At 41.3% G+C, this 144,179-nt stretch overlaps 1 protein-coding gene, 1 long non-coding RNA gene and 2 other non-coding genes across 7 annotated transcripts; 2 read left to right on the top strand and 2 right to left on the bottom strand.

The window, feature by feature from the left end:
* Nucleotides 1-17,791: 17,791 nt before the first annotated feature.
* On the bottom strand, nt 17,792-29,784 carry LOC138746531 (uncharacterized). The gene is made up of 4 exons (XR_011347008.1): nt 29,701-29,784; nt 28,145-28,975; nt 19,109-21,190; nt 17,792-18,120 (listed from the first exon to the last, which is right to left on the bottom strand). It is a non-coding gene; the product is annotated as an uncharacterized lncRNA (long non-coding RNA).
* On the top strand, nt 28,295-78,819 carry LOC138746529 (BMP and activin membrane-bound inhibitor homolog). Of its 4 annotated transcripts, XM_069904771.1 has the most exons (4): nt 53,006-53,027; nt 55,255-55,298; nt 58,418-58,702; nt 74,720-78,819. In XM_069904771.1, exons 2-4 carry the CDS (start codon nt 55,256-55,258, stop codon nt 75,136-75,138), a joined length of 747 nt encoding a protein of 248 aa, XP_069760872.1. In that variant the 5' UTR covers nt 53,006-53,027; nt 55,255; the 3' UTR covers nt 75,139-78,819. The 4 variants fall into 4 exon arrangements, with proteins under 4 accessions (XP_069760870.1, XP_069760871.1, XP_069760873.1 ...); XM_069904769.1 differs by lacking the exons at nt 53,006-53,027; nt 55,255-55,298 and adding an exon at nt 28,295-28,715; XM_069904770.1 differs by lacking the exons at nt 53,006-53,027; nt 55,255-55,298 and adding an exon at nt 29,278-29,352.
* Nucleotides 39,207-39,280, top strand: trnat-ugu (transfer RNA threonine (anticodon UGU)). Its single transcript has one exon. It is a non-coding gene; the product is annotated as a tRNA-Thr (tRNA).
* On the bottom strand, nt 52,877-53,035 carry LOC138747797 (U1 spliceosomal RNA). Its single transcript, XR_011347662.1, has one exon. It is a non-coding gene; the product is annotated as a U1 spliceosomal RNA (small nuclear RNA).
* Nucleotides 78,820-144,179: the final 65,360 nt, after the last annotated feature.

The raw sequence follows: 144,179 nt of genomic DNA on the forward strand, positions 1-144,179 counted from the left end.
CAAAAAATAACGTGCAAACTAAGGGTCTAACAACCAGCTGAAATTTGGAGTCTGAGAGGGAATTCGAGCGCCCAGGGAAAACCCACACATTTATTGGGACAATATAGAAAACCGACACAAACAACACTGGAAAGCAAGGTCAAACCCATGTCCCTGGACCCATGAGGCAGAAGCTAGTGCTCATGAATCCACAATTCCATGCATATTTGGATCTTAATTAAAAAAAAAATTAGATTTTCAATTTAGACATACAGCACGGTAATGGGCCATTTTAGCCCATGGGCCCGAGGCACCCAATTTACACCTAATTCACCTGCTCCCCCAGTACGTTTCAAATGGTGGGAGGAAACCGGAGCTCATGGGGAAAACCCACGTAGACACGGGGAGAACATACAAACTCCTTACAGACAGCATGGGATCCGATCGCTGGCGCTGTAAAGGGCGTTGCACCAACTGCTACACTAATTGTGCCACCCATGTGATGTGGAAGGAAACGGGAGAAAAACCCTCATGCAAATTCCACAGTGAGATTATGTTGGCCAACTGTAAAAATGTGTCAGAGTTTCTGAGGGTATAACTCACTAATGAGAATGAACCAGTGGATTTTCAATGGGAAGTGATAAAGAATCACATGTAAAATTGTTACAAACATGAAGCCTCAACTGGTCTGGTGTTAGAATGATTCTCCTCTGGCCTCCTGGTAATTTCTTCTGTTGATGGATCTTGCAGTTGTGCCTTTTTTTGGCAGTCTAGAGTTGGGGGAGCCAGAATAATATGGTCTGCTTCATGGAGTCAGCTGAGTGTATTTAAAGCCTTAGCGCTGGGAATATTATAGGACACCATCATTTGTTTGCTTACCCACCAATGACATTTGGAGGATATTGCAGAGATTGTGTTTGCAATTTGTGGTGCACACTGTAGATAGAGACATATAGGAAGAATAAGATCACTGCTATCTGCTACACCATGGGCCAAGTTTGAAGCCTTGATCAGCAAACACTCTTTTCATCAGATGACCCAAGTGCAGGTGCCTTGGATGTCAATGAGAAAAGACCGGATAAAATGTTGGAGAAAAGTATAATTATCTAATGAGAATGTGCTATTATTTCATTGATGTTTGCCTTTTCTGACACATGGTTTCCATGTGAACTACATTTTTCAGTTTCTTATCAAAGGGGGTAGTGATCAGTGGGGGTGCAATTTGTAGAGGACTTCTGTTTTGCGCTTTCTCAGATACACTCTGTAGACAAGCTAACAATGACTTGGAACTTGCCTTCCAAATTTACACATGCATAAAGAGCTGAATACTGCGACTTGATTTTATTGTTGACTGAGGATGGAATGACCTTAATTCTAGAATGGAGGTGACCAGGGCTGAACAATTTTACATTAATGTACTCTGTAGGATGTTTGTGGGCTGGGGTATGACAGAGAGAAAGATTGAGAAAAGTGTTGGAGCAACTGCAGGCCTTACTCAAAGATTGATTGAAGGATGGATAATGGTGATAAATGTTCATTTTTCATTATTTAGGTGGCCTCTGCAAGTATTAATACTGGGACTGCAAGCATTTATAGCGTGCATTATTGACATATCCACAGGCAGATGAAGATACAAAGTTAATGTGGAAAGTGAAAGGGAGAATACAAACATCTGAGAGGGGGGTAAGGATAGATTGAGTGTTGGAATAAAATATGGAAAAATAAGAATCAATTCACTTTGAAAGGTGAATATGTTAGAAATTCTAAAGGATTTGTTGTGCCCTGGATCAGCCATTCTCAAACCTTTTTGGCTATGGTCCCTTTAGGACTGCTCAAAGTTTATGGGCCCTCTTCCCTGTGAAACATTCAAGTTTAGTTCATGTCTTCATATTTTTCTCCTACCAACTGCATAAATTTTTTTATTAAATTCATGATTGCTCTCTGCACCTACTTCTACCTTAAATGTGCCTTGGCTTCTGCCAAAAATGTCTGCTCTAGATGGTTGTAGCAGTGGTGAGCTATGGTTGGTTTGGTTATAAACCTTCCAACATTTGGGGACTCAGGGATTGGACAGTGACGTTATGATTAGGGCTGTTCAGGATGTGGTGTGTGGTGGCCAGTGCTGTGGTGGGATATGGTTTGTAAATGCCCAGAAGATTGAATTTGGAACCTAGATAAAATTTGCTGGAGCAACTCAATCAAGGGTTCTTATTCAAAACATTGACCATTCTTTTTCTCCCACTGATGCTGTTCATCTTGGTGAGTTGCTCCAGGTTCCAGCATCTTCAGTTTTTCATGTGTCCCCAGAATGTGGAACCTCCCATTCCAAATAACCCACTACCTTTTGCTGTAAAATCTAATTACCCTAGAAGTGCTCAACAATGGCACTCCCATGTCAATCTGAGGAAATTTCTCCAAGCAATACTCCAAAATGAACAATGTACAGGGAGTGAAGCAAAACCACTGGGAGTCCCTAATGTTTTGTTTTGTGGTGTATCGATTGTTATACATACAACACTGAAATAAGGAGTCCAACATAACCTAATGTCTTAGTATATTTTTAAATTGTAAGAAACCAGTTAAGCTTGATGTTTGGATGATGTATGTGGTTCATGAGACAAATATGTTTTTTAGACTGCAATGTCATGGAAAAAATTAATATAATTACTGCCCGTGAGGTCGTTCACACTGAGCGCCTTTTTCGACTGTAAGTACCTGAGTGCAACAGTCCCGGAGGTTGGACGTGCAGTTGCATGGATGACCATCAACAAATTGTTCCAGTACAATTTACACTGCGGGCTTCCTCCAAAAAAGTTGTAGGGGTCCTGCAGGATAAATTGCGGGGCAGGAATTGACTCAAAATTCCTGCACATTCCTTTTTAGACTGGCCATCTTAAATTCCTTGATTGTGCCGTTACATGCCTGCAGTCTAAAAACCATAATATAAAGTTTCTTTTACATATATATGGACACATAGGTGCAGCAAGCAATTAGTGAGGAAATGGTCTTTTGGGCTTTATTGCAAAAGGATCTGGAGAATAAAATGCTGGAAGAATACATTTGGTTTGAGGCAATTCTGTATAAATTAACCAGATTGATTTCAAGGCTGAGCAAACTAAATGAGTAGTTGCTAAATCTACAGGAAAAGATAATAGAATCAATTTCAAATGCACAATTAGACAGTAGATTTCAACAGAAGCTTCAATACCAATATCAATTGTGCGATATCATTCTTTATTTCAAAGTTATATTTTAAATTTGGTCAATGATGCACATTTTTTTCCACTCTGAAAGTTGCTTGGATTTCCAGTGAGAAGATATGGCCTCCTGGTGTAATATGTGCAGCCTTTGGAACAGTCCATTTATAGGTAGCTGATATGGACTGAATTATTTAATCTGTGGATTAAGTTTTCTGGAGCTGTCATGCCAAATTATTCATAGATGAGATGCTGGAGAAAAGAGAAAAGGGATCTTGGGAGCTATAAAACTGAATCTGAGCTTTTAGGTGCCTGTCAACTCATTGCTGTGAGTTAAATGAAATTTAACCTTTTATTGTGAACAATGGTACTTGAAAAACAAAATAAAAACTCCAGGTGCAAAAAGAAAATGTTGGAAATGTTCTGCAAGTCAGGCAACATCCATGGAGAATGAAAAGAAAGTTAACATTGTACATAATGACCTTCACCGGTCCACATTTGCAATGTGAAGACATTTGGAGAGGTCTGCTCTCACTGCAGGTGGTGTGTACAATCCAGCAAGCAATGTAAATGGCTCAGTTCACACATAATTCCACAAAGCTGTTCTGTCACATAATTGTACCATTAGTTATGATGATGTTCTTTTAACACACCATCACAGGAGTTATCATACCCCATTCATTACATGGGTTCACCTCCCAATTCATCCTGGAGACTTGCTCCATGGTACAGGCTGTTATGTGATAATTGACTTCAGTTATTTATCATTTGTATTTTTACAGATGCTAATTATCACTTTCCCAGGCTATGGAATCGTCACTAATTGCGGCCGAATAATTGCCAATAACAAGCTCAACAGGAAAGGATTGCAGAAATCATCTCATAAATAATGATTAAGACTTAGACTTCAATGAGGGTTCAGCTCTATTATCAGTGGATTCACATTTGTGATCCCAAGAGCAACATTGTTTCATATCAAAGTTATATTTAAAATGTAATAGTTTTAAATTTTAATTATTCTTGAATCTCATTCATTTTCACGGTATTTTGTCAGTGTACAGAACCCTTTGTAGCTAAGATAGGAACTAAATGTTTACAGCAGTTTAACTCTTCTGAGAACAAAGAAATCAGAAAATTCAGGGTTTATCTTGATTTTTATCATCATTGCGAAACTCTGCAAATACAAAGTATTTAAAAAAGGAAGACTTATCCAGCGCAGTTAGTGTATTGCGTTTAGTGCAACGCCTTTACGGCATCAACCATCGGGACAGGGGTTCGAATCCCGCACTGTCTGTAAGGAGTTGGTATGTCCTCCCCAGTTCTGTGTGGGTTTTCCCCAGGGGCTCTGGTTTCCTCCCACCGTTCAAAAAGTATCGGGGGTATAGGTTAAGTGGGTGTAAATTGGGCGGCACGGACTCATGGGTCAAAACAGCCTGTTACTGTTATGTATGTCTAAATTTTTTTTAAATGAATTTAATTCTTAGTAATGACTTCATAGTCTTCATGTTCCAGAGTGATTGAGCTGGCTCTCTTTTTATTAAGCAATTTGTTGGCAATGAATGGGTGTTCACATTATGTTCAAGAGGAGCTTGTTCTAAGTGAGGAATAGAGGGTTCATTTAAATTGACATCATGATTATTGCAGACGTCATGGATTAAATGACTTCTTCCTGTGCTATTCTGTACTCTAAGAACTGTAAGGCTTATTTCTCAGTTACAAGATTCGAGATTATTTTATTGTCAGGTAATAATAAAACAGAAAATATGATATTACATGAATATTACATCCTTTAGTCTACCATAGGCAGATGAACATTAGCCATCAGCAAAAAATTGCTTGCCTCTAGTCACAGACAGCTCCACCTCCTGTGTGTTCTTCCGTCTCAGAGCCCCTCATTGGTCTGTGGCTGCGCTTGCCACCGTATGGATCTCCTCTGCTTCTCCTTCTCAAACTGGGGTTGGTCTCCTCACTTTCTGGTGCTCTGTACTAGTCCTTCACTTCCATGGAGTCTGCAATCCCAAGTGGGCGCTGCTGAACAAGGCACTGCCATCTTGGGCCCTGACCCTGCAGTCACAGGAATTTAAAATAAACTACTGTGAGCTCCTTTAACAGGCCATTTAAAGCCTTTACAGAGCCTACAGCAGTTGGACTGGGTGGATGGACCCCAGTTACAACCTCCAGAAGGACAAGGGACCAACAAGTGAAACACAAACAATGTATTAAACTCCTAAGCTGGATAGTACCTTTGGGTAGTGTTACGAGCCCAGAGGATGCCAAAACCCAGCAGCAATAGATATTCACCAAGAAAAATGGTTATGTAAACAAAGGATGCTTTGAATGATCTTTTAACATGAAAATAGAATCAAACTTTAACTTAACTAACCTAACTTAACCCCCTTCTAATTCTAAGTGTGTAATATGTGTGTAAGTTCTGAAATGTTCTTTGGTTCACAGTTTAATCTCACTTCTCATTCCTCCAAGTTCACTGGTTGCAGGCAATTCTTATACTGTTCACAGAATTTAACATTTATGAATTTCATCAGGCTTTGGTGCTCAAAAGGTAAATGGTTACTGCTCAGGAAGGTTCGTGTCGGTTTTCAGAGAGAGATTTGTTGTTCCAGGACATCCACAACTGATGTACTTCCATCTGCCCCTTCAGTGTCTTGCTGACAAAACTTGCCCCATCAAGGTTCTCCACAGAGTTCCTTTTTTGTTTCTGTTATTCCAAGTGAAACATTAGACAGCCTGTTCTCTCCTCTTGCATGAGCCACAAGTGCTTTGACCAGGCCGACTTCCAAATGGGGCTTTCCACAGGCTTGCCAGCTTGTCCTTTTCCAGTCCCAGCTTGCTGGCTGTAACACTGTAGGGTGATCTCTATATCTCTCTCTAATTGAGAGAAAGCCTGTTTGACTCTCTCTGCTTGCAAAATCACATGACCCTCTTAGAACAGCAAGCTCTACTCCAGACAGAAGGCGGCTCTGACAAGATCTTCCATCTGTGGCCTTTGGTAAACAACAATCCATTAGTGAAGTCTCTTGGGCACTCTCCAAAGCTCTTGCAAAAGCTGTGGATCCAAGCATGGGGCAGAGCTCCAGGATTTCAAATAAGATCTGTTTTAAAGTAACCTACTCCAACAAACCTTTCCCAACTTATCTTCCGAAAAACATATCGATATACTCTGTCACAGTAGGATTCATAATAGGGTCAACAGCTGAGATAATATCGAGAAAGCTAAGCCATTACTAGCCAAAACATTATTACATTTGCTGATTATTATGACACGTCTCCATTGCAGCAAATCACTTGACAGGCTCTAACTAAAATTATTTGGTTCAATCTTGTAGCTTTTATTGCTGGTTTAGTCAGCAAGAGTGGTACAAATCATTTATGGGTGTAATCAATATGGTGCAACGTAAGGCTAAAGGACTGGCAAAACGGATATAGTAAAAACACAAATGCTGGAGGAACTCAGCAGGTTTCCCAGTGTGTGATCTGCAGAGTTCCTCCAGCATTTCAGTGTTTTTACTACCCTCACAGCGTCTTCAGATTTTTGTGGTTCCTGGCAAGATAGATATAATTTGGACAATCTATACAGCTGATAAAAATCGACAGGGCTCCTATTATGCAAATGGCTGGTCGTATTGATGGTACAAATTCTATGGTTGATTTCTGTGAGTAATTTTATGCAGAACATGCGTGCATATTCAATTAAATTGCCCAAGAACTTTTAATATAGGATTAAATCTGAGAAATTATTTGAGCTTAAATACAGAAATATTTATAGAAATATCATAGACAATCAAAATGTATTTGGTGCTGACTCTCTCTCTCTCTCTCTCTCTCTCTCTCTCTCTCTCTCTCTCTCTGTGCAAATAGTGGTGCAAATCATTTGTGATAACTACAATTTTGAACCAATTGTATCCCTTAATAAATTATTCATACATTGATGGCTGTATTCACTTTCTACATTAAATTCTCAATTCATCGAGATTCATAATGGATGAAACTGCCTTTCAACTGTAATTCCATCCTCAGTTCTATAGGAGAACAGCACCGCCCAACTTTATAGCTGTGTTTCAATGTGTTTGTTTCTATGAGTAATGCAATGTTTCATCACGTATTGAAAAATATTAAGAGAAAATCAATGACCTTTCTCCAGAAATTTAATTTATACTCGGTGCGATTAAACCTGCATTCTCATGACCTCTACTTCATGTGTCCAGCAACACGAAGGGATGTTTGTATCAAAATATCTTAATAGACAGCAGTTCTGTAACCTACGGCTCCTAGAACGCTTCCATCAGCGCTGTCTCCGCTCATCCTCAACGTTCATTGGAATGACTTTATCACCAACTTCGAAGTACTCGAGCTGGCAGAGTCCGCAAGCATCGAATCCATGCTGCTGAAGACCCAACTGCGCTGGGTGGGTCACATCTCCAGAATGGAGGTCCATTGCCTTCCCAAGATCGTGTTCTATGGTGAGCTCTCCACTGGCCACCGAGACAGAGGTGCACCAAAGAAGAGGTACAAGGACTGCTTAAAGAAATCTCTTGGTGCCTGCCCCATTGACCACCGCCAGTGGGCTGATATCGCCTCCAACCCTGCATCTTGGCGCCTCACATTTCGGCGGGCAGCAACCTCCTTTGAAGAAGACCGCAGAGCCCACCTCACTGACAAAAGGCAAAGGAGGAAAAACCCAACCCCCAATCCCAACCAACCAATTTTCCCTTGCAACCGCTGCAACCGTGCCTGCCTGTCCCGCATCGGACTTGTCAGTCACCAACGAGCCTGCAGCAGACGTGGACATACCCCTCCATAAATCTTTGTCCGCGAAGCCAAGCCAAAGAAGATAATGACAGTGAACGTGTTAATATTATGATTCCGCTGATGAATTCAGCAAAAATTCATTTTTTAAAATCTGATTTTAAATGGAATAATGACCCAACTACGGTGCCAAGAACACAAATCTGCAAATGCTCCATTATAAATCTGCTTCTCAGTCCTTCCGTTCACATTTTTATTTGTTATTGAGTGATGTGCTAGGGAAACAATGAATCAGACAGGACCAATTAAGTCAGGAGTGGGATGGTGGCGGCAGTATTTTAAGATAATTGGCTTGACTGGAAGCCAATGGGATTGAATGGGACTTTGTGTTTGCACCATGGTCAATAGCTCATTGAGTTCAGGAGGAAATAAAATATGTCAGAGGTGTGAGCCCAAGATCACACTCAATCTCACCAATTCTGAGTCGACTTACAGAGGTTGGAAGGCTCAAAACTGGTTCAAGGACAACAACCTGAGTCTCACCGTGGACAAGTCAAAGGAGATGATTGAGAACTTCAGAAAGACAAAGGTTGACCACTCTCCATTACTCATCAATGTTGCTTCGTGAAGCGAGTGGAGAGCACAAAGCTCTTTCCTGTGCGTATAAATGCCAACCTATCCTGGACCCACAACACTTCCTTATTTGCCAGGAAGGCGCAGCCATGCCAACACTTCCTCAGGAAGTTGAAGAGTGCAAGGCTACTGGCACCCATCTTGACAACATCGTACAGGAGCACAATTGAGAGGGTCCAGGTGGCAGCATTATTAAGTGGGACGGTAGCTGCAAAGCATCTGGCCCAATATTCCACGGTTGGAAGGTCAATACAGAGGATCATCAAAACAGCCGAGAAGATCCCTGGGGTCCCCTTTCCTCTACTGATTTTAATTTACGGAATCAGAATTTTGGCTCATGAACCTGTGCCCAAATACACCCATGTGACCAGTTAACCTACTAACCCTGTATGTCTTTGGAATGTGGAAGGAAACCAGAGCACCTGGAGGAATGTAGAACATCCACATTCCTTACAGTCAGCACCGAATTCAACCCCGGGCTGCTGGTGTTTTCATAGCATAGTGCAAGCCACTAACCATTTCACTGATGACATTTACTAGGACAATTGCTTAATTAAGGATCAATAGAGGACCCATTTCAACCAGCGCACAGTATCTTTGGCCCAACTAGACAAGGTTGTCCCCTTAGCCCCTTGCTATTTGAACTAGCTTTAGAATCTCTGGAAAATAGGCCCTTAGAGATACTCATGAAGTTCAAGGGATTGTCAGAAATGGAGTAATTCATAAGGTTTCTTTGTAAGAAGATCCCAATGTATCTATCCCAGTTATGTAATCTGTGTTTTCTCAATTCAGCTCCTTCTCTAGATATAAATTCAACCTCCATAAAAGTGAGCTTTTTTTCCGAATAATATTCAGGTCCCTATCCATACTCAAGTTTCATTCAAGATTGTCAGAGATAATTTTGCATACTTAGGGGTTAAAATTAGTAAACAATTTAAAGATTTATATAAACTCAATTTTTCTCCTTATTCAAGTACATAAGATTATCTTTTTCTAGATGGTAATTTTTAGATTTTTATTACTGGGCTGTTAATATTCATTATCTAACTTACTGTATTTTTTATTCTGACAAATTGTATTGTCCATTATGGACAGATTTAGAATGGAAATCTATACAGCCGTATTCAGTGGCCTCTTTATTGGGTACCTGTCTTCCATTTAGTTTTTCTAAGATCAATAGGAATGTATCTAATCCAATACTCAAACATAGATTGTGAATCTGATTCCAATTTAGGATTTTTTAAATTTAAAATTTTAAAAAATTTGTTTCATCTCTCATAATTATTTTTTCAACCATCAATAATTGATCAATCCTTCTCTATATGGAAAATCAAAGGTATTATTTATTTTGCAAATTTATTTAAGGAAGGTTGTTTCATGTCTTTTGAGCAGCTGGCAAGTAAATATGACTTAACAAATATTGATTTTTTTACAGATATTTACAGATTAGAAATTTCTTAAATACTATATTACCAAAATTTCTTTTGTTTATCCACCAGATAATATTTTCCAATTGAATCCTTCTCAGAAAGGATTAATTGGAATTATATGATAGATATTTGAAATTACGTCCAGTACTTCACAGTAAGATTAAAAAGACTTGGGATCTGTAAATTGCAAAACCCTTATTAGAGAGTTTATGGGACAAGATTTTTAAACTGGTGAATACATCTTCAATATGTGCACAACATTCATTAATCCAATTCAAGGTGGTGCATCATGTTCCCATGTCCAAAAATAAGCTGGCTTGTATCTTTTCTAATATTTACCTTACTTATGACAGATGCTCCATTGACATATATGTTTTGGTCTTGTCCATCCTTAAAAATCTATTGGAAAGAAATTTTTAATATCTTCTGACCTCAGATGGAGCTAAAACCCAATCCATTAACTGATCTTTTTGGGGTTATTGAACAAGACATAGGGAGTTTTTCTGTACCTGCACAATGGGCTGTGGCCTTCTCTACATTGTTGGCCAGGAGATCCATCTTATTCAAATGGAAAGACTCGAGACCTCCAACAGTGTTTCAATGGTTCTCTCATATTATGTCCTGTTTAAGTTTAGAAAAATTGGATATCACGTATTTGAATCATTGGTGAAATTTGAGGATGCATGATGATCTTTTATGTCTTATTTAATTTGATGTAAATGTTTTTAATGTTATTAGAGGTATTCATTCTTCCAGATGAGATATAGTCATACCTTTGTTTTTTGATTCACGGTATGAATCAAAAGTTGCAAAATATGTGTAACCTTCAGGATAAGATACTCAGATTTTTTTTGTTAGCTTTTTTTAATAGAGTAAGTTAGTTGGGATTTTTTTTATATATAGATAGAATATTTTTGATGTCTTTTCTGTCTTCATCCAGTGCAGTTTATTATAAGAACTAATAAAAAGATTGAAAAAAAGAAAAAAAGTTTCTTTGACCCACTACCATCTTGAAAGAGGTACAGGAGCATCAAAATCAGGACCGCCAGGTTGGGAAATAGCTTCTTCCCACAGGGTGTGAGAATGATGAACAGTATCCTACAACTGAGTAAATCGACCCAAAATATTTTTAAAAAATTTAGATGGCATGGTAACAAGCCATTTCAGCCCACGAGTCCAATTTACACCCAATTAGCCTACACCCAGGTACATATTGAATGGTGAGAGCAAACTGGGGGCCCCGAGGAAAGCCCACTCACACACAGGGAGAATGTACCAATTCCTGACAGAGAGCGTGGGATTCGGATCCTGGTTCTGATCACTGGCACTGTAAAGATGTTGTGCTAACCATTATGTCAACCGTGCCATTTATTTTAAATTATATCTTTGTGTATATATGTGCTGTACATTGTGTATGTATGTGTCTACACTGTGGTCTGGAGAAACACTGTTTCATCTGGTTGTATATGTAGTCATATGTGAATTTGAACTTGAACCAGTTTTTTGATGAGCAGGTTAGGTTAAAATTATTTGCAACTTAATCTTTCTTCACAAATTGAATAGGGAAGATTTATAAATATTGAAGGTAAATTATATGGAAGTGTTTCTTACTGCAAAAAAAATGGAGGAAATCAGTTCTCACTCTAATTTGGAAATTTAAAAGAAATGACGCAATTTTTTCTGATCCTTTCACAATCTTAAAATATTCCAAAGAAATATTCAGCACATGTAATCAGCATTCTGCAATGCAGGAGAAAGCATAGAATTTATATTCTGCAAGTTTCCACAAACAGAAATATTGTTCATATTATCTGCTTTAGTGATGTTGAGAGTATGATAGGATTATTGAAATGAATTGTCTATTGCCACATATACCAGGTAACGTGAGAAGCTTCGTTTTTCATGTTATTCAGGCAAGTCAACCCATACAGATGTACAGCAGGTCATCCAATATTAAAACAAGGGTGAAGAGTAGAGTAGTGTTACAGTAAGTCCAAAAGTTGACAGAACCCAGGACATCAAAGGTAAAACCTTCCCGGCCATCGAGAACATCTGCAGGGAATGCTGCTGTCGGATCCACACCACCCAGCACATGCTCTATTCTCGCTGCTACCATTAGGAAAGAAGTATAGGTGCACCACCAGGTTCAGGAACTGCTGCTACCCCTCCTCAACAAAAAACTCAATCAGGGATTTTTTTTAAGGACTCTCACTTTTGCACTTTATCGATTTCTTTCTATCAATGCATTGTACGGTCAGTTTGTTTACATTTCTTTATTTGTTTACATGCGTATGCTGAGTCCATTTTTTTTTGAGCTGCCATTAAGTGGTAATTCTGCCTGCACTGCAGGAAAAAGAATCTCAGGGTTGTATGTGACGTCATTTATGTACACTGACAATAAATCTGAACTTTAAACATTGTTGTTTGTTTTTGATTGGCATGTCCAAAGGTACCAGTATCCATGTAGCCATTGCATGCAAGGAGGAACCACATCTACAAGCAACATGGGCAAGAAGAGAAGTAAAGTTTGCAGAGACCATGGTCAAAGTAAAAGCACAATGCTGGAGAACTCAGCTGGCCAAACAGTGTACTTTATTTCTTTGGCTTGGCTTTGCGGACGAAGATTTATGGAGGGGTAATGTACTTTATAGAGCAAAGATAAAGATACATAACCAACATTTTGGGCTTGATCCCTTCATCAAGGAATACTAAAAAGTACACACTTCTCCATAGATTGTCACCTTATCGTGGTGGAGAAGCATAAAATGGCTTCGCGGACGAAGATTTATGGAGGGGTAATGTACTTTATAGAGCAAAGATAAAGATACATAACCAACATTTTGGGCTTGATCCCTTCATCAAGGAATACTAAAAAGTACACACTTCTCCATAGATTGTCACCTTATCGTGGTGGAGAAGCATAAAATGGCTTCGCGGACGAAGATTTATGGAGGGGTAATGTACTTTATAGAGCAAAGATAAAGATACATAACCAACATTTTGGGCTTGATCCCTTCATCAAGGAATACTAAAAAGTACACACTTCTCCATAGATTGTCACCTTATCGTGGTGGAGAAGCATAAAATGGCTTCGCGGACGAAGATTTATGGAGGGGTAATGTACTTTATAGAGCAAAGATAAAGATACATAACCAACATTTTGGGCTTGATCCCTTCATCAAGGAATACTAAAAAGTACACACTTCTCCATAGATTGTCACCTTATCGTGGTGGAGAAGCATAAAATGGCTTCGCGGACGAAGATTTATGGAGGGGTAATGTACTTTGTAGAGCAAAGATAAAGATACATAACCAACATTTTGGGCTCGATCCCTTCATCAAGGAATACTAAAAAGTACACACTTCTCCATAGATTGTCACCTTATCGTGGTGGAGAAGCATAAAATGGTCCTGTGATCCTGAGAGTGATGCCGTCTGGAGTTATGCTCCTGGTAGGGGCACCTATGGCGGTAAGGTTGAGGGTAAGGTCCCTGACAAACAGCAATCCAACCAAGTCCTCAATGGTGGAACAGGCGGACAAAGTTACTCTGATCTCAACGGCTGTGAAGGCTTCAGCAAATCCATCAGCTCCAATCGTTGATTTGTGAAGTATCATGTTTTTCTTGGAGGGCAACATCAAGTAAACGTTCAACAAGTACATGCACAGGTGTCTTCGCTCTGTGGATCAACAGAATGAAGACCATCATTCTCAACTACGAGGGATAGCCACGATTTTAAAGTATACTCTTTGACCTGCTGAGTTTCTCCAGCATTGCATAGAGTCAGTATGATTGTATTATCTGACTCAGGTTCATGGCAGTGTCGTTCCCACTAATATTTTGGCTTCATCAAATTACCCTAGCCATCCCAGTAGGAGATTTTACCTTCAGGAGAAAAGGGAATAAAATCAGTAACTCCATCTTTTCTCTGCGGTAAGCTTAGTGTAGATGTTTTACTCCTGCTTTGTTGACAATAGACAGTGGTGTGAGTGAAAAGTATATCATAATATCTAATAGCAAAAACTCTATCCTTTGGTCAAAGAAAGACAATGCTGAGAGGAGTATAATCAACATTTAAAAGAGAGGATTTCCTTTTACTTTTTTCATCGTGAATAAGATAAATGATTTCTCATTAACTCTTCCGCGTTGAAAACTAGCCTGGCGATGCATGTGGATTTGTTTGAAGAGTTCAAAGGGGAATTGAATTGAATGCACATCCTTTATGAGCTGCAACCCTTATTTACATCACTCCACCACCAGGTCATGTGGTGCGTTCATGCTGATTAACCCACACACTGAGACTAAATCCATGCCAGCAATCACCATTTACAATTTGCATGGAGAACCAACAAAGGCTTTCTTGTCCAGAAAAAACTCTTCGATTCTGCTTACTTATCAGATTGATAATATTTTAATTGATTGGCTGTTAGTTTTGATTAGCAGTACGATGGATGATCGTAGGATACGGAAGTTATCCAGCCATGCTGGATACCTTGACAGGTTAAACTGATTTAAATCGTACAGGATTCGGTCATGTCATTGCTGAAGAATTGGTGATTCTATCAAAGAGTGGACTCTAAAATTAATTTCTCACTTCAGAACTCACACGGCTTTCTATTACATTTTCTTAAAACCTATGTCCTCTTAATCTAATACATCTCTTCTACCATTTTGTTTGCAGTATGTAGCGTATTATTAGCTGTCATGGAATAAAATGGAAACATTTAGTATGTCACAATGAATCTGAACACCACACCAAGTGCTTCCATTAACTGTCATGGAATTAAATTACATTTTCTCTGTGAGTCACATTGAGACTTTCATGCACTGAACATCGCTAAGTGTTGCAGGAGAAACTGATCTGCTCGGCGACCTTGTGTGGTTATATTGTGGAAAGATGGTAATGAATGTGAAGGTTAGGGACTATCTCGAGCATTTTCCCATCATGGGCTGATCATTGCTTCATCCAACACAAAACAGAAACACTAGCACAGGCTCACACTATTTTTCAACAGCAAAATTAACTGATCAAGCTACTGTGGAGAAAACTAATGGAAAGATTATTTAAAGGGGCACAGTGTTAACTGTAAAATCCTTCAGAAAAATCTGCCTTTTTATTTGTTTTATTAACATACTCAACCAGATTTGTTCAGGTGACTTCACTGTTGATTCCCGTGACTATCATTTAAAAAGGATCATGAATTTTGAGCAATTGACCAATATATCTATTTTGTTCATTTCTGTGGTGTTCAAGAGTTTTTCTAGCAATCCCTTCTCCTGAAATGCACCATAATAGTATTTGAAAACAGATTGCACTCTGATCACAATGATTGGATTGTTGGCCTGCATCGAACTCCAACCAATTGTAAAATATGGCTTCTTTTGTCGTTTTCTCTGAAGACAGAAAATGAAATAAATTCATGATTCAAGCATCTCTTATTGCCAGCTTAGTTTATGAGTTAGTCATTGGTAGAACTTTGGGAGAACCATAGCAGAAAGTATAACCCCTCAGTGCCTTGAGAGGAGAGTGTTACTCCCAAAGATCTCTTTATTTTCGGCATCGTTAAAAACTATGATAAACAGCAATGGATGCAAAGTAGAAAAATCAGAGAAGATAACTTGTCCTGTACAATAATTTATTTGAAAAATGATAATTAGATAATTAAGCAGCAATACTCCATGATGCTATTTCGAGATACAATAATGTCCAACTGTATATTATGATGACCATTTGGTTAATGTTGCCTAGTAAATGCTAAATCTTTCTTTTGCTGATAGAGTGTTTACTTGTTTGTGACTGACATCAAGCTGTATGTCAAGCACGTTGATGTTTTGTTTACTTCTAATGCGCGCGCCCGCGTGCACACACACACACACACACACACACACACACACACACACACACACACACACACACACACACACACACACACACACACACACACACACACACACTTGTCCCGTAAAGACACACAAGCCCACACACAGAAACACACATTCATTTTATTGGGGTTGTTAGTAAAAATAAAGGAGACAAAGCAAAATTAGGTTGCATCTTTAGCAAATGTATTATTTCACTTACATATTTTTAAACTTGGAAGAGTGTTTTTATTTAACATCATCACATAAGCATTATGGCAACTTGTCAGAAATGGAATTTAACCCATAGTTCTTGACCTCCTATGGATGCTATGAGACTGGCTGAGTTCCTTTGGCATTTCTGTGTTTTTAACCACAAGGGACTAACTTCAGGGGCGGGCAACCTTTTATCATAAGTGGGCCAGATGGTGTCTCAGTGGTTGAACGCTAGGCCGCACTGATGCTACCATAAATTAAATAAATAAATAAAGAGACAGACAGAAAATAGATAAATAAATAAATTGAATGAAAAAATGTATAAATGGAATTAATGCAATGATGCATTTCAGGTCAAGGAAGGCATCTTCCAATCTGGAAATGCACCAAAAATCCTGAGTTAGTCATTTCATAGTGTATGTCAACAACCTTTGATGGCATCATCCAAAAAAGTTGACCATTCATAATAATTAGAGTTGTCCTTGTCCACTGGAACTCTTATAGTACATTCCTGCAATTACCATTGAGCAGCTTGATGTTGTCCTCAATGGCTCTCTCTCAGCTTCACTGAGTGATATTTAGAGGTTCCTGCATTGTTGCTCTGTTAGATCTTTGAGTTATAGGCATGGTGCATTAATTATTTGTAAAACTGCTCTCCAATGCCCAAAATGGAGGCAATTAAAAGTAATTGTAATATTATGCAGATTTATATTGAAATATTTCCAAAAAACAGACCAAGTCATGCAAGAGTTGAAAACGCTTGACCTCGCTGGGTGTTGTAAATAAAGTAACTCAAGACTACAATCTCAGCCAAAGGTCCCTGAACTTAAACACTGACTGTCCATTTCTCTCCACAAGTGCTTCCTGACATCCTTAAGACCCCACAGCTTCTCATTGTTTGCTTGTAATTGAAGAAGTCAGTCACAGATTTGTACCAGAGAACTCTATGTGTGTGAGAGAGTGAATGTGTGTGTGTCTCTGTGCTTCTGTGTGGGTGGAAACTTTGTGCACGTTTGTGTGTGTGTGTTTATGAGGGAGAGAGAGAGATATCGAGCGAGCATGTCAGTGTATGTGTAAAGGTAAGCATAATTCTAGGCTATATTAACATCTCAGTTTAAAGAGATGCCTGTTTCTCGATCTGTCTTTTGGTGTCTATTTTGTTAAGGAACAGACTGTTGTTCCAATTAATGGAAATAACTGCAAGTTTCTTTAATATATGTTATATTATGTGTTATCACTGTTACATGTTATCTGTGTTATCAGTCAGTATTTACATGAATCATGGAAATGTTATAATGCTTTAATCCCCTCTCGTCTCCTAAAATTGAGGATTTAACCTAAAATGCAGCCACAGGCCAAAGATAATTTGGCCATTAAGCCACTCTTTCAATAAGATCCCAAACAATGACGTAAAAAACAAGGGTGAGCTGTTCTCTCTTTCTGTTAAACTTTACCGCAGAAGTCAGAAAGCATTGAGTGGAAGCCGATCTGGTGCCTTAACCTAAGTTTGTCACCCACTTTTATTACAGGTTGAGATGGAACTAGGAGCCAAAGGCGGGATGAAGCTGGTCTGTACGGCTCAGTACCACATTAGTGTGTTTAGTTGGCTTCTGTAATACCAAAGAAAGAATGCCAAAGAATAATCTATTTGTTCTGTTGATTCAGTCAGAGAGGATTTCAGACCTTACATGGTAAAAGATCAGAATGCCTGAGATCAAGTTCAAGTTTATTATCATCTGATTGCACAGGTACAACCCAATGAAACAACATTCTCCGGTCCTCTGTACAAAACACACAGACACACAATCAGACATAACACACATACAGACAAACGGTGCATATGCAGGACAAATATACTGAACATATATAAAAATTAAAAAAGTAAATATTGCTTAGTAAACAGCAGAGTCTCGGATGGTTAGTGTGAGCAGTTCTTTGGTCGTTCAGCAGTCTCTCTTCCCGTGGGAAGGAGTTATTTCTCAGCCTGGAGCTGGCTCAGATACTCCTGTATCTCTTCCCCGACACGAGTAGATCAACGATGCTCTGTGTGGGATGGAAAGAGTCCTCAATGATTTTACGCACCCTCTTCAGATAATGATCCCCATAGATCACATAGATGTGGGGGAGGCAGACCCCAATGATCCTCTCTGCCACTGTTATGGTCCTATAGGTTCACCTCCAATTGTCCTTTATTATCCATGGGTCAAAACCCTGCTTAACAGAATTGTGAGGCAATTTCACCAACAACTGCTTAAGGGGAAGGTGCCCTATCACCTTTGCAATGAGGAATGGTGATCAATGTCAATCTTGTCAGTGCCACCTACACCCCAAGAATTAATTTTAAAAACTTGATTGACTCAAATATTACATGTTACAGAGAACAAAACAATAATAATATCCTTTCAAATAACATTCAGTTTTGATATATTCCTGCAGAGGAGGAGGAGGTTGCTCTGAGAGGTTTATCACAGCTAAAGTGGAATAATTGATAAGATAGAAAGTGCAAAATAATCTTAGTATAAAATGCAGTAACATTCCAGAGGAAGGTGGTCATGGTTGTGAAAAAGTTGTGCATTGGTGACACTCAATGGTAAAAAGTGGCATTACCAATATTCAACACAAACAACCAGCTTTGGGCTGCCACCCAGAGGTGACATCAGTCAAAGCAGAAGGTGGAGCAAGGGAAATGGCCAAGTGCTTGCGATTCATTTAACAAATATATCAGTTATTTGGAAAAGGGAACTAATGTAATATCAAATATCCCCAGCATTGAGATCTAATTACACTAATTGTCAGACGAAACGGGATGGTATTAATATCGACTCTACCAGTTTCCGTTAAACCAATACCCTTTCTTCTTCCCCCTGTTCCCTTTCTCCCAGCTCTGTCACCCTTTTCCCTCTGTGTCCTTTCATGGAGCCAAAATCTAATCTCACCTCTGATATCCATATCCAATTAAATACCTTTGTTTGGTCTAGACTCCTCTCTACCCCCCCCCCCCCCCCCCACCCAACAGTCTCTTTATTCTTACGCCTTTGTGTTCTTTGCTTATTCCTTGAAGAAGGGCTCAGGCCCCGAAACATCAGTGATAGTTCTTGACCTCCTATGGATGCTATGAGACTGGCTGAGTTCCTCCGGCATTTCTGTGTTCTTGGACAAAATTGTTTACATGCCCGACACCAGGCTCTCGGAAGTCTCTATCCGGAGGCCCCTTCAGGAGCAAAGATCACCAGATGGACAGAGGATGCCTCTGTGAAAAACAATGCAACATTCGCTCTGACTCCTGGAAATCTCGGAACTACAATCACACAAACTAGAAAAAAAAAGCCATACAGTTGAGTATTTGAGAACCTTGAGTTCATACATTAGACATGGAGAAGGTTGGCAGAAATGGTAGAAGGCACCTCACAAACGATCCGCTCGTTCCTTGTCTAGCACCTCTTGCCTCATCTGCGGATGCCTTCGTTTTCTACTTTGCTCTCACTAGTTACCTCAGAACCTAAAGAACTAGAGTGGAAACATTTCATCCTCAATTCCAAGAGACTTTCTTAGAAGAAGATAGATATTGATTTTGAGATTTCATATTCTACATCAAAGATAGGCTAATTTTCAACATCATATAATGAAGTTTCGGATGATAAAAATATGTATTTCTGTTTGTTAATACTGTATTACTCATCAAACATGGAAAGAAATATTTGGTGCACATTATGATGAGTTTAATAACTTTTTTACATTGAAAATAATGTTGATGATGGTGTTTGTTTGGCGTTACACCTGCTTCCTATAGGGTTATTTCCTGTCAACAATTTTCTTGCAAAACTGCTGTTTTTTTCCACTTTGATCTATTCATTCATCATAAACCATTTGCTGTGACATCGTGGATAAAACTTCTCCAGTATAAAACCAGTTGGTGCTTTGCGGGTTTCTGACAACTACGTAATACCAGTTGTGGGAGGGCATTCTGCTCACGTTTGCGTCACTCTTTCAGGTTGTCTCACTGTACATGGCGAAATCCCACCCTCCATTAGACTTGACCTTCAGTTTCCCAAATTATTGTTGAGATTATTGCTCCTGAGTCACACAATGCGTGCCCTTTTGTAAGAGTTCCCTTGGTGATGCAGATAACAGAAATGGACTTAAATGGTGATTTGTTCAAAGGTTCCTCAGTCTGAAATGAGCTGTTTTTATTTTGATCTCTCAACAACATTGCATGTATTCACAGCAGGTAGAAAAGCTGCAGAACAAGGAAAAAGATTAAAAGGTGCAGAGAGTGATTCATTCTGAACTTGAAGCATCGAATGATCCCATGGTACGAATGCCTTCACTCATGCACTGCTCATGAGCACTGTATAACAAGGAACAAAGAATTCATGTAAAATTAAATTTGACAGTACAAATATGGTTTGAGTGCTTTCCCAGTGACCCACAGCTGCCCTAAAAAAAAGTCCAGTATCAGAACTTGGTGGCCTTTTGTCTCCCGTTCACCCTCCAAATATTCACAACAAAGTACAGATTCCAGCAATCTTTAGCTAGCAATGTGACCCTCTTACTGAACCATTTCTCCACTGACTCACGTTGGTGTTCAGATCCCATTAACATGGGCTCGCAAACATGGGATAGCTCTGGGCTGCAATAATATTTTTGTTATGTCTGAAGGAAAGAGGGAGCTGGAGCAGAAAAATTATGATTAGCTAGCACAGATTATCCCAAATAGATTCTTTGATAAGAAAGTAGCACACACATTATCTACAGACATACCCAAGAATGCACATGTTCAAGGTTAAAAGAGGCAGTAGGATTCTTGACATATGGAACAGGCAAATAGCCCATTATATCTCAAAAACATGACAGGAATTATAATTATACAGTTGTAACAATAAAAGAACTAATTAGGATCAGTCCACGATTTCGCGTTTTGCAGCCAATGTTACAGCCTGATTAACAGAGAGTTCTTTAGATGAGGCACTCACAAGTTTGGCCCTTTACCCTTTAGGTGATGCTTGGGGAGAAGGGATGGAAAAGCAGACATCTGCTCTAACAGTTGAGAACAAACAATGACTGAGCAGCAGATGTCAATGTCAAGTTGGAGAATAGAGGTTCGTTCTGGATGCTGTAAAGAAGGGAGAGAGAGCACATGCTTAAATCACTCTTAGAATGAATTCAGTTTTTAAAAGAGAAGGCCTTCCCAAGTCCAGTCTCAATTTAGAGTAACAGCACGGTCACAAGCCTGTTCCACCCTAGTATACCCCTGCGACCCATTAACCTCCTAACCCTTTTGTCTTCGGAACGTGGGAGGAAACCGAAGCACCTGGAGAAAATCCACGCAGACGCAGGGCATCGGGTTCGAACCCAGGTTGCTGCCATTGTAATAGTATTAACCATGCCACCCCTCATGGCATGGCTGATTCTGATGGAACAGTTTTAACCCTTACCCTAACCCTAATGAGTCCTTTCAGATTTAAATTTAAACGCAGACATACAGCACAGTAACAGGCTCTTCCTGCCCAATTGCACCCAATTGATGTACAACCCCAGCACACTGTGTTTGAACAGTGGGAGGGAACTGGAGCACCCGGAGAAAACCCACGCAGACATGGGGAGAATGTACAAACTCCTTACAGACAACACTGGTTTGAACCCCGGTCACAGGAGCTATAACAGCATTGCGCTAACTGCAATGCTAACCAATGTGGAAGATCTTTCCCTGAGATGGGAGATTTAAAGTCTTTGCGATAATATTGTGGGCCTATTCTATAAACAACTGGATGTACTCGAATTGTGAAAATGAAATAATGAAGATGACTGATGTGGGCAAAACGTCTTAAGAGAACAAATATAAACTCTCACATCTAACTTTTGCTGCAAATGGTAATAGGCAGGAAAGAGGAATAAATTGTCATCAAAACACAGAAATGCTGGAGGAACTCAGCCAGCCTCTAATCCAACAATATCTGTAAGGAGCTTGTACATTCTCCCCATGACTGTGTGGTTTCCTCTGGGTACTCTGGTTTCCTTCCACCCTCCAAAATTTGGTTAATTTGGATGCAGTGGGGTGAATCAGCCCGAATCAGCTTCTACTGTGTTGTAAAAATAAAATTTAAAAATTTCGAGGAAATATTATCTGAGATTTTGGGATTGCTGCCTTGTTGATTCATCAGTAATTACCGGTATATCTTTTCATGCACATGTGTTATGTGTTGTGTATTGTGTGAGTACGTGTGTGTACTGTGGTCCTTAGAAATGGTCTTTTGCCTGGTTGTATATGCAGTCAAACGATAATGAACTTGAAATAGTCCAGCAAGTTGTGGAAAGGAAGAACCGCCTCCGCCACGTTAATTATCGATTTAAGTTACTGTGGAATTTTGCAGCTATAATCTAACAGTGTAAACTGTTGACAGTGAAGTTTATGCAATACAAACTCGCCATCAAAGAAAAGATTCTGCAAGATTTAAACTGTTTCTGGAGATTTATATTTAAATGTAAAAGTTGCATTGTTTTCCTTGTTTTATTTTATAGTTTTTTACAAATCATTCCCATTTAATCTTCCTTTACTTCAGTTCAATTTGTGTGCCTGTGTTAATAATTCCTTCATGTAACCTTCTCCCCTTTTGCCATGTTTTTATTCCTAAATGCCTGAATTTTGCACAACTAGTATGCTGTGTAGTTCATTGGCCTCAGTGTGCTGCAATTAACTCCCAATTTCAGCAAGTCGTCGGGCAAAAAGGAACAGCCTAACTGAGGGGGAATGCTCTGTGGAAGGAACTTCTCTCCATCAAAATCAAGCTCAGCTCTTTTGTGGAGCCTTATAATTGAAGGTAGGTGTTGTCTGGTGCAATGTTTTTGGTTCGTTAGGGATCAGTGTCCCAGGGTGTAGGGTTTTAATGGGCCAACTCTGGACTAAGCCAAGACATATCCCAAAAAAAGATTTCCCCAATGTAATTTTTAACTTCGATTTACAGCACGGTAACAGGCCTTTCCGACCCACGAGCCCATGCTGCCCAAATAAACCAATCAATCTACAAACGTTTGGAAGGTAGGAGGAAATTGGAGCACCTGGAGCAAACTCTCGCAGACACGGGGGAGAATGTACAAAGTTCTTACAGACAGCAATGGATTCGAACCCGGGTGCAGTAATAATGTTGCGCTAACCGCTACACTAACCTAAAATAATGAAAGGAGAGTCAGTCATCTCTTACAATTGACAAGTTTTCAATGGTAGGTCTGCTTCTGAACCAGTACTGGCTATGCACAATAAAGAGAATGATGCTTCTCCCTCTTAGACTATCCCTCAGGATTGATGGTGACCTGGTTCCACTTAGTTATGTGGACAATGCAGGAACTGCACACTCTTCTACAGGTAGCACAGGAGGTGGCTCACATTTCCTGAGTAGTTAGGCACTACTTTGGCTGCTAACACTGTGTGTCTGTGTGCTCCTCATGTATGGGCTCGAGGTTTCCTGATGCTGCGCTGAATTCTATGTTGAATGGTCATGGACCAGAGGTTTCCAGGAATCAGTCGGGGGAATAGATTTCTTGAAGGAAGCTTTGAGCGCATCCTTGAATCTTTCCAACCACCTGCCAGGAAACCTTTTCCCACAATGGACCTTGGAATGGAATGTCTGTTTCACACTGGGCACAGGTGGTCTGCCCAGTGTAAGCAGCATCTCAAGTGTGGCGATGTCAGCCTGGGAGCGGATGCTGATATTAGCTGACTTGTCCTTCAGTAAATTTGGATTAAATAGCACTGGGGCAAAACCCAACAAATTGTAAAGTTAAATTTCAAACTACTCCTCCACTTCCCATGTTTTCATATTGAAATGTTAATTGAAGTAAGAAATGTGTCACTTTAAAATGAGGAGTGAATAACCCCTTGGTCCAAAGATCCCTTTGTTCTGACCCTACATCACCGGCAGATTATTCTGGTCTTAACTTCATCTACTTCGAACCACGAATTAGTGAATAATATAAATCAGTCTTATTAAAATGTTGCAGATTAAAATAAATCAACAAAGCAAAGCAAAATTCATAACAAAAAATGTACAATGTTCAATCGCATCTTTCTTCAAGAGCTGGAAGTAGAATTAGATATTCTCAATGTGTTTTACATTTTTTGGGACTCTTATCAGTTTTTTAGGATGGAATGTATGAAATAAGTAAAATGCAACCACATAGAAAATTACAGGAAGAATGCATTGGTGCAAAAATGTTTTGTACACAACTATTTCTGAATATGTTATTTACAATGTGGTAATCAAGTAATCTTCCGTGAAATCCTGAGGGCCTGAGCAAGTGTACGCCAGGATGTTAAAGGAAGTTAGCCAAGAAAGTGCAGGAGCACTGGCAGAGAGAGATACTTACATCAACGTTAAGCACGGGAGAGGTACCGGAAGACTAGAGGGTGGCTAATGTCATGCCTTTACATCTGTTAGGACAAGTCAGGGAACTACAAACTGGTGAGCATAACGACAGTCATGGATAAATTACTGGAGGGGATTCTAAAATCTACCTGTGTTTAAATTTAGATAAACAGCCTGGTAACAGGGCTTTTTGGCCCACCAGCCCATGCTTCCAATTACAGCCAATTAACCTGCATCGCTGGATATGTTTTGAATGGTGGGAGGAAACTGGTGACCCCATAGGAAACCCACGGAGATTCCTTACAGTCTATTCCCAATCGCTGGTGCTGTAAAGGTGTGGCACTAACCGTTACACCAACCGGGCTGCCCCTTACTTGGAGTATTATGCTCAGCTATAAGAGAGATATCATTAAACTGGAATGAGTGAAGAAAGATGTTACTGGGATACATAGGCTTGAATTCTAAGGAGAGGCTAGGACTTATCTCCCTGTCGATTAGGAGGCTCAAGGGGAACATTATAGAAGTTAATGAGGGGCATAGATAAGGTCATCTCATTTTTGCTAGGGTAAGGAAGTCTATAAATAGAGGTCATAGATTTAAGGTGGGAAGGGATCGATTTGAAAGGAACTTAAGGGACAACTTCGTAGAAGGTGATGTTTATGTGGACTGTGCTGGCTGAGGAAATGGGAGAAGCAGGGACAATTATGACATCGAAAGGACATTTTGACGGGTATGTCAATAGGAAAGGTTTGGAGGGACGTGTTTAGAGGCAATGGATCAGCATTGAGAAATCAAGCTGAATGACCTCTTACTATTACCTTAGAATTTTATGACTTTCCTTTATAAATCATAGCATAGAGAATATAGGAGCTGGGAGGTGATGATCAGACTGTTCAAGACATTGGTGAGGCCAAGTTTGGAATAATGTGTGCAGTTCTGGTTTCTGAATTATAGGAAGGATATCAATAAGGTAGAGAGGGTGCAAAGAAGATTTACTAAAATGTTGCCTAGATACGGAGAAAGATTAAATAGACTGGGTCTTTATTCATTGGAGCCTAGAAGGTTGAGGGGGAATTTGATAGAGGTATTTAAAATTATGAGGGGAATAGATAAGAGTAGATGTGAATAGGCTCTTCCCCTTGAGGGTAGGAGAGATTGGAACAAGGGGTCATAAGTTAAGGGTTAGGGGTTAGAAGTAACACAAGAGGAAGCTTCTTCACTCAGAGACAGGTGGCTGAGGGGAGTGACCTTCCAGAAGAGGTGGTTGCAGCAGGGTCAATTTTGCCATTTAAGAGGTTGGATGAGTGCATTGATGTGAGGGGGTTGGAGGGTTATAGGCAGGGAGCGGGTAGGTGGGACTAGTGGAGTTCACTTAAATTGGTGTGGACTAGAAGGGCCGATATGGCCTGTTTCCGTACAGGTACTGTAATTGTTATATAGTTATAAAAGGTTATATATGGTTATGAGCGTATACAGAGCCGTTGTCATACCCACACTCCTGTTCAGCTCTGAATCATGGGTCCTCTACCAGCATTACCTACGGCTCCTAGAACGCTTCCACCAGTGTAGTCTCCGCTCCATCCTCAACATTCATTGGAGCGACTTCATCACCAACATCGAAGTACTCAAGATGGCAGAAGCCAACAGCATCAAATCCACGCTGCTGAAGATCCAACTGCACTGGGTAGGTCACGTCTCCAGAATGGAGGACCATCGCCTTCCCAAGATCGTGTTCTATGGCGAGCTCTCCACTGGCCACCGAGGCAGAGGTGCACCAAAGAAGAGGTACAAGGACTGCCTAAAGAAATCTCTTGGTGCCTGCCCCATTGACCACCGCCAGTGGGCTGATCTCGCCTCCAACCGTGCATCTCGGCGCCTCACAGTTCGGCGGGCAGCAACCTCCTTTGAAGAAGACCGCAGAGCCCACCTCACTGACCAAAGACAAAGGAGAAAAAACCCAACACCCAACCCCAACCAACCAATTTTCCCCTGCAACCACTGCAACCGTGTCTGCCTGTCCCGCATCGGACTTGTCAGCCACAAACGAGCCTGCAGCTGACATGGACATTACCCCTCCATAAATCTTCGTCCGCGAAGCCAAGCCAAAAAAAGAAAGATATATGGTTATAAATGCCACAAGGAAATCAGACCCCTAAATTTTCACTCTGGAAGTATGCTAGTGAGGAAAATGATGTGGAACTGCCTGGAATTTTAATAGCAGGCCTCATTATTCCTTCCCTCCCCATCCTTTTCTTATTAATGTTGCCCACGTAAGTGGGAACAGTACATGCCGTGTCACACTCTCAGCTTTGCTTTCAGCAGAAACTGCAGTGATGAAGAGAATGCAAGAATGTTTGTATGGTGCCTTCCACATCCCAAACGGTTCATTGCCTCCTGTAAAAATTGCCCTTTAATGTAGTAAATGGCAAAAAAAAAATCATTGGGAAGCTGATGGGCATGAGTGAGAAAGGGTAAATTGCACAGATGCAGGGAACTGGGGGGGGGGGGGAAGGGAAATGGGATTAATAGGCTAATTTCCCCTGGAGTCTGTATGGACCCAATGCAATGAACAGGCTTCTTTTGGATTGCTGTAAGTTCAATAGGGCATACTAACATACTCTGCAGTCAATTAAATGCTCCTTGAGGTATAGTCACTGTTGCCACACGAGGAAACCTGTCTAAGAAAGACCTAACAAGGCACAAAAATATCTGACTGGATAATCTGATATTTATTTTATTTCTCAAGATCGGGGTGTCAATGGCAGAACCAGCCTCACTGTTAATGCAGCCAAGTCCATTAACCTCACAATGTAGTACCTTTTCACTCAACACTTTCAAAGTGGATGAACTATGGTGTCTGCCTTCAGGTGTGACAGCTTTACACAAACTGTTAGAACAAATGGTTTTCCCTTTTTCATTTTTCTCAACACTAGGGACTGATTTAGACATTAGGATCAACTAATTGCACTTTTATTTGCTGCCAACCTTTAGAGTCATGGGCACCAGTGAGAGTGAACCCTATTTTCTGCTTGACCTCCATTGGATCGTTGGGGAGTAGGTGAAGGGGCATCTTTCTCAGATCTCAGTCTGAGATCTCAGGACTTTATTTGTGAATTGTCTGAGTTTTACACTGAAAGGCTTCTCCGTGAATATTTCAGATCTATTGTCAGGGTACATACACGACATCGCATGCAACTCTGAGATTCTTTTTCCTGTGGGCGAAGCAGAATTACCACTTATTGGTTGTTCAAGAGAAACTGTACACAATATATGCCTGTAAACAAATTGACTGCAATAGACAAGAAAAAAAAACAGTGAAAAAGATTCCTTTTGATGGAGTTTGTTGTTGGATGGTGGCGGGGAACTGACGCACCAGGATGAAGTGTAATTGATTGATTTGATCAAACTGATGGGTTTTCTACCTGTTGTGTCATAACAGGTGCACATTGGGGTTAGGGACATTCAAAAGACTCTTGGGCACATGGATGAAGGAGAAATGAGAGGGGGGGGGGTCAGGGTGTGAGTGAGGGAGAGGGAAGGGGGGTGGAGAATGGGAGGAAATAAGTGCCCCAAATAGAAACTCCCAAGGATGGCCCAAGATCAGGAGCCAATGGAGACTTCAGCCTTTCTTCTGACGGTCTCCTGTTCTTTGATTATTCCTGGAAGAAGGGCTCAGGCTCAATCAAGCAGGGCTAATCTCTCTTTACCTGGTATGGACGCTGCGAGACCGGCTGATTTCCTGCTGTGTGCTTTTCCTACAATCACGGTGCCTGCCCCAACTCTGAGTGGCCTTGGGCTCTGAACGCCTGAAGGGGCAAGTCATCCTTCGGCGCTGCCCTGTGAAGACAGAGGGCAGCAACGAGCTTCGGAGTGCAGGCAGGAAGTTTGGAAGCAGCGAGCCCTCTGATGTTGCCCAGTCAGTCCCAAGGACCGAGATGATGGGCTCTGTGCAGATGAACTTCTCCCGACACCATCGTTGTCATCTCTCCTAGACTCGCTACACCCGCAACTGGCTTGTGACGGTTCTGGCCAGACTTTCGTCGGAAGGAACAAGAGAGGGAGAGGGAAGACGAGTGCATTGGAGGAGGGGGAGGAACATTGAAAATATAAAGTGGAGCCAGTGTTTACATGGGTTGCTTGGCTGGGGCTGCGGCGCTGCCTGGTCCGTCGGTCCCCGGGGGAGACAGTGACAAGCCTCATCAATGGATCGACATCCAACCTTGATGGCTGTGTGGCTGCAGTTGGAATTGTGTGTTATCACCGTCCTGTTCGCCAAAGGCGAGTATCAGCTTCGCGGGGGTTGGGAGCCATTGCACAACTTTGCAAAGTTTAACCAACTTTTATTTTGTCAGCGAGTTCCCGAAGAGTTTCTGGCTTTTCGTCTCCAATCTTCCTTTTAAAACCGAACCTGCCTCTTCAATGTGCCTGGACTGTTTGAGCGGGGATGCTTTTGTCCGTCCACGTTGCGAAGTCTTAATCGGAAGGGGTTTTTTTTGTTGTGGTGGTTGCAGCTCCACTCTCGGCTGTATCTCGGGGTCCTGTGATTGAGGCGGGGCGGGGGGGAGAGAGAGAACTGAATGAGTCCTGACAGGGCTTCGCAGTGGAAACTCACTAATGAAGGTTGAATGGGTTTCCTGGAGTGTGCGGCCTCAGAGAGACGATTAGATTATTGCCGAAGAGGGGCTGGGGCTGACACTAATTGCATGAGAAGATTTGTCAAAGGGTTTTAGGGCAAATTGGAACAAAACCCTGACGCTATAAGTTATCCATCTAAACCTCCCCCCCCCCCCCCCCCCCACCATTCGAATCCACTTCTTGCAGATCTCATAACTGAATCCACTGCACTGAAAGAAATGTAATTTCAGACAGATGGAATCCGCCTCTTTCCAATCATCCAGCGAAGGCGACTGGGATGGTGAGGATCTGATGAAAGGGGTTGTTCGGGGGCTCAAACGTTGCTTCAGGTTTGCAAATTGTGTGGACAAAATTGCGCCGAAGCCATTTAAACGTAGATTGATTCTTTCTAACAAAAAAATGACTAAACCAAAACGTCTCTGCAATCGCCAACAGCCCAGAACTTACCCGGGCACAGCACGAACTTTTCCCACAGTGACGGGAACGCGGGCGAGGTTATTTCTAAGTGCCCCCCCCCCCACCCGTTAAAGTAACTTCAGAAGAACTTGTTGAACTTTTGAGAAGTGACGGAACATAATTTCAACCTTAATGTTAGTAACGAAATAGCAAGTAATTAGATTCCGCTCACCCCTTCCTTCATGGTCAAACTCCGCCCTGCTGCCTTCCTGATGGAAACAGAGCGTCCGCTCTTCCACGGAGCCCTCTCTTCCACGGAGCCCTCTCTTCCACGGAGCCCTCTCTTCCACGAGCCCTCTCTTCCACGGAGCCCTCTCTTCCACGGAGCCCTCTCTTCCACGGAGCCCTCTCTTCCACGGAGCCCTCTCTTCCACGGAGCCCTCTCTTCCACGGAGCCCTCTCTTCCACGGAGCCCTCTCTTCCACGAGCCCTCTCTTCCACGGAGCCCTCTCTTCCACGGAGCCCTCTCTTCCACGGAGCCCTCTCTTCCACGAGCCCTCTCTTCCACGAGCCCTCTCTTCCACGAGCCCTCTCTTCCACGGAGCCCTCTCTTCCACGCGAGCCACTCTTCCACGGAGCCCTCTCTTCCACGAGCCCTCACTTCCACGCGAGCCACTCTTCCACGGAGCCCTCTCTTCCACGAGCCCTCTCTTCTACGGAGCCCTCTCTTCCACGCGAGCCACTCTTCCACGGAGCCCTCTCTTCCACGGAGCCCTCTCTTCCACGAGCTCTCTCTTCCACGGAGCCCTCTCTTCCACGAGCCCTCTCTTCCACGAGCCCTCACTTCCACGCGAGCCACTCTTCCACGCGAGCCCTCTCTTCAACGGAGCCCTCTCTTCCATGGAGCCCTCTCTTCCACACGAACCCACTCTTCCACGGAGCCCTCTCTTCCACGAGCCCTCTCTTCCACGAGCCCTCACTTCCACGGAGCCCTCTCTTCCACGAGCCCTCTCTTCCACGGAGCCCTCTCTTCCACGCGAGCCACTCTTCCACGGAGCCCTCTCTTCCACGAGCCCTCTCTTCCACGAGCCCTCTCTTCCACGAGCCCTCACTTCCACGCGAGCCACTCTTCCACGGAGCCCTCTCTTCCACGCGAGCCGCTCTTCCACGCGAGCCCTCTCTTCAACGGAGCCCTCTCTTCCATGGAGCCCTCTCTTCCACACGAACCCACTCTTCCACGGAGCCCTCTCTTCCACGAGCCCTCACTTCCACGGAGCCCTCTCTTCCACGAGCCCTCTCTTCCACGGAGCCCTCTCTTCCACGCGAGCCACTCTTCCACGGAGCCCTCTCTTCCACGAGCCCTCTCTTCCACGAGCCCTCTCTTCCACGAGCCCTCACTTCCACGCGAGCCACTCTTCCACGGAGCCCTCTCTTCCACGCGAGCCGCTCTTCCACGCGAGCCCTCTCTTCAACGGAGCCCTCTCTTCCATGGAGCCCTCTCTTCCACACGAACCCACTCTTCCATGGAGCCCGCTCTTTCACGCGAGCCCGCTCTTCCACGCGAGCCCGCTCTTCCACGCGAGCCTGCTCTTCCACGGAGTCCGCTCTTCCACGGAGCCCTCTCTTCCATGGAGCCCTCTTGTCCACGCGATCCCTCTCTTCCACGCGAGCAGCTCTTCCACGCGAGCCCGCTCTTCCATGGGACCCCGCTCTTCCACAGAGCCCTCTCTTCCACACGAGCCCGCTCTTCCATGATAGCCCGCTCTTCCACATAACCCCGCTCTTCCAAGGAGTCCACTCTTCCATGGGAGCCCGCTCTTCCACGCGAACCCGTTCTTTAGTTGCCACCAAGCCCTCACAATTGAGGGGATTTTGGCTATTCCTTCCCCCTTTTAGATTCGATTAGATGTGCCTTTTTATTGTCATGTGTAATATACACGAAATTCACTTCTTTCCCCCCTGACACATTGCCCGGCAAACCCCACAATAAAAGAGCGGAGAAGAAGAGTCCCTTCAGAGTCACTATGTGTCCATGGATTTGCCTCCATCGCTCCCACGGCATCTCAAGCCCCAATGGTTCCTGTTCCATCCACTATCAACCCAAGCTCTACTTACAAAACCGCTGATAGATCATAGGGCATTATGACATAGTATGTACCAGGTTGATATCGACCCATATATACCTACCAAAAAAAAACATGCTATCTCATGAACCTCTATTTTTCTTTCATCCACTCTTAAATGTCCCTATTGTTTCAAACTCCACCACCACCCCTGGCAATGCATTCCAGGTACCCACAACTTGTGCATAAAAAAAAGAACTTACTCCTAATGTCTCCCCTAAACTTTCCTCCCTTCACTTTGAACAGATGTCCTCTGATGTTTGCTACTCCAGACCTGGGGTGGGGGGGGGAAAAGGTGCTACTTGTCTATGCCTCTCATAATCTTGTAAACCTATTAAATCAACTCTCCTTCGCTCCAAAGAGAAAAGCCCCAGCTTTGCTAACCCTGCCTCATATTTTCCAATCCAGGCAACATCCTAGTAAGTCTCCTCTGCACCCTCTCCATAGCTTCCACGTCCTTCCTGGAATGCGGTGACCAGAACTGGACACATAAGCTCCCGATGGCCTATAGAACCCCTTCTTCCCATCAACACCCTCTTGAATCCTGGTTCCAATAAGAGTCATTCTCCAGCATCCCACAGTCTGGAGTGTGTCCTTTGACCACAAGTCGATATCAGTCCACAGCATCACAAGATCTAGGAGCAGAAGTCAGCCCAATGGCACATCAGGTCTGCTCCGTTATTCTAATCAAAGACTGATCCATTCATCTACTCAGTCCCATGCCCCGGCCTTCTCCCTATAGCCCTTGACGCCCTGACTCATCAAATACCTGTCAATCTCTGCCTTAAATACACCCAATTACCTCGCTTCCACAGCCCCCTGTGGCACCAAGTCCCTCTGACTAAAGACTCTCCCTTCTCCTGTGTTATTTTGTATTGAGACTTTTTTTTAAGAACTGATTTATTTATCCTTTTATAACTAATAGACTTTTCAAATTATTCAGGGCTAGCAGATGGCTTCTGTAAGGTAATGTTTTGTTTGATTTTAATGAAGTTTTTCCTCCTCTCCTCCAACCAAACCCCATCAGGTGTATTCTCAGCACATACCTGGCGGATAAGTTTAGAATATGTGAGGGCATCACACCCAAAGGCTAATACATGGAACAATTTCACTTTATTCTATTTAAGGAAGGGTGGGGGTCGTAAGGTGGGGAGAAAGGTCGAGGGGGGGGGCCTAACTAAAGCTCAGCCTAGGGCCTGGTGGGAGTTAATCCACCACTGCCTGCGGAACACCACTGATAACCAATGTCCAACCAGAATATGATCCCTTTATTCCTACTATCTGTTTCCTGCTGACCACCCAATGCTCTAGCCATGCTAATATCCTTCCTGTCATTCCATGGGCTCTCATCTTTTTTAGCACCCTATGTGTGGCACCTTGTCAAAGGCCTTTTGAAAGTCCAAATACACAACAGCCACTCCATCTCCCCTGTCTATTCTACTTGCGAGCTCTTGAAAAAAATTGCAATAGGTTTGTCAGGAATGATTTTCCTTTAAGGAAGCCATGCTGAATTGGGCCTATTATTCCAGGTATTCTGTAATTTCATTCTGTGTGGGTCCTTCAGCCACTGAACCCCTCAGTCTGCAACTCCTCGTGGTCCGCTGGCCAGAACAGGTGCTGCCATCTTGAATTTTTACATCTATACCAGCAGCCCCCACAACTTCCTAAAGCTTATGTTGTTCTTACAACCCCTTCCCTCCTGCCTTGGCCTCTAATCACACTGCCATGGAGTGGCATGCCCAGTTTTTCTGGGTCACTGTGGGAAGTTGTTGTTGTCGTTGTGTTGCCCAACACCTGCTGAAAGCATTTGCCCATGCATGAAGTAATCTGGTTGAGAAAGGATATGAGGCACAGCTCTGGTTGAAGATAAGAGACTCAATCATGGACCTTCCGAGAAGGTCTTTATGAAACTAGACGTAAAACACGAAAATATGCAGACACCCTGGTTGAAGTAAAAGCTGGAGAAACTCAGCAGTGAAGTGTCCTTTATGAAGCAAAGCTATTAAAAATACATAACCGACGTTTCGGGCTAGAGCCCTTCATCAAGGTTTGGAAAAATAGCAGGCGTCTGAACGAAAGAGTGGGGGAGGTGTGATCACAAAGGCTGTTGTTCTCCTCCCTCACTCCCCCTCTATTCACCCAGCCATCCCTCCTCCCCTTGATCGCTGCTGTCCCCTCCCTCCCATCTCCACCTATCACCTCCCCCCCACACTCTTTCATTCGGAGACCTGCCGACATTTTTCTGTACCTTGATGGCGGGCTCCAGCCTGAAACATCGGTTATGTATTTTCAACTTTGCTATATAACGTCCTGGTGAGTTTCTCCAGCATTGTGTTTTTACTTGATGAAACTAGAAATGATAATACTGCACAATCCACCAGTTTCTTGATCTCTATTACTGTGAATAATTTTTTATTCTAGATTTATTAAATTACTTGCACCTGCTATGGTAGGATTCTTACTTAAGTCCTTAGATCAATTGTCTGGAGCCGTAGCATTATGCAGCATGGAAACAGACCCTTCAGCCCAATACCCATGCTAACCAAAGCATCCTTCCACCATAGTCTCACCTGCCTGCATTTGGCCCACATCTATCCATGTATCTCTCCAAATGTTTCTTAAATGCTTCAATAGTACTTGTCTCAACCACCTCCTCTGGTAGGTTGTTCTCTACACCCAACACCCTCTGAATTTTTTTTTTAAATTACCCTTTGGGTTCCTATTAATTCTCTCCCCACACGTTAAAATGAGGTCCTCTGGTTTTCAATTCCCCTATTCTGGGCAAAAAGACTCCAATGCAAGTCCCTGAAGCATTGCAATTTCTCATGGAGTAAAGAGCAGCAAGTAAAATAAAAGGTATGTTCATTTCGATACAAAGCTGTATTGCTGTCTTACAACTCTGCATTCATTGATCTGAAATGATATCTCTGTTTCTCTCTTTGCAATTTATTCAATGCTAGCAGAAATACCAATGTTAATTTTCCTTAAAGAAACTGAAATAAAAATGAAAATTGAGTGATGATATTTCATTTCCAGGATGTACTGGTGCCTTGGTTTGAGTCCTTGACTTCCCCTCCAGAAAGCTGCTGATCCTTATCTCCCAGAAATGCAGAATATCTCCTCACTTGTGTGGTCTGGCCATGATGAAAATAGTCATTCTTGCTTCACAATAGCCTGCATGGTCCAGTTCCTAATGCACTCTCCCAGTTTCTGGCTGCATTGGGAATTGCAGGGCATTCAACCATCCTCCTGGTACCATTTACGGCCATAGGGGTCCCATAAGGACAAGAAATGGGAACAAGAGTCGGCCGTGTGGCCCATCGAGCCTGCTCCATCATTCCTCAAGATTGTGGCTGGTGTTGCTGTGGATCAGCTCCACTTACCCGCCTTTTCCCCATAACCCTGTATCCCCTCTATGCTGCAAAAATCTACCTGTGTCTTAAATATATTGAATTAGGCTGCCTCTACTGCCTCATTGAGCAGAGAATTCCACAGATTCACTCCTCTCTGGAAGAAACTGTTCCTCCCCATCTCTGTCTTAAATCTACTTTCCTCACCTTTGAGGCCATGTCCCCTAGTTCTAGCCTCACTTAACAGTGAAAACAATTTTTCTGAATCTATCTATTTCTTTCATTGTTTTCTCTCCTTCCAACATGGGATTGAAAGTTAACCTGTAGATCACTCAAATGTGGTACAGTTGGTGTAGATTCAAAACCCGCGCTGTCTGTAAGGAGTTGTATGTTCTTGCCATGTCTGCGTGGGGGCTCCGGTTTCCTCCCACCATTCAAAACATACCAGGATGTAGGTTAATAGGGTGGCATGAACTCGTGGACTGAAATGGCCTGTCTAAATTTAAAAAAAATGTTCTGTGCAGCTGAGTGGCAGGGCCAGGGTGTGAAATGGCCGACAAGAAACAACTTATTGCCAGCAAACCGAATTCTCATCAAGACCCATTTATTGGCACTGGTTTTTTTTGCCCATTTATCTCTGCAATGTTTAAGAGGAATTTAGACATACATTTAAATTGGTGAGGCATGGAAGGTTACATTACACTCATCTATAATCATAGATTTGATCCAATTTTTCAAAGGCGTACAAGAATCATTTACTGCTTTAACTAACAGATCATTCTTCACACAGCTAATCCTCCTACTCACTGGCCTCACTTGAGGCTGACTCAGATTTTCCTCCTGTCTCTCTGTTCCGTCGCCACAGTCCGAGATAAAGAACCTGCTCTTGATCACGTTATCAGCATTTGAAAGGCTGGCGTCTATTTCCTTTTGAGATTGGCCACACATTGAGGTCTTAGCCTCAACCGGTGTGGAGTACGAGGAGTGGGCTGAGGTAAGAGCATCATGCCCATATTTTCTCGGCTGCTAGCGTACACGGCTGAGAGTGAAGGAGCAGAGTTGTATCACCAAAGACAAGAAGTAGCTTCCCTTTGTGCCATATAGCGTGAGAAGATGCTGTCTGTAAGGAGGGTACACATTCTCCATGTGTCTGTGGGTGTTTCCTCTGGGCGCTCTGGTTTCCTCCCACCCTCCAAAATGTACGGGGGGCAGGGTTGTAGGTTAGTTGGGTGTAATTTGGCAGCGTGGGCTGGAAGGGCCAGTTACCCTGCTGTATGTCTAAACTTAAAAGGTGACAGTGTGTGGAATGTCGCCTGGAAGGCAATTAATAGAGTGTCAGGTTATTATGTAGCAGGGTGGCCATGTGCAGCGAAGAAGGCAAGAGTTCAGCTGGCACTGAAAATAAAACCCAAAGAACAAAAAAAGGGAATAAAATATAAAACAGCTGTATACTAATAGTAATCTGTGCCAGAAACTACAAATTAACATGGAGATATTGAAATTAAAATATTTCCATATTGAAAGCTCTTATGTGGGGGAGTTAAGTGGAAAAGAACTTTAATTTGCCTCATCTTATTAATTTGCTGTGGAAATAAATGTCATATTCACGATCGAGGTGGAATTTCCCTTTTACTAAACAGAAGGATGTTTTTCTTTATAATTATTAAACCTCATCAAATTGAGGCAGTAAATGCTTTTGAATGGAATGATTTATGAGAGTTTTAACTATAGAGCCACAAACACTGGTGGAATCAAAACTTTTACTGAATGTTTCCTGCTCTGACACTGTTCTGCACTGGAGGAGGATTAAAGAGCAGAGAGGGTTTAAGCATCTGGAGTATGGGGAGAGATTGGACAGATTGGTTCTTTATTCTTTGGAGCGTAGAAGGTTGAGAGGGGATTTGATAGAAGTATTTAAGATTATGAAAGGGATAGACAGAATGGATGTGGATAGACTATTTCCGTTAAGAGGAGGAAAGATTAAAACAAGAGGACATGAGTTAAGAATTAAGGGGCAGAGGTTTAGAGGTAACATGAGGGGGAACTTCTTGACTCAGAGAGTGGTAGCCGTGTGGAATGATCTTCCGGGAGAAATAGTGGCGGCGGAGTCAATTGTATTATTTAAGAAAAGGTTGGACAGGTCTATGGATGAGAAGAAGATGGAGGGTTATGGGCATTGTGCAGGGAGGTGGGACTAGAAAGGGGTGTTTGGTTCGGTGCGGACTAGAAGGGCCTAATGGCCTGTTTCCGTGCTGTAATTGTTATGTTATGTTATGAAATCTCAAGATTTAAGATTCAAGATTCCTTTATTTTCATGTCATAGCACAAAACGTATAACATGACATGAAACTGCCTTCTTCCTGCCATTTGGAGCTCTCGGCATTAGGGCTGGGTGTTTAAACCCTTTGGAGCAGTGCTGTGTCTCCGTTCTCCTGGGTTCACACCGGTGGAGGCACTGCTGTAACAGCAGCTCCAACGATCCATTGTTACCCCAATGTTACCAGTCGGAGGCCCAAAATCTGATTGTGCAGTTTTCCTGTGAGTATTAATGATTCTTTATTGTCATGAAAATAGAACATGGAACATTACAGGACAGGCCCTTCAGCCCACAATGTGGTGCTGACCCATATATATACCTACCCAATAAAAACTAAACCCTCCCTTGTGCCTGTCTAAGAGTTTAAAAAATGCCTCAACTGTTGTAAACTCAACCACCATCCTGGTCAATGCATTCCAGGCACCCATCATTTTCTGTAAAAAAAAAACTTACCCCTGATGTCTCCACGAAACTTTCCTCCCTTTACTTTGTACAGATGTCATCTGGTGTTTGTTACTCCTGCCCTGGGAAACAGGTGCTGACTGTTTACTTTATCTCTGTCCCTCATGATCTTGTAGACTTTATATAGTCACCTCTCATTCTTCTTCACTCCAAAGTGAAAATCCCTAATTCTGCTAACCTTGCCTCATAAGACACATGTCCCAATCCAGGCAACATCCTGGTAAGTCTCCTCTGCACTCTCTCCACAGCTTCCACATCTTTCCTGTAATGAGGTGACCTGAAATGAACACAATATTCCAAGTGTGGTCTCGGTAGAGATTAATAGAGCTCCAACCCCTGAACTCAATCACCCTACAAATGAAGCCCAGCATACCATATGCCTTTTTAACTCTCCCATTAACCAGAGTGGCATTTTTAAGAAATCCTTGGATTTGGACCTCAAGGTCCCTCTGCTCATCCACACTGTTGTATCTGCCCATTAACCATGTACTCTGCCTTCAGGTTTGACCTGCCAAAATGTATCACCTCATACATCTGGATTGAACACCATCTGCCTCTTTTCCGTCCAACTCTGCATCCCGTCTATATATTGTTGTAACCTACAACTTCCTTCAACACTATCCACAACACCTCCAACCTTTATATCATCTGCATTTGTATCATGTACATAAAAATACAAAACGTTTCTACTTTTGTTTGCCTGTAAAGGAATACAGAGAGGTGCCACTAGTCCAGCATTCCTGTCTAGAAGAGGGGAAGTAAAAGAGATTCCCATTAGAGACACCGAGTGTCTGTGAATCATGCCTTCTCTTCTAATCCCACTGCCTCCTTGGCTCCCGTAACCTCCATAACTGCATGGCTTCCTGTTGGTTCCAGGGGGAAGCCAGAGTTCACGCATCCACGTCACCCTCTTTGGCCCAAGGTTCTGAAGCCCTGGCACAATTGGGAAGGTGTTAGTGCTAAGGCCTTTCCGGAGCCCTGCTCACCATTGGCACCCTTGTGAACCCCAGACCTGATACCTGGCTCCCATGAGCTGGTCCACAGCTTGATGTGAATCCTTCAGCTGCTGAGCCCTGCTCTAATTCACTGCTGCAAGATCTTCTTTCAGGCTTCTCCTTCTCAGCAAGTTGGTGAGGGAGGGTGCTCTCCTACCCTGGTGCCCCGTGCCAGTCCACTGCTCCCCCGGAACCCGCAGCCCTCATGGGCTGTCAAGTTTGGGCTCTACTGTCCGGGGCACAGACCTCCATGTGTTCGCAAACAAAACCACAGCTGACCCCCTTCTCTAGGCAGTTTAAACCTGTAAGGGGCATTGGTGCAATGACCAGAGAGTAGAACCCACAAGGAGAGCTGAAAAATATGGCTCCACTTCTCCCACCTCTGCCTTTCTATGGCTGCCACAGTGCTGCCATTTTTGGAACAAGGATGGTGATGGGAAAACTAAGAGTTGGAGATGGAGAAACGGGATGACTGATGAGATGGCACCAGAGGCTCCAATAGCTCAGTGGTTAGAGCACTGGCCTTGTAAACCAGGGAACGTGAGTTCGTTCCTCGCTGGGGCCTCATTTCTGTGAGGGGTGCTGGACAAAGTGGCAAATCTCTGTCTTCCTTACAGTAGACAGTTAAAGAATTTCTAAATGACAATAATGGAACCTTTACCAAGATGCTCACAGGATAGGGAGAACTGTGAGAAAGGAAGATAAGTGTTCAGGGAATCCCACACATTTTACAGGCACTGATATGCTTCATGCGCTTACTGTTGTAATGCAGGGAATGTGGAAGCCATTTGTGCTGACCAAGATCCCAGGAGCGACTACAGGGGAATCACTCGGAGAGGGCAGCCCTCTTACGCTACCACATTAGGCTAATGATCTGGATTAGTCTAGATTAGTCCTGCCTCTGAAGTTAAAGCAGAATCAGAATCGTACCCGGTGCTATCTGCTGAACCCCATTTGACATCTGAAAGTCGGTTGCAGCGCATGCCCAGTTTCATGCTCTGGTGTTTGCGGCAGCTTCCTCCAGCAGTATTTCAATCCCATCATTTGATCCTAACCCAGATTGGTGATATGGGGACAGTTACTTCACGGCACTGGCTTCTTTCTAGCAGAGGAGACCGACCAAGAGATGTCTGGAGCCCATTTAGCTGGCTCCTGGCAACGTTTCCCCTGATTTGCTGCCAAGTTATTAGGATTGAGCAGGAAGTTTGGAATGCATAATTGTTCAAATGCCAGGAGAATTTGCACAGATAACTAACCTGGACCCTATTAGAATCTGGAGTGAGATGACCTTAATGCTCGTGACCAGGATGTGTGTGGCTCTTGGAGAGGGAACTTTTCTCTATCAAGGATGGAATTAAACTCCAGTCCCAGAAGTGAAAGGCAAGAGATCTAATTACATCACCCCACCCATTTCCCTTTATTAAACATATTTGGAAGAGAAAACATCTTTCAAAAGGCTTTACCAAATGATGTAGGCTGAGCACACAAGCTCAGATTACGTCTTTGCAGTTTAGCTGATGGAACATGGGGTGTACAAGATTCAAAATGTTATGATGAAACAATCTTTTGACCTTTCTAAGGGAACTACAAGATGCCACACAGAAATGAGCTTCAGCTGTCATTAATTAAATGTCTCTGTTGATTTACTTGAATGTTGAACACACCATAGGCAAATGATCACTGATTTTGCTTTGCGATGTGTCAACAACATTCAGATGGACTTGGGTTAGAATGAACGGCCTCTCAACTGCTGCATCCTTATGTGTTCGGATGCATGAAGGGTTAGAGTTAACTACACAGTAGACAAGGTTACAGAGCCCCTGTGCACAGGATTTGTTGACATCATTACCAACTGCCTGTCCCTAATTTTAAGATAACATTGTGTTCTGGATTTCTTCATTTGGGCAGCATGGTTTGCATAGCAGTCAGCGCAATGCTGTTAAAGACCAATGACCGGGGGTGGAATCCAGCGCTGGCTGTAAGGAACTTGTAGGTTCTCCCTGTTACCTGCGTGGGTTTCCTCTGGATGCTCCTGTTTCCTGCCATCCTTCAAAATGTATGGGGGAATGTAGGTCAATTGGGTGTAACTGTGCAGCACGGGCTCATGGGCCAAAAAGGCCTGTTACTGCGCCGTATGTTTAAAAATTTTTAAATACCAGAGTTACACTAAGATTTGATCTGGAGAAGATCACAAAACACAGAGCTAATGCACAAAGCCTTCTCCTCATAATATAACCCTTTAACTAGCAAAGCCGCGAGTACTGCCTCCAAATGATGGAGCAGCAGGAAGAGTTGTTGCCCCAGCTGGGTCCACGACTAGAGTTTGCTGCAGACCTGAAACTTTCTGGGACCAATTTCTAGATATTCCTTTAAATTTGGGCCACAGGGTGAAGGCATGGGGAAGGCTCCAGCTTGTCAGACGGCACGACTGAAAGTCAGCAGGAGGAACTTCAGGAATTTCAGAAGATTTCTATAGCTGTCACTTTCCGTTTTTGTGAGAAACATCCGACAAGAAGCAGGAAATAACATTCCCAGGGCTTCTTTCAAATATCAAAGTGGTTTTCCTTTGAGAAATAGATACTCTGCAGATTACAATTTTTGTAAGTTGGACAATTTTTCCAGTGATTCCTCTCCCCATCTTGTGGTGCCCTTGATTACATTCACTAATGAAGAGAAACTACATGAGTACTGCAGTAATGATTAGAATGAAGTCATGCTGTGAGATATTGGTAACAGATGCATTAATGCATTGGTAAAAAATTCCAGTATTTTAATAGTGACCATTTAAAATCAGTTAACACTGCTATTAAGCAACAGGATTTCATGTCAACTGGTTAACCCATTGGCGACTGGTATCACAACATGTGTGGGTTTTCTTTAAAGAAATGACTATATAAGGTCGATCAAAACTAACTAGCAGGAGATGCAGTAAGTGTAAAAAGCTCCTGTTGTGAGGTGTCAAATTCAATAAACTTTATAGCCTATGTTTTTGCCAAAAGCCAGTTAGAAAATCGAAAGAGAAAATAATCTAATTTCCATGTTGATCCATATTTATCTAATTTCCTTCGTGATGTGCTTGTGTTCTGTGGATTGGGTGAGAATGTTCTTGCTCCTATTTCTAGCTTTCATGTAATTGGTCAATGTTTAATATCAGTCATTGGGAATCTCTCATCCTTTCAGATTGTCACATGGTTCTAGATGTAACAGAAGAATATAATGAAGGAGGGCGATTGTCTGAAAATAATGGGTAGAGTGCATACGTTATTTTGGCTGACATCATGAGAAACTCTCTACTGCACCCTCTCCAGGTGTTGTGGGGAAGGGAAAAAGTTTGGTGGGTTCAAAGAGCAATGAGTCTGGATACAGGTTGAACGCATGAAGGATCTTTATTAAAACACACATGTGGGGATCACACACACTAGTACTCTCAAATCACAAAACACAAGTCACATCAAACTTAACACCACCGATACCAGCAACTGCTTACACTCATACAAACACAGTACAACCCAGTCACATCAGACTTAAAACGACCGATACCAGCAACTTTGTACAGACTGATAACAACCAAGGATTACAATACACTAATCCCTGTTCCTTGTCTAATGTGGGCACAGCTCCAATGCTATGTAACAGTCCCGTTCCCTGTGGAGTGCACACCTTACCAAGGACTTGTCCAGCGTGGTCCACAATTTACAACCTGGAGTGGAGCAGGATTCCTCTCAGGACCAAAGAGTAAATGAGGAAGAGCTACTGTACACGGTGGACTTTATAATACAGAAAGCTGGAGAGTCTGGCCCAGGTAATCATAAGGTGATTAAAGGGGTCATTGGTCAGATGTGTACCAATGGTGGTCAGAGTCCATCCTTGATTGGCAGATGATGCCACTTCTGACCAGGTTGCAGATGGAGAGATCATACGACCCTCTACAATCCACACTACAACAGGAAAAGTGGTTATGCTCAGAAATGCAAAAGCCTTTTAATGTGATGCTGCTTAGGATGGCTCTGAGGTGAGCAATCGTCATTTATAAGATTTATCACCTTTGTTATCTTTTAGTTCTTGGGATTCCAGTAAAATTGTTGGGGACCATTTAGCCATTGTTTGTAACAGCACCAATTCTTTCTTGAATTCACACTGGCCAATGCCAGTTGTAAACTGGGAATCCTTGTAGTCGGAGGGCAATAAGGGGCGGCATGGTTAGCTCAACACTAGCATAGCGCCAGTGACCCGGGTTCGAATCCGAAGCTGTCTGCACATTCTCCCCCTGCCTGTGTGGGTTTCCTCCGTGTGCTCCGGTTTCCTCCTACCCTTCGAAAAATGTTCAGGGTTTTATATCAAATGGGGTATTTGGGGCAGCCAAGCTCATGGGCTTTTACTTTGCTGTATGTCTGAATTTTAAAAAAAAATTAAATTTTAAAATGTAAATATATATAATGCTGGGCAAGAGTTTCTTGCAGATTGGATTGTGTGAGATGGTTAAATCCCTTCCTGGAAGATGTGCATGAAGCCACTGGGCTTTTCCCAGAATACAAAACAACCAATTTATTTATTCTGCTATTGGTCATGGATTTATTAAATTCAACTTGCTGAGCTCGCTTATGAACTCTCAGCTAACTCTGGGGAGTTAACCATAGCCTTCAGGCCTTTGTGCGGTCAGTAATGCTACTCGGTGGTGGACGTTATTGCATTTCATGCATGCAATGTCACTTTGAATGAGGATCCGGCTCTCAGGTCCTCTCCTTTCATTTCTGTCTGTATAAATGCCATCTCATTTCTCTAAATGTAAGTATTTCCATTTTAATAGTAGTAATCTGAGCTGTAGACTTGGGAAAATCCTTCTTGTTTTTCTGAGGTTACAGCTGAATTCAGCGTCTAAAAAAAGCAATGGGGAATCCTTAACATCTGTGCTGTTGAGAGGTGCATGTCCCATTCATTTTTTTATTAAGGCGATGAGTAACATGATATTGCGGCCAGGATATTTGTACTTGCTTTAACCCAAAAGTAGTCGTGACTATTGGTGAATTTCTGGTTCATGAGCCAGTTAACGTGTGCGAGTTTCGAACAATTATTCCAAAGGCTATCCACCCATTATTCTTTTTAGCCGTACAGCACGGACAAGGCCCTTTCGACCCACAGGCCCATCCCGCCAATTGACCTACAACCCACCCCCGGTACATTTTGAAGTATGGGAGGAAACTGGAGCCACCGGAGGAAACCCAGGCAGACACAGGGAGAATGGACAAACTCCTTACAGACATTTTGGGATTCAAACCCAAGTTCCGCTTGCTGGCGCTGTAACAGTGTTCTAACCACTACTCTAACTGTGTTGTCCTTGGAGGGGTATATTTTGAAAGAACTTTTATGAATCTGATCTGTCAGTTCACTCGTCGGGGTGCTACTGGTACCTTGTAACCCAGGACTACTTGTCTTATGGTCGGCGACTAAACCGGCTGGCCTGGTGCAGGTAGCTAGACACCCAGCAGGATGAAAAACAAGATCTGTCAAAGGGCAGACGAACTCTCTCGTAGGGTCAATGGCCATCCAGCAAACAAGTGCCACGAAGCGCGGAAAGAGCACCCCTTGCATCGAAGCTTGATCTGGCTATTCACTGCAATGGAACTTCCCCCAGCTGTCTTGGACCTCACATGTGTAACCCCCCCACTCACCTAAATCCATTCACGCACACACTGTTCCTTTCTGAGGAGTGGGGTATCCTCATATCAAACCCCACAAACTGGCTGAAAGGAACCGTCATCACCCTATGGGATGGATAGCCAGAATATGAAAGATATTAACATTATAGGTCTGACAATAACTGTATGGAAAATGCTAGAAGCACCTCAGCAGGTTAAGCAACGGCCTTGGAAAGGGAAACAAAGTTAGAGACTCTTTGTCGGGCCGTCTGATCTGAAATATCAGCATTTTCTTTCCGCAGATGCTGCCTGACCTGCCGAGTGCTTCTGCCATTTTTGATTAGAGATATCCACAGTTTATTTGAAAGTTGTGCAGGTTGAGATGAGTCACACAATTACACCTCGTCTCATTTTAATATTCATTGAAACCGGTCCAATTGTTTGGCCGTGCACTGCTGCAATAATTCCTGCAACCATTATTGACAGAGATCACAGCCACAAAACCCAGTCCGCTGGAGAATTCAGCGGGTCATAGGAGAAAATGGTTGACCTTCTGACCCAAAACCCTTTATCAAGAATGGTTAAATGTAGTAAAAGATATGTCCCCTATTCCACCTTCCTCCAACCCCACTCACTCTTATTCCCTTCCTCTTTGGTTCCAGTCCATCTCCCCAGTAGATTCTTCCACTCTCTCCTCTTCCCCTCCCCCTCTTCAGTTCCATCTGATCTCTCTTTATATCATCATTCTTACCTTCTCTACTTATCAGATTGCAGCACTGACAACATTTCTCTTCGAATCACCCACCCAACCCTGTCTGACTCATCTTCCTCCACCCGCCCCTTGATTTTTCACACCTCTTTTGTCTGGAAATCCTCTGCCTCTGTCCATAATGCCCTACCTGGTTCACCAATCCCACAATGGGGATAGCCTACAATCTCTACATTTTGGAGGGAGGGAGGAAACCGGAATCACAGGGGAAACTCATGCAGATGTGGAGAATGAGCAAACTTCTTACAGACAGCACTGGATTCGAACCCCCGTGGCTGGCACCTTAATAAGGTTGCGCTGTTATGTACCTTTGTTATAAAGGGGACTAGTTGACAAGCTGAGTTTATCCAGCATTTTTGTATATCAAGCATTCCAATATTCGTTTTAATACAGCTGTAATTATAAGGGGAGTGGCACTGCTCTATGTGCTGGGTTGGACTCTTCCATGTCGTTCGAAAACATGAAAATCTTCATGTCTTGTGAAACAGCACGACACTGTGAGTCCCTTCACAATAGCTCAACACCATTCATGGCAAAGAGATTATGATTGTTTGGGGAGATTTTCCTGCATGCTGCGGTGGACCCTCCATTCCCATCCCCTCATTTCCACAGCACCCACCGTGGCTGCTATGGAGAAAGTATTGGCGAGATCTGACTCACTTACCTGCACTCGGTGTAAGAATGATGGGAGCAGGCAGCTGGTATGGGGAAATACATACCCAGAGCTTTAACCAGCGGATACAGATGACAACCTCCCTTAAGATTACTGCATGTGAAACATTGGAAATCGTCTGCTATGTTCTCCCCCACCCCCATCGCAACAGCAACCTCATTTTAGCATTTTGGAATCCTGATATTGTGATCTGAATTCAATGGCAGGAAAAGCAAACACTTTGGTAACATAAAACAGATTTAAGGATGTACTGTACTCTTATGTAATAATATGCCAGTTTTAAATATATACCTTCAAAAGTACTTAAATTTACATTCACTGTGTATAAGAACATGGGAACAGGTTTACAAAGACAACTGGACCCTCAAGCCCGCCCTGTTAGTCAGTATGATATTGTTGATCTGCACTGATCTCTTCTCCTCTTCTGTGCCATTTGTCTGTTGTCCTCAATTCCTCAATCTTCCAAGTATTTATGGACTTCCTCCATGAATACATCTCACAATCTAGCCTCCAGAATCCACAGCGATTAAGCAATCCAGAATTTCACCACCCTCTGCAGAAAGAAAAATCTTCATACTTCAATTTTAAATAACTGTCCCTTTATCTTGCAACTGATTTAAACATTTAACCTGTCCCACTAAAATATTTAATTTTGTTCCTCTTAAATTAGTGACATAAATTAAGTACAGTAAAATCCCTGTTATCTGGAATTCGAGCAACCAGTAGAACAAAAGGAAGGAAAATAAATAAATAGAATAACTAAGATTAAATAAAAGTTTACAATAGAAAAAGTGAATGTTCTCTGAAGTAACACGTAAACCTTTGGTCGTGCTTTGCTCGCAGCAGCTGTTTAAGAAAAGTTGTGTTTGAATAAATTGGCGTCGTCCAGGATGGAGAGCCTGGTCCGTGCCGCTCGCCATTGGCTGCCTGCTTAGTAAGAGGCTCACTCCCTGTTTTGTCAGTCTTCATCTGTAAACTTGGGGGAGGGGGTGTTTGATTATAATGGTGGCACAGTGAGTCAAGCAGTTAGCGCAACACTATTGCAACCCCAGCATCTGGGTTTGAATTTAAATTTAAATTTTGTTAGTATCTGGGTTTAAATTTAAATTTAAATTTTGTTAGTTACGGGAATGAACTTTACATAATTAAGGACTACAATACTGATTTTTTTTCAATTACTCTCTCTTTTGTCTTTTGATTTGTTTATTTTAAATGCTGGTGTTAGGCATTGTAAGAGTGAGTCTCAAGTAAAATTAGCGTATCTGGCTTCTACCAATCCCTGGATACCAGGGGTTTTAAATTGGTCCTCAATTTACCTTATACCAGGTATAAGGTAAATTAAACATGAACTCATTAGAATATCAAAAGAATCTTTTAAAATAATGTTTCTAAGAAATTACAGTTATATTAAAAAGGAGATTAGAATGCTTGAGACGTGATGTATGTATCCAGTCTTCATTTGTTAGGGAACAGACATTGATGAAAATTCCCAATGGAAAACATTTCCAACATTTTCTGTAAACATGTTCCAACAATGTATTCCAACAATCAACACTTAGGAATCCGAAATTTTGTTAGAAATGGCTCAAACCAGCTCTCTTCTTTAAACTTCTTTTTGTGTCCTTGAATGACACCTGAAGTGCCAGTGTTGTGTCTGAGGTCGATGACAGGGTTGGGATGAGCATTGATTATTGATCCTAACCAAATGTTATCTGGCCCTAATTTAAACAAGGTTCACATGGTCTGCCAAGATTTTCTGTTCTTATCCCTAACAATTGTTGGTTTCCTTGCATTTCACTTTGAAAGGCACTGAAATTTTGAAACTTCTGCTTTGTGCCCAATGAAATCAATGACTTTTCTTTCTATGGGAAATTGAACAAGGACTGTTTTAATTCAATGCAAATTCTGCTTCAGCTTCCTCATGAAAACTGAACTTTGAAGCCAATTTATTTGAGCCATTGGCTGTATGGGATTGAATCTTGGTGGTAGAGGCCTTTTGCCAACCTAGCAGATGGCTGGCCAAGATGACATGATGGAGATCCAGAAGCAGTGCAATGAAGGTGTTTTGTAGCATTTGAGGATGAGGGTTGGGTGCTTTCCTCAAAAAGATGTGCCTAACAATAGCTCACTTTATTTAAACATAGAACACTGTTGCATAGTAAAGGCCCTTTGGCCCTCAACATTGCACCGACCCATATATTCCTTAAAAAAAGTACTAAACCCTCCCTACCTCTATTTTTCTTCCATCCATGAGCCTGTCTAAGGGTCTCTTACATGCCCCTAATGTTTCAGCCTCCACCACCATTCTTGGCAAGGCATTCCAGACACCCACAACTCTCTGCTTAAAAAAAAAACTTACCCCTAATGTCTTTCCTAAACTTCCCTCCCATCATTTTGTAAATAAGTGCTCTGGTGTCTGCTGATCCTGCCCTGGGAAACAGGTGCTGACTGTCCACCCTATGCCTCTCATAATCTTGTAGACATCTATTGAGTCTCCTCTCATCCTTCTATGCTCCAAAGAAAGGTCCCAGCTCTGCTAACCTTACCTCATAAGACTTATTTTTCAATCCAAGTAACATCCTGGCAAATCTCCTCTGCACGCTCTCCGTAGTTTTTATGTCCTTCCTATAATGAGGTGACTAGAATAAACACGATACACTAAGTGTGGTCTCGCTGGAGATTTGTAGAGTTGCAACATGACATCTCTACTCAATCACCCAATTAATGAAGCCCAGCTTCCCATAGGCTTTCTAAACTATCCTATCAACCTGTGTGGCGACCTTGAGGGATGAATGGATTTGAACCCCAAGGTCCCTCTCTTCATCCACACTCTAACTGACCATTAACCCTGTACTCAGCCTTCTGGTTTGTCCTTCCAAAATGCGTCACCTCACAATTAATCGGATTGAACCCATTTGCCACTTTTCTGCCCAACTCTGCATCCTGTCTTTAACCTTTTGTAACCTTCAACAACCTTCAGCTCCATCCACAACTCCTCCAAACTACATGTCATCCGCAAACTTATTGACACATCCTTCCACCTCTTCATCCAAAAATCACAAAAAGCAAGGGTCCCTGAACAGTACTCCACTGGTCACTGACCACCAGGCTGATATACTTTCTTCCCATTACTGTCTCCTATCTTCTAAGTGAGAAGATGTTGAAAATAAGTTTTTTTGTTTCTACTACTATCTTCTTTCTTCTTTGGCTTGGCTTCGCGGACGAAGATTTATGGAGGGATATGTCCACGTCTGCTGCAGGCTCGTTGGTGACTGACAAGTCCGATGTGGGACAGGCAGGCATGGTTACAGCGGTTGCAAGGGAAAATTGGTTGGTTGGGGTTGGGTTCTTTTGTCAGTGAGGTGGGCTCTGCGGTCTTCTTCAAAGGAGGTTGCTGCCTGCCGAACTGTGAGGCACCAAGATGCACGGTTGGAGGCGATATCAGCCCACTGGCGGTGGTCAATGGGGCAGGCACCAAGAGATTTCTTTAAGCTGTCCTTGTACCTCTTCTTTGGTGCACCTCTGTCTTGGTGGCCAGTGGAGAGCTCGCCATAGAACACGATCAGTCCCATGGCATCTCACAAGCTCTGTATAAAACAGAATTTAAAATGAATTTTGAGTATTAGATCTGTCTTTTTATTGTAAAAAACAAAGCTCAGGAAATTCCAGTTTGGTCACCTGGAATTACAGGGTAGGTGCATGCAGAAATGGGTCCAATTAGTACAAACTGGCATTTACATTCCGCATGAAGTTTCCCTCATTTGACTTCATCTACCTCTATCAGCACATTGTTTCATTCCTTTCTTCCTTATTTGTCTTTAACTTCCTCCTAAATTTTTCAATGCTCTTTGTTTCAATTACCTTGTGATGTTCCCAGTTTCACATGTGAACTTCCTGTATTTCTCTTTATCACATGGTGTTCCGTTTTACTTGTGGACTTTGGTTACTCTTTGGGAGCCTCATTCCTCACGTCTCTTCCAGCTGCAGGTCCTACCCAGCACTGCGACACAGAGATGAAGTTTAGTGATTCTGGCGCAGACGTCTTTGACTGAAAACTCAACAAAGCGTCCTCCTTCTTCTTGACTCTCACTTCCCATTTAGTGAATATGTTCATTTGTTCCACACATCTTTCTTCAGAGGACAGCACAATGCTAATTGATTTGCTTCCTTAACTGAAGGGCGTCCAAGCCACAAAACAGCAAATTTCGTAACATGTGCTCATGACAATAAATTCTGATTTTGAATACACTCTCTCTCTATAATTGGAGCATGGTTGGCTTCCAGGCTTGCCTAATGATCTTGGCCTGGCCGGTGACCACAGAAGATGATGGAGACCAAGTATCTGAATGTACCTAAGAAGTAGGTAGATTTTTGGATGCGAGAAACATCAAGGAATACAGGGATTGGGCTTCCTCACGGTTCCATGGTGCTCCATCCTCTCCCTCCCCCCCCTCCGCCCACACATTTGTGACCCCTGCATCCTAGTTCTTGGCTAGCTAATTGATCGCTCATCTGATTTACTATTCATGCCTCTCTGAGCTCTGATCGATAGCCTCCTGTAATCCAGACCCCAAAAGTGTGGAAAGAAGGTTCATTTCCCCTGGTTAATGGAACAGGGTGGTTTCAGGCACTATGGAATTTTATGTGGCAGGCCCATGGTTGAGATGGTTCTTGACATGCTGAGTAATTGTCCCTGTATGCATTGAAGAATTTCTAGACTTGGAAAGGCTGAAGTAATGATGAAGAATTTTCTTGTTGCTGAGAGTATCTGGAATATTTGATATGCTATTGGGATTATGTGTGTATCGTTTATTTCAGTTCTGAAAATTGTGTCTTTTAAAAATATTTATTTTGCAGAAGAATTTGAGAAATGTATATTAGCAAATCTGATGTAGATATCCATGGTCTAAAAGGAGATCATAATCAGAAAATTGTTCCATTTTTGATTGTTTTATTGCATTCCGCCAAGCTTTATCATATATGGCACCGTATCATTTTGTGAGCATGTGAGGAATGTTCCAAGACAAGACTGATGAACCTGGATGCCCCTCTCTGCAACAATCGTATCGGAACAAGTCTCATAATAATAAGATAATTTCAGGGCACCAGCAACAGACATAACATCAACAGAAGCCAATCACATCTGTACACAAAGAATTCTTACCTCTTTACTTTCATATTTGTTATCCTCGTACAAGGGATAGTCAACCACAGTTCACAAGCCACATGGAGCTCTTTGACATGTAATGTATAGCTCGCGGTAATATGTTGTCTGAGGCGGGAATTGTATGAGCCGGTGCTCGTTGTTGTGTTAGTGGGTGTGTGGCGTGCGATCATGTGAGTGTAGTGCATGTGGATGTGAAATTAGCGAGGTACAAGTGTGATCCAGGTCGCCTTCCCTCAGGAGCTCCCGACGCCTTGACCGCACATGGACTCTCGCCTAGCCCCTAGCTCCTGAAGCACTGAACTTGCACTTGCCACCTGCCCATCTGAGTTCCAAAAGCCCTGACCATGGACTCTCGCCTAGGCCCCGGCCTCACGTCCACCAAAGTTCCTGACGCCCAGACCACGAACTTACCACCCGGTCCTGGCCACTTGTCTAAACTCCTGATGCCCTGATCGACGCAGGTACTTACTGCAGTTGAAAGTGGTAGAGTCGACCCCCTAAATATCACCCTAAATATTGGTTCACATAATTTAACTATAATACTGGTGTATATAGTATGTGTACTTACAGATTGTTGAAACTGATAGAAATTAACAGTTTTAAAATGACATACATGAATAAATATCATTATATACATGTATTTCTTAATCTTTAGATAAAATATTTGAAACAAAATGTGCATTTATGTGTAAAACAGTATAAGTAATATTTTTTCATGTCTTGCGGCATGTCTTCTCAAACATTTGAACTTTATCGCATGTGGCTCGTACATTAAGCAAGTTTGGCCACCCCTGTCATAGTAAATCAAAGCCAAATAAATTACAGGATAAATGTTCCTTTCTCTAGGAAGACAATGGATAGTTGTACAATGCAAAATACTCCATGTAACTCAAAGTGCTCCTGTCCCCCAGCACCCAAGTCATGTTCATCATAATCCCTTTGTGTGGGATTCATTGTTCTAAACAGATATTAACCAACTTAATTCATATTCATATCGATGCAATCACGAAGAAGGCTTGCCAGTGGCTATATTTCATGAGGAGTTTGAGGAGATTCAGTACGACACGGAAGACTCTTGAAAGCTTCTAAAGGTGTATCATGGCATTCTAGATAGTTGTAGCACTGTCTGGTACGGAGATGCCTCAGGAAAAGAAAAAAACTCCAGAGATTTGTTAACTCAGCCTGAAATGTCATGGACAGCAGTTTTCACGCCATTCAGGACATCAACAAAAGCCGATGACTTGAGAAGGCAGCCTCTATTCTCAAGGAGTAAACACGAAGGTCTGCAGACAAAGTTGTTGAAGTAAAAACACAATGCTGGAGAAAGTCAGAAGGTCAAAGAGTGTCCTTTATGTAGCAAAGATAAAATTACATAACTGATGTTTCGGGATTGAGCCCTTTATCAATGTATAGAAAAATGTCAGCAAGGAGCGCTTTACCCCTTCTTTTCCTTCCCCCTGTCAACTCTCCATCCCTTCCCTATTCATCAAGCCATCCCTCCTCTCTTTGCTCACTGCTGTCCCCTCCCTCCCTTCTCCACCTATTACCTCCTGTCTTTGAGACCACGCCTCCCCCCTTATCCTTTTATTCTGACACCTTGCCAACATTTTTCCAAACCTTGATGAAGGGCTCAAGCCCGAAACATCGGTTATGTAACTTTATCTTTGCTATATAAAGGACACTGTTTGACCTGCTGAGTTTCTCCAGCATTGTCTTTTTACTCTATCCTCAAGGACCTCCACAACCCACGCCATACCCTCTTCACTCTGCTACCATCGGGAATAATGGTACAGGAGTCTGAAGACGAGCACAAGGACAGCTTCTTCCCCCTGTCATCAGATTCCTGAATGCACAATGAACCATAAACACCACCTCACTTTAAAAAAATTTTTTTATTTTTATATTTATTTTTATTTTTTAACGCAAACGCAGTCCCCCACTACCACAAATTTTGCAGTCGAGTATCCCGCATTTGGGGACATCGCAGGCGTCAGCACACCCGAAGTGCAATGGGATAGCCTCGTCCTGGGAGATCGGCCATCATGATCACTGATTCTCCCCTGCCAGGTAAGTATAACACCACCTCACTTTGTCTTTGTCTTGAACTCTATTGATTTGGTAATGTGGTTAATATTAAAGTTTGCACTGTGGTGTTGCTGCGAAACATGGTCATGGCAATAAATTCTGATTCTGATCTAAATAATAAGAACCGAACAGGAGCTAGAATTACCCATTTAGTTCATTGAAGCTGTGACCCTTTCATCATACATGGAATATCATAGAAGGAGTTCAATTGGTCCACTGGATTCATGGCCAGCTCGCAGGTGAGCAATGACATTAATGTCATTCCATCTTTCCATAATTCCCTGCCCACTCTACTTATTCTCTCTCATACATGGTCATTAACTCCCCTTTGATTCATTCACCCAACACTAGGGGCTAATTTAGGAAAGCAGTTTTTGAGACAATGGCATACATCAGAACACCTGGAGGAACTCCATGCAGTTACAAAGAATGTGAAAACTCCACACTGAGGTTAGATTTGAATCTTGGTCCCTGAAAGCTCTGAGACAGCAATGGCCTCCATGCCATTGAGATCATGGCCAATCTGATCTCGACTTCAGCTCCACTCTCTTGCCTGAGCCCCAGAGTATGTGCAGAGATGGCTTCTGCCCTGTGGTATCTCTCTCACAACATTTCCCAGCATGCAGAACCAAGGCCCCCATCCCTAGCCACCTGAGCCCAGTTGTAAGTCCCCAACAGATGGATCATCTGGCATCCTATTGTTCCAAACAGATGAGTGATCAAACCTTTGATTTTCTCATTTCAAGTTGTTCACCACATCATACATGTTCAAATGAAGATATCAGGGAAATCCCTGGCCTTTTTGGAAGGTGAGCCCCTTTCGTCTCCCTCCTGTTGTCCATCGAGAACACACATCTCCTTTGAATCGGGGTTATTGATTTTTCTCGTGCACCTCTGCCAATATTTCTGTTTCCTGGCTGCCAGGTGGCACATGAGGGAAGGAAAAAGGAGTCTCTCTTTATTTTCCCTTTCTGTCAAGCCGCACAACCTAACAGAGATCTATTGCAGCAGTTATAGAGGGTAACTGTCCATCAGACTCTGAAGGACTGTGAAATTAGTGCTGACCCTACCCCAACAATTAAATAAATAAAACTAAACTGTGCAAAAGGACAGCTGTAAGTCAGAGCATATTACAGTAGAATGTGCAATAGTTGGACTATTGGTTGGATGTTTGTTTGGTCTTTAAGAAATATCAGTGAAAGGCAGTAGCATTCAAAGGGCAGCCAATGTGAACACAAATGAATCTAGGAAAAGCAACATGCCATCAGTTACATTTAAGCGGTTCAGTGTGAATGTGGAAGGACCAGCCACTTGATGGAAGAGGTTCATGATTTATAATTGATCTGAGGTTTGGTGTGAGGTGAAGTGGTTTGAGGCTATCTCTGTAAATCACTCACTCACCTGAGTTGCGTTACAGTGTTCACATTGACACAAAGCCAAAACCACTTTTCTTTAAAGTAAATTATGTGGAATGACTAGGTTATTGGTTCAGGCTAAATCACTAAATTGGGTATTTGAAACTTAATTGTTTAAATCTGTTCCACATTTCAGCACATATGCAAAGCTGTAATTTTTCACAATAGTAAATTTACACGACACATTCAGTATTTTCCAAACTATTTTAGGAACTACTTAGGATTCCATAGTTCCAACCATAAATGTTCCGACACTATGAGCTGACAGATGAAGACGCGGCAACAGATCTGAAATACATATGGTTTAACATTGCTGGATATTGTCTCTGGCCTGGTCCCTATCCATTCAGATGTAGAAATGGCATAGCAATTATAAAAAAAACACTGAAAATGTCAATCCAAATATTCAGACCCCGACATGGGCTATTTGGCTCTGTATTCCAAGCTTTTGGAATTGTGAAATAGGGACAGTTCTATCCTGATCGCTCAAGAAATTCCTTGTTAATCCTCATAATTTGGAGAAAACCAGAGATGTTGCAAAGGAATATATGAAATTACAGTAGAACCCCCATTATCCAGAATTCAAGCACTGGCAATCTCAAGCAACTGGCAAAATAAAATTGAGTAAATAAATACATAGATAAATAAAAATGTAAATAAACATTTAAAATTGTAAAAGTTCTCCAAAGTAACGCATAAAGCTTTAGTGAAGATGGGAGCAAGTATTTAGCCAGTGGAGTGGCTTGGTCAGTCTATTGCGACTGTTTGAATAAAGTTGTGTTTGAATCAACCAGGATGAAGAGCTGGTTGAAGCCGCTCGGCGTTGGCTACCTGCTTGGTAAGAGTCTTAGTGAGAGTCTTTCTCCCTGCTAAGTAATAATGGCATATTATTAAATATATTAGTAAGACTTTATCTGTAAACCTGGGGGAGGGGAGATTAATTATCCATAATGTTATTGTTCTTCTTTCGGGCAGCTCTGCAACGGTTAAATATTTTCAAAGAATGTGACTGAAAATAAAGCAAAATTCTTTAAGGTTTATATATTCGTACAAGTGAAGCTTGTTCAATGTAAATACAGTAGAATATTTTTGGCTTTTAAACTGTTTATTCTTAATGCTGGTCCATTAAGGCATTGTAAGAGTGTGCCTTAAGCAACTGGAAAATTTGCATATTTGGCATTTACCAATCCATAAGTGCCAGATACCAGGGGTTTTTACTGTAAATAGAACAACACTGGAGGTGCAGTATGCTGCAGACCACTTGAATTGGGGCTTACACTTTGGAGAAATTCCCCAACAGTTAACTCTACTCCTTCCAATCTCATGAATATCTGGTTGCTGTTAAATTACAGTACATCATTTTGTTCATGGAAGTGGACCTGCATCATGGGGAGCAAAAAAAAGATGAGAGTTTATTCCTTGCTCCAAGTTCAGATGTCTGAGCTGATCCTTAGATAGTGGAGTGTAGATATTGGGTTGATACTGAGTTCTCGATATAGATTGCCATTCTTAAAGAAAATTAGATGCATTGACAATGGGTAAGGACGTTCATTTGGAAGTACTTTGAGGTGTTGTGAAATACATATGGTTTAACATTGCTGGATATTGTCTCTGGCCTGGTCCCAATCCATTCAGATGTAGAAACGGCATAGCAATGATAACATTCATGAGTAGGATCTTTTAGCTGAATCATCAGAAATTAAACACGAGTCATTGATTTCGGGAACAGCCATTTGGGCGCACAATCCTCCCTGATTCATTTATGGGATGGCCTACTACCCTTTTCAACTTGCACTCATTTTTTTTGCTTAAAAGGTGAAATGTTATGGAAGTTGGAAACAGAGAGCAAATATAATTAGTGTGTCGTTAAATTGGCAGTGGATGTCTGGAATGATCTCCTGGAACCAGTTCTGTGGTCTCAGCTTCACGTTATAATTATACAGTAAAACCCCTGGTTTCCAGCAACGTTGGGGTTTGGTAGACGCCAGATGTGTATTTCCCAGTTACTTGAGAATTAATCTTACAATGCCTAACTCAAACTTATCCACTGCCTCATGTTCCGCTGATTTCTGGTACCCGTGACTTGCCTTGAATCTGCTGAGCCAGCCATTTGAAAAAGATCACTGTGCCCCAATATTCATTTTCTCTTGGAACTCATTTCTTTTCCCTTGCAACATGCAATCATCTTCCGCTCTTTTCAAACTAAACCATTCACAAGGCGGGAACGGTTGCCTAGTGCACGAGTGGTGAATTGAGGAACTAACGGCAAGGCATGCCAATTTTAAGCTCACGTACTTTTTACCTATTATTTATTTTAATTTTTATTTTATATTCCTTGATTTTTGTTTTGCCGTTGCTTGAGGCTGCCAGTTGCTTGAATTCCAGATACTAGGGGCTTTACTGTAAATGAGTTGGTGGAAGATGGAGCGAGTATGTAGCTAAGTTTGCTGATGTTACACAGTTAGCCAGAACTACTAATGCTGAGAATGGTGGCAACTTTTGATAGATTAAGGAAGTGGGGAAAAGTATTGCAGATGGATGTCGATAAAGGAAAGAGAAAAATTGAGAACTTTCTGAATGATGAAGATCCAGAGGCTATGGAATATTTTAAGATTGTACAGCAGATATTGGTGAAAATGAGAAGATGGACTTGAATTAAAATGACCGTTTGAAATCTGATTATTATCTTCAGGGGGCTGTGATACAAAAGGATGCCAGTTCTGTTGAAGTTAAAATGCAATGCTGGAGAAACTCAGCATGTCAAACAGTGTACTTCATATAACAAAGATCTTCATCAAGGTGCTTTATACAGCAATGGTAAAGATACACAATCAGCAATTTGGGCTTGAGCCCTTCATCAAGGAAACTTTATGCAGCAAAAATAAAGATACATAACCAATGTTTCGGCTTTATCTTTGCTATATGAAATACCTTGATGAAGGGCTTGAGCCCAAAACATTGGTTATGTATCTTTTTCTTTGCTATATAAAGTACCTTGATGAAGGACTCAAAACCTACTTGAACAGAGAAACAGGTCCAAGTATCTGAATAGCTGTAAAAATTCAAAAATGCTGGAGGAACTCAGCAGGTCATGCAGTGCCATACATACCCAATGTTTTGGCCCTGAGCCCTTCTTCAGGGTCAAGATTATGTTTGTGGTTTTTAACTTTGTAGAAGGTATTAATGACACGCCTTTCTAAATCTCCTTGACAATGTTGTCAATCTTAGCCTTTTTAAAAAATCTTTATTTGTTAATTCACCATACGCGCAGATCACTGACAATGCCATTTGCTGTCTGACCTTTATTATCCCCCAATGGCAGTGCTGCATTGATGGATCTCGAGTCACTTAGGGATTGGAGTCACTTACAGACTGGGTTGGATGGACTTCCTTCCCTGAAGGACTTGAGAGTGTTCTGCTGGGTCTTGCAGCTCAGAGTACAAACTGGCTTGAGAGGCCTAAATAAATTATAAATGACTCCTTATGGTAGCAAAAGAATGAATAGGGAAAAATGAGCATGTAAAAGGCAATCACTTAATATTACAGGGAAATAAGGGGAGGGGGTGAGTTTAATCTCAGGTTCAACATGCATCAACACCAAAAGCATGAATGTGTGGAATCATATGGGAATTATTAATATTTGTAGCAATAACAATCAAATATAACTGAACTATTTTTCATATCTGTAGAAGATTGTTCTAACATACAGTAAAACCCCGGGTATCCAGCACCCATAGATACCAGATAAGTGAATTTTCTGGTTGTTTGAGGTTGTGTGTTGTGTGATTGGTGAACTAATGCAAGGCACACCAATTTTAAACTTTTGTATTTTTTAACCTATTATTTTCCACGATATTTTGGCTTGATTTCCAGATACAAGAGGTTTTACTGCATTGCTTTTCTGTGGGTTTCCTCATTAAATCTTTCAGTTTATTGAAGCTTTTTTTTCTTTTTCAGGTGAAATCAGATGTTACTGCGATGGGCCACAGTGTGTAGCGACGGGATACATGTGCAAGTCCCAGCTTTCCGCCTGCTTTACCAGACTACTGGACCCTCACGATGCCAATTCTCCTTTACTGCATGGCTGCACAGACACTTTCTCAAACACAACGGAGATATGCCACTCACAAAACTCTTACCATCACAAAGGACACTGGTCACTCCTGGAATGTTGCTGGGAAGATATGTGTAACTACAAAGGGTTACAGGAAGTTTTGCTACATTCTGGGAGCAGCATGTCAGGTATGAGGTCGTTGAGAGTCACTGTGATTTACTGCTTGTCTTTTCTTTGGCTTGGCTTCGCGGACGAAGATTTATGGAGGGGGTAAAAAGTCCACGTCAGCTGCAGGCTCGTTTGTGGCTGACAAGTCCGATGCGGGACAGGCAGACACGATTGCAGCGGTTGCAGGGGAAAATTGGTTGGTTGGGGTTGGGTGTTGGGTTTTTCCTCCTTTGCCTTTTGTCAGTGAGGTAGGCTCTGCGGTCTTCTTCAAAGGAGGTTGCTGCCCGCCAAACTGTGAGGCGCCAAGATGCACGGTTTGAGGCGTTATCAGCCCACTGGCGGTGGTCAATGTGGCAGGCACCAAGAGATTTCTTTAGGCAGTCCTTGTACCTTTTCTTTGGTGCACCTCTGTCACGGTGGCCAGTGGAGAGCTCGCCATATAACATGATCTTGGGAAGGCGATGGTCCTCCATTCTGGAGACGTGACCCATCCAGCGCAGCTGGATCTTCAGCAGCGTGGACTCGATGCTGTCGACCTCTGCCATCTCGAGTACTTCGACGTTAGGGATGTAAGCGCTCCAATGGATGTTGAGGATGGAGCGGAGACAACGCTGGTGGAAGCGTTCTAGGAGCCGTAGGTGGTGCCGGTAGAGGACCCATGATTCGGAGCCGAACAGGAGTGTGGGTATGACAACGGCTCTGTATACGCTTATCTTTGTGAGGTTTTTCAGTTGGTTGTTTTTCCAGACTCTTTTGTGTAGTCTTCCAAAGGCGCTATTTGCCTTGGCGAGTCTGTTGTCTATCTCATTGTCGATCCTTGCATCTGATGAAATGGTGCAGCCGAGATAGGTAAACTGGTTGACCGTTTTGAGTTTTGTGTGCCCGATGGAGATGTGGGGGGGCTGGTAATCATGGTGGGGAGCTGGCTGATGGAGGACCTCAGTTTTCTTCAGGCTGACTTCCAGGCCAAACATTTTGGCAGTTTCCGCAAAGCAGGACGTCAAGCGCTGAAGAGCTGGCTCTGAATGGGCAACTAAAGCGGCATCGTCTGCAAAGAGTAGTTCACGGACAAGTTTCTCTTGTGTCTTGGTGTGAGCTTGCAGGCGCCTCAGATTGAAGAGACTGCCATCCGTGCGGTACCGGATGTAAACAGCGTCTTCATTGTTGGGGTCTTTCATGGCTTGGTTCAGCATCATGCTGAAGAAGATTGAAAAGAGGGTTGGTGCCAGAACACAGCCTTGCTTCACGCCATTGTTAATGGAGAAGGGTTCAGAGAGCTCATTGCTGTATCTGACCCGACCTTGTTGGTTTTCGTGCAGTTGGATAATCATGTTGAGGAACTTTGGGGGACATCCGATGCGCTCTAGTATTTGCCAAAGCCCTTTCCTGCTCACGGTGTCGAAGGCTTTGGTGAGGTCAACAAAGGTGATGTAGAGTCCTTTGTTTTGTTCTCTGCATTTTTCTTGGAGCTGTCTGAGGGCAAAGACCATGTCAGTAGTTCCTCTGTTTGCGCGAAAGCCGCACTGTGATTCTGGGAGAATATTCTCGGCGACACTAGGTATTATTCTATTTAGTAGAAACCTAGCGAAGATTTTGCCTGCAATGGAGAGCAACGTAATTCCCCTGTAGTTTGAGCAGTCTGATTTCTTGCCTTTGTTTTTGTACAGGGTGATGATGGTGGCATCACGAAGATCCTGAGGCAGTTTACCTTGGTCCCAACAAAGCTTGAAAAACTCATGCAGTTTGGCATGCAGAGTTTTGCCGCCAGCCTTCCAGACTTCTGGGGGGATTCCATCCATACCTGCTGCTTTGCCACTTTTCAGTTGTTCGATTGCCTTATATGTCTCATCCAGGGTGGGAACCTCATCCAGCTCTAGCCTTAGGGGCTGTTGAGGGAGCTGGAGCAGGGCGGAATCTTGGACTGAGCGGTTGGCACTGAAAAGAGATTGGAAGTGTTCTGACCTAATACATGGTTAAATACACTAATTATTGGGAAACAGGATTTTTCAAACATTCCCTCACCTTTTTCATATCCTTTGCTGGTGTGATGCACCAAAGTGACAGTAAGTAGACACAAGATTCAAAAACTGAAACAACGGGCTTTATTCAGCTTAAAATCTCTGCTGTGGCTAGTTGTGCCTTGTTCCTGAGTGACTGACTTCGAGAGGGGCCGGATGTGGCTTATATCTCCGGGCGGCTGACTGGCAGCCCGATCGGGTGGGGTTTGGTCCATTCAGGTCAATTGATTCACAGCCGGCTAGGTGTTGTCTGTCCTCCAGTGATCTTCCTGCAGGTACAGTGGACACCCCCTGCAGTAGGCTAGTGGTCACCACAGCTGCCTCACAAGTCATTCTATCCAATACTCTGCATAGAATATTGTAGTTCAAAGATGTTTTAGAAATTTCTCGGAGCTGCATTGATTGATCATGTTTGACTGTCTCTCAGTAATGGATGATTAAAACAGTTAAATTGGTGTAGCACCAGTACGTGAGATATGGAATTGGGTGGTGAAAAACCAAATCTAATCAAGGGCCTTTAGATTTTTCAACGTATTAGTTTCAGTTTTTAATCTATATTTTTCTTTGCTACCCTTTCTTTTATAAGTTTAAGCAAACTTGAAATATAATTATTACTTAAACTAAAGAAAGTTAAAAACTTTAAGGAGTATTTGGGATTTTAAAGGAAGATTTAAAAAAAACTCTTTAAAGACAGAAGCCTTGGGGGCGTGGCAAGATGGCGTAAAGGCAAGACGTGTATTCCACCTTCTCCCAGCTGGAACATTAAACGCCCGACTTTAAGTTGTTTAAAATTAGTTAAAAATAATATTTTAAATTTTTTAAACAATAATACTATGGCAACAAATGTAAAAAGAAATCTAAGGCTCAACTCCAAAAGAAATTACTATTTAAAAGTACGGAAGAATTGAGGCCGACCTGTTCAGCGGAATCCTCGGAGTCGATTTTGGCAATTCCCAGGGCCCAGAGGACCCCAGCTTGGCTGATCTTGACACCCGCGCCGACCTTGTTCCCGCAAGATGGCGCCGGCACCCCGGTGAGTTCAGCCGCTGCCGATCCGCGTGCACATGAAGCCATGCGCGTGGACAACGCGGTTGACAGAGGGACCCGCGGCCCCGCGATCTTGCCCGGCGACCTGGGGTTCACGCGGAGCAGCGTTGGAAGATGCTCCAAAGTGCCCCGTGGCTTTGCCCGGCCTGCGAGGAGCGTCGCAAGTCCAGGAGCTCCTTGATAAGGTGTGGGCTGTGGGGGAGCTCGAACGCCGGTGCCCCAAAGAGGTCGGGGTGCCGGCGACGGGTGACCAGACCCGCAGCTGCACTGTCAAGGCATCTACACCGACAGAAGAAGAGGAATTACTTACCTTTGCAGAATACATCCAGCAGGGGGAGCCAGCAACCTATGAGGGTAAATCTCAAAAAGTGAATCCGGAATCTGGAATGGATCCAGTATTTGCAGTTCGAGAAGGGATTGCCTATCAGATGGGTAAAATGTCAAAACCAATATCAGATCAAATGGATCAAGGATTTATGGAGGTGAAAATGAAGATGCATACTTTATGTGAAGAAATGTCAAATATGAAGCAAGATATGAATGTAGTCAAAAGTGACATTAATAGATGTATAAAATCTGTTGATACTGTACAAGAAATTTTTAAGAAAATTCATAGCTTTTTCTGAGTGTCAAAGTGAAGTGGAGCGTAATAGAGAAAAAACAGAAAAGGTGGAAGGATCTTTCATAGATTGGGGAATTAAAAAAAGAGACTTATTGAAGAAGATTAATTCTTAGGAAAATCAGTCGGAGAAATAATGTGAAGATGGTTGGTCGTCCAGAAGATATTGAAGGCTCTGATTCTATAAAATTCTTTAAACGCTGGATCCCAGAAGTTTTGGCTAAAGAGTTCTTTCCTGAAGCTTTGGAGTTAGATAGGGCTCATAGAGCTCTGAGAAGAAAACCGCTGCTAGGGCAACCACCGAGAGCAGTTTTGATTTGTTGTTTAAAATACCAGGATAGAGAAATGATTTTACGTATGGCAGTACAAAAAGCATGACAAAAATCAATCTCCATTAATGGTTCAAAACAACAGTGTGTTCTTTTATGCTGATTTGAGTCAGGAAGTTATTCGTAGACAGAGAGAATTCAATACGGCTAAAGATGTTCTGTGGTGAAAAGGTTATAAATTTGCTTTTCATTACCCTGCAATTTTGAAGTTTTTTTATGGAAATTTTCAATCTCAATTTTTTGAAAATGATCATGATGCCTTAGTTTTTGCGAACTCTCTGCCGGAATTGAGAAGAAATGGTCGTTCTCCGCCTTTGTCTCCTAAAAGGAGATTAAATTGAAATGGAAATGGCAGTGGAAATGGAAAGAATGGGAAGAATGGAAAAAAATGAAAAGAAAGAAGAAATACAGAATCCTCTTGATATCGAAGATGCGGAACAATCATTGGGTGTGGAGTTACTGGGTTGAAGATATGGACTATATTTGAATGTGTTTATCTATAATAATAAATATGTATCTGGCTGGGGTGGGGGGGGGGGTGGCGGATGACACTGAAAACTTTGTTAGTCATCTGCCACCAGTGGATTTCCCACACCCAGTTTTTTAGGGTAATACTGCCTTTGGGTGGTTTATTTCTGCATGTGCTCTTTTTTTAAATTTTTGTTTTTTTTTAAGAGGGGTTTTTCCTCCTTTTTTAAAATCTTTGAAGGATTATAAAGGGGAGCATTATTTTATAGAGTTTAATTTTTTAGTGTGTGTATTTACTAATGTTAAAATTATGTCTAGATTGAATTTTGCAACTTTTAATGTTCAGGGGTTAAATAACCCAATAAAGAGAAAGAGAGTATTGGCATATATAAAAAAGATCAAAATTGATATTGCTTTTTTTTTTACAAGAAACACATTTGACTGAGAAAGAACATTTGAAATTGAAAAGTGATTAAGTTGGTCAAGTTTTTTATTCTTCTTTTAATTCTAAAGCAAAAGGAGTAGCGATTTTAATTCATAAGAACTTACCATTTGAATTGGAATCTACTGAAGGGAATGCTGGTAGAGTTTTAAGAGTTAATTGTAAATTTTTTGCGGAATTTTGGACACTGTTTAATTTATATGCACCCAATACAGATGATGAGTGGTTTATTTCAGAAGCTTTTTTCTTGTTAAATCAGGCTAATGAGAATATTTTAGTGGGTGGTGATTTTAATTGTGTTTTGGATCCTTTATTAGATATAAATCCGAAGAGTATAAGGAAGTCAAAAATGGCAATACAACTTAATGTTTTAATGAAAGATTTAAATTTGGTAGATATTTGGAGAAAAGTTAATCTTACAGAGAAAGATTTTTCTTTTTATTCTTTAAGGCACGATTCATTTTCCAGAATTGATTTATTTTTGGTATCAGCACATCTTCAGGGTCAGGTACTGCAAACTGAATATAAAAGTAGTTATATCAGATCATTCATTATTCATCTTCTCTTGTGAAAGTTCGGAGATAGTACGTTCGACATATAGATGAAAGTTTAATGCAATGTTACTGAAAAAAAAACAAGAGTTTGTTACTTTTGTAAAAGAGCATATTTTTTTATTTTTGAAAATGTTAATTCTGTAAAGAATCATGTTATATTATGGGATGCTTTAAAGGCTTATTTGAGGGGACAGATCATTAGCTATTCTACAAAAGTTAAGAAACAATATGTGGCAGAAAGTTTACAGTTGGAAAATCAGATTGCTGAACTAGAGAAGGATATAACAGAAGATTAAAAAAAGCCCTATTAACAAAGCTAAAATTATGCTATAATACTTTACAAACTTACTAGTTTGAGCACTTAATTAACAGATCTAAACAATGTTATTATGAGTTGGGGGGAAAGGGCTCACAAGGTACTTGCCTGGCAATTGAAAGCTGAACAGGCATCTTCGACTATTAATGCTGTTAAGAAGAATTCAATAATAACTTATAAGCCTCAGGAAATTAATGACCAGCTTTATTCATTTTATCTAAAATTATATATTTCTGAGGGGAAACAGGATAATGGTTCTATTCATTCTTATTTATCTAAATTAACATTACTGCTACTAGATGAGAAAGATATTTAGGAGTTGCAATCTCCATTTACGGATTTTGAAATCAAGGAAGCTATTCAGGTAATGCCTAATGGTAAATCCCCGGGAGACGATGGGCTTCCTGTGGAATTTTATAAACTTTTTTATGATGAATTTTCTAATATATTTGGGGAAGTATTAAATCAAGTTACTGAAGATCAGGAGTTATCAGAAATGTGTTCTAGTGCTTTAATAACTGTTATTCCAAAGGAAGACAGTGATCCTTTACAGGTATCTTCATATAGACCTATTTCTTTATTGAATGTAGACTATAAAATTATGGCAAAAGTATTAGCTAACAGACTAGCTAAATATTTACCTAAATTAGTACATATTGATCAAACAGGTTTTATTAAGAATAGAAATGCCTCAGATAATATACTTCGATTGCTTACTTTGATCAATGTTTATCGGTGGCAACCTAATCATCCTATGGTTGTTGCATTAGATGCTTTAAAAGCTTTTGATAAGGTTGAATGGGACTTTTTATTTAAGGTATTAGAGAAATTTAAATTTGGCCCTTCCTTTATTGGTTGGCTTAATGCTTTATATATGAATCCGATTGCTAGGGTAGTGACAAATGGACAGACATCTTTACCTTTTAAATTGACTCGATCAACTTGTCAGGGCTGCCCATTGTCGCCAGCCCTATTTGCATTGGCTATAGAACAGTTAACACGGGCTATTAGACAAAATTAGGATATTAGAGAGATGAGGATTAAAGATGAAGAATATAAAATTAATCTATTTGCAGACGATGTGTTGATATATTTGACAGAGCCTGAGAGATCGTTGAAACAGTTACAAGAGTGTTTATCAAAATTTGGAGAATTGTCGGGATATAAAGTTAATTGGGATAAAAGTGAAATTTTACCAATTGGAGTAGAAGATTATTCTGAATTTAAAAATACTACAAAATTAAGACAGACAAATAAAATCAAATACTTAGGTGTATTTGTGGACAATGATTATCAGTCGTTATATCAATTAAATTATGTACCTATATTGAGGTGGATTAAAGCAGATTTAATTAAATGAAAAGATTTTCCATTAACTTTAATTGGACATGTTAATTGTATTAAGATAAATATCTTCCCTTGGATTCAATATTTATTTCAGTCAATACTTTGTTTGCTTTCAATGAGTTTTTTTCAGGATTTGAATAAAGCAGTACAAGAGTTTTTGTGGAAAGGTAAATTAGCTCGAGTAGCGTTGTAGAAACTTACTTGGAAATATGCATTGGGTGGCTTACAATTGCCACATTTTCAAAATTATTATGAGGCAGCTCAGTTGAAGTTTATTATTGTAGATTGATGGATTTGGATCAACCTTCTAGTTGGGCCAAGGTGGAGATATCATGTCTACCTAGAACGGAGATACACGAATTTATATTCTATTGGAATTTTATTTTATTACAGGAATATGATATGCCAATACTGAAACATTTGTTAAAGATTTGGATTAAAATTTTAAGGTCAAAAGATAAATTACCAATTTTAACTCCATTATACAACAATCGGCTTATTCCTTTTTCAATGTTTAATAGTTATTTAAAAATTTAGAATTCTAAAGGTATAAAGACAATACAAGACTGTTTGTAGAGGGACAATTTCTTTTATTCATTTGAGAGAACAATTTGAAATATCTTTAAATTCTTTATTTGTGTATTATCAGCTTAGGGCTTTGGTAAAAGATAATTAAGGAGGAGAAGTGTATTTACCTACTTTGTTGAAATTTGAATCTTTCACCTACTATACCAAAGAAGGGTTATGTTTTAATTATGTATAATTTATTACAAAACAATATGGACAAGTCAGATTGGGGAAAATCTAAACTTAAATGGGAGACTGATTTAGTGTTTACTTTTCCTGAAGATGATTGGGCGAACATGTGTCAGGACAATGTAATTAAATTGACTAATGTAAGGTATGGTATGGTCAATTATAATTTTTTACATCAATTGTATTTGACCACAGAAAAATTTAAAAAATATGGGTTTAGTAATTCAGATTCTTGTTTTAGATGTGGTTTATGTATTGGTACTTTTTTACATGCTGTTTGGACCTGTGTGAAAGTCCAACCATTTTGGCAAGAAATTAAAATAGTTTTGGAAAAATTGTACAATTTTAAATTACCTTTGGATCCAATGATTTTTTTTTTGTTAGGAAATTAAAGGGAAAGGGTTTGGATAAAGTTCAAATTGCTTTTGTACATTTGGTGTTATTGGTATCGCATAAATGTGTTGTTATTACTTGGAAAGATGATGTAGAAATTAATATAATATGCTGGCATAATTAATTGAAAGCTTGTATCATCATGGAAAAAATTATTTATAATTTACATGATAATTATTCTTTTGTTATTGATAAGTGGTCTCCGTATTTGAAATATATGCAATTAGATGTATGTTGAACTATTATTAACATTTATATATTTTTTTTATATATGTGATTTATATTTTAGTTGAAGGGGTGGGACAGGGGGGGGAAGAGTTTTTTTTTTATTGTTCCTTTTTTTGTTTTTTTAAATTTTTTTTAATGTTTGTAAATTACTTTGTTTGAATATTTAGATTGTATGTTATACTTTTTACTTATCTTTTAAATAGTTTTAAAATATTTTTTAAAAAAGACAGAAGCCGTAAGGATGTAGGGATGGACAACCCATTTGGTTTGTCCAGTTTCTCGTGTTCTGATTACAGTCCAGTTAGACCATTTGTTATCTTATCTCTTGATTTTTTTTTCACTTAAGATCTTTGTTTCCTTCTCAATCCTACAGTTGGCAGTGAAATAGAAATTGAAACAATTCCATGTCCGAAATTTCAGTTAGGAGACGGTTTATTGATCAGTCATTGGAAGAGTGAAGGGCCATACTATCTTTTGATAACTTCTTTAGACCAGAATGCTGCCTACTGTTTTATTGCAGATGTATTTCAGAATCGTAGCTTCAATGACTGAGGAAAGGCAAAGGGGAAGATGGTGGCTGTTATTGTCCTTTGAATCTTTGAGGACTTCCTGTGACAACAACTTCCAGTTGCTGCAAATTGACCTAGAGTTCCTGAAGCATTCACCAGATGCTGGGGTCTAGAGCAGCACACAAAAGTGGCAGAGAAATTCTGCAGGCCACGTGGCATCCACCGGCAGTAAAGCGGCACCTGTTATTTTGGGCCTGATGTAGTTTTGCAAAACACTGTCAATTCATTATGTTCAAATCCAGCATTTTTTCTTCCACTTGGACATATTTTCTGATGAGAGCAACTCACTTTAATTTATCATCATAGCTCGATGACCTCATCCAGGAATTATTCATATAATTTCTATTAATCCTTTCCTCTGTTTCTCCACCCTTGTGTAAGTCCAGTGACCACAGATGTACACAATACTCCTTGTGTGGTCCTACTAGTGCTTATAAAATCCCTCACCTTAAGTGCTGTACCTCTGGCACACGATTAACATTCTAGAGCTCCCACAGAGAAGAGCGGGGGGTTTAAATTTTTATTATTATCATTATCTCTTCATTTCCACATAAATTCACATGGAGGTAGAAAGTAAGAATTCATCAGTTTCTAGTCAAACGATCTTTCTTAAGGGTTTACTAATATTTCTGCTTTTCTGTTATAACATAACTACAGCCCATTTGAAACTTTGAGTCCACACTGGTTGTCGGAGCAATCCCATTTCCCCACTAGGTATCCGGCACCTATGAGGATTGTTAGATGTCGATATGTGTATTTTCTGTTTGCTTGAGACTCACTCTTACAATGTCTAACTCACATCTGCATTAAGAATAAACAGCTTAAAAGACAAAAATGCACTGAACAAATCTGCATGAATATATAAATATCAAAGCATTTGACTTTATTTTCACATTCTTTTAAAAAATTAACTGTCACTGCATCTAGAGGTTCCTCCCCTCCACGGAGCCAACCAAAAGATGGACAATAACATTAAAGATAATTAATTCCACCCCCCCCCCCCCACCCCACCCCACACTCAAGTTTACAGATAAACCTTCAGACCGGGGCAACTTTTACTAAATAGAGGTAAGGAGTCACTTTAAGAGAGTTACCCCAACCAGCTCTTTATCCTGGTCAACGCCATCTTATTCAAACACAATTTTATTCAAACAGCTGCTTCAAGCAAAGCCCTACCAAGGTCCTCCGCTGGCTGAATATTCATTCCATCTTCATGAGTTACTTCGGAAAAGCATTCCCTTTTACAATTTTAAACATTTATTTTTATTCTATCTATTTTAATTCATTTCTCTTTATTTCTTTTTGCCAGTGGCTTGGATTCCTGATACCAGAGGTTTTCCCTGTTATCTATTCTCCCCCATTCTTGTCATGTTCCTACAATTCCTTTCGGGGTTATAGACAGCTGCCAAGTAACCACAGGAGCCGTCTGGCTTTTAATTTCATATTTCTGTCTGATGGGAAATTTTTGTTGCGATCAAAGAAGGTCCTTCACCACGATTTACTCATTGTGATTCAGATTTTTACTCTTTTTTCCACGACGTTCGACAAAATAATAAAAGCTCATGTTGCCCAAAGCAGGATCTTACAAACAGCAACATGATTCAAGATTCAATTTATTGTCATGTAGTGAAAACGGTGTAATATTATACCAATTTTTGTCTGCTACTGGCAGAAATTGCTAGAAGCTCCTCTTACAATCAGTGAAAGAGAAGCAAAAGAGGGTCCCCTCAGCGTCACCCTGTGCGTGGATTCACCTCCGGCGCTGCCCCAGCCCCCGCAGCCACCCAGAGTCCAGTCCAAACCATCAGCAGCCTGAGCTCCAGCTCCAAACCTCTGAAACAATCCTTCAGCACCCTCGGCACCCTCTCACGTCCCAGTTCCAATACCTGCTCCTCCTTCAGCCAATCTTGAGCCTGTCTCCAGCAGTCCGCAGCCTGGTGAGCCCCTTTACTGCAGCCCATAGTCTGCGTGGGTTCCTTGCCTCAAGTTGCTAACAGCCCACCGCCTGTGTGTGTTTCTTCAATTGCCGAATCCTTCACTGGTCTGCTGCCATGGTCACCATATCCGGCGGGCCATCTCCTCTACTTCTCCACCTCAGGCGGAGGAGGTGGTCTCCCCATTTTCTGGTGCCCTGCACCAGTCCTCTGCTTCCCTGAAGTCCGCAACCCCTCGTGGCAGTTGTTGCTGATCATCGGCGCTGCCACCTTGGTTGCGGACCCCGCTGTCACAGAATCTTTAAACAAAACTACCACTGACCATATAAACCCAGTATGGACCTGACAGCAGTCAGACTGGGCAATTGGACCCTGCGGGAGTGTAGTGACGGGTCCCCTCTTTTTTTTTAACAAGCCAGTGTTTTAATCAAAAGGCTGTGCTGCCAATTCGGGAAGAACACCGCGCCCCATGACTGGCACGAAGTCACACGCCGGTGCTCCTTCGGCTACTAACCTGATTCACGCTCGACGGGTCCCTTCCTGACGGACCGGACAACGTAGTGGCGGAAGCAGATACAACTGTATCTTCGATTCTAGACGGACACATGAATCTGCAGGGAATGGAGAGGAAATAGACTATATGCAGGCAGAAGAAATTCAGTTTAGTTTGGCATCATGTTCAGTGTAGACCTTGTGGTCAAGTTGAGCTGTTGCTGTGCTGTATTCTTCCACATTCCAGATATAAGGCCTGGAGGATTGGACGATTTGGCAGTCTAATCCTGCTCATACTGTCTTGATTTTTTAAAATGAATTAAAATGTCTGTTAAATCTTAACGAATATTAAACAATTCAGAATGTGATAGAAACTTTTGAAGAAATGAACAAGTCTTACGAGCAAGTATGTGCTCCTTGCACGTTGCTGCAAGGTCCTTGTGTCCACTGAGAAATAATAGGGTTCAAATCAGGGGCCTCACCATCTTTGTCACATGATTGAAGTCCCCCAATTTCCTGCCCAGAGTCTCTTGATCAGGTGCCAAGGTTGCTGGTCAGGGTGATGTTAGATGACTGTGTTCACATTATAAACTGAACCCAAGTCATAAACAAGGTAAGTTCCAATAACATTGCATTTCCCAGAGCTGGAGTGCATTTTGTCCTCAATCACAGCCTGACTGATGTATAAATAAAACGGAGGCCTGATGTACCCAGGACAAAGTAGAAAAGTAAATAACAGAGCCCTACTACCACCTTGAGAAAGGGTTATCCAGTTAAGAATCTACATCAAAAAGTTGAGATAAATACTTGGCAGCAGAAGGGGAGAGTCTCGAAGGAAAAATTGCCAATTTTCTTGCCAGTTCTCTTTCCAAAGCTGTTCTCTTTTCCTTTTCTGTCCTCACTATTGAAAGGAAATAATACAGTATGTGCAAACTGACTGAAAGGGCAAACTATTCCAATTTACATTTAAATTTAGACATACAGCACGATGACAAACCATTCCAAACCACAAGCCCAATTGCACACTATCAGTTTTCTCTTCATGTTGTACTTGTGTGGCGGTGTAGGTTAATTGGGCTGCATGGGCTTGTGGGCTGAACAGGCCTGTTTCCGTGCTGTATGTCTAAAATTTTTTTAAAATACATATATTTATGTAAATACCTATGCAATACACATAACGTTCAACTTTATTCATTCAGATTGTTGGCGATTCCATCTGATGTCATTGTTATCTGTCGATCCTGAGGTATATGGGGTTCAACTCTGAGAAGGTTAATGTGTTGCAAATTATTAAACACAAACATCCTGTCATTTTTATTTTGAATTGTAAACTTGCAGTCTCTGAAGAAACACATAATTTTGCAAACACAAATCTTTGAAAATAGGATTTGTTTAGAAAAGCGAATAGCAGCAACTCGACTGCTAAACATCAACGTGAACAGTTGCAGTTCATAGATTTATTGGCTATGGTGAACCATTTAATTATTTTACCCTGGTCTTTCAACTGTTTAAAAGATCTTTATCAACACAGTAAAACCTTAATGTATTGTCTTTAGATAGGTGGTATTCAGAGATGAAGTTTTGTTTGATTATGGAAAGAATATCTTTTTTCTATACAAGATAAGATGTCTTTTTATGAGTTCAAGGGGACCCCATTCATTGATTATATACAATTTAAATAAGTTTGAATTAATAATTTTTTTTTCTTTAAAAAAACTTTTTTTTATTATATATTTTTTCTATATATATGTTTTCTTTTTTTTCTTTCTTTTTTTAGTTTTTTTTTGTTTAAGTTATTTTTGTTTTTGTTTTTTCATATATATTCTTATATAATAAAATTTTTGGATTAATAATTAATACTTAATTAATATTTTTTTTGTTTTTTTTTAAGATATATATTTTTTTATTTTTTAAATTATACTAATAGTATTAATTCTTCACTCTTTATCGTGGGGGTGGGGTTTAGGGGTTAAAAATAGTATTTTTTAGCCTTAGTTTTTAGTTGTTAGGGGGAGATGCTGAGATTGGTATTGTATTAACTATGTTACTTTGTACTTGTATTACTTTATTTTGTATTTTTTCTGTACGTGAATTACTTACTTTCTTCATATGTTAAAATTAATAAATAAAGTTTCGAAAACAAAAACTCAGTAAAACCATCCAATGATTTATCTGAAATTTAAGGAAGAACTAATGCTGATTAAATGTGCTTTTTTAAACTGACCCTCCTCCACTCATTGACTCTCCAACGGGTGTCCACAATGAGTTGGCACACCAGCAGAGCTAACCTCAGGTGGTGTCTGTATGCACTTTACTCATTCTCTCTGGGACCATATAGGATTTCTTTTTGAAGACTTTATTTAAAATTTTATAACATGAATACAATAGAGAATTACATTTAAAGAAAATTAAAAAAAATTAAATGGTATGATTACAATATTTCATCAGAAAACTACACAAAATAACCCCCCCGTTAATTGTAACACAATATTAGTAATCTAACTTAAAATTAGTCCAGCCCTCCCCCCCTCAAAATAAAGAGTGAAGAGTTAATAAAATTAACAATATTATATATGGAAAAAAAAATACCCACTTACAAAAAAAGAGATAAAACTTAACCTAAAAAAATTCTAACAACAAAATTTTTTTTTTATCAATACTAAAATATCACACTTAAACATATATTTAAATCAAACTTAAATGAATATAATTAGTCCACTTTAACTTATAAAAAGACATCCTGTCCTGAATTGAAAAAGATATCCTTTCCATAGTCAAACAAAATTTCATCTCTAAATACCACTAATCTAAAGTTAGTATATTTTTATCTTTCCAAGTAAGTGCTATACATTTCTTAGCCATGACTAAAGCTAAATAGATAAAGGAAATCTGATAATCCTCTAAATCTAAATCAATTAATGACTGCATGTTCCCTAATAAAAATATATCGGGATCTAATACAAGATGGATACCATATAGGATTTCTTCAGTTTCCTTCCACATCCTAAAGTTGTGCAGTAGATTAATTGGCCATTGTATACAGGTGAATTATATAATGTGCGAGTTCAAGTTCCAGTTTATACATGTACCAAGTTGCAGTGCTAGAGATTGCTTTGCAGGCAGACCAATAGACACCTCATACATTAAGACACAATGCATAACTACTGTACAAATGGGTCACAATATTGAGAGAGATCAGTTGATATAGAGCAAAGGCCACATAGTTTGACAATTTGGGGTTCATTCAAAAATCTGATAACAGCTGGAAAGAAACTGTCTTTGAATCTGGTGGAGTGTGATCTCACACTTGTGGATCCTCTTCCTGGTTTTATTTTAGGGGGAGTGGGGTCAGGGTGGGATGTGTTTGAATATGTTCGGATGCTTTTAAAAGTTTACAGGCAGTCAATAAGCTACAACTCACTCTATCTGTACTCCATTGTTATCTTCTCTCTTTGGCTTGGCTTCGCGGACGAAGATTTATGGAGGGGGTACCACACAGCCATTGATATGCAGAGGGTATAGTAGAGGGCTGAGTACACAGTCTTGTGGTGCCCCGGGGTTGAGGATGATCGTGGAGGAGGTGATGTCACTAATCCTCACTGATTACCGCCTGCAGGATAAAATTTAAAAAAAAATCATGTATCCAATTGGAGAGAGGGGTGCTGAGACCAAGGCCAAGAGGCTTGGAGAACAGTTTGTTTGGTGCTATTGCGTTGAAAGCAGAGGTGTGGTCGATAAAGAGTGGTGTGACCCAGTGTGTTTGTTGTCCAGCTGTTCCAGCGCTGAGTGTAGGGCCAGCGAGGTGGCATCTGTAGTGGAGGGATGTGAAGCAAAATGTGGAAAGAATAATGTTGGATTAGTGTTAATGGGTAGTTAATGGTTGATGTAGGCTCAAAGGTCTGTTACTGTGTATATGTAGACCCCGACTCACAATGGGACTCTCATCGTAACTTGAAATCAGGCGAAACATATTTGCTGAAATTTGGAAGATTAACTAGTTTTTGGTTTTTGAACCCAATGTTTACCTTCCTTTTTTATATTATTAGTAGTGGACTGTTTGTGTTAGTTAGTCACCTCCAAAGGAAGGGGATTGAATTAGATATTTAACATAGCGTTTTTCTTTTTATCTTTTTTTTAATGTAACACTATTTGTATTGCTGTACAAGATTTGTTAATACTTAATTTTATTGTCACGTACCTATTATTTGATAAAACCAATAAAGATATTGAAAAAGAAGGCCTCAGTGTGGGACTGTTGGCCTGGAAGAGGATACTGATGTTGATTCTTTTAATGTACCCTCAGAAGAAGAGCTGACAGAGATAGAATGGGCTGAGTGGTCTCCTATGTGAGATGAGCCTGCAATTTTATGACGCTTTAATCTTTATTATCAGCTCGTGTTGATGCTGAAGGATGTGTACTAATCAACTAATGGAGATTTTCTTCCGCTTTGCAATAATCCAACTTTGACTACGAGTGAAAACATTTTAAGTTGCAGTCTAATGGTATCTCTTGATCTCATTTCAGACCGAGGAGCCAAGAACCAGCGGAACTCTGGAAACAAGAACCTGGCCGACCGGCAGAAGGCCAATGCCAGGGAGATCTGGTTCCGAGCTGCGGTGATCGCGGTGTGCGTGGCGGGTGCGGTCATCCTGGCGCTGCTGGTGATGCTGGCCCTCCGGATGCTGCGGAGCGAGAACAAGCGGCTGCAGCGGCGACACGAGCAGATGGTCTCGCGGCTGCAGTACAGCTTCCAGGAGCCTTCCACAGAAAAGGTCCTGGTGGGGAACCTGGATGGCCAGCTCATGGTGGCAACTGGCAGAGAGCAGGAGAACTGCAGCATGGTGCTCAATCCACAGCGGCCCTTGGACCCATATGCTGAAAAGCTGGGCTCATTTATCCCTTGGGATGTGTACAGTGGGCACCGGAAGCCAATGCTGGTGTGATCATGGGCATTCCTGCTTCACCATTAACCTCCCTGGTAAATCCCAGTTAACCATGCAAGTTTAAAGTTGGCCTTTTATTTCAATTAAAATGTCACAATAATTAATAATGAAATAACTGGCAACATTGTTTGTAGTTTATGACTTGTTTTGGTGCCATTTTCTACTGCTTTTGGTACCTGGCATGGTATCATTTGGAAGTGTCCAACTTATATGAACCCCTGGTGGGATGTAGATGCAATGCTTTTCTCTGATGTAACAGGCAGACTAATCTCCAATGAGATCCTGCTAAATAAGACGACTCTACTGATTGGCATTGCATGCCAGGCTTATTTACAGATACACATATTATGAATGATAACTGTGGTGTCCAAACTAATGACAAATTTAATAACACACTGCAGACAGTAATCTTTTGATACTTTTTATCTGCCGCCCCTTTGACGTTTCCTGCTTCACCTCATTAGTTTAACGTGATGAAGTTCCTCATGGGAATGATGCTCTGGAGAACAGAGCAGTCAGATGTGGTAGTGACATCAAAGGAAGGTGACATATTGCATGTAGGCACAGAAGACACAGACCAAAGCAGATCGAGGTCTATCCAGGTAACATCTTTTTTAATCATCCAGCTGTTTAGGACATCATAATGGCACCTGAAACAAAATAAAGCTCTCTGTGCTGTGCTAAAATGGATTGCCTGAGCTCTAATGTTAAGGATTCATCATTATAACACCTGTCCATCAACTTTTCCATCGATGGTGAACGGTGATCCCCATTCAGTTACAAGTTAGGGCTGGTTCCGTGTGATCTGCTTAAAGCTCTCTTGGATATTGGAAAGACTGAGCTTTATTTTTTTGCCTCATGTCTACCTCTGAAATTATATTTAATTCCCTTCTTTTTTTCAACTTGAGCTTTATTCCAGATGTGATCCCCGAAGTGAAAAATTACTGGACTGGAGATTGTGCTGGACAAAATATATCTTAGCATGGCTCTGCATGAGATGAGGGCTGTGCGCTCCACTTCCCAGTGGCCATCATTTCCCCAATCTTTCAAAAGATTGACCTCCCTCCTCCTTAAACTGCCCTGATTTAACCTCCTTGGGGTAAAGAATTCCATCCATTCGCTCCCCTGCTTGAAGAAGGTCACTTTCAGCCTGGTGCCAAAGAAGAATATATTGACAAGGCTAAAACCCTATTGACCGGCACCTACAACATCCACTATCATTAAAGTGCTTCAAGAGGTTGTCACGTCTCACATTAATTCCAGCCTACCAAATACCCTCGACCCATTCCAGTGAAACAAGACCACAGCAGATATCATCTCCCTGGCCTTATACTCACCCTGGAACACGAGACAATAAGGGCCCCTACATCAGACTACTCTTAATCGATTACAGCTCCGTTTTCAGCATTATTGTACCAAATAAGATCATCGCCAAGTTATTCAACCTTGGTCTCAATTCCCTCTGAGCAATTGGTTCCACTACTTCCACTCCTGCAGGTTGCAATCAGTGAATATTGGTGACAACTCCTCCTCCACTAACCAGAACTAGGGGGGGGCATAGCCTTAAGATTCAGGACGGCGATGAGGAGAAGCTGCTTTACCCAGAGGGTGGTGAATCTGTGGGATTTGCTGCCCAGTGAGGTTGAATACATTTTTAGATAGTAAGGGAATTAAGGGATATGGGGAAAAGGCTCGTAGGTGAGATGAGTTTTTATCATGATTTCATTGAATCGTGGAGCAGGCTTGATGGGTCAGATGGCCGACTCCTGCTCCTATTTCTTTTGTTCTTTTGTTCCATGAACATCCTCAGTACCTGAGTGTCATAAGACTCTGCATTCATTCTCTATGATACTCCCTGTACATCCACAAACAGTTTCGCCACATACAGCTCCAATGGCATCTATAAATGTGTGGAGGACACCCCCGTCATAGGCAGGATCACCATCAACAATGAAATGGAGAAATGAGGAGAAGGTAGAGAGACCTGTGGTTTGGTGCCTGTTGTTCGGGTTCATGTGGGTCCCACAGGTTAAGAACCAGACCAAAGTGCAGGTACAAAACACACGTTCACTTCAGGGATCGAAACAGGGGCAAACCTCTATACCACACACACAATGATCAGGGGAAAATCACTAGGATCCCCCACTACCCCTTGACTCGGTGCAGGCACTGCTCTATGCTACAAGGGACACGAATTAAACACCCCCAACCCTTTTAACAGTGCACATCTTACCAACAGTTTCTCCAGCACCCTTCCACATTTCTAGGCCTAGAATGAAGCAGGGTGGTCCCAAGCTGGCAAAGAGAGAGAACAAGGAGCACATGGCACCTTTCTCGTGCTGGAAGGACAAGCTCACATCATTTACTGGGGGCCAATAGCTCAGTGGCAAGAGGGTTAATCTAATTACAACAGCCAATGGCCCAGGCCAAGTACAGGCAGGCTGGAGAGGGCAGTCCAGGTAATTTACATGTGACCAACAGCAAGGTGTGCACCAATGGGTGGGGTGGAACCAAACCTTGATTTGCAGCTGGTGTGTCCTCCGACTAGGTAGGGGACAGTGCTGTCACATGACAGCCACAACCCTTCCCAATACAGTGCCAGACCCTAACCTCTCCCTCAATGTCAGCAAAACTACAGAACTGGTTATAGACTACTGGAGAGGGGATGACGCTCACTTCCCATTTCGCATCAATACTGCAGGCAAAACATCTCTAGTGCCTTGCCCTGGTTCATCCATCCACATTGTTGCATGGGGCAAGAAAACATATCAGTTACTCAGAAGCTGGAGGAGATTTGGCATGATGTCAACATCCCTTAACAATGTGGATAGGTGCACCATTGAAAGCATCCTGTCAGGATGCGTCACTACAAGGTATGGGAAATGCTCTGACCAAGACCACACAAGAAACTTCAGAGGTAGGTGAACACAGCTCAGTTCATCAATCCCCTCCCCTAGATCAACTCTGTCTATAATTCCTGCTGCATTTGGAAAGTAGCCAAAGGTTAAAAGACTTATCCCACCCTGGCTCCCATCTCTTAACCCCCAATCAGGTCAGGAAGATCAATAAATATTAGATCATATATTACCTCAGTGGTTCTCAACCTTTTTCTTTCCACTCACATGCCACTTTAAGTAATCCCTCTGCTATCGGTGCTCTGTGATTAGTTAGGGATTGCTTAAGGTGGGATGTGAGTGGGAAGGGAAGGTTGAGAACCATTGCTCTAGACCAATTGTTACTGAAATATTTTGATTGAGAAAAATGGTCATTGGCCCACTTCCTCTGGAGTTATGAAACCATGCACATATCGAGTCAATTAGGTACAATTAAAACAGTGGCTTTCAAACTTTTTCTTCCCACTCACATACCACTTTACTCAATCCCTTACTAATGAAAGAGCAAGGATGGCGTAGGGAATGCGTAAAGTGGTATGTGAGTGGAAAGAAAAAGGTTGAGAACCCCTGCATCACCTGATTCAAAGGACAGTTTCTATCAAATTTGTGAATGAACTCCATAATAGGGAAATTATGCTGCCTTTACTTTGTATCTACTGATCTCTCTCTGTAACTGCACTTTTGTACTGTCTTACTTGTTGCACTATGTATGAGATGTCTACTGACAAAACAATCTTTATCACTGCATTTTCAATACATGTGACAATAAATGAACTTGAACATGAAATTTTTCCACAGACCCTTTTAAATGACGGTCTCTAATCTTCTAACAGTGTCCCCTTGTTTAATATTTTTCCACGACTGAAAACATCTCAGCATCTACCCTGTCATGGTTCCTCAGGACCTTCTAAGATGACCCTTCATTCTTCTGAACTCCACCCAATAATTCTTTATTTCTTTCAAAAATGCTTTAGCTACCTCAGCCCAGAAACTCTCTTTCCGACGGCCTCTATTACTGATATATCCATTCTTAAAAAGGGACTAAAATATGCACAGTTCCCTTGGGAAATTCAATTGGAACAATATTTCTCCATTTCTAAACTCCAATCCCTTTGCAATAAAGGTCTAGATGCCATTTGCCATTTTAACCACGGGACGCAGACTGAATGATTGCTTCATTGAGCACCTTTACTCTGATGCAATAATGGGAAACTCTCAGTAGCCAACCATTTCAATTCCACGTCCCCTTCCCATACTGACACATCTATTCATAGCCAAATGCGCCGCCAAACTGAGGTTATCCGCAAATTAGAGGTACAACATCTAGTATCCGTCGGGACACTCTCCAACTGGATGGCATCAACATCGACTTCTCCAGCATCTGTTAGGCCCTTGCCCGCTCTCTCTATTTTTCCTCTCTCTCTTTCCTTATTTCTGCCTTCTTTCTTCCTGTTCCCCACCTTCCCTCTCCATTCTACCCCTTCTCCTTAGCATTTCCCCTCTGACCCATACTGACTTGTTGGCCTGTGCACCTTCCCTCTTCTCCTCCCCTCCACCCACATGTCCATTCAGACACCTGTCTGCTTTTTGCTCATACCTCGACAAAGGACTCTGGCCCAAAACGTTGGTTATAACCCTTTGTTTCCCCATAGACGCTGGGTGACCTGCTGAGTTTCTCGAGCACTTTTGTGCATTGCTCGACAATCACAGCATCTGCAGACTTTCCTGCTTAACTAATTCCCTTGGTTCCTTGCTCATCTATAACCTTTCTCCAATCTATCACTTGGCTGAAATTTTTGAAACTTACCGAGTTCTGGGAGGGTTACAGATGAAAACTAAACTGTATATTTGATGCTCTTGTTCAAGAAACAAAGAACAGGTAACAAACCAGTTGGCTTGAAGGCAAGACGCTGGGGTTCATGATCAAGGAAGAAATAACTGTCGTTCAAAGAAGCTTCATGAAAACAAACAAAGTTAGCATGTTATCTTGAAATATAAATTCAAATTTGCTTGAATTCTTTGAGCATGTAGCAAGCAGATGATGAAAGACTGAATGTGGATTTCCAGAGAAATGGCCACATAATCCAATACATAAAAATAAGAGCTCATGATATTGGGAAGTCTATTAGCATGGATTGAAGAGTGGTTATTACATAGAAAGCAGAGAATTGTGGAAAAAAAACAGGAGCTTTTCAGTTTGGGAGGAAGTAACTAGTGGGATGCCCCAAGGACTTCAATTATTTAGTGAATTGCTTGGAGGAGAAGTTAGAGTGTAAGATATCCATATTTCCAATGAAATTAAAATAGATGGGAGGACATGCTGTGAAGATTGAAGGAGGGGAAAAACTTTGACAAATAGAAATTAAATTTTAAATTTTAGACATACAGGATGGTAACCTACAAACCCGCAACGTTTTGGAGGGTGGGAGGAAACTGGAGCACCCGGAGGACACCCACACAGACATGGGCAGAATGTTCAAACTCCTTACAGACAGCGCCAAATTTGAACCCAGGTCACTAGTGCTGTAATAGCATTTTGGCAAGCCGCGAGCGAGACCATGTAACACGAGACATTTTAGTGAGAGGAAGAAACGTTAGATGACTTTCTTGTGTTCCTGTGTTTATCTCTGTGGTATTTGGTCTAATAACAGGACCTATGATACAAATGCCTCCTTTCTTTCTCAGCTATGGCTTCCTTTCTGCCATAGATGCAAATTGCCTCTGACCGCATCGCGTGTGTTTTCGGCACCTCTGCTTTCCATCCCATTGGAGGGAAAGGGCTAGGATCAGTAAAGTTGTGGACAGGGTTGAATGCTGGGCTTAGAGTGCTGGGGTCAGTAGTCAGGTGGTGAGTGCACCGTCAACGGTTGGGAGGGGGAGGGTGTTTGCATGGTCAGATATGAAGTAAGGCTGAGCTTTGAGAAAGAGGAAAGTTCAATGTGGAGATACTCAAGAACAAAAAAGCACTGTCAATAATTCCCTAATGAGGCAGATTCTAGAAGCAAACTCATCAATGCAATCTTTAAGTAATAATGTAAAAGGTCTTTCAAGTGCCATGAAGACTTGTTTCTGCATGAAAGGTATGTAGCACATACTGTACATGGACAAAATTGTCAAACTAGCTTTGGATGCACCTTTGGGCTTCTCCATGCATTTGTGCATCAGGTACATCAGGGGCTGACACGGAAGGAATTTGAATGTTGAAAGATATGAACAGAGTGGATGGAGAAAGTTGTTTCCCATGGTGAGAGAGAATCCAGGACAAGAAAGCACAACAGGATTGAAGGGCGTCCACTTGGAACAGAGAGGCAGAGGAATTTCTTCACCCAGACGGTGGTAAACCTGTGGAATCCGTTGTCATTCCAGATCATTGGGTGTATTTAAGGCAGAGATTGATAGATGGGTTATCAAAGGTTTTGGGGAGAAGGCCAGACAGTGGGACTGAGTGGGGAGATGGATTAACTCATGTTTAAATGGCGAGAAAGACTCGATGGGCTGAATGGCCTATTTCTGTTCCCATGGAAATCATTACCTTTGCGCAACTTGTAAAGGGCCATCAACTTTCTATTGTGTTTTAATTTCATTGAGATTGAAAGTATCTAGCGATGACCGACCGATCTAACATTGGGAAATGATTCTGGGTTTTATAACTTCCTGCCACTTCTCTGGTATTTTTGAATCGAACTTTCATTCTATTTTGTGCTGTGATGGAAAACGGAGATTTCTCATCCACGGTTGACCTTAGGGGATGGCAAGAGAACCTAATCCATGTAATAGTTATGCATTGGACTGGCAAGAGGAATTAAAATACATTCATCTTGCACCAAATAAAAAAAACTATAAATTAGCATGTTGACCAAAAATCAGCGAAGATCCATTTATTATAGCATTCATTAGGCAATGTCGACAGGTGATAATTTTACCGGTGTTACTCCTCGTGTTTTTTCCTGTAATGATGGAATTAGATATGAGGAATTAGGTGATACAATGAATTAGTACCCTTTTAACTTCGCTAATTGGGTATAAAATCAGTGCTGTATTAAAACAAACATCACCTAATACAATTTGAAAAAAAATTCATCAAGAATGAATTACACTGAATGTTATAGAGGCAAGTGAACATCTTGGATCACAAGCTGATCCCCATAAGGTGAAGGACAAACACATCACACACACACACACACACGTACATCCTGTTGGCACAGGAAAACCAAGAACACAGTGGGATATTTAGTGAAGCCCAACTGTAATTAATCAAGTACAGTAAATGGTTGTTGCTTCCCTATCAGCTACAGCTAACTTGCACTGATGCACTTAAAGAGGCTATTAACTATTGACAGAGCCATGCCTCCACAAAATATTTCTGCAGAATATATAACAGCCAGCATGAGCATAGTATTCAAGGTCTATATATCAGTTGCTTTAGCCAGGAAACTGTCAACAGGTATATCAAAAATCTCACCCTTTCATTATGCAATCAGTTCAGTTGTTTTCTTGAAGTTCATGGGGCAGCAAGCAGAAGAGAACTGGGTACTTTTGTACATCATGTACAAAATGTATGGTGGTGTCATAGACAAGGCTAGCACTCAACCCGAATCGCATTTGAGAACTGGGCATCCCCTCAGGGGTGGTTAGTTTGGAAGATGTAATCCATGGAGATAACTTGGCATCATGCTCCCAAATAACTATGTCATGTGCCTTGGAAAGGAAAGTGCAGGTGATGACATTCATATGGACCTACTACCTTTGTCTTCTAGATGGTAGAGTTTGTGGGTTTGAGACATACTATTAAAGAAACACTAGTCAGTGTTTTGTACCCAGAGGAGGGAAGTAAGACCTAGAATGATGGATGGGGTGCCAGTCTCATTGGATGGTTTACCTATTCCATGATGACTTGTTGGAATTCTGATGAAGTTGCACTCATCAGAACACTGGGTATTCCTACCCAACTTTGTCTTGAGTTATGGAGCAGCAGCAGAATGGACAAGTAGAATGAATATTCTTGGGCCTGTTGAACAGGGCCCATTTCATGTAAAAACACAGAAACACTAAGAACTCAGCGGGTCTCGAGGCATCCGTCAGAGGTAAAGATATCCATCATTTTGGGCTGAGCCCTTCTTCAAGGTATGAGTGAAAAGCAGGCAGATGCCTAAATTAAAAGGCTAGAGATGGAAGAATGGGCAGGGGAAGCAGTACATACCAACAAGCAGAAGGTGTTCATTGAGAATGGATGGATCACAGGAGAGAGGAGAATTGACTGGGGGAGGGGGTTGTTTTGGGCTCTGCAGAGGATGCAAATCTAGGGGAAAGAAGACAGGGAAAATCGAATCGAGAAAGACAGATAGACATACAGAACTAGAGGAAAGGAGACATAGGAAAAGATGGGGGGGAGCTAATGGAAAACAGCGCATTTACTGTGCCATGTAGTAATCCTGCCTCCCTCCCTGTTTCCAATTTGTTTCACAGGTGTGATACCTTCCATAATGACACTTTGTTTTACAGGGGCGATACCTTCCTTAATAAGACCATAAAGCCATAAGATATAGAAGCAGAAGTAGATCATTCAGCCCATTCATTCCACTCCCATCATTCCATCATGAGCTGATCCATTCTCCCACTCAGCTCCATTCCCTTCCCTTCTACCCATAACCTTTAATACCCTGACTATTCAGATACATATCAATCTCTGCCCTAAATATACCTAATGACTTGGCCTCCACAGCTCCCCGAAGTAGCAAATTCCAGAGGTTCACCACTCTCTGGCTAAAGGAATTCCTCCGCTCATCTATTTCAAATGGGCACCTTCAATCCTGAAGTTGTGCCCTCTTGTCCTCGACTCCCTTGCCATGGGAAACGTTTTTGTCACATCTACCCTGTATAGGCATTTCAACATTCAAAATGCTTCTATGAGGTCTCCTCTCTTCTTCTTAACTCCAAGGTGTACAGTCCAAGAGCCTTAATCCCTTCATTCCAGGAATCATTCTTGTGAATCTTCTCTGAATCCTCTCCAATGCCCCCTTTCTTAAATAAGGAGCTCAAAATAGTACCACAAACTCTAAGTGAGGACTCACCAGTGTCTTTTAAAACTTCCACGTCACATCCCTGCTCTGATATCTATTGCTCTAGATAAGAATACCAACATTACATTTGCCTTCCTCTCCATCGACTCAACCTGGAGGTTAACCTTTACAGTAACGTAAACGAGGATTCCCAATTCCCTTTGCAGCTCGAATTTTGAATCTCCCCATCCAAATAATTACTCCTTCTACCAAAGTGCACGTCTGTACACTTTCCAACATTGCATATCATTTGGCCACTTCCTTGCCCGTTCTCCTCAACCTTTTTCTCGCTGCAGCTTCTTAATTTCCTCAATATAAAAAGAAGTGGCCCCAACACTGACTCCTGTGGAGCACCACTGGTAACCAGTAGCAAATCCGAACAGAATACATTTAATCCCACTCTCTGTTTCCTGCCGATCAGCCAATGCTCTAACATTATTAGTATCTTTCCTGTAATTCCATGGGCGCTCATCTTATTAAAGCAGCCTCCTGTGCAGAAACTTGTCAAAGGTGTTTTGAAAGTCCAAATATAAAACATCCACTGCACCTCCTTTGGTCTATAGTTGCTTGTAATTTCTTCAAAAAATTGCAGTTGGTTTACTACAGAGTTTAATGCTTGCCTTCTGGATTCATTATGTCCAAATGCCCTTAGAAGTGTGCAGCTCTGCATTGCAAGGCCAAGATTCAAGTTGACCATGTTCAGGAATTTAGTGACTGATTGGTCATTCCTGCTAATCACCTCCCAGGCTTTGAGCACGAGTTCCTTGATGAAGAGAAGGCAATCCCTTCAACTGTATGCCCTTCTTAAATTAAATTTAGACATAGAGCACTGTAACAGGCCATTTCACCCCATGGGTCCATGCTGCCAAACTTACACCCAATTAACATATACCCCTAGTACATTTTGAATGGTGGGAGGAAACTGGAGCCCCTGGGGAAAACCCACGCAGATACGATGAGAATGTACAAACTCCTTACAGACAGCGCGGGATTCGGTGGCACTGTGAAGGCATTGCACTGACTGCTAGGCCAACTGTGCCGCCCAAAGAAAGTTTGTTTAGCAGGGTTTGGACCCTAACCAAGAGCTTCTCTACATGGTTTTCCACTCACATACCACCTTAAGCAACCCCTTATTAACCACAGAGCACCTATGGCATGGCAATAGAATGCCATAGGTGCTCTGTGGTTAGTAAGAGATTTCTTAAGCCAGCATGTGAGTGCTAAAAAAAAGATGAGAACCATTGCCCGAACCCTAACACTGACATCTGAACTATTTAAAATTTAGAATTAGAAAGCCATGCCATCAAGTTTTGTTTGGCCTTGACAGAGAAAATGAACTGCTTTGAGCGAACAGTCTTGTTTATGCCCACATTCCTTGATCAAACTCCCTGGAAATTCCTGTTAAGATAAATTAAAGTCAACAGTCTTATACTAGCCTCCCAAAACAGCCCTTGAATTAAACATGTCTGTGGTCTGTGCTTTCAACAAAATCTTTAGCCTGATATTCAGCCTGAACTCCATATTAAAACCCCAGTCTAAGTGTGAAAAGGGCAAATAGAATTGGACTCAGGGAACCAGGTTGTGGGCCAGAGCAAAATGGCATTTAGACGGAGGCAAATAATCTTAGGTGAAGGGAACACATTAGCATCAATTGCCCAGCTGCCTGCAAACTGACACCATAACCAACTTAGTAATAACCAAATCTACCACAAGTTCAAAATTTTCTCTTGACAGAAAAGGAAACTATATGATCCATCAAATCTGTGCCAGACCTCAGAGCAAATCGATGAATCAGTCACCCACTTATTTCCCTTTCATCGTGTCCCTTTTCTCCAGCTCTCTACCCCGTTCTCTCTCTCTCTCCACAAAGTTATGCCTCCTCCCCTGCTTGCTGGTGTGCTCTCCCTCCCTTATCCACCTCTTACCTCCTGCCTTTGGGGCCGTTCTCCTCCCCCTGACTCTCCTCTCCCCCTTTTGAGAATCTTTGAGATTCTCCAGCATTGTGCTTTTACTTCAACCATGATGCATGCAGACGCTCGTGTTTTACTTCTTTCTTATGTCAAACAACCTCTCCATCTCCCCCACAACTCCTGCCCTCCATGCAGCTGCAGGGAAAATAAACAGGAGCCAATTAACCTGCGATATGGGAAGAAAGCGGGGCACCCAAAGGAAATCTCCAGATTCGCGGGAGAAGGTGTAAATTCCAACAGAGGACAATTAAGGTCAGGATTGTGAGACCGTGATGTACCACTGTTGCACACCAATCTAGAATTTACTTCTGGCACACACCTTGTCACCACATACTGTGTCAAGGATCGTCAGAACAACCTGGACTCAGAGTAAAGACTATTTCGAGGAAAGAAGCCATGTGGCAGGTCTTTGATCAGAATTTAGTGTCATGAACATGTCACGAAATTTGTTGTCTTGGAGCAGCATCACAGGTGCAAATATTGCCATAAATTACATTTCAAAAAATAACTAGCGCCAAAAACAAGAGGATAAAGTAAGGTAATGTCTATGGTTTATTGTTCTTTCAGGTACCTGATGGCAGAGGGTAAGAAGCTGTCCTCGTGCCATTGAGTGCTCACCTTCAGGCTCCGGTGTGAAGAGGGCGTGGCCTGGGTGGTGAGGGTCCTTGAGGTGAAACAGTAATGCTGGAGAAACTCGCTGGTCTTGCAGCTTCTATAATGGATGATGCCAGGCCAGCTGAGCTCCTCCAGCATTTTTACTACAATCGCAGCCTTCGTGTCTCACTCTTTGAGGATAGAAGCTATTTCTTGTAGCTCGTGATGTTACGTAGCTACTTCTTGTATTTCTTGTAGCTCGTGATGTATTAAAGGTTATGGAGAGAAGGCGGGGATGGGGTACTGAACTTTAAGATCAGCCATGATCTCGTTGAATGGCGGAGCAGGCTCGAAGGGTCGAATGACCTACTCCTGCTCCTATCTTCTATGTTTCTATGTTTACTGGCCGGATAATAACTCTCTGAGGCTTTTATTCTTGACCTCCAAACCAGACAATGATCAACCAAACAGAATGTTCTCCACGATACACCCAGTAGAAATTTGCAATTTTTGTGTTGGATGTTGCTGGGTAACATATTTAAGTCCCCATGATTTCAAGATAGAGGGTGTTTGTTACTCCTGTCTGGACACTCTATCCATCCTAATGTAGGAGGCGCATACATACTGTATGACCGACATCTGTAAGAGCAGCTGTGCACACTCCAATGAAAGTGTCTGCCTCAGTGGTGCACCCTCATTTTATAGGGTGTCAGCTGCACTCACAGACTCTACTGCACCAAGCTGTTCAGGAACTAGAGACAAACGATGGCCACCCCTGTCGTCAGTTGCTCCTTTAGATTGTGGTCAAAATTGTTGATCCTTTCAAGCTCCTGAAAACATTTTCATTCTCATATATTTTTATGACATAGAAGGAGGTTATTGGCCTGTTGGATCTTTTCCAGCTCTCAGTCAACAATCCCATCATTCTGCTTCCTCACTTATTTCCTTGCAACCCAGTCTCTTTCATCTACACATCACCCTCATCCTGATTTCCATTCCACAAACCCACGCGAGTGAGCTTTTGCAGGAACTGATGAATCCACCAACCTGCCTAACGCATATGGGGGGGGGGGGGTGATGGGGGGGAGTGGGGAAGGGAGTGTCTGGAGGAAACTAACACTGTCATGAGGAGAATGTGCTAACTCCGCACAGAAGTTTTGACTCTAGCATCCCCTCTACCTGCTGCACCGCGGTGCTGCCCCTTTTGATTAGTTAGGCCACTGCACAGGGAAGAATTACAACATTGTCGCTGTCTGATTTTAAAGAGTAATGATTTGGCTCTGTAGAAATTAAAGAAATTTAAATATGTCACCTCAGATTTATGTTTTAGATGTCACAAAGAAGTGGGAACATTTGGTTTGGTTATGTGAGGCGGTTAAGCCTTTTTGGAATAAAATTAAATAATTTTTGGAAGTTATGTTTAAATTTAAAATTCCATTTGATCCTACGATATTTTTATTGGGTCATATTAAACCACAGAGTTTGGAGTTAAAACTCAATAAATTCCCAATTGCTTTTATAAGGCTGGCCTTAGCAGTAGCTAGGAAATGTCTTTGCAGTTACATGGAAAAATGAGACTAAATTGAATATTCAATGATGGCATGTGGAGATGAGATCATGTATTCCTTTAGAGAAGATAACATATAATTTACAAAATAATTATCCTTTTTTTGTTGAAATTTGGAGCCATACATGGATTGGATGTGATTAAATTATTAAAATTTTCCCCCTGTTTCCTCCATTGTATATAGTTATGGTTGACTACTGTATATATGGAGCTGGCCCGCCCACTGATGACTTGTACCCTATGACCTCCCTCCCCCGTGGTTCTGGGCCATAAAAGTCGAGCCACCTCTCCCTTCCCGCCATTCCTATACCTGGATCCGGGCCAGCAAGGTTCTTCTGTTTATTAAAGCCTCAGCTTAGCCTTTGAGGTTACTGGTAGTGCACTACACCCATACATTGGGGGTGTGGTCCCAAACCGTGACACCATAATTGAATGTATTTTTTTAGTTGTTCTCCTTCGGTTCCTCTTTATTCTTTCTTTTTTTGGGGTAATTTAGAGGTGTGTTGGATGGGGTGGGAGGGATAGGGATGGGGGTGGGGGCGTTCTATGGATAAGATATGTATTGAGTTGTATTTTGAATGTATGATTTATTATTGATCGTAAATAAAATTTTCAAAAAATTCAGTAACGATTTTCAAAAGTAAATCCACCTAAAAAAAAATCCTAGTTAATCCATTGATAGTACAAGAGCGTGCATTTCTAAGGTTAACCATTCAACCATGATGTACAATTGAGGAAATATAAGTATTGGGATACAGTTGGATTTGACTAGGAAAGCGGGAGGAGTCATCTTGCTCCAAGGCCGTAGTGGATTATTTATCACTGATGCTGGGGGCCTAATAATAAGGGGTACTAATTCAAGGGCAGTCCCTTTCCCTCCATTATCAGACTCCAAAACTAACATCACACTTATAAAATTGTGTGGCCTTTGTTCTGTGCCAACTGATCTCTTTGAAACTTTGCTCTTCTGTACCATATTCCAATGGCTGACTAGCTGAACGACATGCAAAACAATCTTTCTCTGTACCTCGGTCATTGTGTCAATAACCTTGAACTTGAAACTTCATCACACCTCATCTGACTACACAAATAAGTTTTACATGAAAACAAATGGGGTACCATTTTCAGTCTGTTCCCTATTATCCAAGTGCTCCTGGGTGGGTAAACAAAAATTAAAAAGCTGTCAGATTTTATTGCCATCAAACTACAATAACATTACATCTCTGTAATTGATATCACAAAATAGCAGAGAGCAGCCAAGAGATATTAATGTCTCTCACCAAGTCTTGTAACATGATCTGAGGTCACTCTGACAATAGCTGTGTAGACGATGATCTTGGTTCTGACCAAATCTCTGATAATCCTATATTTTTATAGAAAGCTCAAATTCTGAAGATTCTGCTTAAGAGCTTGATAGTGTTATAATTTGTTTTTAATTTAAAATACAGCATGATAACAGGCACTTTCACCCATGATGCCCAATTATACCCATTGGCCCACAGCCCCCATATGTTTGGAAGGATGGGAGGAAACCAGAGCACGCAGTCATGGGGGGAATGCACAAACCTTACAGACAGTGGCGGATTCAAACCCGGGTCGCTGGCGCTGTGACAGCATTGTGCTAACTGCCTCACCAACCAATCTGCTATGTAATAGCCCCATTGGGCAATCATGATATTCAAAAACATAGATGACATCAAGGGAGGACAGTTCAGCAACGACAGAAAGAGACACCAATGGGTCGCAGTGACTCATTATGCACTTGGACCAATTGTGTCCTACCTGCTGCCTGGGGTGGGAAATGAAGATAAGGGAAGGCAAATCTATCATCTCGACTTGGTAACCCTGTTTTCAGCTCTCTGAGGCCCCTTCATTATCGTGGCTGCAAGACTGAGGCAAAATTGTCAAGGTCACCATCCCTTTTAGTGATGGCCAGCAAGATCCTTTCTTTCAAGCAAACCTTGATTATATCAGAGATTGGAAAGAACACAATAATACGTAGTCATGAAGAGATTCCTGGTCACCTAAAAATACCTCATGATCATTATTTTAGGACTTAAAGTATCAAAAGAATTGTGAACACTCTGCCCTCATGATAAGCAATGTAAACCACATTTTCTAATTAGTCTGGTTTTGATTATAAGGTAGCTTTCTGAAATGTTAATTGTTATGTTTCCAGAGTATTTGTGATATCAAAGATCTATTTCCCACACACACACACACACACACACACACACACACACACACACACACACACACTCTGGAATCTCATGTACCATATGCAGAATCGAATGTAAGCAATCACTTTCATTCAGAGGCTCTAGTAATCGTTCGTCATGCAGGCCATTGTTTAACACTGGTGGTTTTAGTTATCTGGACACTTTGGTGACAGTCCTTTCATTGTGAAAACAGGCTCTCTGTTTATTATTGTCATAATAAGGCTTGGTATGTGAGGATTATAAAGCTGAAATATCTGTTTATTTCACAATTCAGAATCAGTGTAGGGAGTGTTTCTTAACTTAAAAGTACAAATGCATCTTGAATATTTGTGTGGGTGTGTCGTGATTTCAGTAATCCTAGGCTTTTGAGAGATGGTCTTCAATTTGACGGCAGTTTAATGGCCTATTAAGATGGTCAGCAAGGAATCTGTGTGACCGGACAAGCACTTGTTAAACGTAAACAGCTGGACTTTGATTCTTTGAAAAAATATTGAGGCTTGAAATACACCACATAAAATTTCAATTTGCAAATCCTCTAGATAACCAGGAAGGAGACAGGATGTCCATTTCTTCATTAATCACACTGACATGTTTCTCCTTTAAGGCATTTTGCAAAGATAAAAAAAAGCACATTTCTCGTTGAGAGAGGAGGGAGAGTTGGTTTGTCGAATTAAACACGCTGAAGTTTAATTCTGCAGGATCTGATGTGAATAATAATAAATCTCCTTCTCCTTCATCGTCATAATATTAATAACATGAGTAATTATATCAACTGTAACTAGGGCCTGAGAGGCTTAGATAGTTAAGCCACATCCATTCAATTCTGGGAACTTGATTTGAACCACTTCTCACTGTCCCAGCCCTCAGAATCTCCAGAGTCAATGGAATTGGATCTGCACCTCCTGGCAGTTCTAATTATATGAGAGATCCTCAGATTATCATCCTGCTTGGCTTCATTTGATCCTACCTAGATCCTGCTTGGACTAAAACACGAAAGTCTGCAGACACCGTGAATGAATGCAGGATAAACTCAGCAGGTCAAACAGTGTATTACATGTAGCAAAGATACATAACCAATGTTTCGGACTCGAGTCCTTCAACAAATCCCAGGCCCTGCTTGGAAATTTGTCATTGCCAATCAAGCACAAGGAGAAATTTGATTTGAAAAAAGAATCCCAGATGTTTAATGGAAGTGTCTGGAATTTCAGAGGGTCCAAAAACGTGGAGTCCGCTTTGATCACCGTCTCAGCTCTGAGCTGCATATGTGCAACTGGTGTGGGGACCCCTTCTTACATCTACCTGTGGCTGAAGCATATTTCTTCCTTGCTCCCATGTACATTTCATACCAAAAGAAGTTGGTGCTGGAGTAAAGGAGAGAGCTTTGGAGAGAGAATGGAATGAACAGAGGAAGAGCATAAAAACACGGACAAATGTGTAGGGAAAATGATTGGAAGGGGAGTGAGGGCAGTTATGCGGTGTGGGGAAAAGAAGGGAGTAAAGGAGTCAGCAAGAAGCCCTGATTAGTGGGAATACCAGAGCAATGAATAGAATCCTTCTTTAAAATCTATTCTTTATTATCTCCTGAATGACTTTTAGATTACAGCTCCCTGGACAGAGTTTAAAGTTCAGATTTATTGTCGAAGTATAACCATGACATCACATACAACCCTGAGATTCTTTTTCCTGCGGGCCAGGCAGTAATAATTTGTTCCTGGTGTCTCAACGGCTTAACTGCACAACTCTTGAGCTTGGTTTTGTCTAGTTTGTCTTACACAATGTAATGTTCAAGGTTTGTCTTTTCTTTCCCATCTAATCTTTTCTGTAGCTCTATTAGATCTTTTTCATAGGAAGGTTGTCCAAGAAGCTTAGAGTATTTTACATTTCTTCATAATACAATCTCAAGATAATAATTATTGGTCTTGGAGTCACACAGCTCAGAAGCAGGCTCTTGGGCCAATTAAGTCAGTGCCCAGCTATTAACTGCTCATGTACAGTGAACTTAGAGGTTACCATATTATTATCCCCTCAGATTCAAAACCTCGACATGCACATTTCAAGCAATTTACATAGACCATTTAACCTACCAAGCTCCATATCTTTTGGAAATAGGAAGAAACTGGAGAACCTGGGAAACTGACACAATCACAGGCAGAACGTACAAACTCCACACAAGCAGCAACGGAGACCAGCATTGAACCTGGGTCATTGGAGCTGTGAGGAGGTGGGCCTACCAGTTCTGTATCATTGTGCTGCAGGGCACTGGTACTGTTACTCTCTGCAGCATGGCCGGCGAAGAATTAAAAGTAAATATCACCGTGCGGATTACTGAATTTGGGATTGTGAATCTGACTATCTTTCTTGATCGCTTAAGCTGTGATCGGTTTCACAATTCTGTGCAAAGGTGAATCTGTGCAACTGCCTCATGAAATCTGCCATATAAAACGCAATGACAAACCTGTCTCAGATTCAGCCGGATTGGACCTGCCTGTTAAGCAGGCAGTGTTAAGTACTGAGAACAGGTGCACTACAAAGTTCCAGAATTGACGAAAATCAGTAGATTTGCTTATTCGACACAAAACTGCCCTTCCTATACAAGTGCCCACCCACCTTTCATCTTCCTGCATGTTTGCAGATTGGAAAATGTCAATTCAGCTTCTCGTAGACTTGGGAAGAAAACACAATTAATTGGCGATTGGAATCACAACTCACGGAGGCCATCCAAGGTTAATTTAAAAAATACTAAACTCTGTCAAAACAGGGCTAGAAAGCTATGTCAGCATTTGGCCAGGTAGAAATGTGCTCCATTTGATATTTGGGATTCTTTCTTATCTGCTGAGTTTCAAGTTGAACAACTTTTTGAGTCTTGGTTAGAATTTTGCAAAAACATCAACCAGGGTTAATAATATTATTTTGTTTAGCTTGTGCACGTGCGTTTAATATATCATTATGGTTCATGACCCGAGGAATCCTTATTCGTTTGTAGTCAAAAACAGCTGTGCCATCAACACAAACCGAAATAGAAATAATGCATCAAAAGGTGATGCATTTTATTCCTGTTGATTTGATTGATATTGGAGGCTTTTGGGTTGGCTGTCTTAGGAATTCTGCGCCAGATGACTGAATTTTTTTAGCGATGAATATCTCTTGTGAGGAAAACCACTCAGTCAAGGGATCAATCAAATGAATGGAAGCTCCACTGACTTCATGGAAATCTGATTATGAGCTTTTTGTAATACATGCACCAAAATTTGCAGCCAAACAGGTACCTTTGTTAAAAAAAAAAGCAACTGCAAAAGTATGTGGTCACGCGCCGCATGATGTCCATTCTGTGGTCCCATAAGGTTATAATAGAGTCCAGAAATACCGATCAGAGAACCGGACATAGCGGAAGTAACCGGACGTAGCGAACGCAATAGCTTCCTGCACGCAACACGTGTATCTCATGTCTCTTGTAAGAAAAGCGATTGCACTGCCAGGTGTATAATGGTACAGTACATATATAACCAATTATGGTCATAATATATGCCTATGTTGGCTTATGGATGTACTGTACTTTCTATCATTATTTTAATGTTTATTATACAGTATTAACCTACTTAACCCATATATTAGTAAAGTCACAAAATGGTCAAACTTTTACTTCTTACTAACCCATCTATTAACTTTCCAGATACATTAGCTGAAATACAGTACTGTATGTGCATAGTATCTTGGCTATTTAATAAATACAGTACGCTATAATATCCCACATAGCTTTGCTAAGTATATAAGGTGTTCGCACAGTGTCCACATCAGATAACGTCTTATTTCACAGAACGTATCTTGGACGTTAAGTGATACAAGGCTGGTTATTAAATTAATTCAGAAAGATAATATATGTAAAAGATAAATAAGTATTTAAAGTGGCAGTTAGTGCAGGAAGAAAAAGTGGTGTTTCAATAACTCCAATGAGTATTTTTGTGGTGCTACAGTTGCTTCTGCATAGGATTGTAAGCAGAGTTTTCAAGAGCATGACAGCCATTAGGAAAAAGACATTTCTTGAGCCTAAGGGTGGGGGACTTCAGGCCTCTGAACTTTCTTCCCAAAGGAAACAGTGAGAAGAGATTGTGACCAGGGTGGCAGCGCCTCTCATAGATATCTCAATGGATGGGCGGGGGGGGGGGGGGTCAGAGACTATGTTGAAGTCTGCTACCTCCTACAACCCTCCACATTCCTGGACACTCGAATGACTAAACCAGATCATATGTAACTAGTCAGAATAGTTTCCACAGTAGACTTTAGATAGAGATCTCAACAACATGCCAAATATCCTCAGATGTCTTAGCAAGTAGAAGTGTTGATGTGTCCAGGGGAGGCCTTCCTCTGTATGGACTCCCAGGAACTTGAAGCTACTAACCTTCTCTGCTACCATGCCCGAACGCAGACCGGTGCATGGACCCTCAGCCTCCTCTATCTAAAATGCACAGTAAGCTGATAGATTTAATGAGGATTTTTATTCCCTGGAACTAACCTGGAAATCGCAGATGAACTGAATTCAATTTCATTATTTATCACCTTGATGAAGTTGTGGATCTCTCTTCAGAATCTGGAAGGTGTTTCACTTCCCTCTCCTACAACATAAACACATAATTTATAGCTACCCTTCAGGGATGTACTGAGGTTGTGCTCCACTGCTTGACATCCCAGGAAGATTCAATTTGAAAAAGAACTTAGGATAATTCCCTAGCCTCAAGTCAAATACTTAAACATCGAACAACAGCACTGAAGTAAACAAGTTGGTCATTATTTCACTATGTACAGGTTGGCTGTAATGTTTTGATATCTTGAAGAAGGGCTCAGGCCCGAAACATCGGTAATATATCTATACCTCTTAGGGATGTTGCGAAACTGATTGAGTTCCTTCAACATTTCTGTGTTTTTATAACAATTACAGCATCCACAGACTTGTGTGTTTCACTGGCTGTAAAGTTTCCCTATACAGACTATACTTGAAAAGTAACTCTTTGGCTGAGAAATGGATTTTTAGAATGACTTAAATATTAGGTTTTTCTCTGGACAGATAGTAGAGCTAACGCAATTCCAAACATGCTGAGCCATCCTATGCTAATATCCTGCACGCTGCTCCTCACATGTACCCTCTTCATTTCAATGTAAGAAATGATTATAGGAAATTTCCACAGATCCAATCACAAAAATGATTACCAAATTACTCGAACAAATGTCTCTCAATTAAGAAAAAGTAAAGTCCAATTTCCTGAGACACAAAGCCATCACCAGCCTGAGCCCATCAGATAAACAATTCATCCCCAATCACACTGAGTGGCATGTTGTTGAAACGTGCTTGTGAATGTTTGGTGAACTTTTAAAGCTATATGAGATGAAAGCCTAAGGCATCATAGCAGTTAAAATCAATGTTTCCCCTGCATGGATTTCTCTTCAATTATGTTTAAAAATGAACAGAAATCTAATAAATAGAAATGGTAATCTGGCCCGTGTTTGCTGAGTTCTATTTCATTTGGGGAAAGACTGATAGAATTTACTCTTGAAACTTTTTTTTTCCTGCAAATTCCATCACTGACCATGTTTCCCTTAAACCTCATTTCCATAAATTCTTAACCCAGCTTATATTAGCAATTGATGAGGTAAGTACAAACTTAATGGTGGAGAAACTCAGCAGTGCCCTTTTTTTGTAATTTTTTAAATTTTTCACACTATGAACCATACTGATCAAAATGCACACAAACATTTCCCTCTTGAATATACACAGTGTCATTTTCTCCCCTTTCCCCCCCTCCCTTCCCTCCCTCCTTCAACCCCCCTCCCCACTCACTCAACATTCAACATATAGGATACATTAAACCCATTAAACAATGTTGTCACACAATGAAAATAAACAAGAAATTCGTGTCTCCTAATTTTAAATACTGGGTCAGTTCATTTCGTCTTCTTCTCCTTCTGTCACCATTTTAGGTGGTCGAGGTCCACGGTAGGACTTCTCTATTGTGTTCCATGTACGGTTCCCAAATTTGTTCAAATACTGTGATGTTATTTCTTAAATTATATGTTATTTTTTCCAATGGAATACATTTATTCATTTCTATGTACCATTGCTGTATTCTCAGGCTATCTTCTAATTTCCAGGTCGACATAATACATTTTTTTGCTACAGCTAAGGCTATCATAAAAAATCTTTTTTGTGCTCCATCCAAATCGAGTTGAAGTTCTTTACTTCTTATATTACTTAGAAGAAAGATCTCTGGATTTTTTGGTATGTTGCTTTTTGTGATTTTATTTAATACCTGATTTAGATCTTCCCAAAACTTTTGCGCTTTCTCACATGCCCAAATTGCATGTACTGTTGTTCCCATTTCCTTCTTACAGCGAAAACATCTATCTGATACTGTTGGGTCCCATTTATTTAACTTTTGGGGCGTGGTGTATAGCCTGTGTAACCAATTATATTGTATCATGTGTAACCTCGTGTTTATTGTATTTCTCATAGTTCCAGAGCATAGCTTTTCCCATGTTTCATTCTTTATCTTTGTTTAGATCTTGTTCCCATTTTTGTTTAGGTTTACAGTTTGTTTCCCCATTCTCTTTCTCTTGCAGTTTGATGTACATGTTTGTTATAAATTTTTAAATTATCATTGTGTCTGTAATCACATATTCAAAATTGCTTCCTTCTGGTAACCTCAGCCTGCTTCCCAATTTGTCCTTCAAGTATGTTTTCAGTTGGTGGTATGCAAACATTGTACCGTGAGTTATACCATATTTGTCCTTCATTTGTTCAAAAGATAATAATTTATTTCCCGCAAAACAATTTTCTATTCTTTTGATCCCCTTTCTCTCCCATTCTCTAAAGGAAAGGTTATCTATTGTGAAAGGGTTAGTTGATTTTGTGTCAATATTAATTTTGGTAGTTGATAATTTGTTTTATTCCTTTCTACGTGAATCTTCTTCCAAATGTTGAGCAGATGGTGGAGTACTGGTGAATTCCTATGTTGCACCAGTTTTTCATCCCACTTATATAGTATATATTCAGGTACCTTCTCCCCTATTTTATCTAGCTCTAATCTGGTCCAATCTGGTTTTTCCCTTGTTTGATAAAAATCTGATAGGTATCTTAATTGTGCTGCTCTATAATAATTCTTAAAGTTTGGTAGCTGTAAGCCCCCTTGTTTGTACCATTCTGTTAATTTATCTAGCACTATCCTCTTTCCCCCCTTTCCATAAGTATTTCCTTATTATTTTCTTTAGCTCCTTGAAGAATTTATCTGTTAGGTGAATTGGTAATGATTGAAATAGGTATTGTATCCTTGGGAAGATAGTAATTTTAATACAATTTACCCTTCCTGTCAGTGTTAGTGGTAAGTCTTTCCAATGCTCTAAGTTGTCTTGTAATTTCTTCATTAATGGCTGATAATTTAGTTTGTATAGATGGCCTAGATTATTATCTAGTTGTATACCTAGGTATCGAATTGCTTGTGTTTGCCATCTAAATGGTGATTCTTTCTTAAACTTTGTGAAATCCACATTATTCATTGGCATTGCTTCACTTTTATTTGCATTGATCTTGTACCCCGATACTTCTCCATATTCCTTCAATTTCTCATGTAATTCTTTTATTGATATTTCAGGTTCTGTTAAGTATACTATGACATCATCTGCAAATAGACTGATTTTATATTCCTTCTCTTTTATTTTTATCCCTCTTATTTTATTTTCTGTTCTTATCAGTTCTGCCAGTGGTTCTATAGCTAACGCGAACAGTGAGGGAGATAGTGGACATCTCTGCCTAGTTGATCTGCTTAATTTAAATTGGTTTGATATATATCAATTTACTGTCACCTTTGCCAATGGTCCCTTATATAATGCTTTAATCCAATTAATATATTTCTCTGGTAGGTTGAATCTCTGTAGTACTTTGAATAAATAATTCCATTCTACTCTGTCAGAGGCTTTCTCTGCGTCTAAGGCAACTGGCATTGTTGGCGTCTTGTTTCCTTGTACTGCATGGATTAAGTTAATGAACTTGCAGATATTGTCCGTTGTTCATTTTTTTCTTAATAAGTCCAGTTTGATCTAGTTTTACTATTTTTGGTACACAGTTGGCCACTCTGTTTGCTAATAGTTTAGCTATTATCTTATAATCTGTGTTAAGTAGAGATATTGGTCTATACGATGCTGGTGTTAGTGGATCTTTCCCTGTCTTTGGTATTACTGTAATTATTGCTCTTTTGCATGAATCTGGCATGTTTTGTGTTTTATCAATCTGGTTCATTACTTCCAGGAGAGGAGGAATTAATAAGTCTTTAAATGTTTTATAGAATTCTATTGGGAGTCCATCCTCTCCCGGCGTTTTATTGTTCGGTAGTTTTTTTAATATATCCTGTATTTCCTCTATTTCAAATGGTTTCATTAATTTGTTTTGCTCCTCTTCTTGCAATTTCAGTAGTTCAATTTTAGCTAGAAACAGATCTATTTTGTCTTCTTTCCCTTCATTCTCAGTTCGATATAGTTGCTCGTAGAATTCCTTGAAGTTTTCATTGATCTCCATTGGGTTATATGTAATTTGTTTGTCCTTTTTCCTTGATGCTAATACCGTTCTTTTAGTTTGTTCTGTCTTAAGCTGCCAAGCTAGTATTTTGTGTGTTTTTTCTCCTTGCTCATAATACTTCTGTTTTGTCTTCATTATGTTCTTCACCTTGTATGTTTGTAATGTTTCATATTTTATTTTTTTTGTCCACCAATTCTCTTCTTTTTATTGTATCTTCCCTTATTGCTAATTCTTTTTCTGTACTTGCTATTTCCCTTTCCAGATGTTCTATTTCCCGATTGTAGTCCTTCTTCATCTTAGTTACATAACTTATTATCTGCCCTCTGATGAATGCTTTCATTGCGTCCCATAGTATAAACTTATCTTTCACTGATTCCATATTTATTTCAAAGTACATTTTAATTTGGCGCTCAATGAATTTTCTAAAATCCTGTCTTTTAAGTAGCATGGAGTTTAATCTCCATCTATACGTTCTTGGTGGGATGTCCTCCAGCTCTATTGCTAATAACAGGGGTGAGTGATCTGATAACAATCTAGCTTTATATTCCGTTTTCCTAACTCTCCCTTGGATGTGGGCTGACAACAGGAACAAGGCTATCCTTGAGTATGTTTTATGTCTACCCGAATAATATGAGTATTCCTTCTCCTTTGGGTGTTGTCTCCTCCATATATCCAAAAGTTGCATTTCCTGCATCAATTTAACCATAAATTTGGTTACTTTGTTCTTTCTGCTAGTCTTTTTTCCAGCTTTATCCATCTTTGAGTCCAAATAAAGGTTAAAATCCCCTCCTATCAGTATATTTCCCCAGCGTATCTGCAATCTTCAAAAAGATATCTTGCATACATTTTTGATCTTCTTCATTAGGTGCATATGCATTGAGCAAATTCCAAAATTCTGAATATATCTGACACTTTATCATTACATATCTCCCTGCAGGATCTATTATTTCTTCCTCTATTTTGATTGATACATTTTTATTGATTAATATAGCTACTCCTCTGGCTTTTGAATTATATGATGCTGCCGTTACGTGCCCTACCCAGTCTCTCCTTAATTTATTATGTTCCGCTTCAATTAGATGCATTTCCTGCACGAATGCTATATCTATTTTATCTTTCTTCAGTGAATTTAACAGCCTCTTTCTTTTGATTTGGTTATATATTCCATTAATATTTATAGTCATATAGTTCAACATGGCCATTTCATACTTTGTTTACCTCTCATTTCCACTTCCTCATCACCACCTTTCCCCCATATCCATTTATGTTTTTTTTAACACACTGTAAGACAACACTTCTAACACATAAAATATTTCCACTATTCCCACATCTAAAATTCCCTTAACCCCAAATGTCCCCCCCCACCTCTCTGAGTTGCCCCTTGTCCCTTGTCGGGCAACCACATCTCTCCTCTTCATTTGGATCGCAAGCGTCAACTGATTTTGCAATGATGGTTATTCTCTCCCACCCAGCCCCCTCCGGAAAATACTTTTATCTTCACATATAACAAAGCTCATCCTCTTAGTTCCCCCCTTACTTCCTTTCTTCCCCTTCTTAGTTCTTACTTATACTTTATTTCTCTTCTTTATATGAAATTTGTCGTCATTCTTGTTCTTGTTACATCTCTTCATCTCTCTGTCTGTTTTGCAGGCGTTCTGCAAATTCTTGTGCTTTCTCCAGATCTGAGAACAGTCTGCTTTGCTGCCCCGGGATAACTATTTTAAGCACCGCTGGATATCTTAACATAAATTTATAGCCTTTCTTCCATAGGATCGATTTTGCTGCGTTAAACTCTTTCCTCTTCTTCAGGAGCTCAAAACATATGTCTGGGTAGAACAAAATTTTTTGACCTTTGTATTCCAGTGGCTTTTTGTCTTCTCTTATTTTTTTCATTGCCTTCTCCAATATATTTTCTCTTGTTGTATATCTCAGGAATTTTATTAGTATGGATCTTGGTTTTTGTTGTGGCTGTGGTTTTGGGGCTAATGTTCTGTGTGCCATTTCTATTTCCATTCCTTCCTGTAATTCTGGTCTTCCTAGGACCCTGGGGATCCATTCTTTTATAAATTCTTTCATATCTTTGCCTTCTTCATCTTCCTTAAGGCCCACTATCTTTGTTTCTCCTACTATAGTTTTCCATTATATCCATCTTTTGAGCTAACAGCTCCTGTCTTTCTTTAACTTTTTTATCATATTCTTCCAATTTCCTTTTTAAGTCACCCACTTCCATTTCTATGGCTGTTTCTCATTCTTCCACCTTGTCTACTCTTTTCCCTATTTCTGTCATGACCATCTCTAATCTACTCACTTTTTCTTCTGTACCTTTTATTCTTCTTTTTATTTCATTAAATTCTCGTGTCTGCCATTCTTTTACTGCTTCCATATTTTCTTCAAAAAATTTCCTATCTATGTACAGTCCATTCCCTTTATCTTCTATTTCTCTGTGCAGAGCTTGATGTTCTCCCTCCTTTTCCCCTGAGTCCACTCCAGGACCTGTGTCCTCTACCTCTCTTCTTTGTATCTGTGTTTCTTCTGACTTTCTTGTTGGGCTGTTTATCTCAGTTTGCTGGGTATTTTTTTTTTATTAATGCTGTCTTGATGTTGGTCCTCTTCCTCTGGGCTGGTCATCTGTTGAGTCTCTGATTTCCTTTTTTCATTCTCCTCCCTTTCGTTCCCATTATTTTCTGTATCTTCCCACTGGGAGCCCTGCTGTCGGGTCTTACTCATCTGTTCAAGCTGTGGAGTTCCACTCCACAGCTGGTCCTCCTCCCATCGGTGTTGTCTTTGTCGTGCGCGGTTGTGCACCTCTGTTTGGTTCCGTGAGCCATCCTTGGAGTCCTGCGCTCGGTGGGTCGCGACCCTTCAGGGTTTCCATTGACTTCAAGGAGTGGGCTTCTCTTTCCACGGCGGGTCCCTGCCTCTTCCTACAGGTAAGGCCTTCACCTTTCTCTTCCGACGTCTTTCCTTCTTCTTTTCTTCCCGTTGTTTTTGGCTTTTCTTTCTTTGGTGCCATTTCCTCCACACCTTTATTTTTTATTTGTTGTGGTTTGTGTGTCTGTGGCTTTGCTTTTTCTTTACTTTTTTCCTTCTTTTCTGGAGAGGGCTGGTATTCTCCTACCGGCCACTACTCCATCACATGACTCCCCTCAACAGTGCCCTTTATGTAGCAAGGATAAAGATACATGACCAACATTTCAGGCTTGAGACCTTCATCAAGGTGTGAGCAAAATGCAGGCAGACCCCCGAACAACAAAAGTTCTCCTTTGCTCTCCATAGGGAGCTCTGTGGGTATCACTCTCACTGTTCCCCATCTGTAAATCTTTTCACCTGATGAGGCCATCTGTTTAAGAATACATTTAGGATTATTACAGTCCTAATTTTATGTCTTTGCTTTATTTTGCTCCTTCTAACTTTCACCTTTCTATGATGACACAATCTGGCTCGAATGTGCTGTTTACTGGTGGTGGATGAGGGTAAGGATCTATCAACGTACGACTTCCAATTAAAATTACTCACAAGAAAACCCCACAGATCAGAGGCAATGAGAATTTGTATATAGTTGAATAAGAAAGCTCGTCAAAGCTGGGGTCAAGAGCAAGACACATATATGCTTGCAAAACTCAGCAGAATTCAGAGCATCTATCGGAAGTAAAGGGTAAGCAACATTTTGGGCCTGGACCCCTCGTCAGATATATGCATAGACTTGGTTTGTATGCAGCAAATTTACTGTGAAAATTTCTGCTGGATTCTACAATTATTTCAGATGAAGGTTACTTACAAAGCTAATCAAATTTCCTTGATCAGGTTGACAATACTGTTCTCAAAGCTGCAATACCTACCAAGGTGAGTTTCTTTGAGTTTCGTACTTTGGAGGAGACTCTCAAAATTACACTTTATTTTGGCCATAGTACACCTATAAGCACACGTTAAAAAATAAAGTTTTTAAAATGTAAAATGATTAATTTATTAAGAATCTAATTATTGTCCAACATGATCTCTAAAGGTATTAAAATCAGGGTACTCGAGAATCTGGACTAGACACTCATTAACAATGGTTATTTTGAGATAAACTCATTTTCATTTGTAATTAAACAAATGGTAGATTATCATTCTTAAACATGTCAAGGAATAATACAATGAGACAACACAAAAAAGAATTACGTTCTTAAACACTGCCTGTCTGGCTCTCAGAATATTTTATATTTGTTATAATGCAGCCCTGGAATCCTAAAATCTACAATTTTGAGTACTGTTTGCATCCTGGATTTCCCTGCTATGGAAACTATACCCCATTGCATATGAAAGAATATGAAAAAAAAATATTCTGGGAAAAAGATAGAAATGCTGGAGGAGCTCAGTCGGTCTCACAGCAACCATATGAGGTGAGGATATTTTACTGATATTTTGGGCCTGACCCCTTCTTGAAGGCAGTCCATAAAAATATTCTGTGTTGTAATTATAGTCATGCGAACCCTGAAAGGTTAGCTGTGGTGGTCTTTAATGTGGAACAATCCAGTGGCAAGATGCCATCAGATTCAAGTTTAAATTAATTGTCAGGGAGTATAGATGACATCACCTACAACCTGAGATTCTATTTTCCTGTGGGCCGGTCAGTTATCCGTAGTGTAAACTGTATTCCAGAAGAAGATATGTATATAAAGAGAGAAATGTAAATACAGGAAAAAGTAACTATTCAGTAATAAATAATGTGCAAGTAAGAGTCCTTAAATGAGAATCTGATTGAGTGTTGTTTAGGAGTCAGATGGTGGAGAGGTTCCAACTGGCCCTGAACTTGGATGTACGAGTCTTGTGGCACTTATACCCCTTTCCTGATGGTCAAATGGAGTGTAGAAGCATTGAGCTCATCTGGGAGGACCAGATTTGGATTTGCAGCAGGTGATATCCCTGTCACAGCTGTCGGGTATCCTTTGTTGCTTCCATTATTGTGCAGAATCTCCATTTCACCAAAAAGATGGCATTCTGTAGATTTTCTGAATTTCCGGACTTGAATGCCTATGATCTGGCTCTCAGCAGGTTCTGGATTTCATTGTGCTTTCAGCACTTTTGGTTGGGGAAAATCCTGAATGACTTTGTGGGCACACTCTCACCAAAATCAATTTTGATAAAGTTCATAATGGCCCTAGTGTAATCATTCAGATCCTTAGTTGAATTGTTGGACACCGCTGAATCCACTAACTCGAGGTAGTTATGTAGCCTCTCACAACCACCTTCTAGCTGTCCTGATCCCTGGAGGCTCTCCTTTCAGGCTTTGTCTGTATGCAGGCAGAAGGAAACAGCCAGATGATACGACTTGCCAAAATGTGGGCTCGGGAAGGAACAATAGACCTTCTTTAGCAGTGATCAAATGTGCCTTGGTACAGTGGGTTACGTGCCGGTGATAATTGGGCAGGGTTAAAGTCACTAATTATGATTTGTTGTTTCAAGATTGTGATTGGATTCCCCATGGGATTCAGGAGAAAGACCAGTCACTTAGTTCAGAACTTTACCATCACAGTAAACATAATGGTTAACATCACACTCTATTGCAGTGCCAGCGACTCAAGTTTGAAACCAGCACAGACTGAAAGGAGTTTGCACGTTCTCCCTATGACTGCGTAGGTTTCCTCAGAGCAGTTCCTTCCCACCCTTCAAAATATATGGGGATTATAGGTTAATTGAGATATTTGGGTGGCACGGTCTCATGGACCAGAAGGGCCTGTTACCATACTATATGCCTAAAGTTAATAATGGTTCAAGAAAGTGTCCAAAGGTGTCGACTGGGAAACCCTGAATGAATGATAGTAAACTGAATATCCGATTGTTCCTTGAACTGAAGTTAATGGAAGAGTAAAATCAGGTAAATAAATTATACATATAATATAAATTAAACTTATAGTGTGTGTGTGTGTGTGTGTGTGTGTGTGTGTGTGTGTGTGTGTGTGTGTGTGTGTGTGTGTGTGTGTGTGTGTGTGTGTGTGTGTGTGTGAGCACACGCATTGGATGATGGGTTACTTAAAAAACCCTGCTTTGCCAAGAGAGTGGTTAGAGAGTGGGATTATGTTTTACTGCATACCATATACAAAAGGAGATCATAAATCCTGTAAAAGGGAAATAAAAGCTGACTCACAAAGGAAGAATATTAACTGTCTTTCCAACCCTCTTGATCTATGTGTCTTTGGCCTGGACGATTGTGATGAAGGACAATGAAGGAACAACACCCCTTCTTCAGGCACGCTGCATTTTCTGAACCCAATCACATCTGTTTCAATGCTGGCCTTTCCGGCTGCAATTCACCCGCCACACAATTGACTTCTCTCTCCTTGAACGCAGCTGGGCATGTCCATCTTGTGGTGAACTGCTGTAAACTTGGTTGCCTGGCTCCGATCCATTCTGTCTCTGGACCCACGGCCCCTCTCTCTTGATCCTGTATAAACACCCTAACCCCTCCCCCAGAAAGCCTGGGTCACAGCACAGGATGAGATCCAAGTTTATTGTGAATAAAAGCCTGTTGATCAGTGACTGTGTTTCAGTTTTTTGAGTGTTATTAACAGCGTGTCACATGTCTGCATTTCTCAACTCTTTATGCTCAATATATTCTAACACTTTAAACTGCCCTGATGAATCCACTGGCCTGGTGATCATTACAACCTGTAGCCTAGATCAGGATATTACAGGGACAGGCTCTTCGCCTACAACATCTGCACCAAACATGATGCCATTAAACCTCTGCCACTGTCACATGATTCACATCCCTCTATTTCCTGCATGTTCATGTCAATCTAGAACCCTCTCAAACATTATTCTTCTACCCACTCTCTTCTCACCTCCCATGGGAAAATTCTCTGACTCTCTCCCCTTATCTGTGCCTTTCATAATGCCACAAACCTCTCTGTTCACACTCTAAGGAAAATGACCCAAGTTTGTCCAACCTCTGCTCATCCAGTGAAGTCTCTTCTGCACCCTCTCCCAAGCCTCCACATCATTCCTGTAATGGGATGACCAGAATTGCACACAGCATTCCAAGTGAGACCCGACAAAAGCTTTCTGCAGTAGCCATATGACTTCCTTACTTAAATACTCTACACCACAACTAATGAGGGCGAGCATACTATTCACCTTCTTTACCACCCTTTCTACGTGTGTCCACTTTCAAAAGCTATGGACCCCTCCAAATCGAGCCTGCATTGACCACTTCAGGTGGCAGCTCATTCTACACTCACACCATTCTCTGTGTGAAGTTCTCCCTAACGTTCCCTACCTGAACTACGCAGTAGTTCCAACAATTTCTGTTATTATTTTAGACAAAACAATTCATTAGATCTAATGCCAGCGAAGATAAGTTAAATAATTTCCCTCCATGCTGCAATTTACTGGTATTTTAAAACACTACAACTTCATTAAACATGAAGGAACTGAACTCCATAAATAATTCATTCACAGATGAGGATGTCACTGGTAATGACGACATTTATTGTCTTGAAATGAAGTGGCAGTCAAGACTCAAGCACCTTGATGAAATTAGAAGAGAAAGTGCTTAATAAGATTGAGTTGAGAAGTTCCCTGAACCTCAGCCAGAATCTTTGAAGAAACGCAAGTCGCATTTCAGAGGGGTGGGTTTAGAGTCACATGAAGGCCAGTCCAGCTAGGACCTGTGTTCAAACTCCTCACAAAGTATAACTGTTGGCGATCCTTCTTTCTTGAAAGACAGCAGTAAATCAGGACCATTTTTATGGCTCTCATCAGTTTCACGAAACTCATTTTTAAAACAAAGTTTATTTAAAGAGTTGAATTATATCCCCAGTTGCCGTTGTGGAATTTGAAAATCATATCCATAATGTAATAGTCCAGAACACTGCTGTCAGCCCATATCTTGACCACAATATCACCTTATCCCTCTATATATAAACAATAAAGATATCATTTCACAATACACTAAAGTGCTGGGGAAACTCAGAGGTCTAAAGTGTTTCAGGCCTGAGCCCTTCCCTTCAATGGGTATTTTATACACTGCAGTGACTTTCCTGTGCAACTTGTAACATTGTATTCATAGAGAATTACGCTGGGGAGCGTTAATCAACTTCTTTTTACTAATAAAGATAATAGATTGATTTAGGTTGCATGAATTGAAAGGCCAGATGTAAAATGGAATGGGTGTGAGATGCTTCTAATGCACCATTGAGTACTGAACTATATACCACCTACAGAATCCGGGACAACCACCTGCTGGGTCTCCTTTGGCAGCACCTCCTAAATACATAATCTCCATTGCCCACAGCAAACTATAAAAGGAACCGCTGGTGCAGACCCAGGAGAGTGGGGAGCGGTGACACAGTACAGCTCTACGGGGTCCTACTGTCCAGTCGTGATGCTGACGGCTCCATACCAGTTTTGAAAGGTCTGTTAAGGGAACCAACAGTGTTTTTTTTTAATTTAATCCTGCAACTACAGGGCCTGTGCAGAGTACCACAAGGGGCTGCAGACTCTGAGGGCAACAGTGGACCGATGCAGGGCAACAGATATAGGGAGAACACACCACCCTTCCTCATATTGAGAAGGAGGAGATAGCCATGCAGCAGACCAGTGACATACACAGTGGCTGAAGGAAGCACACAGGCTGCTGGAGATATGGGAACCAGGTATCGGAATCAGGATTTGAGAGGATGCTGAGGGTAAGAAGGACTCCTGGAGGGGCTCGATTGCTGAGGCTTCCTGATAATATCAGTTTGGGACCTGAAGGTTGGGTGTTCAATGATTTGCAGATGCAGAGGCTACGGGAGGCGAATCCACGGATACTCAGCGACACTGAAGGGACCGTCTTTTGCTTCTAAAAGCTTTGAACCTTGAAAAACTAATGGCGATTGGGAGGACCACCACTTCCACTACTCTACAAACCTCCTCAAACCAAGTCATCGTTCTGAATGCGTTTCTTTGTGTGGCTCTTAAAATCCTAGAATTCTCTGCATGAAAGCAAACTTGGAAATATGGCTCTAAAACTAAACATGATTCTTTCTCGCCCATTGATGCTTCTCAATCTGCTGAGTTCTTCCAGCAGATTATGTTTTGCTCCAGTTTTCTCCAGTCTCCTGTCAAAAATATGGCATTTTATTCTCCTGGCTAACTTGATTTATCTGCTCGATCCTTGTTAACCAAGCTCCTACGTGAGCTTATCGAGATGCACTACATCCTGATCCTTTTATCTCTGCTGTTCACATCTTCAAAGAACTTTAACACTGAGGTCAAATATGATTTTTTAAAATATTTAACAGACATACCACATGGTAACAGGCCATTTCGGTCCATGAGTCTGTGCCATCAAATTTACACCACATTAACCTTCACCCCCGGTACGTTTGGAATGGTGAGAGGAAACTACAGCCCCTGTAGAAAACCCACACAGACGCAGGGAGACCGTACAAACTCCTTATAGACAGCGAGGGATTCGAACCCTGGTCCCGATCACTGCCACTGTTAAGGTGTTGCGCTAACTGGTACGCCACCCAATTTCCTTTCATAAATCCATATCAACTCAAATCAAACCTATAACGTTTATTAAGGTGTTCTGTTATTACAAGTCAAGAAACCATGAAATTGATGTTGATGAAATTAAACAGAATAATACATAGACACAGGGATAGCTGACTGAATCTGCTCCATAACTCAATAAGATAATGGACGACAGATCATCTCAACATAATCCACTCTCTTCCTGCACCTTTTATAACTGTTAAATCTCGATATTTATTGACCATTTTCTTAAATATACTCTGTGACTTGTCCCTCCACAAATTCTGTGGGAGAATCAGAATTTACTATCTTGAACATGTCACGGAATTCGTTGTTTGCTGCAGCATCACAGATCAAACACTTCTATGAACCACGTTTCCAAATAAATAAAATATTGAAAGAAAATTTGAAAAAGGACAAAGTGAGGCAGTATCTGTAGTTCATTGTTCATTCAGGAATCTGATGGCAGAGGGGAAGAAGCTGTCCCTGTGCCACTGGATGCTCTTCTTCAGGCTCTTGTACCTTTTTTTGTGATGGTAGCAGAGGGAGGTGAGGGTCCTTGAGGATAGTGGCTGCTTTCTTAAGATACAACCTCTTGTAGGTGTCCTTGATGGAGTGAAGACTGTGCCTGTGATGTCACAGACCAAGTTAAAAACCCTCTGGAATTTTTTCTTGTCCTGAGAGTTGCCGCCTCTGTGATGCAACCAGCCAGAATTTTCTCCGCAGTACCACTGTCGAAGTTCTCAAGAGTCTTTGGTGACCTGTGTTCAAACTCCTCACAAAGTATAACTGTTGGCGATCCTTCTTGACTGCATCGACATGGAGGCTCCAGGGCATTTACTCAGAGATGTTGACATCCAGGAATTTGAAGTTCTTGACCCCTCAATGAGGACTGGTTCATACACTTCTGATTTCTTCCTGAAGTTCACAATCATCTCCTTGGTTTTGCTAATGTTGAGTGCAAGGATGTTGTTGTGACACCACTCAACTAACTGAAGTATATCCCTCCAATACACTTCCTCATTGCCATCTGCGATTCTGCTGACAGCCATGGTGTCGTCAGCAAATTTGCAGATAGCATTTGAATTCACCACCCCTTGATAAAAGAATGCTCTCCACGCTTCAGACCTGGATGACTCACCCCATATCCCGAGATTGTGATTCCTTGTTCTGCAACCTGCAGTCAAGGGAAACATCCTCCCTATATACTGTTTGTCTAGCCTTATCAGGACTGCAGTTATTTGTAAAAGTCCAATACCAGAACATTGTCATTCTTGTTTGTCTTGCCCCTGACATGTTATTAATAAGGGGATTAAGTTCAAGAGTTGAGAGGTCACGTGGCATCTCTACAAATCTCAGGTGAGACCACATTTGGAGTATTTTGTTCAGTTCTGGAAGGACGTGGAAGTTATATAGAGGGTGCAGAGGAGTTTTACCAGGATGTTGACTGGATTGGAAAATTATCAGTCAAGGTTAGCAGAGCTGGGAATTTTCTCTTTGGAGCGTAGATACTTAAGAGAGGTCTACAAGATTATGAGAGGCCAAGATGCTGTGGGTGCCTGGAATGCCTTGGCAGGGGTGCTGGTGGAGGGTGAAACATTGGGGGAATTAAAGAGATTATTAAGCACATGGATAGAAGAAAAATAGAACATTTCAAAGTAGGGACAGTATAGTATGAGTAGAGGGCTGAAGGCCCTATGTTCTATGTCTCATTCACCACTCAACTAATTAGAAAATGAAATAGTTGCATTCTTCTTGTAATCTGCTATATTGGCTGATAATATGATCATTAGTTTTATCTCTAAAACAACAGTTTTTACTTTGTTACTACAAAAATTTACTTCTGTACCTTCTTAAAATTCCTTTGGTCTTTCTTTTCCACAACTTGAATCTGACTCAACCTACTGTAATTATTGGCTTGATACTAACCGCAGTGATAGGCCCATGGGACAACAACAGGAAGTTCGAGAATGCTTCGTAGACTCCAAGATTACCAGCAATCTATCATTAATTTCAATAGATATTTAAAGAATAAACATGTCATTCAGATATGCATTTATAAAAATGTTTAACTTTATTCAGATTGCTTGAAACTTCTTGCTGAAATCTCCCACTCCCATTTTCCTTCTTCAAACATGCTCCTCTGTTCTCACAATGTTCTCGTTCTATTGCTCCTTGTATTCCCAATGTCTCCCGCACCACTCAAAGATGCTGCCCAGCACCACCTCCCCCCCCACCTTAAATTCCCTAAGCTCCTCTAGAACAATTATTATGTGAACTCAACTGTGTTGGATATTTCTTTAGTTACTGTCTTAATACAGATAATAAGCTTTTCACTTCATGAAATTAAAACCAGGGATGGGGAAAAGCAAATTATATAAAGGGACACTTTATAGGGCAAGATTTTTAAGATAGGTGTCTTGTAAATGTCTGTATAATTTTTCATTCTTTGGCATGTTGACTTTCTGGTAAGTTCTTTCTGGAATCATTCCGTAAAGCCGTTCGATGATCTGAATTCAGACTGCAACCTGGGTTCACCATCCAGCATTTTCCGCTGCCCTCTCTACCCCTACCGACACCTGGGGCGGAGAGCCCATTGAGCTGACCTGTGAATGAGGTGCCCAATGAGGCTAGTGAGGGCTTCACAGTGAGATGCAGCGATTATGTTTCCTTTTGTTGGGGAGTCTGAAACCAGGGGTCACAGCTTCAAAAAGATAAATAGAGGGTTATGAGGGAAGGAAGAGTTTTGTTTTTTTTTAGATATGCAGTAAAACCCGGTATCTGGCACCTATGGGGTTTCGTAGTTGTATTTTCTGGTTGCTTGAGGTTGTGTCCTGTATGATTGGCAGACTATTCGCTAGGGGACACTAATTTTAAACTTCTGTAATTTTTACTGATTTATTTTCCACTATTTTTTGTTGGTTGCGAGACTGCCGGTTGCTTGAATACTGGATAACGGGGATTTTCTTGTGCATGGGTTGGCACAATATCATGGGCCGAAGGGCCGATACCATGCTGTAATGTTCTATGTTCAATGGGGTGCTAAACTTGGTAGCTTCATATTTTCTTCATGGGGAGGATACTTCATGAAACTCCCTCCCTGTGTTCTCCTTGCAACATTGGAACTGCACTGAAGCTAATTTACGCTCAATAATTTTTTTCCAATACAATTTTTTACCAAATCACTCCATAGTCTGGTGAAATTGGACTTCTCTAATTGTATTGACCAATCTTTGTTCATCATAACTAGACTGAATTTCACAGAATTATGATCGACACCTTCTGAATACATACTCACTTCCACCCTTTTCACCTAATGAGCTTCATTCCATGAAGCCAAACCAATGACTACCTCCTCTCTTTTTGGAGTGGATACAGGTGTTCTCTGGAATTCTTTTTAAATATTTGGCACCTTCTAAACTTTCGACACTGGTGTTATCCAAGTTAGTTTTGGGATAGCCAGAATCTCTTTAATTTAATTTAGAGATATACCATAGCAATAGTTTATTTTTGTACTTCTCAGACATTTGCCAACATATTTGGATCCTGGTTTCCATGTATCGTAGTCTCTTATCTGATTGTACTTTTCTGTTTACATGTTCAACTATACGTTCAAAAGTCCAATTTGATTATTGTTCTAAGATGTAACTGTTTCTTTAATCATTTTTATTCTCTCCTTTTATTTTTATTCCTGCCTCCATCCCATCTAAAAACACTGGAAATAACAATGTTAAGCTATCATTTCTGCTTTTCCTTAAGCCACACTTCCCCGTGACTTCAGATCATCCATTATATTCATTCGGCTCACGTTAGAGCAATATTAGTCACTGCCAAACTTCTCAGTTGAAAACTTTCCAATCTTTAGTGTCTGTATTGCAAAATTGCATATAAATTCAATGAACTTGCTTTTCTCTTTTGAAATCTGTCTGTGATTTATTTAATCCACTTCCAGACACTTTCATCTCCTCTCAAGATATTTACCAAGCATGTTAATGACCAGATTTGTCCCGGTCCTGTTGAAGTACAATGCATCCAGCTTTTACAAGTTCCAGTTCCCTTAGAAATACAGTAAAATCCTTGGTCTCTGGAATTGAAGTGACCAGGAACCCAAGCAACTGGCGAGAGAGAGAAAAAAAAAGAGGAAATAAATAAATAAATGACATTAAAAATGAAAAAAAATTGGAAATAAAAGTTTCAAATTGTAAATGTTCTCTGAGGCAACACACAACCCATTGGTGAAGATGGGAGCAAATACTCCACCAGTGGAGCCCTCTGGTTGTGCTCCACCCACAGCAGCTGTTTCAATAAAGTTGTGTTGGAATGAAATCGCTGCTGGGGCAACTCTCCCAAAGAGCCTTCCTGCCTAGTAAGAGTCTTTATTTTTCTTAATATCGTATATTATGGTAGTAAAGCTTTATCTAATAACTTGGGGGGGGGGTGTTAATTATGACGGAGGCACAGTTAGTGCATTGGTTAGCTGTTTCATTGCCAGCGAATGGGGTTTGAATTTAAATATAAATTTTGTAAGCTATGGGAATGACCTAAATAAAGCGGACTTTATACAATTATGGACTACAATACTGATTTTATTTTTTATCACATATCCGGCATCTGATATTGTTTTTTAACTGTAGTTGCATTGCCCCAGGAATCTAATTGCTTCCCTCCAGCCTTGCCTCTACACAATGTTTTTTTTTAAATTCTGTGTGGCCCATGGGTGATATGGAGAACAACAAATCATGAGCTCCTTGCTGTAACTTTCTGATTGAGCCCTATAGTTGATATTTAGTTAGACCACAATCTTCAGCAGTTCATCCTTTCTACGGTGTCTTTGAAACACCCTTGAATCAGAAGAAATGTGCTAAACTGTTGGCATTCCACTGGAACAGTTAGTTTCTTTCTTTTTTCCTAACGGCAGAGTGCACATGAACTCTGATAAAGGCTCCTGCACTGGGGTAACTCAAGATAGTTTTGAGCCACATCCCTTCTGCGGAGTACACTCTCTTCACTGAAGGCCTCTATCAGTTCCCTTGGCATTCTTCCAGAAATGCTCAACCACAATTTAGGTTGCGTCTTGGGTCTTGAGAGAGGGAGGCTGAGTTCCAGGTCAGCCTGGCATTCTTTCCACTGTTGTCTAATCAGAAGAGCGGAAGAGTTTAGTCTGAGACCACTAAGCAGATTAAAATGGGTCTCGAGAGATATAAATAACTGAAAGAATAAGTAGTCAAAATACCATTAACATTTGCTGTCCTTCGATGCAATATCAGTAAGATTAACTTCAAAGGTAAATGTATTGCGGCATGAGTGCTGTGACCCATTAAGAACTCAGAATGTATTACACTTAAAAACATGACATTATCTATCTAACCTGGTTCTTTTTAGCCCAAAGTTATAAATAATACATTCAAGCTTTCTCAATACATTCATTTTCTAATTATAAATAATACATTACTCTCCCATCAACACTTTTGTTGACACTTATTAGGTAAATTTGTCACTTGTGGGCATGTTTTTGGGAGATATTGCTCCCATTTGCCTGAGAAGTTTTCCTGTTTCCTCTTGAGATCATGTCAATGTTTCTTTCTATCCTTAACCAAGCTCAGCCTAAATAGGAAGGACTGCATAATGATTTTGGTTTGACACCGAGGCAAAGTAGAAAATAGGCTCGACAAACCTACGTAAATGTTCCAGATACAGTAGTTTGAATCACTAATGGAAAATCTGGAGACTATGAGTCAGGTAGCACACATGGTGAAGGTACATTGTGAACATCTTTCATTAGTGGTCTTTCACTAATATTTTCTTTCTCTATTATGTTACAAGAGAATATTATTTTCTCTCTTACCTTCCTTTTGTAAATAGTCAATCATTAGGAAAACCTTGTGATTTGAGTGGAGTTATTTGGGTCCTTTTTCAGACCTGCTGCTAAGTCTCTTGAGTTACTTGGGAGGCTTCTTAAATAACTTAGATATGTAAGATTTAATTAACAGAAAAGACTTTACTTACTCATGCTTTCCACTATCTGAGGAAACCTGTTCACACATACTCATACACATATAGATACACCACACAGTGGTGCACTACAGTTACTACAGTGAGAAGGGTGTATTCTTATGGAGTTACAAAATAGTTCACATTATCCTGACTATATAACACCTGCTACTAAAATAAGATCAGCTACAAAACTGCCTTTTTGTAGCACATATGCAGAAGAATCTCCCAAGGTACTTTAGCTACATTTCTGTGGCACTTATACTGCAAATCTCACAAGGTACTTTGGCTAGTCATTGAGAGGATCCTTTGTCTACAGTAGTGGTTCTCAACCTTTTTCTTTCCACTCACATGCCACTAAGTAATCCCTCTGCCATCGGTGCTCTGTGATTAGTAAGGGATTGCTTACAGTGGGATGTGGGTGGGAAGAAAAAGTTTGAAAGCCACTGTTTTAATGTACCTGATTGACTCGTTACGTGCATGGTTTCACAACCCCAAAGGAAATGAGCCAATGACAATTTTTCTTCAAGCAAAACATTTCAGTAACAACTGGGTCTGGAGCAGTGATATTCAACCTGGGAATGCGTAAAGTGGTATGTGAGTGGCAAGAAAAAGGTTGAGAACCCCTGCATCACCTGATTCAAGGACAGTTTCTATCAAATTTGTGAATGAACCCCATAATAGGGAAATTATGCTGCCTTTACTTTGTATCTACTGATCTCTCTGTGTAACTGCACTTTTGTACTGTCTTACTTGTTGTACTAATTTTTTTTTTCAATAGTGTATTTGGAAATATAATCTTTAGCAATTTTTGAACAATATTTCTGGACAATATTGCTGCCACAAAACAATGAATTTTGAGGCGCGTTTATGACAGTATATCCGGATTCTGAACTGTTGTGAAGGTTAGTGAATTGAAGTGAGACCAGGTACTTCTGAGGCAAGAGTTAATTTGCTCCACAGCTCACCTCTCGAACCATGCCATCACTAGCCGAGTTCACAACTTCCTGTAGCCACTTCCTGTCTTGTACCTTTGCACCTTCACGCCAGAAATGCAACCAGACAGAGTGCTCACCACAGTACTCCTGTAGAAATTTGCAAGAGTGTTTGGTGACGTACAAAATCTCATGAAACTCCTCATGAGGTGTAGTTCAGCACTGGATGCAGTCTCTCCGGCCTTCCAATCTGCATTAGATCACCTGGGCCATACCTACGTCTGGCTGTTGCTTGGTATAGCTTGGTGTTTAACACCCTCATACCAGCAAAACTAATAATGAAACTCAGGGATCTAGATGTCTGCTAATCCTTGAGCCACTGAATCTTCGACTTCTTCATTAGAAAACTTCAAACAATGTAGATAGGCAACATGACCTTCTCCTAACTGATCGTCAACAAAGGGGAACCTCAAAGGTGAATTCTTAGTTCACATTTGCTTTGACAAGTTTGGGTCCATTACAATCTATAAATTCACTAATATAATTTTGTTTTAAGACATACAGCATGGTAAAGGCCATTTCAGCCCATGGGTCTGTGCCGCCCAATGAACCTACACCCCCCAATACGTTTCGAACAGTGGGAGGAAACCGGCGGCCCAGGGAAAACCCATGCAGACACGAGAAGAACATATAAACTCCTTACAGACAGTGTGGGATTCGAACCCTGGTCCCAGTCACTGGTGTTGTAAAGGCACTGCGTTAACCACTACGCCAACCACGCTGCCTGTAATGGTTGAATCAGTAATGATGATCCAGAATAGAGAATAGAGATCAAGAATCTTAGAGGTGCCAGAACAACAACCTTGTTTTCAATGTCAATATGTTCGAGGAGATTAACGTGGACTTTAAGAAGGAGAGGTTAAGGAACAGGTACCCGTCTTCATTGCTGAGACGGCGGTGCAGTGGTTAATACCTTCAAGCTCCTGGGAGCCCACCTATCAGAGAACCTGACCAGGAGCCAGCACATCGAGGCAACTGTGAAGAAAGCACACCACACATCTACTTTCAAAAAAAGTCCGAGAGGATTTGGCGAATATTCCGTCAAACTTTCTATGGAAACATGCTAGGGAAAGAATACTGACTGGTTACATCACGGCCTGGTTTGAAAACTCAAGCACCCAGGAACACAAAAGGCTGCTGCAGGAAGTAGTCAACCTAGACAAGTTCCTCATAGGCACTGACCTCCCATACATTGAAGACAAGTGTGTAAGGGGCTGCCTCAAGACTACTGCTAACATCAAAAAAAAACTACTGCTAACATCATAAAGTACCCCCATCACCTTGGTCACCATCTCTTCTTGCCACTCCCTTCCAGCAGAAGGTACAGTGGCCCGAAATCTGGTACCTCTTGGTTCAAGAATATTACCACTACCGTCAGGCTTTTGAGCCTTCTGAACTATTCTGGGACCCACAAAAGGTCAGTCTGCACTATTGAGACCTTTTTTTGCACCATCTGTAACAGTGAGCATTTATTTGTCTATCCGTTTATATTTATCATCTTTTTCTAACTTGTGGCATACTTTGGTAACTTAATTTATAATATTGTAGTTGGTGTCAGTGCTTTTTAAATGTTTCCTTCCCACTCACATACCACCTTAAGTAAGCCCTGACTAATCACAGAGCATCTATGGCATAGGAATTACTTAAAGTGGAAAGAAAATGTTTGGAAACCACTGGTGTAGACATACCTGTGTGACTGGTGCAAGTAAGAATTTCAATGCACCTGTACATTGATATAAATGCTCATTGATTGGAAATTAGTATGGGTTTATATAACAGTCATTGTATATGATTCACATTAATCATTAATAGTCTCTTCTGTAGTTTATATCGATTTAACCACAGCACCTGTTTTGAATTATGCTAAGATACTTAAGAGATCCATATTCCATCAAATAATTTAGTTACTTAACTTTTCATCTGCTCAGGCTATAAACTAAAATACCCCACGATGAAAGTTATTTTCAGTAAATACTCTTTACCGAAGAGGAATAGTGGATTATCGGCCATGCATTAAAAGCTATTATTCTGCTGAGCAGATCCATAAAACGTTAGGCAAAAACAGATATATTTTTATATATTTACGATTTTGTCCCTTCCTCGACCTTTTCAAGGAGATGGTTCTCCAAAGTGACAGTGTGGGATTTACAACACCAGTGACTGGGACCAGGGTTCGAATCCCACACTGTCTGTAAGGAGTTTATATGTTCTTCTCGTGTCTGCATGGGTTTTCCCTGGGGCCGCCGGTTTCCTCCCACCGTTTGAAACGTATTGGGGGTGTAGGTTCATTGGGCGGCACAGACCCATGGGCTGAAATGGCCTTTACCATGTTGTATGTCTTAAAACAAAATCATATTAGTGAATTTATAGATTGTAATGGACCCAAACTTGTCAAAGCAAATGTGAACTAAGAATTCACCTTTGAGGTTCCGCTTTGTTGACGATCAGTTAGGAGGAGGTCACGTTGCCTATCTACATTGTTTGAAGTTTTCCAATGAAGAAGTCGAAGATTCAGTGGCTCAAGGATTAGCAGACATCTAGATCCCTGAGTTTCATTATTAGTTTTGCTGGTATGAGGGTGTTAAACACCAAGCTATACCAAGCAACAGCCAGACGTAGGTATGGCCCGGGTGATCTAATGCAGATTGGAAGGCCGGAGAGACTGCATCCAGTGCTGAACTACACCTCATGAGGAGTTTCATGAGATTTTGTACGTCACCAAACACTCTTGCAAATTTCTACAGGAGTACTGTGGTACTCCGCTGATCCAAGTGCCCATACATCATATGTCATTTGAGCACTTGTAGGCTACTTCACTGTGGAAGATGTGCTTTTGTGCCATCTTCTGGCTTCTGAAATGTTCAGGTGAGATATAATCCTGATTAACAGTGGCAGCAATGAATTATCTTGACTTGATTTCAGTGGATAAACTGAAATTTTGCTAATTACAGAATAGCTCTCTGTTCTCCTATAACTTGTATCACATGAAGTGCATGCTGGGATACTGGCATCCAACTACCAGAGGACTATCCCAACCGATTCAATCTGGTTTATAATCTGATGGCTGACTTGTGCACCACAAATCCTTTTGCTGCAGGTTCAATTTCTGTCCTGTTTGGCCTGGCATTACCTGTGGGGGTGAGAGTTACAGTGTACCAAGGCCATCATAATGACCCAGACCCATCAAACTCAGACAACATGATGCTAGGGTAGAGGAATGCAGTTCTTCTCCCGAGTATTCACAGTAACAGTAACTCCTGTACCTAATTTCCAAACCATCTGACTGACCCCTAAATTCTGTATGTTTCTGTACACTGGTACTCAGTTCCAAATGCAAGGAGGCCCAGGTATTTCTGTGGGTGATGCACCTTTATTTTGCTCATGTTTGCCAAGCTGCACAACAAGTCACACACCCTTTGCACTGGCTTCTCCTCTTCACGTCCTCAGTCTCGATAAAGGCTTTTGGCCCCAAACTTCGACCATTCTTTCACTCTCATTGATGGTTCTTGGTCTGCTGAGCTCCTCCAGCAGATCAGATTCCAGTATCTGCAGCATCTTGTGGATCTCCACCCCACGTTCTCTCCCTTTCTCACAGAAATGGCAAATACTGGAGCAATAGGCAATCCTTGCTGTTCCCTCAAAGCACATGGTGCAATGGCAGGGAATTGAAAGACTGCACTGTTGAAAGCGCATAGATCACAGAACATTACAGCATAGAACAGGCTCTTCAGCCCTCAATGTTGTGCTAACTGAAAAATTCCTGCCAAAGAAAACTAAACCCTTCCTACCTCATAACCCTCTATTTTGCTTTCATCCATGTGCCTCTCTAAGTTTCTGAAATGTCCCTAATGTTTTAGCCTCCACTCCCACCCCTGGCAATGCATTCCTGGCGTACACTTTGTATAAAAATTAACCCTGTTGTCTCCCCTAAACTTCCCTCCCTTCACTTTGTACAGATGTCCTCTGGTGTTTGCTACTCTTGCTGGCTGTCCACCTTATCTATGCCTCTCAGAATTTGTAGACCTCAACAGAGGTCTCCACTCATCCTTCTTTGCTACAAAGAGAAAAGTCCCAGCTCTGCTAATCTTGCCTCTCATAAGACTTATTTTCCAAACCTGGCAACGTCTCCTCCGCACCCTCTCCATAGCTTCCACATCCCTCGTATAATGAGATGACCAGAATGGAACACAATATACTAAGAGTGGTCTCACCAGAGATTCGTAGAGATGCAACATGACCTCTCGACTTGAAGTCAATCCCCTGACTAATGAAGCCCAGCATACCACAGGCTTTCTTAACAATCCTATCAACCTGTGCGGCAACCTTGATAGTTTTCAATGGGTAGCCTTTGGAAAAGGATTCAGTTCTGCTCCCTTCCCTAATCACAGCCTCAGTCTAAGTCAGTTCTGAACTGCATGCCAGCAACACTGGCTACTTGACTAGCCTGATCCCACATCAGCTTACAGACCACATGTCTAGCAATTGATCAGCTCACACACTCGGGACAGTGCCAAGTCCCCTAATCCTCACACATTCCCTCACCACTATGAGAGTCTTTCCCTCATCCTACTGCGAATAGATCTATAAACTGACTTGCTTATTAGCCATGATCTCTGTGTGTAGGTTCTGACAGGAATCGTAGTCGTCTGATTTTATCACATGATTTTGTGTGCGGAAAGCCAAAGCACTGGATTTTAACAGTTTTTTCCGTCCCAATTTCACACGCTTGATTAGAAAGTGAGTTCAAACACTAGAAACAGGATGAGTTTCAAGCACAAAAGGAGTGAAATCTAAATTCTGAACATTCCTTTCTATCTGTGATGGATTTGCAACTTGTTTTGTTATTAAATTTCTGAACAGTTCACTCAATTCTTTGTAACTGATCTTTTCTACTAAGAACTGCCGAACTTCAGGCCTTGTATTTGCCAGCATACTATGCAGCTGTTGACTTGTTAATTGATTTCCTCCACAATGTCTGATTCCCCTCATCTTCACTCCCACCCACCCCCTCACCCCACCCCTCTCAAACCCCACTCAAGAGAGCAAATAATTCATTAATAGCAATGAAGATTTTGCTTCCTGAACACGGGTGTATTTTATGGATTTTGAGCTGTTGATCACGAACGTCGCCTTAAAGTTTTCCTATCAGGTACCATTTTATTTAGAAATAACCTATTTTTATGATTTTCTGTCATATTTTAAGTCTACTTCAGGCAGACAAAACCACGAAATGCAACATGTCATTGAAACTTCATTTTCTGCATTCACACTCGGACCTCTTCCCTGCTGATCTTGGTGCCATCAGTGACGAACATGGGGAAAAGTTTCACCAGGACACTGCGACCATGGAAAAGCGGTATCAGGGTAACTGGAATCCATCATTACTTGCCGACTATTGTTGGACACTGACATGAGAGGCATCAGATGCTGAGTATAAATGAAAATCAGAAGCAAAACATTTTTAGGTCAGTGGACTAACGCAATGAGTCGGGATCATATTGCAATTAAACATGCTAAATTCAATAAAGTTAATTTAATGTTTCTCCAACTTCCCTCACGATACAGCAAATCTGAAATCATCTTTGAATTCTCCTTGAAGTTGTGTATCGTGATCCCTCATAATTTTTAGGAAGCAAAACTTTTGAAAAATGTGTTGTCCAGTGTAATTCAATGAACATTTTCTACAGGGTGCAGTACTAAAAAAACTGTTGTTCTGAACCACCTGCACCTCAAGCCAAGCTGATCCTGTGCCGTCACCTCATGCCCAGGTACATTCTTTTCATGACTCAGGCTCGGCAAATCAAATTCAGCTAATTACTTCCCATTCAGCTTATCCTTAATTATTACCAAACTGATTGAAGGTATTGTTGAGAGTGCTATCGAATGCTTGAGGAGCTAAGTTTGGGTTTGTCCCAGAAACTCACGCTGCCTCGCTCCAAAATTGGATCGAAGAGTTACGTTCTGGGGGTGAGATGAGAAGGATCAAAGTTCAAAGTTTAGATTTATTGTGAGAGTACATACAACCCTGAGATTCTTCTTCCTGCGGGCAGGCAGAATCTTTACTTCTTAGCAGTGCAAAAAAAAAATGTATTCAAGAAAAGATATGGCTTAGAAGCCCACACTGGGGGACCATGAGATGCCGGGTGATGTCAGCGCCCCCTAGCGTGGTTCTCAGCCAGGTCCAGGCTAGGAGTATAAGTCCAGCCCAGCAGCCTGCAATAAATCAGTTCTGCTCACTGAGACAAAAAAAGATAAGTGTACAAAAGAGAAAATCACAAACTGTGTGCAATACAGAAAAAAAATTCAATATTAAATAATGTGCAAAGTTAGAATCTTTAAATGGGTCCTTGACTGAATTTGTTGTTGGTGGAGAGGTAGCAACTCTTCCTGAACCTGGTGGTACGTCTTGTGGCACCTCTACCTCTTTTCTGATGGCAGCAGTGAGAACAGGGCCTGTCATGAATTGCAGAGCTGATTCATCCTTGATGAGGAGCTTCAGTGACAACTTACCTCTCTTCATTCCTGCTATGATAAGCACAACATCCTGGATAAATAACCATGTTGTTTTACCCTCAGCTGTCAGCAGTATCTTCCAAAGGTTGGCACCAAGAAGGGAAAGACCAAGGACATGCCCATTCTCCATCCATGCCTTATTTCCTGTTTCTTCACCAATAATTTAAATTTAGGCATGCAGCACGGTAACAGGCCCTTTTGGCCCACGAGCCCATGCTGTCCAATTACACCCAATTGACCTACAACCCCTGGTACGTTTTGAAGGATGGGAGGAAACCGGAGCAGCCGGAGGATACCCCACGCAGATACGGGGAAAAAAATGCAAACTCCTTACAGAGAGCACAGGACTTGAACCCAGTCGTTGGTTCTGCAGCAGCGTTTTGCTCTAATTGCTTCATGAACCATGCTGCCCTTACACCACAATATCCACGTTCCTCCTGCTTACCTTTACAGAGTGGTGGTGACTTGAATATTTATTGTTGCTTCTTTATCATCCTAATCCAACAACTTCCAGCTGGAATTTCCAACTGATATCTTTGCTGATACACAACTATCGTTTGAGAAGGCTTTGCCCATATTCCTTCAAGCCTGCTGGGAATGGGGCTGTAAGTAAAGCCCTGTCAGCAATATCCTCACTGCAAAAAAAAACTTTAAAGAGAAAATCTCAATTGGCAAGCTGAGTTTCCTGATGCTATAGAATGTAAGTTTCATGACTCAATTAAACTTCTCTTTGGACTCTAAAAGTGCACTAGAAGTCCAAAAATCGGACTGCTCGGGGAGCGAGTCGGTCCAGATTGTTGGATTTTCTGGATTTTCGGGCAGTACTTTTAAAATTCAAATCTAAGGAGGAATAGAGATGAACAGGTAAATTTTGATAGTGTATTCATTAGCAAATACAGCACGCTTCATTTATCAAAATGGGCAGCTTTAAAGAAAAATAAAGTCAAAACCTGACAAAAATGTAAACAAAACAATTTCACTTAAAATTGAAATGAACATTGTAAAATAAAATGCAGTGTAGAAATGAAAGCAGAAGTTAATACAAATTTATTATTTATTTTTAACATTAACAAAACATTTTTTCATAAAATGCAAAGTACAATAAAAACCAAATAAATATTTATTCGTTCACAGTTCCGCAGGGCACTGCTTGCAGATGCACACTTGTAACTTAGGGTCACTTGTTGCTGCTGTGCATCTGCGGCGCTTACGCGTACAAAAGCCCGCTAAATTTTGTAAGCTTGAGAGTTTTCGAAAAGTCTGGATTCTCGGGTGGGTCTGGGCTTCTGGCATCGGGACTTTTGGACTTCTACCGGAAGTCTATTTTTCAGTTTCAATTTCCATTCTCTTTGAGATTTCTTTTTCAGTCTTTGAGAATGTAACAAAAATCCAGGTGGTCACCCGCTGTGAACTGTTATTGCTACTTACCAATTTTGATGCATATTATTTTCCTTTGTCATCACAGAGGCTACAGTGGTCGTAAAGCCGTCAGTGGAATGTGTTGTAATGGCAGAGGGATGAGGAAATCTAATTGCTCCTGATGTTATCGATAAAATTGGAGGAAAGTATGAAGGGAAGCAAGTCAGCACAAGGCAAACACATGGTCGAATCAGGAATCCATGGACCCTTGCAACTGATAGAAGCACTTGCGCACCCTGACGAGCTCAGACAGGGCCACTGCATGTGGGCTGAAGAAAGAGCTCTTTGTTGAGTTTTTTTGATAAGTGCACTTTGGGGACATAACATTCCACTCCTGAAGTTAAGTGTAAAGAACAGGAAGCAGATAACCCAGCATTTAATCTACTTGGCAGAACAGGCTCATAATAATTCATTTAAGTCTGGGTTGTTTAACCTCTTAAAGGACTGCGGCAGTCACATTTGTGTCCCATTTAAATCTATCATTTCATTTCCTGAAATCTCCAAATCCTTCACTTCTGCTAGGAAGTTCCAACTCAAGTTAGAGTGAGATTAAACCTGGAATAACAGAGTTTCTTGATGATCAGCGCAACACTAATTACAACACCAGCATCACAGGTTCAAATCCAGCGCTGTCTTTAATGGGGTTTGCAGGCTCTCCTCATGTCTATGTGGGTTTCCTCTGGGCATTCCGGTTTTCTCCCACCCTTCAAAACATACAGGGGTTGTAGGTTAATTGGGGTATTTGGGCGGCACGGGCTTGCAGGCCATGTTACCTTGCTGTGTGTCTAAATTTAAAAAGAAATTTAAAATCACTTGTTTCACATCATTTCCTATCCAATACTTAAGAATCCAACATTTACATGTAACTGGCAAAACATCCCAAGAATGTTACACGATGTCATAAATATTTAAACAAGTGTGATTTTGAATTTGACGCACTGGGTTCCAATGTGATATTCTTCATTCTCTGCCTCCTATCATTCCACAAAAGGGAAATTAAACGTTATTGCCAAACTGCAGCTCGCAAGCCACATGCAGCTCTTTAACATGTAATGTGCGGCTTGTGGGAATATGTTAGCTGGAGGAGATACCGGCATTCCCAAACTCGCTCTGCAACACTCCAAATCCCTGCAGCCAGAACGGGTGTGGGGGGCAGACTCTCTGACGGGGGGAAGCAAGATGATGGAGGAGAGGAGAGGCTGGAGGAGGTCCCCTGTGAGGATCTCATCCATGCGCCAAGCCAGGACAGAGCTGGAGCTGGCAGCAGCAATGAAGTTCCTGTCAGTGGCCACGGGCCTCACCAGATGGAAGGTCAACACCAGGCAGCACAGATTTTAGACCTCCCTACCCCAGCCTCTACTCCCAGCAGCCTCTACACCATCCCGCCGGCAACTGGGAAGAGGGGAACAGAAGATGGGACGGGGAGGAGCAGAGCTGTGGGCCCTCTGGCCTTGCATTGGGGCATTGTGATAGTACAGGATACTACCACCAATATATATATTTGTATATATTTACATACAGTCGTAGTGATTGGCTGAGAGCCATAGCCACGCCTACTGGCTGGTCACAAGGGGCTCCTCCTAACCAGACACAGCTCAGTCTGGACTGGTCAACCTCGATGTACTACGCTCCTGTCTTTTGTTAATAAAAGCCTTGGTTTGAGTCAACAAGTCTTTGAGTCACTCGACGCGCTACAGGCATTGAGTGTGTCACCCACTAATAATGGCACCTGAACACATGGACATTTAGTGCACAACTCTATTCCAGCAACCCAGATTTTAATATGTTGCTAACTGAAGGAGTTTGTATGTGTACCCTGTGACCATATGGTTTTCTCTGGGTGCTCCAGTTTTCTTTCACATTCCAAATATGCACAGGGTTTCATCAGGGTAATTGGTCAGCACGAACACATGAACCAATAGGGCATTACCATGCTGTATCACTAATCACAAAATAATTTGATAGACATTTTTGAAGAGGTGACAGAGGGTGGATGAAAGCAAAGCTGTTCATGGTATTTATATGGATTTTAGTAAAGCATTTGATAAGGTCCCATCTGGTGAGTTGGTATGAAAGGGCACATGAGATAGCAGGCCAGTGAGCCAATTTGATAAAATATTGGCTTAGTGATAGGAATCAGAGAGTGGTTGAAGGGGCGCATAATCAGTAGAGTGTCTGATGGTTCAGATCTGGGCTCCTTGCTGTTTATTTAATTATAAATAAATGAATTGGACAAGGATGTTTGGGGGCAAGGAAAATAGTGGACAGTGAAAAAGATTCACTGAGGTTTCAAAGTGATCCAGATCAGATGGAGAACTGGACGAAGGAATGGCAGATACAGCTCATCATGGAGAAGTGCTTGCATTTGGGTAAATCACACCAGGGCAGGACTTTGGCCAACTTCCTGCTTGCTGCGATATTAATTGATTTGCAAACACCAAGCTGTTTGAATGGATTGTCAAACCGATGAAAGGTCACATGATTCTCAGACTGGACTTTGCTGAAAGCTGCCGGCCGATGGTAAACAACCATGGAGCAACGTTCCTGCTACAAAAATGGAATTGCGCAGCAATCTCTCTCCCTTCTCCTTTCTGGCACAATTAACCACATCAAACGATCTCTAAAAAGATGACAGCCTTGAAGTAACAATCATTTTATGCAATCGTTATTGAATATCCAACACCAATATCTTCAGGAATACTTCCTTCCCACTGTATCAAAATCTTCTGTGAAAATTAAAGGGGTATTATTCTGTTTCCTGCATACTCCTTCATTTATTATTCCTGCTTCTATCCCTAATCTATTCCCTATACTTTATTAATAAAATGCATTCTTGCACTTTTTCTTTGGCTATCTTAAGGCTTTCTAATTATTTTTTATTTATTTGACTTCCCCATCTATTACAGTTTTAAAAAAGGGGAAAGTTGAGGTTTTCTTCCTGATTTTCCATTGACTTTTCAAGACTACATAAAAAAAGGCCTGAAAGCTATTCGCCGACATGTCTTTTTTTTTAAACAATTCTCCCCCATCACTAACCTATTACAGTCAATCTCCACGCTGCACCTGTTGCCTCCTCCCTCATTCAGCTCTGTCCATTAGTGGAGCACACACTGTCTGATGCTCAGCTCAGAGCTTGTAAAAAGTAGGGGAAGCTGAGTTCAGATGTTAGTCATGGTTTGTGCCAAAGCTTCAAATCCCTTGTTGGGAAAAGCTCATTTAGCTATAGTACAATATCTCTTGGATTATATGTAATCTGTAAGAACTGCAGATGTGACACAGTCACCTTAATTCCCCTGCACATACCAACACACACACACACCCACCCACCCACCCACCCACCCACGCACGCACGCACGCATACACGCACACACACACACACACACACAAAAACACACACCAACACACGCACACACATGCAAACACAAACACACGTGCACACACACACATAAACACACACTCAAACATGCGCACACACATACTCAAACACGCGCCCGCGCGCATACACACACACAAAACACACATACCAACACACACATACCAACACACACACACAGACACACACACTCAAACACATGCGCACACGCACACATGCGCATACACACACATGCACACACACACACACCCACCCACCCACGCACGCACACACACACACACAAACACACACACAAAAACACACACAAACACACGCACACACACGCAAACACAAACACACGTGCACACACACACATAAACACACACTCAAACATGCGCGCACACATACTCAAACATGTACACGCGCGCACACACACACACACACACACACACACACACACACACACACATGCACACACGCAGTTCACCTAAGTTCAACTCCAGACACTCTGAAAACGTTAACTATTCAGAACCATTCTCTCACTGCTTTGGTCGGTTCAAACAAGAAATCATCTTGATTTAAACTGTGTGTGATATAGGTTGTATATTTTACTATATAGAGGATTTAGGGGATTAGCATTAAAAGTCTCACAATCATAAACGCAGAGTGTTTATAGAGTAGGGCAATGTAGCTGTAAGTACTTACATCTGTATTTGTCTCAAAATTGCACATTAAATCAGCCTCACCATTTTATAGTTGTCCCTTGACAGAGAGCTCCTCCATAGAGTCCAAAAGTCTCCTGTTTTAATCCAGAAGATTCAACACAGATGCATCTAAGGACGTTAAGCAGAGACATCCAACAGAGTGCTCTTACAAATCCAAAATAAGTTTTTATTTGCTTTTATGTTTCATGTGCCAAGAGGGAGCAATGACTTTTGCATTGTAGCTGTTGAAACAGCCTCCCCTTGCTGAAGCAGTTGTAGAGACTGAGGATGAAGCCTTTCCAGCCTCCAGCTTAACTCGTGTGAAGGCATTCTAATATTACTAAAACCGGAATCTTACTAAGATCAGACATAAACATACCCCAAGAAAAGGAAAGTAGGCAGCACCACAGAAGAAATATAAATCAGTCCAAACTGAAACATGGTGCTAATTGATCCAGCTACAGGATTAATACTAAATGCTAAAATTAACTACAGGCTATCAATGAAAGCCAATGGTAACAATCCACAAAAGGATTCTCAACTCTCCCTCTCCCACATCTCCGTGGGTGCTTGGTTTTCCCGTCTTCAAAGAGTAATTATTGGTTTGGTGATGGTGAAAATTCTCGAGGTTGGAGGTTCTGTCCTTACACAACATTGTAACGTAGATGGCGAGGCCTGCTGAACAATTCTGAATTTATCAGTTACCTATTTTCAAACTCTTATCCACATACACAAAAACACATCGTTTTCCGCACGCTCACATACAATGGACAATGAACTTGTGGGTGTAATTTATGGATTTTGGGCTGTTGATCATAAAAATCACTAAAATATTCCTATTCCATACCTTTTTTTAGATATAACTTATTTTTGTGATGTGCTGTCATATTTTATCTATTAATATATTGCCCACAGGGCCAGCTGTTTTGGTCAGTGCCTGGGTAAGCACTCAATGTAGGTGCTATGCAAATGTTGTCTTAGGCCTGGGTACGCTTGCAAATGACGTTAAGAATTTTCTTGGCAACCACAGAGCACCAAACTACATCCAGCTGATTGACTTCAATCAGACAAAACCATGAAATATGACATGTCGCTGAAAATTCACTTTCTGGATTCGCGCTTGGACTCCTTCCCTGCTGATCTTGGTGCAGTCCATGACGAGCACAGTGAAAGGTCTCACCAGGACATTGCGACCAAGGCAATTGGAATCCATCAACGCTGGCCAACTATTGATAGTCACTGACATGAGAGGCACCAGATGCTGAGTACAAAGGAAAAAAAAATTTTAGGCCAATGTGTCCTGCATCATTATGTGATTAAACATGCTAAATTCAATAAAAGTTCATTAAATATTTCTCCATTTCCTACGTGATACAGCAAATCTGAAATTGTTAGCTTAAAATGGTCTATCTCATTTATTTTTAGGGAATCAAATGTTTTGAAAAGAAATGTTGTCCAGTGTTATCTGTCCTGAATTGACTCTTTCTCTCTCATCTGTTCCTTCTTTGCTATTAAAACATCCTTTAAATGCTGCGTCCATGACTACTCCAGTCTTCCGACCTGGAGCTATATGATCCAGGAAATTAATAAAGCAAACAGACTTTCAATAGATCAGAGTTAAACAAGATGCTGGGGAATAGTGGAATACATGGATATGCAGGGGAAACTCAGTGGGACACGTAGCGTTCATAGGAAGTAAAGGGTAACCAACATTTCTCACATGAGCCCTTCGCCCCGTTTTTGGCAGATGTATACTGGAAAGTAAAATCAGTGTTGAAACCATAAAGTAAGGAAAAAGAGATCGGGCAAGCAGAATGAACGAGGCAATCAGGGGAGGTCAGATCAAATAAAGCTATTTCATAATGTGGGCGGGGTGAAGTTTTGTTTTGCAATTCAAGGAGGAAGTGCTGGTGGCCAGGAAGTGACTTAGGTGAGATTGATGAGGAAGTAGGGGTAGAATTAGCATCCTTTCAAAGTACGAGCAAGAGGGAAATGCTCCTCCCTCTTCTTTGACCACTAGAGATGGTGAGGAGAGGAGAGGGGCAGCGTGATCTTCAGAAAGTAGTTTAAAAATGTGTCATGGAAGGTGGAACTTCGAATACATTCTAAACGCAGACTGCAGGAGGCGCCACTGGGTCAAGCAGCATCAGAGGGAGAAAAAGAACGGTTGGCGGTTCAAATCTCGATCGAGGATTTCAACTCCAAATGTCAACCACACTTTCTCTCCCTGAACGACCCTCCGAGTTTCTCGAGCAGACTGCGCACAGATTCCAGCATCTTTGGAATAAATGCTGCTTGTTTCTAGCACAGTCACCAGTGCATCTGCCTCATTTAATATGGACAGATACATGGATGGGAGGTGTATGTTGGACTATGACCTGGGTGCAGGACAGTGGGACGAGGCAGAAAAATAGTTTGGCACAAACTTGAAGGGCCAAAGGGCCTGTTTCTGTGGTGTAATGTTCTATGATTCTATGGTTCAAAATCTTCCACTGACTCTATGGTTTCTGCCTTAAAGGGAGAACAGCATCAAACAAATTAACAATCTGAAAGCTTCCTATGAACAATATTTTAAATATAAAATGAGATTTGAGAATTATCTGATGATTATGAACCTGTACAAAAAGCCAAAATAATGAATGGCATTTGGTGTTGCCTCCAAGAAATGCTTGTCAATATCTATATTTATATTCACGGGAAGAAATATCTGAACAAACTTTTATTAATATGTAAGATGAAACCCTTCATGATGTGTAATGCCTCATATCATTTTTATTTTTTTAAATGATTTGGAGATGTAGCGGAGTAACAAGCCACAAGCCCACACAAGCCAAATACACCCATGTGACCAATTAACCTCCTAACCCCTAAAGTCTTCGGGAGTTATGTGGGAGGAAACCAGAGCACCTGAAGGAAATGCACATGGACGTGGGGAGGATGTACAATCTCCTTACAGACAGTAGTGATTTGAACCTTGGTTGTTGGCACAAACAAGCCCTTTGCTAGCCATTACCATGGCAGAGTATATAGAGTATATAGATATGTTTTGGGAGATAAATTGGGAAAGATTTGTTAGAGTAGATCACATTCAAACACTTTAAAACTGATCTTATTTGAAATACTGGAGCTCTGCCGCATGCTAGACATATCTGGGTCTCAGAGCTTTTGCAAGACCTTTGAAAAGTGCTCAAGAGACTTCACTAATGAATTGTTGTTTCCAAAAGGCAACAGATGAAAGATTTTATCAGAGCTGCAGACAGAATGAAGGAGAACTTGCTGTTCTAAGCGGGTCATGTTGTTTTGTAAGCAGAGAGAGTCAAACAGGTTTTCTCTCAGAGAGAGAGGGAGAGAAAGAGAGAGAGAGAGAGAGAGAGAGAGAGAGAGAGAGAGAGAGAGAGAGAGAGATCACTTCTACAGTGTTACAGCCAGCAGAAGCAGCTGGGTCTGGAACAGGACAAGCTGGCAAGCTTATTGAAGGTCCATTTGTAAGACGGCCTGGTCAAAGCTCTTGCGGTTCATGCAAGAAGAGAGGACTGGCTGGCTAATGTTTCACTTGGAATAAGTGAAACAAAAAGGAACTCGGCAGTGACCTGAAAGAAAGAGATTATCATCTGGAGAACCCTGAAGGGGAAAGTTTCGTCAGCAAGACACTGGAGTGGCTGATGGAAGTATATTTGTTGTCCGGGAACAACAAATCTCTCTCTGAAAACCGACAAGAACCTTCCTGAGCGGTAACCAAAGCCTGGTGAACTTTATAAATTGTAAAATTCTGTGCACAGTATAAGAATTGCCTGCAACCACTGAACTTGGAGGAATGAGGTGAGATTGGACTGTGAGCCAAAGAACTTTTCTGAACTTACACACACATTACATACATTTGCGCTTAGAATTAGAAGGGAGTTAAGTTAGGTTTCATTAGTCATTAGAGATAAGTTAAAGTGTGATTCTATTTTCATGTTTCTTTGGCTTGGCTTCGCGGACGAAGATTTATGGAGGGGGTAAAAAGTCCACGTCAGCTGCTGGCTCGTTTGTGGCTGACAAGTCCGATGCGGGACAGGCAGACACGATTGCAGCGGTTGCAGGGGAAAATTTGTTGGTTGGGGTTGGGTGTTAGGTTTTTCCTCCCTTGCCTTTTTAAAGATAATTAAAAGCAACCTTTGTTTAAGTAACCATTTGTCTTGGTGAATATCTATTGCTGCTGGGTTTTGGGGTCCTCTCGGCTTATAACATTATACTAACCACGCCCTAGTTACCCAGATGATAAATAGCAAATAAGAATTTTCTTTCATCTAATCTGTGTATAGATGCAGGGAGATGGCTAATATTATACCTCAGTAATATCATTTTGTAGTAAATTTAATGCAGAGTTTTACCTGAACACATTAATGCCATAAAAGACAGACCTGTGTCCCAAATCTTTAGTGGAATCATTTATTTTTCACCTGAAGAATCCATATTCAAATCGAGGCAGAATGCTTTGGGCCAACCTGATTTTGTTGAGTCTGTGTATGATAGGGATTTAGCAGCCCATTTTCATTGATGTAAAATCAAATTCAGGATGGGATGGTGCTGCATTACCAGGCACATGAAGCAATATCACCACATTTATTCCATCGCATAAAGACAACGAAGCTGGGATAAGTTGCAGGGATCCTGGAGACAACTCCACAACTTAGTAATCTTCTGATTTCCAAACCCTTTCATTTCCTCGCCATCCATAAACCTGTTAATCTCAGCCATGAATATATTCAAGGAATGAACATCCACTGCTCTCTGAAGTAGAAAATTTTAAAGATATGCGGTTCTCTGCGTATCAACATTTCTTCTTACCTCAATCCTAAGTGACTGAAGTCTTACCCTTTATTCCTTTTGGGTGAAATTCTCAGCTGACTGGACAGGGCAGGATTATGAGATGGATGTTGGTTACCGTGAATTATTGGCAATTATACAACTGCAGGATGCCCAAGCTCAGAATGGCACTTTGCATATAACTAGCATTTTAGATCCTAATGACTTATTAATCAAGAGGTGGCATTCGAAAGCACCTCACATTTCATGCAATCACTTCTGTGAAGTTGTTTCAAGATTATCCATGGAACTCCTTTTTACTGTTAAATACTGCCTCAAAGAGGAAGTAGTGGAAAATAATGATGTGGCATTGCTCAAGTTTGCAGAAGGTTATAGTCATACAGCACAGAAATTGGCTTTCTGAACATGAAATGCCCTTCTGTAATAATCCTATTTACCATCATTTGATGTCTGGTCTTTAATGCTTTGGCAATTCAAGTGCTTGTCGAGATATATCTTACATGTGAGATTATCCACTCCACCACCTTCTTAAGAAGAGAATTCCATAATGCAACAAATCTCTGGGCGATACTTTTATCTCACGTCCGCTCGAACTCTCTTTAACTTGCACCATCTGGATCCCTTCATTATGGGGAAAAAAAGTCTCTCATCATCCTTCTGTACTCATAATTTGGGGTGCCTCTAAAGTTATAAAGTACATGGAGTGAAAGCAAGTTTTAGAAGTTTGGAATAAAGGGTAAAAACCTACAGTTGACAGCTGAAATTATTTCAAAATCATATGATGAGAAATCTAATTGCTCAATTAAAATAACAGCAATCTCTCACTGGAAAACTACAAAGGCAAACTTATTCACAACAGAACATGGTGTTTTTATATTAGTACAGTGTGATCACAAATACCAATTAACTGTTTGGAATCTTGATGTCAACATTTTAGCTGTAAAATGCCATTTAAATCTTTTGTTTTCCAAGGGTCATGTGGCACATTTTGCAAAAAAATCTCTGGAAACAGACAGACTGGCTCGCTTCTGAAATAATGACGGCTTTATGAACTTATTGATAAAATGCAATGAGTTGAGTGTTTGAGGTCTGCCAAAAAAAGAAAGTTTCACAGGAGTTCAGCGAAGCTGCTCCCAGGGCCTGCAGTGAAGACGTGTGATGCTCATTACTTCCATGTTACTGCAGCTTAGCCAAAGGGACAAGGAGATAATTGAAGTGAAAATGCCAGTCAAAGTTAGTGACAGGCTGTCGCACAAACAATTGTCAGATTGTCTGACTGACCTAATGAGACAGTCCTCCAGAATGGAAGTTGAGCAGTAATTAGAATGCCGCTTTGAGTCCCTGCATCTAGTGTTGCGATTGGGTGAAATACTTAAGACAAAGGCCTGTCAAAGGTGACCGACCTGCTTGGGAAGTAAGTCAGCTGGGATTTCAAGTTTGGGAAATAATTGAGAGCAAGTTTAATCCATCCGTTAACATGAATCGATGGCTCTTGATTTTTTTCATCTGGGCACTCTCCAACTGGATGGCATTAACATCGACCTCTCCGGTTTCTGCCAGCCCGCTCTCCGTTCTCCCTCCCTTCCTTTACCCTTTGTCTTCTTTCCTCCAGCTCTCCGCCCCCCTCCCTCTCCATTCACAGAGCCAACCCTCTTGATGTTCCCTCCTTTGCTTATCCACCTATTACTTCCTGCCTTTGGGACCTTTTTCCTGTCCCTTTCCCCCACCCCACCATTTTGTTCAGGTGCCTGCCTACATTTTCTCCATACCTCAATGAAGGGCTCAAGCCCGAAACATTGGTTATGCATCTTTATCTTTGCTACATAAAGTACCCTGTTTGACCAGCTGAGTTTCTCCTGCGTTGTGTTTTGTTATACATGTCAACAAAAATATCTAAGCAAACAGAAAATAAAGAAGTCCATTTGTTTGAAATTTTAATTAAGAACAGAACATGCTGGAGATGCTCAGTCGATCGGACAGCACTCTGGAGGACAGAGCAAGAGTGAAAGCTTCAGACCAATGACCCTTCGGCAGGACAGAATGAAGGAGATGAATTGAAGTGAACAGGAAAAGCACAATTGGAATATATGCCAATTAGCAGGAAGCAAAGACATCTCAACAACTGATTAAATTAACAGCTAACAAACATGGTAACCAGAGATCCAAACTTTAAGGGGTTGAGAGTTCAGAGAGAACCATAACTGAAAAAAAAATCTGAACAATAAATGGCTCTGCACAAAATAGATAATCAATTTTGGAATTAAGCAATAGATTTCAACGTCGGAGAGAGATGATTTGATTCAAGCCACCGGACTGCCTGATAAGGTCAGGATGAGGCTTTGTTTTGTCCAAATTAAATGCCTTGACTGCAAAAATGAATGTTAGAGAGAACAAGAAACAGGGACTGTGCCAGGGTGACATTTAACCCTTCTTTAGTGAGCCAGCTATGAGGGGGACAACAAAACATAAAAACACACGCTGTCATGTCAGCAATGGAGGTCAGCAGCATCCACAGGTCGAAATGTGCAGCCAACGTTTCACATTGCTCTCCCTGTACTTTAATACTTCCGATGTCTTTTAAATCTTCTTATTGGTCTGAATATTTATCTGAGGATGTGATCTTCCAACACTCTGTAATTTGTGCAGGACTTTATGTAACCTTAGAGATAACCTGTTAGTCTGTGTGGAGAAGAACCCTTCTCACTGTTCTAGGTTCTTTGTAACAAATGATTTTTTAAATTTTAATTTAGAGATACAGCACAGTATCAGGTCTTTCAAGCCCAATTAACACTATCTGAAACCCAATTTACCAAAATTCTCAGTTATCCACAAAAATTTCAGCGGTGAAATTGTGTCACAAGTTGAAAAAAAGTTGCATTGTTTTAACCCTCTGAGCTCAAATAGAACTCTGACGTCACTTTGAATCCAACAGAGCTCTCCTGTACTCAAAGTATGAATTAAACTTTATTTCACACCTGAAAAACCTTCCCTTGTATTTTGTTGATGGTTAATGCTGATGCTACTGGGTTGGGATTGGAGTGGGGACCTCGGGCTCCCGGAGAGGATCAGTGACAGCGGTGGGGAGGCTTCGGGGATCTGAGCAGGGGCCTTGGACGCCTGAGCAGGTTCAGCAATGGGAGATGTCGGGATCAGCACCTGTATTCTGTTACTTCAACTGGGCTGCTTAAAGGAATTTCTCAGATATCCGGAAAATGCTGTGAACCGATCGATACACGTCTGGTCCCGAGCCTTTTGGATAATTGAAAACGTACTGTAATCCCATGTGCCATCGGAACATGAAAGAAAATGAAGTACCTGTAGGGAACTCACAGAGTCATGGAGAGATCGTACAAACTCCTTACAGACAGTGTCGGATTCAAACCCGGTGCTGTTATAATGTTGCACGAGGGGTGGTCAAGCCATGGCTTGTGAGCTACCCGCAGCTCTTTGACACGTAATATGCAGCTCGCAAATGTTGGCTGGAGGAGATACCAGCCAATTCGAAGCCGCCCCAGGACACTCCAAATCCCTGAAGCCAGACTAGGGGATCCCGTGATGGTCACAGCCCAGGCTGTGCGACAAGACAGGGGCACTGGAGGAATGGCCCGTTCAGAGGAGCGGAGTGAGCAGTGCAAGCTGGAATCAGATTCTCCTCACTCAGGCTGGGCCACACCACGGTAGAGCATCGGCAACGTGGGGAGTGTGGTAGGAGGGTCAGGCAAAGCTGTAGGGAGCGGCTACAGAGGTCAGGAAGCTAGGGCTGGACCAGAATAGCTTCAATGAGGCATGGCCTGCCCCAGAGGCAGGATGTCTGTTCAAGGCAGGTGCTCTGGCAGGAAGGAAGCAAGGTGACATATACGGGGAGGAGAGGTTGGAGGTGGTCTCCAATGAGGACCTCATCCAGGTGCCAAACCAGGAGATAGCTGGAGCTGGTAACATTAGTGAAGGTCCTGTAGGTGGCCAAAGGCGTGGCCAAGGTGAAGAGACAATTCCAGGTGAAGTTGGAGTCTCAGACAGATACACAGCAGCCATGGCAGGGTTCGCACACCATCCCTTCCAATATAGCAAAACCAATATATCAATGCCTTTGATGCTCAATTCAAAGGGGAAAGCAATGCTGCCCTCCCCCACAAGCCCCACAGTCACCAGCTCCCATTCACTTAGGATGCTATAGAAATAACCTTCTAGAGGTGAACCTTCAAAATGCATCAGGCCCAGATAGAGTATTTGCTGCAACTTTAACCTTTTGGACTCTGGCCATTTTTAACCTTTCATAATATATTCTCTGGGCTGAGTCCGTGGGTAAACTACAGTATGAACAGTTGGTAGTTGGATATAAAACTACTCCCGGAAAATGGGGGTACAGAGTATACGCGCTTGTTGGTGGTCCCTGAAAACTGAGACATGGAGTCCAAAGGGTTAAAACATGCGCGGACCATCTGGCTGGATTTTTGCAGACATTTCCAAGTTCTCACTGCTATGGGATGAGGTCCCCATTGGCTTCAAAAGGACATCCATCATACTGGTGCCTATGGTAATTTTCCTCAGTGACTACCAAGGTGGGATGTGAGTGAGAAGGAAAGGTTGAGACCCAATTGCTACTGAAATATTTTGCTTGAGAAAAATTGTCATTGGCCCATTTCCTTTGGAGTTATGAAACCGTGCACATAATGAGTCAATTAGGTACGATTAAAACAGTGGTTTTCAAACCTTTTTCTTTCCACTCACATTCCACTAATCACAGAGCACTTATGGCATAGGGATTGCTTAAGGTGGAATGTGAGTTTAGGGATCAGTTTGAAAACCACTGCCCTAAATTGATGCCCTTTAGTTTTAGGAAGCTTTGGTGTGGGACAAATTTCCTACCATTGATCCGATTTGCACACCTCAAAATATTGAATACCTCTATCAGATTCCACTCCCCCCCCCCTCAGCATTGTCCACACCAAAGAATACCACCCCAGCTTACGTTCCTTTCATACTTGTAAGGAATCTATCTATAAGATTCCATTATTTTGAGGGCTTGTTTCTCAGATCAGAATTTTGGAATATTTTGTGCTCATTCTTTTGGTGAAGTTTCAGCATCTGTAACTAACACAGTACTAGACTGTATCCATTGCTAAGTTTCAAGGGAGTCCCTGACAATCTCCTAATGAATATTCTAGATCTGCAATGGCCAATGTCCACAACCTTCCAGGATGAAACTTGAGTCATTGTTGAACTTTTGTCTTAATTCCCAATAGCTTCAGGGCTCTTTGCTACCTCAGTGTCAAAGTTAATCACTCTTATCTCACTGTTGGAAATTAACTCTTTATTCTGTAATTGGATCATTGCAATATGGTCTGGAACCAAGTGTTCTTGATGGATCCCAGACAACCAGTTATTAATAAGCGCCACATGAAAGCACCATTGATTAAAAAAAATCAACCACAAAATAGATTTCTGATCATCATGAGGAATATAAAAAAAAGTTTGACTTCTATAAACCATTTCCTTTCTTCAAACTTTATAATAAAATTTGACTCTATCCAAATCAAGACAAATATTAAATCTATAGACCCAGTCGCAGTATAAAGCTCTCAGATAACTAAAATGATTTCATAGGTTGCTTGGCAGAAGATATAGTTAGAATATTAAATTGCCCATGCTAATGGATTTGATTTACCTTTTTAATTTCCATTGTTGTATAACTATAATAGAAAGATGTAGAACAATGGTTCTCAACCTTTTTCTTTCCACTCACATACCACTTTAAGTGCCAAAGGGGCTCTGTGATTAGTCAAGTGATATGTGGGTGGAAAAAAAAAGTTTGAAAACCACTGTTTTAATCGTACCCAGTTGACTCGTTATGGACACAGTTTCATAACTCCAAAGGAAATGGACCAATGACAATTTTTCTCAAGCAAATATTTCAGTAGCAATTGGGTCCAGAACCTTCCCTTCCCACCTTAAGCGATCCCTTACTAATCACAGAGCACCGATGGCATGGGGATTACTTAAAGTGGGATGTGAGTGGAAAGAAAAACCATTGAAGACATTTCATTGCTAAGCTAGTTGGTGACCTGATCCACCATCCTCTAGACATTGCTGCAGCAGTCATTTACTTATCACTAAGTGACATGAAAATCAGGCTGTTGACAAAATCTACAGTACACATCTGACTGCACGTCAAAACATAGATTCCTTCAATTCCATTCTGCTACTGCCCGCCCTTAAGTCATTTTAGTGTTCTGTTGCCTTAATTACATTCGTAATCTCATTATGTCTACTGAGCATTATAAAACTATCTCTTTGTTTCCTTCTGTATTGCCCTTGTTCTATAATTACATCACTGTTCTGATTTCTATTGCTCCATATTTTCCAATTTGTTTGAATAGCATTTTCCCACAGATTTCACCAACCAACTATTGAAGTCTCATTTTTATATTGTGCAATCTTTTTTTTCTCCACTCCTTCTCCTTAGTTTCTTACTCCTGATAATCTTGCATCATGGTTTTGAGTCATTGATACCTTGATGAAGAGTTTAAAGCCGAAATGTTGGTTATGTAGCTTTATCTTTGCGATATAAATTACACTGTTTGATCTGCTGAGTTTCTCCAGCTTGGTGATTTGACTTCAGTCACGGTGTAGGCAGACTTTGGTGTTTTACTTCTGCATCCAGGAGCCTCGTTCTCATTTATATTATGTAGTCAAGATCAAGTTAGTCATTTGTACAAAAGTATTCCATTGCAGAAATTTCAGTGAAGAGTGTTTCAAACCATTTCCTTTCTTCAAACTTTATAATAAAATTTGACTCTATCCAAATCAAGACAAATATTAAATCTATAGACCCAGTCGCAGTATAAAGCTCTCAGATAACTAAAATGATTTCATAGGTTGCTTGGCAGAAGATATAGTTAGAATATTAAATTGCCCATGCTAATGGATTTGATTTACCTTTTTAATTTTTTATGCAGCCACTTTTCCCCATTCTTGCAGCAGATAGATGAGGAATGAGTTCCAGCTAACTCATAGTTATCTTTGCTCTCTACCGCTATTATGCCAGCACTAACTTGATTCCAACATGACTCACTTACATTATGGGGATAATGGTGAAACCCCTCATGATAGATGATAGCTGTTGTACAGTTTCCAAATTCTAATCAACAGATAGAATACATTTCAACAAATTCAGCCCTGCATGCTAAGTAATTCATATTTGCGCATTATCCTTTGTCTCAGGTGACTCGACTTCTGTCTTTTGCCAAATCCACTGCATTTTTGGGATTGTACTAATTCTTTGATTGACATATTCCTTTATTTCGCTCTTATGTTTAATATCTGGAGATTATGTTCCACCTCATGAAAGTTTGTATCAGTTCCAAATTCTCAGAAGTTACTTGCATATAAAGGCTTCACAAAAGTTTGGAATCATTAATTTGGATGGTGAGTTATTTTCATTCCAAATGATCAGCTTCTTTTCCACTGTTCAGCTCTATTCTTATTAATCAAATTGCAGCCAGGTTTGACTTTCTGCTCCAAACACATTTACCAATGGAGATTCCCAAGGTCCATCTTTGGCCGAATCTTATTTCCGTCTACATGCTAGATATCGGCGAGATGATTGCCAACAAAGTAGCTGGGTTCAGCATAGTTGATGATTCAGTCTGCTTAACTCTATCTAACACCTTATGGTCACAGACTTTATCGGTCTATCTGACAGAAATTTCCCACAACTGAACTTGGGAAGCTTCAATAACAAGGATCACTCGGTGGCCAACCATTTTAATTCCATACACCATTCCCACACCGACACGTCTATCCATTGCCTCATTCACTGTCAAACTGAGGCGACATGCAAGTTGGGAAATTGTCTTGGATTCCATTGGAGCACTCTCCAACTGGACAGCTTTAACATCAATATCTAAAGTTTGTTAAATCCCAGCTTCTGAGTCTCTCTCTCTCTCTTCTTATCCCCCTGTCTCCTTTCCTCCAGCTCTCCACTCCCTTCCCTTTCCATTCAGAGGGCTACCCACTCCCCCTCTCACCTCAGCTTTTTCTCTTCTGCCTTTCTACCCATATGCATCTATAACCTCTTGCCCATTAATCTGTGGTCCTTACCCTCCCTTTATGTTCATGATCCTGCCTGATTTTTGCTCATACTTTGATGAAGGACTCAGTCCTGAAACGCTGGTTACTCTTTATTTCCGTGGATGCTGCGTGGTTTGCTGAATTTCTCCAGCACATTTGTGTATTGCGTGGGAAGACAAAAGTCATTATTTTTAGATTGGAAAGCATATTATGATCAACAGCAGCCACGAGGGGTTACAGACTCCAGGAAAGCAGAGGACTGGCACAGGGCACCAGAAAACGAGGACATCAACTCCGTTTGAGAAGGGAAAAACAGAGATGGACCATGGGACAGTGGCCATGGCGACGGACCAATGAAGGGCTTTGTGAGAATGAATGATTGGCGACTCAAGTTGAGGAACCCATACAGGCTTTGGGCTGCTGACGACTGCAGATGAGGGCTGCGGACTGCTGGAGACTGGCTCGAGGCTGGCTGAAACCGGGACGCGAGAAGGCTGGCTGAAGGGTTCCTGATTGTGTCGGAGGCTCGGATCTGGAGCTGCTGATGGTTTGGACTGGACTCTGTGGCTGCAGGGGCCGTGAGAGTGCAGGAGGCAAATCCATGGACACCTAGCGTCATTGAATGGACTCGCTTTTGCTTCTATTTCTCTGACGGTAAGAGGCATTTCAAGCAATTTCTGCTGATGTTGAATCTGTCTGCCTGAGCAGACAAAAATAAATTTAGTATAATATTGTACTGTCATTATTGCATGACAATAATTGAATCTTGAATATAATGTTCAGCATCGTTGCAATCCATTTTGGCTCTTACATGCCCTGTATCCCTGTTATAGTTTGTCAGATGTAACATAAAGTGGGTAAATATTATATTTTTTAAATACATTTTCGGTTGTATGTGTGGATGGACGTAAGTCTCACAGGTCACAAGTCAGGGAGTACCTGTACTCATGTATCCACCAATAGGGCTGCTTGCTTTCATTCTGTATTATCATTTTGCCTCTTATCTCAGCTTCAACTCATCTATTGCTTAAACTATCAATAATGTCTTTGAACAGAAGAACACACTGTAAGACATAGGTGCAGTAGTCAATCACCTAGCCCTTCGAGCCTGCTCCACTGTCCATTAAGATCATGGCTGATCTGGCCGTGGACTCAGCTCCACTTACTAACCTTTTCCCCATCACCCTTAATTCCACTACAATGCAAAAAAATCCATGCAACTGTTTCTTAAATGTATTTGTTGAAGTATTCTCTATTGCTCCATTCTCTCTGGGAAAAGCAGTTCCTCCTCCTCTCCATCTGTGTTGCCTTGAGTAATGATCCAAATGCTCTTCCACCTCACCTTCCATCTTTTAGTTCTGTGACTGAAGGCTCGTCCAAAATTTTGCTGACCACATCTAATTTGCCCCAATCTCATTCATATATTACACCCGTACTCTCTGAATTCCATTGTTTTACTTAGATCACATCATCATAGGGAAGTGCCTTTTGCTTGCGTGGACTTGAGCTCTAAAGTAGAGTCATACAGTGTGGAAATAGGCACTTCAGCCCAGCCCACCCATGCTGACAAGAATGTCTCACCTACCCTTGTCCCACCTACCTGCATTTGGTCCATATCTCTCAAAACCTATCCTATCCATGTATCTGTCCAATTCTTTTCATCAACATACCTGCTTCGTCCACCTCCTTTGGGAACCCATTCCATATAACTTAGGGTCCTGTTAAATCTCTTCCCCTCACTTTAAATGTATGCCCTCTGGTTACCAATTTCCCTGCTCCAGACAACAAAAAAAATCCCTGAATTTACCTGATCCATACCTTTCATGATTTTTGAGATCACCCTCGTCCTCATGCACTCCCAGGAATAAAGGCCCAGCCTGCTCAACCTCTCCCTATGGGTCAGAATCTTATAGGAATAATCATGGGGCAACATTTTGGTTGACTTTTAAACCATCCGGAACAGCATGCTATTACTGGGCATTCCAAATGCTAGTGCTTCATGTTCGAGGATATTTTTAAATATAACTAAAAATTACCTTCAGCCCTTTTTCCCCATTGAAAATAGAATACTAGGTTCAAGGGCACATGGGAAAAAGACATGCCACGAGGATTCCAATGAAATGTCTTTGACCTGAAATGTTAACTTTGTTTCTCTTTCCATAGATATTTCCTGACCTGCTAAGGGTTTCCAGCAGATTTCTTTTTAATTTCTATGTGAGATAACAATCAACTATCAGAAACTGGTTGGTCCAGTTAACTGAAGCTACAATACACAGGTCATGGGATGGGAACAGTTTACAGATGGAATGTTTAACTACATAAACTCAGTGTTGGGTGAGGTTGAATCTGTTGACTTCTTGTACTCTGTAGGATGGAAGTTTTGATGTTAATGGTTAAAATTAAGCTGCATAATGATGCTGGAAATTCATAAAACCTAATGTAGCAACCATTCTGAAATATGTGTCATTAAACAATCATTACCATACTGTTCAGTTTCTTGAGTCGTGAATATATCATAAATCTGGAGATAGTAGGGAATGAATAATAGGTTTGGAATTTAATCAGTGAGTTCATCAAAAATGTTGCAAGCAGAGAATAAATTATAGTGTTAATGCCTGGTTCCAACCATCTCATAATTCTATGTATAATTTGAACATGACACCATCCTGCATCACAGGTCCCTGTTACTACACATGAAAGAAAGCTTTGTGGTGCACAGAGAGTGTGTCCAAGGGCAGCACCCAGGATTATAGAGCCACAAAGACGCACAAGTGAGATCAAGCTGGATATTGCAAAGTAAACTGAGATCAGAGACTCTGAATGTAACCAAATCTCTCTCTGCTCTGAGCTTCCACTACAGAAGAATGAACAAGTGCAGTTTTACGACCAAGTTGATGGATCACAGGAATCCCAAGCCTCAAGTACAGAAATACCAGTGATTTTAGCATCTATCGCCAATAATGTGGGCAGTAGCTTGGATAATATAGCAAGTACAGTACTCAACTACCAGGGACATTTATAATTACCCAAAACCCTTCAGTCATACTCTAGGCTTACTTAAAACAGTGGCGACAGAGAAAGTATTGAGACATCCATCTTATAATGAGATCACACTGCGTGTCAAATCTGTAGCACCCAAGGCAGCTACCTCCTTCCAACCATTCTGCTCTTCCTCGGTTTTTATTTTTACTTTACACTCCCTGTTACACACCCTCCACCAACCAAGTTCCTGGAATAACACAAACCAGACATTTTTAAAAAAAATTAACCATACTATGCTGTGGTTAACTAATAAGAGGCTCCTTCTGGGGAAGTCTCTCTTGGGGGGGGGGGGGGGGGGGAAAGTACTTCCTCTAATGAATAAGTTGCCACATTTGTCCCAATCTCATCTGAATGCAAAACTCATACACTGAAGGGTACTGGATTAAAGGTACGGATTTCCAAGACACCACCTGTCTGTGACTCAGCTTTCAAGATCAGGAGGAGCTAGCAATGTTTAATTCAGCCTTTAAATACATGACTCCTTTGATAATTTTGCATTTATTAAAATCCTAGAAGAGAAGTCATCTTAATTTTTAATAATAATGCTTTAGGAAAAACCCAACACCCAACCCCAACCAACCAATTTTCCCCTGCAACCGCTGCAACCGTGTCTGCCTGTCCCGCATCGGACTTGTCAGCCACCAACGAGCCTGCAGCTGACGTGGACCATTTACCCCTCCATAAATCTTCGTCTGCGAAGCCAAGCCAAAGAAAATTTTTATCTAGAAGATGACTCTTTTCTTGGGAGAAAATTAAAATAGGAAGCTAGCTCTGCCTGAGTA

Source organism: Narcine bancroftii, chromosome 12, assembly GCF_036971445.1.
Source record: "Narcine bancroftii isolate sNarBan1 chromosome 12, sNarBan1.hap1, whole genome shotgun sequence".
Lineage (NCBI taxonomy): Eukaryota > Metazoa > Chordata > Chondrichthyes > Torpediniformes > Narcinidae > Narcine > Narcine bancroftii.

What these genes read in the sequence shown, in the direction of transcription:
- LOC138746529 (XM_069904769.1), top strand. Translation starts at nt 28,640, where the DNA reads ATGGATCGACATCCAACCTTGATGGCTGTGTGGCTGCAGTTGGAATTG. An exon ending in CACCGTCCTGTTCGCCAAAG is followed by an intron (nt 28,716 to 58,417) that starts GCGAGTATCAGC and finishes TTTCTTTTTCAG; the next exon opens with GTGAAATCAGATGTTACTGC. An exon ending in TTCTGGGAGCAGCATGTCAG is followed by an intron (nt 58,703 to 74,719) that starts GTATGAGGTCGT and finishes ATCTCATTTCAG; the next exon opens with ACCGAGGAGCCAAGAACCAG.